At 41.3% G+C, this 144,179-nt stretch overlaps 3 protein-coding genes across 12 annotated transcripts in view; 1 reads left to right on the plus strand and 2 right to left on the minus strand.

Annotated features, from left to right (window-relative positions):
- Positions 1 to 4,178: 4,178 nt before the first annotated feature.
- On the minus strand, positions 4,179 to 120,655 carry jmjd1cb (jumonji domain containing 1Cb). 8 transcript variants are annotated; one of them, XM_029838710.1, is made up of 34 exons: positions 120,260 to 120,655; positions 86,314 to 86,511; positions 81,865 to 81,978; positions 79,584 to 79,689; positions 78,551 to 78,675; positions 78,138 to 78,281; positions 75,090 to 75,131; positions 51,858 to 52,128; positions 50,984 to 51,517; positions 50,550 to 50,883; positions 49,411 to 50,329; positions 49,117 to 49,314; positions 48,423 to 48,595; positions 47,531 to 47,654; positions 43,510 to 44,044; positions 42,180 to 43,433; positions 41,754 to 42,104; positions 40,505 to 40,706; positions 38,398 to 38,612; positions 38,167 to 38,319; positions 35,799 to 35,888; positions 35,496 to 35,620; positions 34,742 to 34,967; positions 34,417 to 34,637; positions 33,833 to 34,183; positions 33,572 to 33,740; positions 33,373 to 33,463; positions 18,394 to 18,524; positions 10,717 to 10,839; positions 8,174 to 8,313; positions 7,638 to 7,814; positions 7,207 to 7,338; positions 6,322 to 6,425; positions 4,179 to 5,334 (listed from the first exon to the last, which is right to left on the minus strand). In XM_029838710.1, exons 1-34 carry the CDS (start codon positions 120,413 to 120,415, stop codon positions 5,307 to 5,309), a joined length of 8,256 nt encoding a protein of 2,751 aa, XP_029694570.1. In that variant the 5' UTR covers positions 120,416 to 120,655; the 3' UTR covers positions 4,179 to 5,306. The 8 variants fall into 8 exon arrangements, with proteins under 8 accessions (XP_029694570.1, XP_029694553.1, XP_029694548.1 ...); XM_029838693.1 differs by having other exon boundaries at positions 41,754 to 43,433; positions 49,132 to 49,314; XM_029838688.1 differs by having other exon boundaries at positions 41,754 to 43,433.
- Positions 120,656 to 123,405: 2,750 nt separating this feature from the next.
- reep3b (receptor accessory protein 3b) lies at positions 123,406 to 141,712 on the plus strand. 2 transcript variants are annotated; one of them, XM_003977940.3, is made up of 8 exons: positions 123,406 to 123,739; positions 131,147 to 131,219; positions 132,544 to 132,620; positions 133,760 to 133,880; positions 133,970 to 134,083; positions 139,668 to 139,833; positions 140,134 to 140,267; positions 140,395 to 141,712. In XM_003977940.3, the coding sequence occupies exons 1-8, from the start codon at positions 123,708 to 123,710 to the stop codon at positions 140,464 to 140,466; spliced, it is 789 nt and encodes a 262-aa protein (XP_003977989.1). In that variant the 5' UTR covers positions 123,406 to 123,707; the 3' UTR covers positions 140,467 to 141,712. The 2 variants fall into 2 exon arrangements, with proteins under 2 accessions (XP_003977989.1, XP_029694792.1); XM_029838932.1 differs by lacking the exon at positions 123,406 to 123,739 and adding an exon at positions 127,693 to 131,010.
- A 324-nt stretch (positions 141,713 to 142,036) lies between these two features.
- The window catches only part of nrbf2b (nuclear receptor binding factor 2b), a 4,524-nt gene continuing 2,381 nt past the window's right edge, over positions 142,037 to 144,179 (minus strand). For both annotated transcript variants that reach the window (XM_003977941.3, XM_011619198.2), the window contains exons 3-4: positions 143,427 to 143,467; positions 142,037 to 143,299 (exon numbers count right to left, since the gene is read on the minus strand). In XM_003977941.3, the coding sequence (XP_003977990.2) occupies positions 142,652 to 143,299; positions 143,427 to 143,467 (689 nt within the window). In that variant the 3' untranslated portion in view covers positions 142,037 to 142,651. The remainder of the gene's footprint in view (positions 143,300 to 143,426; positions 143,468 to 144,179) is intronic.

Consider the following 144,179-nt stretch of genomic DNA (forward strand, 5'->3'; position numbering starts at 1 on the left):
GTTATCCATGATAAGCTGGTGACAACACACAAATTCAGCCAAAATTGGTTATAATAGACTCCAGACAATTTGTGGTTTTTCTATCAACATGAGTATCTCATTTTCTATCACCCTTTCTATCAGCATGAGTATCGCTGACTGTTCTTCTTTCATACCTCCATCCGTCCCTTAATGCAAGTTGAGCTAGCAATGAGCACGGTCCTCTGCCACAATGTTCAGGTTGTTAAAGGTATGACAGATTCTTTTGATGAGTGGGGGTAGTGGGTCTGATTTCTTTCAAACCTGCAGTAGAAGGAATTCAGATTGTCTGCCAGTGCTTTGTTCATCTCCCTGTAGGGGGATGGTCTTCTGTAGTTGACGATGTCTTGCAGACCTCTGCATAGACACGGTTAGCAGCTGCAAACTGTTACTCAGCTTACCCAAGCAGTTCCTTCTTCCCTTTTTGATCTATTTTTCTATTTCCTTGTCTGCCTGGCAGGGTCATTTCAATGCTACAGGAAGCATTTGAAGAAGTTGCTGCTGTTTAGAGTTGAACCACAGCTTGTTGGTGAATGAACAATAGTAGTGCTTCATTGCAACACACATGACCTCCCAGACAGTGATATAAGATATAAATTAGTTAATCCAGGTCCTGAGGTACAGTTTCAAAACCTTGTCGGTTTGTACAACCAAATCACTCCTGTAAATAGTGATGGGACGATAATACCTCAAGGAGTGTATTGACACACTACACAAACTGTGTCGGCACTGTATTGATACTGTGTTGGTCACCCAATAGTGACCCCTGCAGTAGTTATAAAATCATTGCAGGTAAAGAAATTCCTTGTTTGTGTAAATGCTAAACTGAGTTGGTATGTAAAATATAGCAAATTTGAGTTACAATTTTTAACTTATGTATACATTTGTTAACTGTTAAATCATATGAAATAAAAGACAAAAAAGTGATTCGTTTATGAATTTTTATTGAGGAACAAAAGTTTTTGGAGTGTCTTTGCTCCAAGGCGATTTCTCCTCTTAGACACCAGCTCCCCAGCCTTAGAAAATACTCACACGGTGCAGATGACGATGGTGAGCAGAGAGTTTTAAGTGCAAGTATCATCGTCCCATCACTACTGAATAGCCAGTTGATCGGAAATTATTAGCAGGTGTTTCTGTCATCAGTGCTAACTGCGGGAAAGAGGCGCCACCACGCCTCCTTGAGAGGAAAAACGCCACCAAAACAAACACCCAGGACCCTGACAGTACCCCCCCCCGATACTCTATATAGGGTCAAAGAGAGCCATGGTTCATCCCAGCTGCATGGGCTCGGTTGCTGTGACTTCCTGAGGAGGGAGAGGGCTTCACGTTGGTGGTTCGGCTGCAGGACCACTCAACCTGGCAGGGATCATTGGAAAAACCATGACTTAACCTGACACTCTTTCATTTCAACATATGGTGAGGTTGATTAACACCTCCAAATCAGGCATCTCATCTCAACCTGCCAGCTGATCTTTTACTTACTCCGACAACCCCTGAATATAAACCCCCTGCCCGCCTCACCGGTATAATGCTCAGGAATGAGTACGTGAGGCTCATGTGGTGCAGCAGCAGAGGATGGAACAGGGGCCAGCTGTGTGGAGACTCCTGGCACCACTGAGGCTCCAACGCTGGAGGTAAGATCCTGGAGATAACTCCAAATGTCCGAGAGGATCTTAGTGTGCTGCCCGAGAAGCCTGCCCTGAGCCTCCAAACCTCCAATGTTTGCCAAACTGAGTCGCTGTCTGCCAGGTCCATAGTGGTCTGATCGTTCTGTTAAGTTTTAATTTGAACAGGGCCCGAATGTAGACAGGAAACAGCCAACTAGGTCTCAAAACATTGGTTTATTTTAAACAAAAGAAGCCCCATACTCTGCGGGGGGAAGGGGGGGGAACTTGCTTGGCACAGGAAAAAAGTCCTGCATGTTTCTTCAGAAAAGGAGGGAGGTGTGATGACCAAAAAGCTGCTGAAACAATCAGACACTGGTGAACAGGAGCCTGGGACCTAAATAACCAGTCGATTGGTAATTGACAGCAGTTGTGACTGTCACCAGTGCCAAGGGCGGGAAAGATGATCTACCACGCCCCATGGAGACAGAACAGAGGAAGAACAGAGAAAACACCACCAAAGAACACCAAACCAAACACCCTGACACTTCTCTCCCTCTCCTCCTTCTCTCTGTATCCATCTACAGGTATCACTGACTTCAGAGCTTTGTGTTGACCTGCCAAACTCTGAACCCACTGACCCGCTCAACTCTTATACTAACCTATTGTAATTAATGTACTTGCATGATCTATACCTATTCTCTCTTCTACCTGTCCACCCCTCCCCTTCTCCTCCTTCTCTGCTGCGGAAGATGCAGAAACGGTTAAGATCGCTGTTCGTGCCCAACCATAGCTGAAGTTCATCTAGTTTGTTGCACAGAGAGCGCACATTGGAGAGAAATATTCCCGGCAGTGGTGGACAATGTCTGTCGCACAAGCGCGCCCGCGCTTTTCCCTCTCCTGCGTCATCTCCGGCGTAAGGAGTGGGCAAAGGTGGGAACACCTTTGACCAAAATGTCCATTAAAACCTCTGTGGAGGCGATGAAATCGGAGAATAGAGTTATGGTCCTAATGTTAATGAGCTCATCTCTTGCGAAAGAGCTCGTGCTGCCGTTGCCTTTTTATGGTCAGGTTTGTCTATGTTTTGGGTCCTACTTCACCTGGTGTTCGATAGATATTGAATATTTCAGATGTTACAATATATTTTACAAAGATACCTCTTTCAAATTATCCCCCTGAGAAATTATTATTATATTCAAAATATGAAAAATCCACCAATAATATCCACAAATGCAGGGCATTTGAAGTCATGAGGAGAGGGGAGGAGAGGAGAGGAGAGGAGAGGAGAGGAGAGGAAGTCTGCCTAGAATAGTAACTGGAATTACAGAATTAGTGACAATAAGCTCTTTCAAAGAGTAAGGTCTTAAGTCTAATCTTAGAAGTAGAGATTCAGTCAGCCCCCCTTACCTGGACATGGAGCTGGTTCCACAGCAAGGGGGCCTGATAGCTAAATGCTTGGCTCCCCATTCTACCTCTAGAGACTCTGAGGACGACAAGTAAACCAGCATTCTGAGATAGAGTGGTCTATTGGGATGATAAGGTGTCACCAACTCTGCCAGGAAAGATGGAGCTTGGCCTATGAGAAACTGGTGGGTCAGAAGAAAATTTTAAAAATTATTCTAGATTTAATGGGCAGCCAATGAAGAGATGCAAGTACAGAAGTTATGTGACCTCAACTTCTCAATATTTCTCAGGTGAAAAAAGGCACTTCTTTTAGACGTCGCCCGCTCTGGCCCCCAGAATGCACCTAACTATGGTCGCTGGTGTTGGCTACACGTATTGCAAAACAGAGTCGCCAATTACCAGAGTCGGTTTCTCACTGGGAGTGTCGCTGAGTGGGGAAAAAACGGTTAGCCACGGGAAACGGTTGGTGGTGCACCTTGGGCTTGTTCAGCACTCAAAGGCAGTGGCATCTCTGCTGGACCAATTTTACCAGTGCTGATACGTTGGTCTTCTAGGGGGGGGGTCCTCAGATATGTGTCCCTAGGATTGAAGTTGGTAGTGAAAGAGGCAAGGTCAAATTTCTTCCTCCTGACACCAAGAGCAAGTTCTGAAGGAGGCAGGCTTTGAGGCGCTGAAGAACAAGTTTTTCAAAGCACTTCATGACCATAAACATCAGTGCCACTAGCCTGAATCTTCTTCATCCTGGTGTTTTATGATTGCTTTGTTGGAGACCTTGATAATGGTTGATCTCCTAAATTGAACAGGACCTCAGCCTCTGACAGGGATGCCAATCATGACTCCTCAGCAATTTGCCTTGTATTCTGTCTGGTTCTGCAGCTTTCTAGGAGTTCACCTCCAGAACACACCTCACTCAGTCTTCTTGAAGAGAGAGGGGTTGTAATTTGAGGGATTCACTTTGTACTAAATATTAGCTCTGACAAAGAATTAAGAAGTCTATGGGATGTCTGCTCTGACAGAGCCATAACACTACCATCACTTTGTGGTAAAGACCATGTTAAATGCCAAAAAACATCAGTACGAAATCAAAAAGTAACTAAGTATATTAGTGATCCATTATTCACTTTAGAGATTTAATGTCAAATACAGCACAAATGTTTGATAAATCCATTTTAATGGACAATGTAAAACCCTTTACTTTGATGTACAAAGCATGAAACACTTGCACTTAAAAGTTTGAAATTGGAGCAAAACACGTTTTAAAAAAATACCTGTGAATGTATATACTGTATGTACAATGTATATTAAACTTTTCATTATTTTATCTTATTTTGCTTAAACTTCAAAAGTTCACTGTAATAAATCCTAAAAGGAAAGATAATGCATCAATTTCTTAAATAATTTACATGTTTTTGTAAATAGGTTTTATAGCAAATACTTTCCTATAAAATGCTAACATTTTTATGCAATTTTGTCCTTTTTAAAACAGCTTAACACAGTCTTTACAATAGTTTGGCAATTTATTTTTTTTAAAAAGTGTCTTTATGGCATGAGGACTGCAGAAATTCACAAATTCGGAAAGTTACAGGCATTAGTTAGGATGTCCTCCATCACAGTAGAGCAGTACTACAAAAGAAAATCACAGAGCCCAAAAAAAAAACCGAAAAAAAAAAAAACCTGTACACATCACATTTACATTAGTTTTCTTTTTGCTAAAACATCACATATCATAAGACTATAAAATGAATTATTATTGTCTATAAAAGAAAACAAAAAAAATAACTGGACAAAAATGACAAGAGCAAATATGTAGGAAACAAACAAGAGAAGGGAGAAAATGCCAAATGAAACTTTTTCTGAAGCTGCTGCTGGTGAAATCTGAGATTAAGCTACAGATGGGGATTAAACGATTCCAATCTTTAGTAGAAAACCTTATGTTAATGGAAACTGAAAAAAGGCATGACTCACACTTAATATCTGCTTTGGTTAAGATCTCTGACTGCTTTTGTGGGCATAGTTAATTTTTTCCAATTCAAGATAAGGTTTAATCCTCATCAGTGGTTTTGCTAATCTTCTGTCTCCTCTTGGCACTGAAGGTCTAAGATAATGGAGTTGCACATGTCTCTAACTGGTCAAACCCAATTCTTTTCGTAAAATGGGAACTTCCCCCATGCCAGAAGAGGGTGTGAGCAGATCATGGAATAGAGGTGTGCATGGGGCCTTGGAAGTGTCATGGGTTTCCTTCACCAATGTCGTCTCTTTTCAAGGCACTCACCACCTCTTTCACACAGTGATACAAGATGTTCTTAACCTGAGGGAGAGGAGCAGAAAATCTTTTTAAATAAGCAACTTTTGTATGTTACTTTTTCCACAATACTAGCATTTTTTTTATTATTAACACCTTACCATGAAAAATGTGGTTTCAATTAAAAAATGTAAACACAATATAGAGATGCCTCCCTACATATAACATATTCCTATATGTTGACCAAAGTATTAACATAATATTATAACCTTTCCCAAGGTTTACTTCTGGCAAAGACGTTTTGTGACAGTTTGCATTTGTTTGTTTTTTAGTAGCAAAATAACAAAAAGTTTTGAATGGATTTAATAAATTTTAAAATCCAAAGACTTTAAAAAAGTAAGAAGAAAAAACATCAAACCGGTACATAGAAATGTCTCTGCTTATCTTTGGATTTTGCATTATTTATATATAAAAAGAAAAATATACACACAAATACACTGTACTATGAGTGTAAGTTATATGTGGGGAAACTAGCAGATAGCTCAGATCTCTCTCATGTGCTTTGAGTCTCTTATCTGAATTATAGTCCTTTCAAAGAGGCTAACCCTCGAATAGAAGACAAACAATATACAGTGGCAGGTAAACTCGATGGGTCTCATTCATGAAACGTGAGCAGAGCGAATTTGTGTGTATTCGCAAAAAAAAAATTATGTGAATCTCATTCATCAACATTTTAGTTGCTAGATCTGTTCATAGCTACTATAAAAATCTACACATGCTTTTCGACAATGTGTCATAAAAAACTGCTGTGGGCTGTTATCCGTATCACTTTTTAAAAATGTTACATAGCTTTACAGTCTGTCAGCTATCACGGATTTAGATTAGGGTATATTAATGCACAATGTAACATTGCTAGGTTTCATATTTCTACCTCAAACTCGAGAGAAAATTGTTTGTACTGCACAACCTAGACAAAATTGATCACTAAGGTATCTGTGATTTTTTAGAATGTAGATTATTGTGACACATCATTCACAACATTTATTACCTTACCATCTGGGGTCGCTCTCTCCATCATGGATGATTCCTGCTATGTGCTCGACTGTATGTGACAATTTGGACAGTAAGCCTCCTCCTCCTGTGGCAGATATATTTTTCTGTATGCACAAATAAGTTTTTTTGCCTCTATTTTTATATCAAACCACTTTCTTTTGACCTTGAGCATGGTTCTGGGGACGGCAGAGACCACATTAATGATTTGCCTGTCCCCATCACACCACTGCTAATTGATGACAATAAAATGTTTTTTTTATAATTCAACTTCACTCAAAATAATCTCTATCTCTGCTTCAGAAAAATTCATTCTGCTTCGGAAAAGTTCTTTCGTTCTCTTACTTGTTTTGCTTGTGCTATGACTGACAGGTAAACCGGATGCATGAATGTACACCTCCATTTATTGTGCTCATTGCCAATTGATGGGTGGAGATTTCTGCAAATAGCTGATTACTGGGAGTGCGCTATCAATTTACGATTGCTAGGCATTCATGATCTACATGCGTGTTTATGATCAGATCTGAGTTTTCAGAACACAGTTCCTGAATCTGGACTTTAGTGGAGTCGGCTTTTATGCATAAATCTGTTTGCAAATTCACTAAAGTTTCATTAATGAGACCCAATGAAGATATTCAAATTGATCGGGGTATTAGTTTTGGGTGTAAGTCACAATATGGTGGGAAATGAATTGCTTGGTGGAAGTCTGCACACTCTCCAGTGCTTTGTTTTTAGTTTATCCTGAGAAACATGAATATTGAATATTTCCAATATTCTGCATTAGTAGTTTTAATGATAATCACAGGACATATATGTTAAAATGAATAAATATTTGCAAATCTGTCAATTAGTTTGTTTGCATTCATAAATAAAGGGGTTCATTTTAACCTGGAGTTTATCCTCATAGTTGACTTGGTCCTTGCTGGACCGAAGTTCCTGGGTGAGAGAGAAGCATTTGGCCACGTGTTCCGGAGACACAAAGTCATTAATGACCTGAACACAGCTGTGGAGGTTCTGTACCTGTGTATAGTAACATAAAAGAGTCAACAACAGTCACATCAATTTACAAATATTTTATCAAATATACAAGTAAAAAGTAACAGTAAACATTTTTCAAATATTTACTGAATTTGCCACAGCCTCTACCAATATACCATTGCAAACTAAAAGCTTTTCTGAAGAAGAGAATGTCAGGAGAGTACTCTTGACACCCTACTACATCTGATTCTTTGTATGTCACCTTCTATTATTCCGATGCAACTTTGTGTTGATTTTTTTATTTTTTTTTAACAAAAATGCTCAGCAGTACTTCTGTTTACCTGATGCATGGCCCCTGCAGGTATCAGCACTGAGTCTCCTAAGAACTGGACAACAGTCCAGCCCTGAACTCCATGCTCATCTAGCAGCCGCCGACGCTGCTTTCTGCTCAAGTAAAAGCTCTGCTCTCTGATTGGGTCCTGGTCCAAAGATAAGTCCAATCCCTGTTCCTTACAAAGCTGAGTTGAGTGGGGAAAAACTGAGAGTGAGGGACTTATTTCCTGTAAAAATATCTATTTTCCATTTTAGGCGGTGCAGAGGATATGGCCTATGAAACTACTAAAGCAACAAGGACATACTCCATAGGCTAGACCAGATTTTGTGAAATAAAAATCACTGATTTTAGGGCCTTTAGATCTGTTATTGAAATGAAATGAAAACCAAATCTTCATATACAGTGCATAAGATAATCATGCACATACAGCCACAATAGTAATAAACATTATCAACTAACAAACAAAAAAATCTAGCAGTATAGAAATTTAATGATGGAGGATTAAACAGAAAACAGTAACAGAGTTTTGGTCACTGTGTTTACCTTGTGCAGGAATTCTCGCATTTGGTCCATGTCTTTGTTTAGGTATATGTGCCACAATGCCCCTGGTGTCTCACTTGAGTCTTTCAATCTTCTGTGAAACCCCTCGTCTAGATCCTCCTCCTCCAAACGTTTTAAAACTCCTTAATACAAATACATACATTTTCAGCAGGTTTTGCTTAATTAGGAATTCTTTATAATTATTCACAATTACTTCAGTCAATTACTGGGCCAGTCTGTAGGGGACGGGGCTGAGGAGCAGAGGGTTTCTCAATTTAAGCCCGAATTTGGACAAAACTTGGCAGGTGTTCTGGTAGTAGGGGAATGTACAGGACACCCTCAGAGCACTGCCAAGTTACCCTCGAGCAGGGTACCAAATCTTCAAACCCTGCCATTTCTCATATTCATCTGGGATAGGCTCGCATTCTCCCCCATGACCCAGAAATGTATAGAGGTCAAAAAAGGAAAGAAAATATTTACTATGAAATATACACCACTAAGGCACACTGCTATGAAAACCTGCCAAATATTGGTTAAGACTGTTTCATACAAGTCCTCCTCCTTCCAAGGTTCTGTAGTCTGGCTCTGACAATCATGTGCTAGTTGTTGGTGGTTTTGACAGTTGTTTCTATTTGCCTGAGCATCTATCCGAACCAACATTAACTCCATAACAGATTTCAGCTACAGTAGCTCATCTGTTGGAGTTTGGTCCCTACGTGTAGCAATGAGTCTTGGTTTCCCATGGTCAGAGGATGGTAGAAATGAGTTATACTTATTGCTTGTTACATTTACTTGAGTAAAGTTTTGAAAATAAATATTTCTAGGAATAGATTTACTGCACCATAAATTTTACTTATTTTTGCAAGAGATTTACCACATGAATGTGTTTCACTTATCAGACTTCAGTTTCACTAATCCGGTTTACCAATCAGACATAGCAATGCAGACACATAACCACACAAACAGTGGCAACATTAGCGGCACAAACTCTTACCAACTCTTCCCACAGATAGGGAATAGAAAAAAATGAAAAATGGCAGACACACATGTCTCCAATGCTAAATCTGAAGAGGAAGAAATTTGTTCATATACAAAGGATGATTTGGTTACACGCAGTGAATAAAATAACTATACAATGTATTATCTGTATCTGCCAAAACAAACCAAATTTTTAGAATACAAACCACAATGTCTAACCTGATAAAACTTGTAAGGTGTAACTGAATTCCTTTTTTTTGTTTTGTTACTGTGGTTGGGCTAATTTTAGCCTTGTTATGTTATAGAATAAGAGTCTTTAAAGGAGTCTTTTTGCATTTGTAAACATTTCATTAAAAATGCTTAAGATAGTTTTGGTACCTGATCAATGTTACTATGAATAATTAGCTTTATGCTTGAGGGAAAAATAAATATAATAGATAAATAAAATAAATAAAAATCAGAAATTTGTTCTGCTGGACAAGTAGTTACAGAAATATGGTAACCACAATAATTTGTCAGTGTACACTGAGATTTAATCCAGCATTCATCACAAATCACATTTTAATTCAGTGAACTTGAACAAATAGAACCGGACATGTGATAATGAATGATATTTTCCATCAACAGAGGGTTCACCCCAACAAAATAAAGATGTATAAAGAAATAATAGACTCCCAGAGAAATCAAATGCAGTCCTCTTCCTACCAAACCACCTATGAAGAATCCAATATTCAAAGATTCCCTCACTGGCTCTTGGTGGATAACGCTGGCATCTACTGAAAAACTGATAACATTTTGTGTAAGACCAACCATCGTTATTTTATATCTGAGCCTGCTGGGTCAGTTGGTGGGTAAGAGAATATACAGTATATGTTTTGAAAAAGTGAGGTTTGGGCTTGCACATTATTTTGTATTTTACAAACAATAAATAGTTTTACTCAGTTTTATTTAATAACAAATAAGCAAATTATTCTATATACATGATTTGAAAAAGAAAATTAGATATTAGGATGAAAGAGCTACTATTTACTTGAGTCGTCTTTTCAAGAAATTATTTTTTACTCTTTCTTGTCCAAGGAAAAAACGCTGCCTAATAATTGTGCACACCTGGTAGCAGGTGTTCATCTCCTAAGGTCTCCTCCCTTATTACATAATTGATTATCACCAGTAGGCATTCATGTTTATTCATCTTGGAGTTGTTAATGAATTAAGATAATGATATGGTCAAAATATTCACTTACCAAAAATGTGAACAAAGTATAATAATTAATCCAAGTCAACTGGACTGTATTTCTTCTCATTAAAAGTGTGTCTTCATATGGAAATGATTGTGGTGATGACCCAAAGGATGTGAACAATAATGGAAAGATCTAGTTTTTAGCTTACTTGTGTTTTTTTCTGACAGAGCTAATGTGAGCAGATTTAGGAGTATTGTTAACAGAGCTTTGCTCCCAGAACTGTATCACTACCCTGAGCCACTCAATCATATACAGTATCTTTCAATAGGACAGATGCCTTGGCCAGAACTTGAGCATGTTCTTACACACAGCCTAATGTTGATTGCTCACCAGTTTTTGACAAGACTCCATTTCCTTTGGCCACTCCAACATATACCAGGACAGACACAACATCAGAGACCTCAAGGTGTAGGTTGGCAGTCCCAAAGTCCTGCTCCTTAGATGCTGCAACACCTAGTAGTAGTAATAAAGAGGACAGGGGTTGTAGGAGAGTTTATCAGAGCTTCAGAATCATTTAAAAAATAACTAATTCACACAACTTTGTGTTTCAAAAACTTGAATAAGCCAACCTCTGCAACCAATAACTAAACAGAGGAGGTTCAGGATTTATGACAAAGTTGTCTCTGGACTGCCTTATCTACATCTACAGGCTGAATGATGTAAGCACATCTGTGGAAGAACTTTAGGAGCTTTGGGACTAAAAAACTTATAAAGCTGGATCACCAATGTAAATCAATCTTTATTGGCAATTAGTTTTTTCAATTCAGGATGTGACACTGGTACTAGTCAGGAAAAATTAGGTAAAAAATTGAGGTCAGAGTTGTGCAAAAACACTTGACTTTGATGATGCAAACTATTCTGTGAAGTACACTAATTGACTGAGAGATTGAAAAAGGACTTCTTCCTTCTTGGGTGGCCTAGAAGCCACCATGCCAGTAGATTACTTGTTTGACTGTGGATAATTTAATTCTCTTACATTTACAGCCCCCATCTTTACAGGGTCTTTTTTTCTGGGGTTGATGCACATTTCACTCTGAAACAATCTCTAGGACACATAAACTGCCTTTTTTCCTGAGTGGTACCATAATGTTGATACTTGTGTGTACAGTTGAACAGGGTAGGGGTAATTGTTTCACTGGGGTCTTCCCGGTGGGCATCCTGTTTCGTTGTGCTCTCAGATATCTCAGGTGTGCCCCCCTACGCTTTTACCCTTGGTTGTCCTCTGCAGTCTCTGACAGTGATCTAATGGCTTATCAGAAGGCCTGTTTTTGTGCCACCATCCATTTCAAAATTCGGTTGTGGATGTGGCAAAGCTTTTGCATTCAACTGCAACAAAAAGCACTTGGGCATGCCAGCCACATTGCCCTGCCTCTGGTACAGTCATTTTAACAATGAAGAGTGACTTCTGTAAGGTTGAAAACAAGGCAAGGTGTGTCCTGTGATTACTTGTGATGATCTGGGGCTGAAAGACAAGCTTCTGGTCTAGGTCAATCTGCATTTTCCAGTTCTCCGCAGTGACCAAGATGGTTCCTTGTATCTCTACTTTCAACTTTTGACACAAAGTTGAAGGTCTAGAGAGTAGTTTTTAAAGTTTAGGCTAGTAGTGTCATTGCCTATGTGATGGTGACTTTTGTTTCTGTTATGTTTTCCTGGTTTTCTCACAAGGGGCATGGTAGATTCACCTGGGTCCCATTCGCTGGTGACTGTCACATCTGCAGCTGGTTACCAATCAACACTCCTCTACCTGTCCTCCCCTTCTCCTCTTTCCCTACCCAGCCGGCCATCAGCAGGAGGGTCCCCCTACATGAGCCCGGTCCTGCTTAAGGTTTCTTCTTGTTAAAGGGGAGTTTTTCCTTGCCACTGTTGCATGTTGGGGGTCAGGCCTTGGGATTCTGTAAAGCGCCTAGAAACAATTTTGATTGTAACAGATGCTATATAAATTTAGGTTGATTTGATTTGATTTAAAAAGCTGCTGCCTCCCGATCACCAGGGTTTGACCGTTTCTTCGGCTTTGTGGTAAACATGGACCATTGGTATCTTCTCGTGTTTCGTCCCTTCAAGTAACTTTCCCTGTTTTTCACACATCTATTCCTAGGTCTCCACGCGCCCCTCGTTCGGAGGAACGATCTGCACTTTGCGCCATGCAGTTATCTACGTTAATTAAAGTCTAGTGTTAACACCATCAACTGTTGTTTGTCTGCTTACGAGTCCCGCCTGACTTGCATCTTAACAAGTACCTTATTTTCACGACTATAAGGCGCACCTAAAACACTGAGATTTTCTCAAAAATCAATGGTGCGCCTTATAATATGGTGCGCCTTGTGTGTAGACTGAGTTCCAAAATGTGCTGTGTGCCTTTGGTGGATGCACTACGGTAAACGCTACGCCCATCAATTAGCGGCACACCTATGCGTAAGGACCCCCTAAAATGGCGCCAGTCAAGCGACACGCGTATGAGGCTTACTTTAAACTGCAGGCCATCGAATATGCGGCTGAAAATGGCAATCGAGCAGCTGCAAGACATTTTAATGTAAATGAGTCCATGGTCAGAGAAAGTGGAGAAAACAAGAAAGTGAACTGCGCCAAGTGAGGAAGACGAAGTTGAGTTTCCGTGGGAACAAAGCAAGGTGGGCCGAGCTGGAAGACCGAGTGGAACAGTTGGTTGTGGAACAGCGAACAACTGGAAGGGGTGTCTCTACTGTCTCCATTCAACAAAAGGCCAAAGCGATTGCTGAAGAAATGGACATTGAGCACTTCCAAGGAGATCCATCTTGGTGTCTCCATACGTGCAAGGACAACTGTTGCACAGCGGCTGCCCACGGATTACCAGGAGAGGGTGGCCATCTTCCGCACCTACTGCCACGACAAGATAACCACGACCAGCCACATCACCAACATGGATGAGATCCCTCTGACTTTTTACATCCCTTTGACCCAAACAGTGGAGAAAAAAGGGACCAGCACGGTGGCAATACGGGGCACGAGAAGTCTTTGTTCACTGTGGTTCTTGGCTGCCACGGAAACGGACAGAGCGCTGGATGACAGAAGGTGAACACTCCTTCACAAAGACTATGAGGCAGCGGCGGGCAAGTTATGCCACCATATGCGGATGGATTGTAGACGCATGGGCTATGATACCGTCTTCATGTATTGTAAGAGCTTTCACAAAAGCCGGCATCAACGCTGAAGCGGAACCGGTCGGTGAGTCTGATTCAGATGACGAAGAAGAGGAATTCGGGAAGTTGGACATTAAAATAGCGCAGCTGTTTAATTCAGATACAGAAGATGAAAACTTTGATGATTTTGTGGCGGAACAATGAATATTTTGTTCAATAAATGTGTTGAAACTCACCGTTTTACTTCTGTTGTCATTTTTGTATGCCCCTTATGTATGTTTTAAATACAGATATAGCACCCGTAACTGAGACTGCGCCTTTTATTACAGTGCGCCTTATGGTCGTGAAAATACGGTAGTTTAAACTTAAAGGCGGCCCAGATGAGGGAATGGAAAACAGATCCAAAAATATTTCCAAGGTCTGAGGACATTTTCTGTGGCTAACCAATTAGCTGGTTCACATCGGTGATGGCTTCACCTGCAGAAATGAGATATTTACATGCTACCTTAAGCTGCTGGTTTCTGCTCACCGGCATCAGATGCTCTCAGATCTGCACTCAAGATTAGGTAAAATCGCAGATCATGACATTTCCTAGTTGGACGAACATTTCCTTTCTCCCCTTCTCTAGGTTGTGACTTCACATGCCGTCTAATGTGTGTCCAGGTTGTGTACAGTGTCCCTGAATTCAATGCCTTTGTCAGTTGCATTCAAGGAGCCCAAGCACTTGGGTTGAGCTCAGGTTACCCCGTCCAAGAGGCAGCGGAGACTCTCCCCCCGAGTGTGCTTGCACTCGGACAGTCCAGCCATTTCCTCATCATTTGCCCAATTCAACCAAAAGATGAAGTTTGCCGGCATATATATGCAAGGGTGCATGTGTTCAGATTCACGCATTGTTGAGGTGTTCAGCAAACAGCCAGGCATCTCCCTGCCACCTCATTGGCCTTATGATTGCTGCATCAACCTGCTGCATGGGGCTCCCTTTCCATCGAGTTGGTTGTACAAACTCTCTTGATCCGAGCAGGAGTTCCATGGAGAGATATGTTAGCAAATTATTGGCGTCTGGGCTAATTCTTTCTTCATCTTCCCATGAAGGAACAATTTTTTTCTTTGTACAAAATGATAGGTAACTATGGCCATGCTTTGACTATCGGGACCTGAATGAGATCACCATTAAGAACAAGCACCCTTTACCAGTACCTGACGCAGCTTTCAGCCCACTCCATAAGATCAGAGTTTTCTTCAAACTCAACCTGTAGAACGCCTTTCACTTGGTCTGAATATGTAATGGAGACAAGTGGACAACAGCTTTCAACATTTCCCTTGGTCATTTTGTGTACCTGGTCATGCATTTTGGCCTTAACAATGCCCCTGCGGTGTTCCAAGCCCTGGTGAATGACGTCCTGCGTGACATGCTGAACAAATACCTCTTTGTCTACTTGGGTGACATCCTGATCTTTTCGGAAACACAGAAGGAGCATATCCAGCATGTCCGCCTGGTGATCTGATGTCTCCTTGAGAATAAATTAAGTTGAGAAGTGTGAGTTCCACACCACTTTGCTCGGTTGAAGCCCTTGCTCACCTACGCCCCCATTCTATCTCATCCTAATCCCGGCTGCCAGTTCATTGTGGAAATGGAAGCTTCGGACAATGGAGTTGGCGCGGTTCTTTCCCAGTGGAACCTGTTTGACCAGAAGCTTCATGCCTGCTCCGTCTTAGGTTGGCGGCTTGTGACATTGGAGGTTAACTACGATGTGGGTAATCGAGAATTGATTGCTGTGGTTCTAACGCAGCAAGAGTGGAGACAGTGGCTAGAAGGGTCTGCCCACTTGTTTATTGTTTGGACTGATCACAAGCATCTCTGTTACCTGAGAAATGCCAAGTGCTTCTAATTCCCCTACCTATCGCCTTGGGTCCCACAATGTCAAGCTTGAGGCTCTTTCCATCCAGCCCAGAGCACAGCCCAGCCAAGGCCTTCATGTAAGCTTGACCTGTGTGTGTGTCCTAGGGAAGTCCTTTCATCTACCTCCAACTGGTCTACTCAATCCTCTCCCTTCCTCTGGACATCCGTGGTCTCACATTGCTGCACCTGGCGAATGGAAACACCATCATCCTTACAGTGTGCTTCACCTTCATAGTTTTCCTAAAGGATATTGTCTTGGACTGTGCCCAAGTTTTGGAGGATTCCGGTGAGTTCAGGGCACTGGTGATCCTTTACTCTAGACACCATCCTGAGTCAAACGGTCATATGCAGAGGACAAACCAGAGCCTGGAGAGTGCCCCCTCTGATGTGTCTTTGCTCAACATCCTGTTTCCTGGAGTTCATTCTTGGTTTGGGTAGACTATGTCCACCACTCACTATTCTCCACCACCACGGGGTTATCTCCCTTCATAGCCTCCGTAGAATATCATTCTCCACTGTTTGAGTACCAGAAGAAGGTCACAGTGCCATCACATTCTGGACGAGAGTCTCCTGTGGGATTATTACCTGGACCATCTCGACAAAACCAGGCAAAGCACAAGGAAGTACTGCTATGGTTTAGCAGTATGGTTTATGTGTTGCTTTTTTGCCCTGTCCTTGTAGTTTGTGTTGTAGTTTCTAGTTTGCCAATTTGCCGGTTCACATCGGTGACGGCTACACTTGCGGTGGGCGAGCAATCAATGGGCCATCTTAAACCTCTGCCTTTTACTCACGAGACGTCAGATCGTCCCTTTGTCCTGAGTGCCCTTGTATCTGCACTTGAGAAGTAAAAATTCAGATCATGACTCGAGTTAGATTTATTGCATGAAAATTTCCGTTCTGCTCGTCTCCAGGTCGCCTGAGCCTTGCCTCCATCTTTAGTTTCTTTTTTGGTGCATTCGCATACATTCTTTCGGAACATATCATTTTGGGGTCCTAACAATCAGTAACATTGGAACCGAACAGTAACATTGGAACTGGTTCCACATGTATGTCCTATATTTGTATGTCCTAAACGTCATGAAAAACTGGGTATACTAGCTTTCTGGGTCAGTGTGTCAGTGTAGTTGTTTTGTATCAGGTAGAATGTCTTCCTTTGAGCAACAATGCTAAAGAACACCTTTCCACATTCAACAGAGTGATCTGTTGGAACTATTTGATGTTTACTGCATTCTTAGGGATTACCACTCTCCCTGCTCTCTGCCAAGCTTTACAGATGATTTGGCTCTTCCATGTCACCTTCATTTGCCTTCACAAGAACATTTGAACACAAGATTCATGGGGTGATTTTATACAGCTGGTATGGAACTCTGGTCCTGGAGCTACTTTTGCCTTCCTTAGTTTTGGGGGACTGTCATCCAGCTGGTGTTCTGGTTGAGGCAGTGGTGGCAGAGTTGTTTTCTGTGTAAGGTGGGCTTCCAGTCTTTGATACCTTAAATAAGTCACTATTTTTCTTTGTGAAGAATATTACAAATCTGAAAGAATCCTGATGTTCTGGCCCTCTCTTTCCTCCTCTGCCAAAGCCTAAAGTTATCTACTATCCACAAACAAGCATTCCTTCAGATCTGCTTGTAGGAGGTTAATGCCTGCTCATTCTGTGAGCAGAGATCTCTGAGGATTCCATTGCAATCTCTTCTCTCTTTATCAAGGCACTTAATGGGTGGCTGCCTTCTGGACATGGGAGGGGTTGGCGTTACTTGCTTCTGTCCCATCTCTTTTGTTCCAAACCTTTCTGCTCCACACGAGGGGATCCAAACCATTTTCTCCAGTTCCTTCTCCATTGATTCTTTGAATCCACAGAGGATCTTCCTAAGGTCTGCATCAATTTCTGCCTGCTCTTTTTGGTGCTCGACTTGGGCCACTTCACTAAAGGGCTATAACTTTGGCTATTCTTGGTTTGGCTAAAAGTTCTCAGATGTTGTGCTTGAATTATGCTCAGCCACTGGGGTACTGCTGCAGTGTGGACTGTTGTCTGACTGCTGCGACTGAGTTTCACTCACCTAACCTTACTATCAGAAGATAATGCTCAATGTGATGTTCCGGCCCCAGTTTCTTTAATCACTTAATCCACCTTTGATTATTAGTTTTAGGCCTCTAAAGGTTACCTTGGACCAACCACAGATACATACTCGGAGCTCTTGTCCTTCAAGTGATGTTGCTCAGTATGTACTGATTTTCTGGTTCGTCATCATATCCATTCTCGGGTCATTTACCGGTACAGGGTTGTCAGCCAATTACTCATTTTCCACTCCTGACTCCTTCCACTCACAGACTTAATGATGGGCAGGTGGTTCTTATGCACTTATTAAGTAATGGATCTTGCTAGTCTGCTGGTTTCTTTCCCTTCTGTCGGCTCCACGCTATCACATGGTCTTTCTTTAGTTAACAGCTGAACTTTCCCAGCAGTCATAGATAAATGTAGCATCTTCCGGCTTCTTGAAATTGTACTCAAATACGAACCACATTTTTGTAGGTCCAAAATTCTCTTCCCGACATCTTGGCTGATTTCTTTTTATTTTCCCCTGATGTTACAGAAGAAAGCAGTATGTTCTTTGCTGTGCCTTAAAATACATCGTCAGATCTGCCTAAAAAATTAAAAGTTGTCAATTAAACTAAAAGATGCGAAAAGCCATTACAGCATTATCTGGGCTTTTCAAATTTGTTTAATGTAATCTTTTTATATGTCAAATTGTGACATGGAAAAAGTAATTCAAAATATCTAAAAATTGTACATCCTGTTATTCTGGCGAGCAGGAAAAACTAATTGTAATCTTAACTGATGGAATGCAGGAAATATTTAGTCTGACTGACTGCCAGGCAGAGAAAATGTGATTAGTATATTTTTTAGACATTATGTACTGTAAATGTCTGGTTTCAAATGTATACAGTATTTTGATAAGTTGTGAAAAAAATAATTTAATTAAATTCCATTACCATAGGCACAGCTCAGTCTTGGTCCCAAGTCTGGCCTTACAAAGAAAGATGGCAGGTAAGAGGCCAAATTGAGATTGCCTTCTGGATCTGAGTATTCTGGCAAAGGCAGGTTCTTCATTAGGTCATCATATCTGAAAAACATGCAAGATTACTTTTTATCACCATTACATTTGAACAACAACCATGAAAGTCAGTTATCTTTATAAAATAGATTCAGATGGGAGGATGAAGCAGATCAGGAGATATGTTTTCCTGGAGCTCTGACGCACCATTTAATTTTTCAACAATGATAATTTATTTTCAACAACCTACCCAAGTTAATATGGAGTACTGACTCCATGTAATGTCATGTATGCATTGCAACTGATCCCATTGATTGTACAATGACACAAAACTTTAACAATCACCGTAAATTCTGGACTACAGAGCGCACCTGATTAAAAACCGCATAATCTAATTTTAGAAAGAAAATCAATTTTGTACTTATACAAGCCGCACCGGATTTTAAGCCGCAGGTATTCCACGTAGTAATATGAAAAATTAGCTCAAAAACATTCAGTACCGGTATATGTTTTTATTACTGTAAGAAACGAGTCACTGACAACAAGTAACAAACAGACAGGTAAGAAACAACATCCACTCTTTTCACTTGTATGTTTATACAGAGAACTACAGAGTCCAATTTTAATCAAATGTAAGGATTTTTTAACTGTAATGCAGCTACCTTGAAATATACCTTTGTATCAGCTACATACAAATTACGTTGCACATACTTTTTTACTCAATGAACATGAAAGTGCATGAATAGCATTCCAGTATCTCCTAATAACTGGTAAAAGCATATACCATATACTGAATCCTACCAGTAAAGTCACTGATCGCCTTCTTCATCTTCCTCCTGTGCACTAAAGCCATCAGAGTCCTCCACTTCAGTGTCTGAATTAAACATCCTCAGGATCTTATCACTTGCTACATCATTTTCCTCATTTTCGCTGTCATTTGAGTGCGCACTTTCCTCTTCATAACGCATCAGTCCGGCATTTCGGAATCCGTTGGTAAGGGTTGATGTTTTGACTCGGCTCCAGGTATTTAGGATCCACTGGCAGACTTGATTTCAAGATCAAGATTCAAGATTCAAGATTTACTTTATTCATCCCCGTAGGGAAATTGAATTGTAGTAGCAGCCTAAACATGGATTAATATAACTGTAGTATAGGTTTTGTATTTGCAAAGTATAGAAATAGAATAAATAAAATACAAATAAGATTAGAACAGCAGCTCAATTTCCTTCTTCAACAGCCAGAGTGATCGCTTTTAACTTGAAAGCTGCATCATATGCTTTTCTTCTAGTATTTTCCATGTTGATGAGGGTTAGTAAAAATGACTGATTCACAATAGTTGTGATAGTGCGCCTGACTATCGTACAATTTCATTGGACCTCTGTCTGGACCTCTCACTAATTTTATTGGTCTACTGCTGCCAGGCAAAATGTTTATGGCGCCACGAAAAAAAACATGAATAAGCCGCACCGTAGAATAAGCCGCAGTTTTTAAAGTGTAGAAAAAAGTAGCGGCTTATAGTCCAGAATTTAAGGTAATTTGTATTGGAAAATATAGTAATGCACTTTATGATTAAATGAGACTTATAATGAAAGGAGATTTTAAACCATTTACACATGTGCATATCAAATGTAAATTGAATCCCTGCCTACACCTTACAAACTAAAGGAAGAAAGTATTCACCGGTCCCGTAAATGTGCAAACGTCATATATGAAACATTCATGCACATATAGTGCACACTGATAATTTAGGGGACTTGCATGAACAGTAGAATTCCACAATACTCTTTTGTAGTAAAGCTGTTGACTAACATTAGATTGCACTTTTTTTAAATCACCACAGTAAAGATTAATTTTCACAGAGCTGTATTCTTTCAGCGCAAACAGCGTCTAAACAGCATTTAAAAGGCATTCATCTTGTCTAGACTGCTTTGTTTTTGTTGCTGAAACTTGGCATCTTTTGACCTGCACAAGTGCATCAGGTGTCCTGTCCTGACTATCTGCCACTCTCAGAATGTCATTTTTGTTTTACTGATGGTCAATACTGAGAAAATTTGTTCACAAAGGCAGGTTGTCCCAAACATGCACAAAATTTTTGCAGCCAGGACTGTTAATTTGGGGTACCCTGGCAATAGATATTGATAAGATGTGTCCAGACCACGGAGGCAAATTTGCCCTTCAAATCTGCATTATATTGCAAATCAATTATTTCTAGCTGGATGTCCACCAGCACATCAGAAGCTTTAAACATGAAAGGTGAATGAAAACACTGAAAATTCTGTCTCAAGTTCACCAAATACTTGAAAAACTCCCACAGCAATTCTGCAATCTTGTCTTTGTACTGTTTCACGTCCGTATCAAGTCTGGTAACAAGCACATCTCTCAGACAGGGGAAATGAGAAAGTTTGCCATTTGCATTTCCCACAAAGCCAGATTCCGCTTGAATGCATTAGGATAAGGATAAGGAAGAACTTTATTGCCAAGTACATTTTTAAACATACAAGGAATTTGACTTGGTGTTTGTTGCGTGAAGTGCAGACAAAATAACAATAATACAGTAAAATAAGAATAGGGATAAGGAAATATAAAAAATAAGCATATTTACAATATAATAAGCATATTTAAAGTCCAGTATAAGGAAATGAAACGTGTCTTGTGCAGGGTGATGGTGGTGTGGTGGAGGCACCTGCCAGTGCCTGCCACGGTGGGGAAAGAAGCTGTTTCGGTGACGAGAAGTTTTGGTCTTCTGTCAGACTCAAAAAATTTAAATCCAGGGTGGGAGGGGTCAGCCACAATCCTGCCTGCACGCCTCAGGGTCCTGGTGGTGTACAGGTCCTGATGAGGGGGCAGGTAGCATCCAATTACCCTCTCTGCAGATCGGATGACACACTGCAGTCTGCCTTTATCCTTGGCAGTGGCTGCAACGCACCAGATGGTGATGGAGGAGGTGAGGATGGACTCAATGATGGCGGTGTAGAAGTGCACCATCGTTGTTGGTAGGTAAAATTTCTTTAGATTTCGCACGAAGCACATCCTCTGTTGAGCTCTTTTGATAACGGAGCAGATGTTAAGCTCCCACTTAAGGTCCTGGGAAATGAGCGTGTCCAGGAAGTGGTAGGACTCCACAGTGTTAACTGGGGAGTCATTATGATGTATGTTACAGCATCTGTGTACTCATCCAGACAGTTTGTTCCAGTCCCGAAATCATCCCAGTCCGTACAGTCCAGACACGCCTGCAGAACCTCAACGGCTTCACTGGTCCACATCTTTGTTGTACTCACAACAGGTTTACAGAGTTTCAGTTTCTGCCCGTATGTGGGTAGCAGATGGACCATCACATGGTCAGACTGTCCCAGTGCAGTGCAGGGGATAGCATGGTAAGTGTTGCTTACTGTGGTGTAACAGTGATCCAGAGTATTCTCCTCTCTGGTTGGGCATTTAATAAACTGTCTGTATTTTAGGAGTTTTTGTGTGAGGTTACCTTTGTTAAAGTCCCCCAAGAAAATAACTAAGGCATCCGGATTAGCTCGCTCCAAGCACTGTATCTGGTCGGCAAGCCTGCTCTGCGCCTCCTGCACGTTGGCCTGCGGTGGGATGTAGACTCCCAGAATGAATGAAGTGAACTCACGGGGGGAATAAAAAGGTTTGCTGTTAATGCAGAAAGCTTCCAGATCAGGAGAGCAGTGCTGCCGGATCACTGTAACATCAGAACACCAGCCACTGTTGATGTGGCTGGTGTTCTGGTGCCGCCTTTTGTCTTGCTGGAGAGTTCTGTGTCGCGATCTGCTCTGAGGAGTTGGAAGCCCACCAGCCGTAGCGTCGCGTCCGGTGTTAATCCACGCAGCTTCGTCTCCGTAAGGCACATAACCATTATGACATAACGGAAGATGCAGAAAGATCACTGTTCTTGCCCAACCATAGCTGAAGTTCATCCAGTTTGTTGCACAGAGAGTGCACGTTGGAGAGAAATTTTCCCGGCAGCGGCGGACAATGTCCGCTCTGTCAGAGGCGCACAAGCACGCCCGCGCGTTTCCCTCTCCTGCGTCATCTCTGGTGTGAGGAGTGGGCAAAGGTGAGAACACCTTTGACCAAAATGTCCATTAAAACCTCTGTGGCGATGAAATAAGGGACTAGATCCGCGGGAGTTATGGTCCTAATGTTCATGAGCTCATCTCTTGCGAAAGAGCTCGTGCTGCCGTTGCAGGACATTTACGCAAAAAAACAGTAAAAGCAATGTGCAACAAAACACCGAGGTGGCCGTCCGTGGCGCCATGATAATGAAGCATCGTATGTTGTCATAAATCTGTGTATCAATTTTTTGTGGCCTTGCAATATTTTGTTCAGATTGTTCAACTGTTCAGTAATATCAACCAAAAATGCAAGGTCCTGCAGCCATTCCTGAGATTGTAATTCCAACACTGGTTTTCCTCCTTTTTTCTCCATGAATTGTCTGATTTCCTCGTAGATAAAAGAAATGCCTCAGCACAGCGCCTTGGTTTAACCATCTCACCTCAGTTTGGCTATGGGTAATGTAACTGTCACTGAGAAGGCTGTCAAAGTGACGATAAGTCAGACCTCTGGTTCGGATGAATTTACAGTTCGAACAACCACCTGCATGATGTGGTCCATTTTTAAGGACTTACAATACAATGCCTCCTGGTGCAAAATACAGTGAAATGTCCAGAAACCATCTGCTCCATTGAGAGCTTGTACTTTCTTTCTCTCTGAATTTTGTCTCGACACCTGCTTTTTTTCAATTGTTAGAGTCATTATAATAAAGTTATCTCTTATTTGCTTTTACCTTGTTATATTCTTTATTCTTGTTATATTGATTCTTATTACTTAATGTTTCTTATTATTTGTTAATGCTTAATGTTCGTGATGCTTGATGTGTGAACTCGTACCCCTCTGTTCAAGGACGACAGAAATGCAGCTGCTGTAAGGAGCATTAGGAAATAATATTGACTGGAGATAGAGCTGCAGAGCATGACGCAGGAGGTGTTCTTCTTTTATCTGTCTGATATGGAAGAACATGCTGTGTGCGAGCCAAACTAATCAAATCAGTGAAGACCTACTCATATTCTCATCATTATGGTTTACAGTCTTTGCTTTGTATGGGACCTGCTATCTTGTGTTTTCCCCCTCACTTTGGGCACATTTGAATTCTGTGTAACTAGGGACCTCCTAATCTCAATAAAAGAAGGTTGGTGGAAGATGTGCCTCAGAACATGTTGGAGATCTGTAACTGAGCACATCTCTCCATCCTCCTTGCTGCAAGTAAAACTTAAAGCTGTTCTCTCATGTTTTAGGTTGTTTGAACCTAACACCAATCATTGATGGTGCGCCGTCTGAAGCCAAGCTGACAGCGTGGGACCAGTCCACTCCGACTCTGTCCAGTGCACCAATGACAAAGTTGGAGATGTCCTCGAGGCCCTGAAAGACTGTTTCAACACGACCCTGTGGGATGTATTCAGCGACGCCCATGGGGAGGACATTGACAACCTCACCAGCTGCATCACTGACTACATTAACTTTTGCGTGGAGAACACCGTACCCACCAGGACTGTACGGAGCTTCTCCAACAGCAAGCCCTGGATCACCCCAGACATAAAGGCCCTCCTGAAGGAGAAGAAGAGGGCTTTTGTGTCTGGAGACAAGGAAGAGCTGAAGACTGTGCAGAGGGAACTGAGGAGGAAGATCAGACAGGAGAAGGACAACTACAGGAGGAAGATGGAAAACCAGCTGCAGCAGAACAACATCTGTGGGGTATGGAAGGGCCTGAAGACCATCTCGGGCTTCAAGGGGCAGAAGTCCCAACCTGTGGGCGACCGGGGGTGGGCTAACGACCTGAACTTGTTTTTCAATAGATTTGATCAGGTACCCCCCCCTCCCCCAGCCCAGTCTCCTCTGCTGCTACCCCCGCCACTGTCTGTGCCTGCAACCCATTGTTCCTCCTGTCCCCCCTCCTCCCCCTCTCTCATGAACTTCAGCTCACACATTCCCGACACTTCACACCCTGGCCCATGCCCATCCCCCCCACCAACACCTCCCTGCTCCAGCCTGTCCCTCACACCACACCAGGTGAGGAAGGCCCTGAAGAAGAACAGGGCCAGGAAAGCGACGGGTCCGGATGGCATCAGCTCCAGGCTCCTGAAGTCCTGCGCAGACCAGCTGTGTGGGATCTTCAGTCACACGTTCAACCTGAGCCTGAGGCTGGGGAGAGTGCCACAGCTGTGGAAGACGTCCTGCATCGTCCCAGTGCCGAAAACACCGCACCCCAAGGAGCTCAACAGCTACAGGCCGGTGGCTCTGACATCTCATCTGATGAAGACGCTGGAGAGACTCATCCTCGATCACCTGCGCCCACTGGTGAGCTCCTTCATGGACCCGTTGCAGTTCGCCTACCAGCCGAGCATCGGGGTGGACGATGCCGTCATCTACCTCCTCCACACCTCCCTCACTCACCTGGAGAAGGCTGGAAGCACTGTGAGGATCATGTTTTTTGATTTCTCCAGTGCATTCAACACCATCCAGCCCAGGCTGCTGGGGGACAAACTGGAGGTAGCTGGGGTGGATCACCACCTCACAACATGGATTCTGGACTACCTCACACAAAGACCACAGTTTGTGAGGGTGAAGGGCTCCCAGTCAGATCGGCTTCTCTGCAGCACCGGTGTCCCGCAGGGAACAGTTCTGGCTCCTTTCCTGTTCACCCTCTACACCGCGGACTTCTCATACAGCACATCTTCATGTCACCTCCAGAAGTTCTCTGACGACTCTGCTGCTGTCGGCCTCATCACGGACGGGGACGATACGGAGTACAGGGAACTTATTCAGGGCTTTGTGGACTGGAGCCTGCAGAACAACCTCCAGATCAACGCTGGCAAAACCAAGGAGCTGGTGGTGGATTTCCGCAGGCGTAACAACCCCCCGCCTGCACCAGTGAACATCCTGGGAACGGATGTTGACGTGGTGGAGTCCTACAAGTACCTGGGTGTTCACCTAAACAATAACCTGGACTGGACACACAACACAGACGCCCTGGTCAAGAAGGGCAACAGCAGACTGTTCCTGCTCAGGAGGCTGAGGTCTTTTGGAGTGCAGGGACCACTCCTGAGGACTTTCTATGACTCTGTGGTGGGATCAGCCATCTTCTACGGGATAGTCTGCTGGTCCAGTAGCATCACAGACAGGGACAAGAAGAGGATGGACAGACTGGTAAGGAGGGCCAGCTCTGTCCTGGGATGTCCCCTGGACTCAGTGGAGGTGGTGGGAAATGGGAGGATGATGGCTAAGCTGTCATCCATGTTGAACAACACGTCCCACCCCCTACAGGACACCCTGACAGCACTGGGCAGCTCCTTCAGTGAGCGGCTGCTCCACCCTCGCTGCGTGAAGGAGAGGTATCGTAGATCTTTCCTGCCAGCTGCTGTCAGACTGCACAATAAACATAACAACCGCTAACACAATCTGAATATTATATATTCTGATATGTAATTGTATTCACCCTCTGTACTATGTACAGGTACACAGAGGCCGAGTATCCATTTATCTGGATTATTGTAAATATGCACCCTCTTTGTATATTCCATTTGTATATTCCATTTGATTTCTATTTGATTCTATCTTATTTTTCTCTGAGTGCTCTTGCTGCTGTTGTTGCACTGTAAATTTCCCCGTGTGGGACAATAAAGGATCTGAATCTGAATCTGAATCTGACATTTGTCCATCATAGGGACCAACTCAAGAAACTCTTCACTGATAGTCAATGTCTCATCAACTCGACAAACAAATATGGCCAGTTGAGCCACGTCTGTGATGTCAGTGCTCTCATCAGTTGCAACGAAAATGCAACAAATGACTTGACTCTCCATTTCAATTGGCTATCTAAATCTGCCCATAGTTCCGAAATCCTTTCTGCTATAGTATTCCTTGTCAGGAATTGTCAAAAGTTTGCCGCTTCCCGGGACATACGTATTCAGCTGCCTTCATCATGCATGTTTTAACAAACTCACCGTTGGAATACAGCTTTGATACCAATGCTATTTCGCTAGCAATTAGGTAGCTGGCTTTTACCGCTGCTTCACTGACTTCTCGGCTCTGGATGAAAGTGGACTGCTGTTTCCTCAGACCTGCCAGCATTTCTTTAATTTTCTCTCTTCTGAGTTGTCCTTGCAAGCTGTCATATTTTTCGCTGTGATGAGTCTCATAATTGCGCCCCAATGTTATATTCCTGAAGTACCGAAATACTAAGTACAAAGGTTTCCGTGTATCTCCGTGAATAAATGGGACATGGTCCATTTTTCTTGGAAAATTCTACACGTTTACACTTTTCTTATTTTTGACAATGACATTTTGGCTAATGAGGGTGGCGCGAGCAGGTAGAGAACAGGGTAAAAATTAATCAATCAGTCTTTATTTATATAGTGTCTGTTACAATCAGCACAATCAGTCTGTTTCTAGGAGCTTTAGGGCCTTACCCCCAACAAGCAACAGTGGCAAGGAAAAACTCCCCTTTAACAGGAAGAAACCTTGAGCAGGACCAGGCTCATATAGGGGGACCCTCCTGCTGATGACTGGCTGGGTAGAGAGAGAGGAGAAGGAGGAGGACAGGTAGAGGAGAGAATAGGCAGAGATCATAGAAATACATTAATTATATTAATCATAATAAACTGCCGGTAGAGTTGAGTGGGTCAGCGGGATCGGAGGTCAGTAGGAGAGGTAGGAGAGGAGAGGAGAGGAGAGGAGAGGAGAGGAGAGGAGATGCAGCCATGACCCAGCAGGGTGACAGAGGTCTGTCAGGTGATCATCTTTCTGGACCCCGGCAGCCTCGGCCTATAGCAGCATAACTAAGATATTAACCTAATAATTAGACGACCCTCTAAGTATGATAATTTGTCTGTCTCGGATAATAACTGGAACTACAGAATTAGTAGTTATTAAGTCTATTCTTTAAAGTAGAGATGGAGTCAGTCTCCTGTACCTGGACAGGGAGCTGGTTCCACAGCAGGGGGGCCTGGTAGCTAAATGTTCGGCCCCCATTCTACCCCTGGAAATTCGGGGGAACACAAGTAAATCATTCTAAGAGTGGAGTGGTCTATTGGGATGATAAGGCATCACTAGCTCCTCCAGGTAGGATGGAGCTAGGACTCTGAGGACCTTGTAAGTCAGAAGAAGAATTTTAAAAATTATTCTAAATTTAATGGGCAGCCAATGAAGAGACGCCAGTACAGGAGTCATGTGATCTCTTTTGTAAATACCTGTCAGAACTGCAGCATTTTGGATCACCTGGAGGCTTCATAAAGAGTTGTTTGGACACCCTGATAATAAAGAATTACAATAGTCCAGCCTGAAAGTAACAAATGCATGGATTCAGCATCATGCTGCGTCTAACTAACTAACTGCTCTGTCTTCTCTGGTTTCATGGATAGATATAGCTGAGTGTCATCAGCATAACAATGAAAATTTATTTCCTGCTGCTGAATAATGTTTCCAAAGGGAAGCATGTACAAGGTGAAAAGGATTGGTCCAAGTACAGAACCTTGGGGAACTCCATAGCTAACCCTACTGTATGAAGAAGGTACGCCATGGACATGAGCAAACGTCTATCTATCTGATAAATACGCTCTAAACCAGTCTAGTGCTGTCCCTTTAATGATATGTTCCAGTCTCTGGAACAAGATGCTGTGATCAACTGCATCAAAAACAGCACTGAGGTCCAGCAGAACCAGCATAGAAACCAGTCCATGATCTGAAGCTATAAGAAGATCATTAGTAACTTTAATAAGTGCTGTTTTTGTGCTGTGGTGAGCTCTAAAGCCTGACTGAAACATCTCAAACAGGCTGTTCCTCTGCAGGTGCTCCAGTAACTGAGTCACCACCACCTTCTCAAGAATTTTAGAGATAAAAGGATGGTTGGATATAGGCTGATAATTTGCTAACACATCAGGATCCAGTGATGGTTTTATAAGCAACGGTTAATCACTGCCACCCTGTAAGACCGGGTTACATAACCTGTCACTAAAGAACAATTGATCTCGTCAAGGATAGAACTGCCTATCATTGGTAAAACATCCTTCAACAGGGGTGTTGGAATGGGATCTAAAAGACACGTGGTGGACTTGGATTTCTGAATTAGCGAAGACGCCTCAGAAAAATATATAGGCGTGAAGGTGTTTAAGGGCTCGTTGGAGACCCTGTATGTTCCCATAGTCAGCACATCTGGTGTTGGTCCAGTTGTCAGGATTGCCTGGTTAGCCTTTTCTGATAGCCAAAACTTTATTCGTGAAGAAGCTCATGAAGTCTTCAAGGGAAGGGAAGAAGGGATACGTGGATCTAAAACACTGTGATTCTTGGTTAATTTGGCCACAGTGCTGAAAAGAAATCTGGGGTTATTCTTGTTTTTTTCAAATAAAGAAGAAAAACAAGCTGTTCTAGCCTTACGGAGGGCCTTTTTGTAAACTGCCAGATAGTCTTTCAAGGCTAGATGGTGGGTATCTATTTTACAAGAATACAACTTCCTTTCTAGTCTGCGCACTTTCTGCTTGAGGGTCCTAATGTGTGAATTATACCAGGGGGCACACCTCCTCTGATTTACTATTTTCTTTTTCAGGGGGGCAACAGAATCGAGCGTGATTCTCAGTGAGGCTGCTGCACCTTTAGGAACAGAGTCGACCTCTGCAAGGCTAAGATTATAATGATTGATCCCTGGAGAAGCACACCGTGGTCCTGGGATTAGCACAGGAATTGCTTCCTTAAACTTAGCTACAGCATTATCTGAAAGACATCTGCTATAGTAAGACTGTGTTCTGAACATAGAAGAATCCTTAATCAAAAATGTAAAAGTGATCAAAGAATGACCTGACAGGAGTGGGTTCTGAGGGAACACTACCACATGTTCTACCTCAACTCCATAAGTCAGAACTAGATCTAGGGTTTGGTTGAAGCTATGAGTTGGTTGGTTTATCTGTTGAAGGAAACCAACCAACTCAAGTACCGTATTTTCACAACCATAAGGCGCACCGTATTATAGGGCGCACCTGTGGTGTCCTTGGATGGACACCACAGAACTTACAGGGCCTTCTCTATCTTTGTTTATTGGTAAATAAAACCAATTATATGCTGTCAATTTTACACCATTACTTAAATGTATATATGAGGACCTTGAAAGGTGGACTTCCCCACTTTTATCTATGTTAGATAGGATTTCATTACTTAAGATGAATATTTTACCTAAACTTCTCTATGTACACTGCTCAAAAAATTTAGAGGAACACTTCGAAAATGGGGGGAAAATTATCTTGAATATCTTTCCTGATAAAAAGTAGGTGATACTGTATATTAGTAACAAAATAATGCCACATAATTTGATAGAAATGAAAATGATCACCCTATAGAGGGGGAAAGACACCCCAAAAATGAAAGTGAAACAATGATGAAGCAGACTGGTCCATTTAGCCAAAATGTCATTGTAGCAACTCAAAATGATTCTCAGTAGTTTGTGTGGCCCCCACGTGCTTGTGTGCATGCCTGACAATGTCGGGGGATGCTCCTAATGAGAAGACAAATGGTGTCCTGGGGAATCTCCTCCCAGATCTGGACCAGGGCATCACTGAGCTCCTGGACAGTCTGAGGATCAACCTGGTGGCGCCGGATGAACCTAAACATAATGTCCCAGAGGTGTTCTATTGGATTTAGGTCAGGTGAACGTGGAGGCCAGTCAATGGTATCAATTCCTTCATCCTCCAGGAACTGCCTGCATACTCTAGCTACATGAGGTCGGGCATTGTCGTGAACCAGGAGGAACCCAGGTCCCACTTCACCAGCGTAGGCTCTGACAATGGGTCCAAGCATTTCATCCCGATACCTAATAGCAGTCAGGGTGCCATTATCTAACCTGTAGAGGTCTGTGCATCCTTCCAGGGATATGCCTCCCCAGACCATCACTGATCCACCACCAAACCGGTCATGCTGAATGATGTTGCAGGCAGCATAATGTTCTCCACGGCATCTCCAGACCCTTTCATGTTGCATGCGCCTAGGTTGAACCTGCTCTCATCGGTGAAGAGCACAGGACACCAGTGGCGTAGTTGCCAATTCTGGTGGTCTATGGCAAATGCCAATCAAGCTCTACGGTGCCGGGCAGTGAGCACAGGGCCCACTACAGGAAGTCGGGCCCTCAGGCCACCCTCATGGAGCCTGTTTCTGATTGTTTGGTCAGAAACATTCACACCAGTGGCCTGCTGGAGGTAATTTTGTAGGGCTGTGGCAGTGCTCATCCTGTTCCTCCTTGCACAACAGTGCAGATACTGATCCTGCTGAGGGCTTAAGGACCTTATATGGCCCTGTCCAGCTCTCCTGGAGTAACTACCTGTTTCCTGGAATCTCCCCCATGCTCTTGAGACTGTGCTGGGAGACACAGCAAACCTTCTTGCAACAGCATTTATTGATGTGCCATCCTGGAGGAGTTGGACTACTTGTGCAACCTCTGTAGTGTCCAGGTACCGCAGCATTCTATCAACAGAGATGTTGATCCAAGCCAAATGAATAACTACAATAGAAGAAAGTCAGTCAGTAAAAGAAAAAAATCAGCCAAAAGAGATGAGGAGGGAAAAAAGTGGCCTCAACCTGGAAAGCCATTCCTGTTTTGGGGGCCGTGTCATTTCTGATGCACCTGTTGTTGATTTCATTAACAACAAAGCAGCAGAAACTGCTGCGCTATTTTAATGTCCAACATCCCGAATTCCTCTTCTTCATCATCTGAATCAGACTCACCGACCAGTTCCGCTTCAGCGTTGATGCTGGCTTTTGTGAAAGCTCTTACAATACATGAAGACGGTATCATAGCCCATGCGTCTACAATCCACCCGCATATGGTGGCATAACTTGCCCGCCGCTGCCTCATAGTCTTTGTGAAGGAGTGTTCGCCTTCCATCATACAGCACTCTGTCCATTTCCGTGGCAGCCGAGAACCACGGTGAACGACGACTTCTGGTGCCCCATTGTGCGTATCGCCACCGTGCTGGTCCCTTTTTCTCCACTTTGTGGGTCAAAGGGATGTAAAAAGTCAGAGGGATCTCATCCATGTTGGTGATGTGGCTGGGCGTGGTTATCTTGTCGCGGCAGTAGGTGCGGAAGATGGTCACCCTCTCCTGGTAATCTGCTGGCAGCCGCTGCGCAACAGTTGTCCTTGTGTGTATGGAGAGATGCCGCCTCCTCATGAAGCGAAAACACTACGATTGCTCGATTGCCATTTTCAGCCGCATATTCGATGGCCTGCAGTTTAAAGTAAGCCTCATTCATACGCGTCTCACTTGACCGGCGCCATTTTAGGTTTACGCGTAGGTGTGCCGCTAATCGACTGGCGGAGCGTTTACCGTAGTGCACCTACCAAAGGCGCACAGCAGATTTTGGAACCCAGTCCACACACAAGGCGCACCATATTATAAGGCGCACCGTCGATTTTTGAGAAAATCTCAGTGTTTTAGGTGCGCCTTATAGTCGTGAAAATACGGTAGTACATTCACCTCTGCAGTGTCCTGGGACCTCCCACTACTACCAGAGTAACTTCCATGTTTTGTCAGTACTGGGGCTTGAACCGAGAACCCTTCTCAGCCTGATCCCCTAAAGACTAAACTACCTGACTGGGATCTGACATAGATTTTGGTCCCAGTTATACAAATATGGGCATTGAGTTATGACAGAGAAAATAATGTAATGCTATCAGACAAAAAGTTGCAGGGATCTGTTACCAATTCTCCCCACTGGAAACGATAATCACGGCTTAAACCCGCCCCCCCCCCATCTGTATTTTCATGTACGTGCTTGTATGCATATATTGTGAATGATATGGACCGAATTTCCTGTTTTTGTTGTTTTGGAGTTGTTTTTGTTTTTCTGAGACAATGTTTTTTGTTTGTCTATGGCTATGTTTACACTGCAGGCCTTAATGCTCAATTCCCATTTAATAACCAAATCCAATATTTTTGGCTATTCAGATTACCGTACATGTTTAAATATGGCCTGTCAGCAAACTGTGGTGTGAATTGCTCATGTTCCTGAAATGACCCGCATGCAGTTGAACATTAATGACATCACGCACATAACATTGTTTACGGAAGCAAACATGGTGGCAGCTGTTGAAGCTAATCTCTATGGTTTAGTCTCAAAAACAGTGTGTGGTGGCGAATTTCTAAGTGGGTGTTGTTTCAAAGGACGATTACGAGCGATTACAATAAGACCCTTCAAGTTTGGCTTGAACCAAAGTGTCACCACAAATACTAATTAAGTCGAGAACGTCACTATCTCTCTACTGGTTAAGTCCATAATTTCATGGACATTCTTTCATGTTTATCTCCATCATGATAACTCCCATTCTTCCTTCCATTTTTGTTAGCGGCAGAATTGTAACAGAGTTGTAACTTGTGTCTCTCCAGAAAGATCTAAAAGTTGCATTAAATGCAATCCAGCTGTTCAGACACATTAAAAAAACTGTTACATATCTGATTCAGTACCACATTTAGAAGTAGCTAGAATCGCACTCGAAAATGTCAATATGAATTCAATACATTGATTTGTGCTTTTCACATTATCAGAAAAAAGCAAATTCAGATTTGGGTCAGATTTGAGCAAAAATATCAGATTTAGGACACTTTTGACAGCCGTGTGGATGTAGCCTTAGTTGCGCTGTGCTTATGTATACTTGGCTACTCATAATGACGTGTTTGGGAAGGAACTGTAATTTGTTATTTTTGTCATACATGGCATAAATGTCATGGCTGTCCAGCCTCCCGCATTGTATTGGTACTTGTTTTTGTTTTTTTAATTTATTGTAGTTGTATGAAAAAACACTGAAGATATTGAACCCACCAAATAGATTTATACTACAGTCTTTAAAATTGAAATTGAAGAGAGTCCCAACCTCGAGGGCATGAGGGCCATGAACTCCTCTCCAGATGGCCAGTCTTTCAGCTTGTAAACCATAGGTTCCCCATCCTTGGACTTTGGTCGCTCTATTCAATTAAGAAGATGTATATCAAATTGAATTGATTTGGTACACCTCATAAAGCAGAGAGACCACACTATTAAATAATCAAATAGGAAACATGAAACCAACTCACTAGTGATATCCTCAAATCCATCCCAGAACTCTTTTATCCCAGAGTTGGACACGACCTGGTCTTTGCAGTTGAAAAGGTCTCCTTGGTGGTCTGCAAACTCTTGGTTAAAGGAATCTGCTTTCCACAGACTAGCATTCAGACGCTTATGGATCCCTGAAACCAACACAGGCTGAAAAACACAAATCCATTTATATATTTGCTCTAATTACTCAGAAAAACAATATTGACAGTGAAATTTGTTATTTACAGACAGTTGCATACCTGTCCTTGCTTCCAGCACTCTCTAAACATCTTCCAGTTGTTCTGGTTGCGGTGATCTTTAAGCCACAATAACTGTTTGTTGTTCAACCAGCAGAAAGGAATAGTTTGATAGAGACTGGTTGAATCATCAGTCAACTCTGTAACAACTATCCCAAGTTCCTTCTTGTCAGATTTTGCCTCTTCACTAACTGTGGAGGCAGAGTTGCTGATGGCTTTTGCAATGGTCAGAGGTTCATGTTTGACTGACATCTTGCTGTTGATGTTCTGGCGGCTGGCAGGTATTTTGTTCTCGACAACTGAAGCAATGATGTCATCAAGTATGTTGGGCACGGTTCGCCCACCTTTTCCAGTCTTTAAAAAGAAACAATGGATCACCTAAAAATGGCAACTCTGGTCTCATGGGAAAACATTTTCATTGTAATGCCAACTTTTAAGCTGACTTTAATTTATTCAAGTTTGTAATATGTACTCATAAATCAAGATTTTTTTTTAGCAAATTCCATAGCACGCACAATGACACTATTTTAAAGCTTCAGTAATCAAATTATTTTCCACACAAAAATTCTGATCATAGCAAAGCATACCTGTAATGCTGGTGAGTAGACAGGTGCAAAAGCAATTCCGGCATCGGTTGAACCTAGCTTAAGCTTTCCTGCTGTCGTGGTGAGTAAATCTCTAAGAGTGGAGCCCTGCTCTGTACTGTTGGCCACCAGTGAGGCAGCTTTACACTGCTGTAGGACCTCCAGGCTGTCACCTTTGTTCTCTTCCTTTAAACTTTTAGCTAGCAGCACTGCCTCTTTATTTTCTGTTGAAGATGGGAATTTTAAGATGGGTCAGAATTACTACTTAGTAATAACAATAAAAAAGAATAAAATGAGAATTCAACCATAACTGACACTTCTATTTTACCTTTCTTTTCTTCCCTGGATTTCTGCTCTGCTAGATCAGCCAGGAAGTGCAAAGGTGACTGGGACTCTGGAGGGGTAATGGGGGAACTTCCGGGATCATTACCTGTAGTGTTTCCTCCACCATTGGTCTCTAGTTTCATTCCACCTTGGTCTGATTTCTCGTGAGACCCCAGCTCAGATTTAACCACAGGCAGTTTGTTACTATGGTTTAAGACATTTTGAAGAACCTGAAAATGTTAAATTAAACAGTCAAATAGTTAAACTCTCAGGTTTCCTAACTCAAAATCTATTCCCATCAAGTATTAAAGGTAAATTCAGAACACAGCTGTATGATCTGACAAACACTTTTCTGACTGCTTCCATCATACTGCAGCTATACAAGCAGTGCAGTGCGCACATCCAAAGTTTTCTGAGACACAATAGAATGGTGCTATGAGTGTAAAACAGTGTAGCATGATATCATCATCAAACTTGAAAACTAAACATTAGAAGAAGATCTGGTTATGTGTTATAATTTATGAATACATTTAAACAGTGTAAATAATAATTACAATGCTAAGAACAAATATAGAACAAATAAAAGGATTCAGAAAATTTGGAAGAAAATGAGAACTGCATGTAAGAAAATGTTCTTCAGTCTTAGAAGAAACAGTAACAAGTCAGATTGATAAATTTGCAGCAGATCGAATGCTGCTTCAAGTTCACACGTGAAACTATACTACACAGATCTGTGCAAACAACATTATTCAGAGTACCTGAGAGACTCCATTAGTGGTTGTCAGTTTTTTGACAAAGCTTTGTTTGTTGGGGCAAGGACAGTAGGGTTTCATACAATATTTTTCCCTCAAAGTGTGCATTGTTTTCACGAGCTCTGTCAGTACTGAACATAAAACAGATGAAAAATTAGATTGATTCAGTCCAAATACATTCTAGAAAAATATGAGGTTAATTTAGCAATTCTATGCAAATAAAATGCATGTGAAAATACAGCATAATGTATATTGTGGATGTGAATATAAAAAGCAGACATCTACAGAAGGATCTTGTGTGTATTGTACCTGTACCAGGAATGACCTGTGTTGGCATCAAGTGTTTGTGATCATGGGGTTGACCTTTCACACACTTCAACCAACTGTAGAGTTCCTTATCTGAATATGTAGATGGAGAGATCAGTCATACATGTTCATAGATATATATTGCATGTTATTTTCTATAGAAATATGTCAAATTATAAAGAGTAAGTTAAAGTTTAACATTGAATTATCTCGAGCGCAATTATCTCGCAAGAGGCCTTAAAGGATATGGAGTCAATACTACAGTTGGCTCAACACCCCATTTTAGAGGGGCCTGGGAGATACTGTAGATATGGTCAGTCAAGTCAGCACTTCAAGTGATCCTTAAAGACCAGGTTGTACTAGTTCTGTTGACTGCACTGATTTAAGTGAAATTAAAAGCCTCATCGGATATCAGCAATCATGACAATATCAAGCCAAATCTTCTGTTAATGGGGCGTTGGGATGCCCCTCTCCTTGAAGTGGTGTAAGGCTCAAGCAAACTACTTGGCAGCAGGAGAAGGAGGCAAATTCAAATCATTCCTAATAATTTCTGGAACAAGTTCAAATTTGGGCAGCCTCCTACAGTTAATATTTAGTTTTAATATGACTATATTCTTTGCTGCTTAGTGATGGAACATGAAAACAGACATCACTCTGAAAGGTGGTCAGGATAGTGGACTCTACAACCATGTGGTCTCTTGGAAAAGTGACCATGTCACACTCTGCTCCAGCCCATGGACTCAGTACTTTTCCACTGCCCTGCTCACACCACACCCTCTGATCACCACACCCACTCTCAGTCACTGATCACACACCTGCTCTCCATCACTGATCACACACCTGCTCTCACTCATCAATCAGCTCACCTACCAGTATATATTCCCCAGCCTCACACTCAATCGGTGCCAGATTGTTCGCTGCAATGCAAGACCTTCCAGCGTTTACCTGCCTGTCTTCCTGGTATTGACCCTGCCTGTGTACTACCTGCCTGTTCTGCCTGACCCCTGGTAAATTAACTGTGTCTTCTGTTTTGACCATGAGCTCAGCCAGTCTCCCTCTGGATTGTTTGCCTGATTCTGCCAGCCTCCCGGTTACTGAACTTTTGCCTGCCTCGACCAAGTCCACTGCCCCGCCCTCGAACTGTTTTTTGTGTGCCAGATTGCAGTTAATAAACCTGTTAACTGATCATCAGTTCATTGCCTGTTTTGTACTGCACTTGGGTCCATACCATACCTGTCACAAACCAAGGTGTTTCTGGGAGCATATGGTTTGCACAAGTAGGACCATACTTTTGCCCCATGGCCAAACTGGTTGTGCTGCCTAAGATGGCAGGTGACATATATTACAACTTTGTTGACAACTATAAGCTCTCAGGGAAGCATCTTTTTATGATTTTGTTTTTAATCTGATACGCATTGTCAGCTGTGACGTGATCAGGTGTTATTTTTACTGTCTCTTACAGCTGCTTCCAAAGAATTTCCAATCAAATAAATCTAGTACCTATACAAACAAGGTGTAGATACATCTCAAAGATGATCAATAGAAAGTTTCATAGCAAAGCATTTGAATACTAGTAAATATATATATTTTTTATTTTGCAATAAATCTGCAGGCAAAAAAAAATCAAAATTTATGCTTTCACTTTGGCATGCTGGCAATTGTGAGAGGATTCATGAGAACATGAGAATTCATGTACATGTGAATTCATGTACATGTCTTTTTTAAGCACAACAATCACATTCAAACTGAAGTGTTTGTTTAACCTGTACAAGAATACATGTGCAATAATGACTGTTCAATAAGACAAGTTAAACTTGCACAATAATATATGCATTTTTTCCAAATTTGTGGTATCGCATAATCACAGCTCCAACTCCTATTGTATACAGCTCTTCTGTACTGTGTACATCTGCATTCACTACTCTGTGTATCCTATACCTGTACTCTTCCTTTTTTTGTGTAACTGTATTCCTTGCTGCTGCAACATTAGAGATTCTCCCATTGTGGAATTAATAAAGTATCTTATCTTTTAATTTTAACATAAGGCTGCAACATAAAATGCAAAAAGGTAAAGGGTGTGAAAACTGTCCAATCTACATGTAAATGGGACTGTAAAACCAAGTGAAATGCACTGTGTACAGGGAAAATATGGTTCCAAACCTGGAAGCAGGGAGCCGCTTCAGTAATAAAGAACATGAAAACTGAAAAATTAAAACTTAAAGAGGAAAATTCACTTTTCTGTCAAAAAACTTAAAGCTTGAAGGTGGAAAATAATTCAGCTTAAAATTGTTTATGCGATGTGAATATATGCATTATAGATCAGACTGGTAGTCTGCTGGCAATTCCTTTACAAATCGAAAATAGAACTAACCTTTGGAGCTCCTCCTTTCCTTGGCTTTGAAGCAATCCAAGCAAACAACAAAACCACATTTCTGACAGACCCAGTGGATGTTAAAGATTGTCACCTCACAGGCATCACACATCTCCCTCACCCCTCGAACTGCACGTTTCCATGCCAGCTTAGCTGAGAACACATAACATATCTCCAATTTGAATCAGTGTTATTTAATTAAAATGGCAGTCACTTTTAATGACTCCTTACTGTCCTTCTTGACCCAAGCTGCTGCCGTGTTCTCGGTGACCACCATTTGGCAGAACTTGTCTCCAATGAAGCTGAGGATATAAGTGGCGGTGGTTTTGTCCAGGAAGCTATTCTGCATCACCCCAGGATCCCACAGAGAAAGAGCTTCATCATCAAACTGGTCTGGATTGGAGAAACCATCTATCCGGATTACTCCATTTTTACTATAGGAAAGGCTAGAAGGGAAAACAGTTTACAGAATAAGGCCACCAATAGTAGATAAATTAAATGCATTGCCAGCCCTTATTTATCTATTGTTACATTACAAAATAAGTAAGAACCGACATATGCTGCTTAAAACACATGTAAATGTATAATCTATTATCATTAGATAATGACAAAGAAGAAATGAGAGCGAGAGAAAAGAAATGGGCAAGCAACTTTTTGGAATTTTTTAAAAAAGAAATAGGCTGTGCATCACTTGATCAAACGTTTAAAACCATGGCTCAAAAAAACAAGACACCCTCAAATTTCAAACACAATCCCTAAAAAAGACCTCAACAATGAGTAGCTCCACCATTGTTGCTACTTAGTTGAAAAATTTATTTGAGCATGCTTGATGTGATGTTTCCAGGACACAACGTAGATTCCAAGCTAGTGTGGGACTTTGGGCAAGAGTTGGGCTCACCGTCACGTACAGTTTGGGCTCTGGTTGAGGTTGAGTGATGTTACCCATTCTGCTTTAACAGTTGCAAGGCATTCTGGTAATTGTACCATTATGTCGTATTTGACTGCATGGCTATGGTGGTGGGTCCTTTGATCATTTGTTAATTTCATTTAATGCAGTTTAAATCTGCAAGGATCTTTATATCCATCAAGGTTATTGTTTACATTACTGTTCCCTTAATAGAAATGCTGTTAGGATAGATTATGATGTATGGTGGAGTTATCGCACAAATTTCATACACTGTGGAAATCTGTATTTATATACTACAGTATTTTATATTATATTGTGATATATTTTCTTATAGTATTTGTATTCGAGCTAATTTTGTTTATTATTCTTTCTAAGGATAAAAAACTTTATTGATCCCACATCGGGGAAATTACACGTTACAGCGGTAGCCCGTGGTGTACAATACAGAATAGTACTAAAAGAAAAAATTTAAAAAAAGACTCTTATGTTATGTACATTACTTTGTACATTATACAGTATGTACAGAAGTTAAAAATTATGTACAGAAGGAATGTCAGACAGTATGAAGAAAAAGGAAGGTGCAAATAAGATGTGCAAATAAGAATTGCAAATTCTTGTCTGTGTTCTGCGAAACCACACATACTGTACATGTTTGAACTCAGTGCATATACAGTTTACAGTACTCCATCCATTACTCTTCATGTAATTGACCTGTGCCAACACCTGCTCAGTAAACTCTTTAAAGTGAATTGAATATCCTCTTATTGTGTGCTGACTGATGCACCAGAGGTGAATAAACTTTAAAACCATAGAAGAACCAGCCCTACACAGTCCTTTACTTTCATCTCAACTACACATACCCACTGATAATTTGGGGTGTCCAATTAGCATAACTGGTTGATTAAGTAAAGATCAACTAATTTATATTTATATTAAACTTGGAACAGTATTGATGCATTGCCCTAGCCATTCCTGCACATTCCCATTTCAAGCTGATAAAGGGGAGGTGTGACATGGCTGTGTTTTAATTGTGAACTATTTCATCTGTTACCAATGGCTGCTTTGTCAGCAAACTGTCATTAATACAGTAACGTGTTCTTAAGGCACATAAATGTATACAAAGATGCAATTTCTTTTGAATATTATACATATCAATAATAATGTATTCTGCTTTCACACTGCTGAGTACATGGCTCTGTAGCTGGACAAATTTCTGATATTAAAATGTTTTTTCACTGTAAAAAAGCCCCGTTCCTATCTTTTGTTAATTTAATTTTTAGGTTTACAGTACATTCCAAACATTCACATCCCCACACACTGCATTGTAAATTTAAGGTTGAATAGAAAAGGCAGACATCTCTGTAAAAACATAACTGGCCACACAAAATCCTGATAAACCTGGGGTTAAAATGCATATGTGAAATATTTTACCGTCTGAAATAATAGAAGCGACAGAAGACAGGGGAATGGACTGGCTCCTCCCCCTTCTTGTTACGGATCACTCTACACTCCCGACATTTCTGGAGATTAGGTCCAATTTCACAGCATGAGTCATCCTGCAGGAATGACTCCCCTGTCTGTTTTAGCTTCTTAACTTTTCTCCAGTCCTTCAGGATAGAACGAGGGATTCCATCTGAGATGAAGACAGTAAACTGATCATCTTACTTCTGAAATGGCAGGTTAAACTCATCCATAGAAATAAAAATCATCTTTAGAACTGAACTCATTAGAGCAATATTTCATTTAAAGTAAGTAGTAGAAATCAGCTGAGTATGGGGCAATATAGTTTAGATTAGCATATATAAAATTGTCACATGATATAAGTGCAACACAGTGTGGCAGGAAAGGTTTGCCAAAAACTAACGATGAAAAATGTGACACAGAGAAAGGTGAAATTATTAATCAGCTAATCCACAAAAATCACTTTATAATGCCATCTTTATAATGATATATCTTTATAATGACATGTAATGACAATAATGTTAATCAACATATTAACATTTAAGTAGAAAAATGTAACAACAAATGCAACTCATGCCATTTCAACAGCATATGTTAACTTTGACACTAAAAACTCATCAAATAAAATACATTTTTTGCTTTTATTGTAGAGTACATACTCTCATTGTATTGCCTTATGGAGAGTTGTTCTGGAAGACTTTTAATCCAACAAGAATGAAATGTATATTAGTTATACATTAACACATGGAGGGAATTGTTTGAACTTTATGTCTGTCACAAAAAAAATTTGTTTACAAAGGCAGTTAGACAAGAGATGGCTTAAACAAAAGAACATCACATCCATTTTGAGATATGTCAACAGCAGTGTAATGGGGCGATTGTGTTAATGTTTGCATCTATATGGACGATATAATATCATATTATATATATGTATTATAACATTAATCATCTCTGTTGTTATCCATAGCATTGCTGCCAGATGGTGCATATAGACATGCTATAAGTTATTCTTTTAAAAATATGCAATGACTTACGTCACCTTTTAGCATTGCCTCAACTCAATTGGAACACTGAGTGAGATGGTAGCAAAATACCTCTTAGCGGTTACTAAGATTTTGCAAGAAAAAAGTTAGTATGGAACTATGCTGTGAAAAAGACAATAGTGTTAATACTTAATATATATTTAATTTGCTAACAAACCAGATTAGCAAAGACTCACTGTTGCTGGCAAGCTTAAGTTTAGTCTTCTCCCGGGCTGATCTGAAGATGCCATTGGGCTTTATATCATCATCTTCCTTCACAGTGTCTCCTTTCTTCTTGGCCAAGTCATTCTGTTTCTTCTTGTAGGTTGGTTTTGGCTGTCTCTTGGCTCGACCTGCAGTTTTGCTCTCACTGGCATCAGAGTCATAACCACAGCTTTCTGAGCCAGAATCATAAGTTCGCTTATTCCCCCGTCTCAGAGGAGTTTTTCTTGCTTCTGCTCCTCCCACTTTCTCCTCTGCTTGTCTTTCTCTGTCAAATTTTTCCTTGCCCATTTCTATCTCGCATGAGGTTGAAGCACTGAGGTTGACTGTACATGGTTTGATCATTTCAGACATGGCGGTTGGATTACTGATGTCAGTGGTGGTGTCTTTGTCCATCTTACCAGTCGTTGAGCTGATGATAACTACCATATTCCTATCTTCTTCTGAATGCCGGGTAAGCCAGGCTTTCTTCAACTTGTGGTAGTTAATAGGATGCCCACTGCTTGATGAAGCTGACCCAGATGCATGACCATTAGGCAAGGGACTGGACTTGTCAGGTGTTGTGCTTCCATTCAAAAAACTGCTACTACTCTCCCCAGAAGTGAATGAAGCGTGAATGGAGGAACTGTGAATTTTTTCAGCTGAATCCACAGAGGAGGAATTTCCAGCCATAACAGTTGTGGGAGCAAAAAGGTTGGTTCTGGATGGGGCTGCAGCTACAGTAGCTTTGTGCTTCTTCTGATGGACAAAGGAGAATGAGTAAGGCTGGCTTGAGACAGAAGTCAAGTTACATGTTGTAGTGAGACTAGGGCTGGGCTGTGATATCTCTGCTGGACTTGGTGGGGGCAGAGAACCTTCTGAAGATATATAAGTTGAGGCTAACTCCTCTCCTGTTGGGGAGTAGTTTAGCATACTGGAAGTGTAACTTCCAGTTTTATCGGCTAAAATCTCCTCGTGTGCTGAGCTAAACTGAGTTTTAACTTGTTTGCAAAAATATGGCGCAACTGACACAGAATCAATAGAATTAGTCCCAACCACTCCCTGCACACCAGTCTTTTTATATTGAGCTGACATGTCATTACATTTTGAGCTGGGCTGGAAAACACTAGTAGCTTCAGGTTCTTTACAAGATGAATATACTCTTCTCTGGGAGAGGTCATTATAATTTATAGAAGATAATTTGTTAGCACCAACAACGCTCTCATATTTTATTGAAGTGGATGGACACACAATAACTGATGCCATTATGGCTTGGGGTTTATTCCTTGGCATTCCTTTATCCTGAAGTATCTCTCCGCCTCTCCAATCATCTGCAGATGAAGTCATAACGTCCTCACTGACGGACGAGGAAACGGATATTAGAACAGCAGTGTTCCCATGACCTTTGACATCCCTGAATTCTGGCAACAGTGTAGGGGGCTTTTGCTGCTCTGCTAATGTTTTGTAACCAGAAGATCCATAGCTAACAGGCTGGATGGGTGTAAGTGTGGGTGGTGATAGGCATCCACCATAAGCAGCTTGCTCCCTCTCTTGTTCTCTTTCTTCCTGTTCTATTGCCTCTTTGCATTCCAGAGCATGCTGTGTGGGTGGATGGAAGACAGGTGCTCTGTGGAGGGATGGCATTGCCCTGATATGCTCATGATGCTGGTTTGGTGCTGAGAAGAAAGAGAAGCGGTTTAGAACAAAACAAAAGACAAAACAAAGAACTGTAGCACTCTATTTTGTCACTACCTGTATGGTGCTGCTTTTGGACTATTGTGAGCTTATGGCTAAGCTGCTCAGTGATTTTTCCTGCTAAACCCTCACCTCCCTCAGATTGGTGCCTGATCAGAGGTGGGGGCTTAGAGAGGGAAGATTTACATCTAGAGTATACCAGGGAAAGGGATCCTTGGTTAGACACAGTGGCTCCAACACTACCCACCACTACAGAAGCACCAGCAGACATTTTGTCATAGAATGAGCTAAAATCTTTTAAGGGATAAAGCCTTGAAGGCTCATTCACCACAGTGGTGGACAGTGTGGTGAAATAGTTGCTTTTGTCTGACTGAATGCCATGGGCATGGCCACCCTTTACATTTTGGCAGGGCAGAACTGGCGTCCGGACTAAGAAGCCTGCATCTCTACATCTCTCTCGGTCCTTATCCATCACTGGCTCACTGATGCGATGGATTTTGGCAGTGAATGGAGCAACCTCAATACTCTCTTTCAAGATTTGCCGATTCTCCTCTTTGTATGTACTGGCTTGGTCAGCTGCCTGAACTGAGTCCTGTAAAAGGAAAAGGTAAAACATCAGGATTGTCTTCAAGGCATTAGCATGGGCTTAAAGACCATACTGCCTGATGATTTATTTTTAAATATTTTCCTGTATATGTGATTGAATATCCCAATATTAAATATAACCATATTTTTTTTCCACAAATCCTAGATTTGTAAACAGCACCATCAATTAAGTTTTCTATTTAATCTGTTTTCCATTGCATTAATTTAATCTAAAATAAGATTGTAATAATAAAGTAAGAATTCTACAGATACGATATGTCAGCAGAAAGGTTAAACATTTAAAAGAGGCAAATTTTTGCCTGTTGGAGTCATTTATGAGAGTATATAGCTCAGACAAGAGCAAAATGAATATATTATCCATATACAAACGCTTAATGGATAATAAAACACACTTTACTATACCCATTAGAAGAAAATTGGAAAGGAATTATGGGATAAATGTAACTGAGGAACACTGGACGAATATATGGTAGCATCAGTGGAAGTGTACCACAGTGAGCTGGCGAAATTTGGACAGAAAATTTTGGAAGGAGATGCATAATGAACTACAAGAAATCCTCTGCGATGACATTATCTTGGACTTTAAGACTATATATCTTAGACATATGCATCAGAACTGGCTGAAAGCATATATCTTATAAATGCCTTACTGGTGGCCAGTAAGAGGCCCATCAACATGATATAGTGGCTACCAAAGTGGCCCACACCTGACTATTGGATAAACTTTGTTACAAAAATTTGGAGAATGGAGGCGCTAGCAGCCCGTGTCAATTAAATATTGCTTTCACACTGAAATTAGTACAGGTTGAACAATGTCCCTAGCTAATGTGGAATTTAATCTACAAATATTGTAACGAATGACATTTGACTACTGTATTTTTGCGACCATAAGGCGCACTTAAGAGTCTTAATTTTTCTCCAAAATGGCCGGGGCGCCTTATAATGCAGTGCGTCTTATGTTTATACCGAGTTCCAAAATCTGTAAATGCTTTTCGGCTTTTTGACTTTCGCAAAAGCCATTTCGGATTAATTTCATTCGTTTCGGATACAGAATATGATGTATGTGAGTACATTGCTAAATACATGCATGTTTTAAGAGTACCATTATGTTTTACGATGCCCGTGCCCTATAATCCAGTGTGTTAAATACAGAAATAGCACCCGGAACTGAGGCTGCACCTTTTAATACGATGCGCCTTATGGTCGCTAAAATACGGTATTTATTGTTCCAGCGATTAGGCTACTAAGCGCAGGAGTAATGTCCTAAATTCTTGACAACTGTGGAGGACACGGAGGGCACTGGTGGCACAGCTAGATGGAGAGCTGGAGATGATCAGGGTTTTTTTAGCAGTGCTGAGTGACCATATAGCTATTAAGTTCCAAATTTAATAATAGGACCTGTCAGCACACCAGGCTGCCATTTATTGCCATAAATAGCTGTGGTGCGTACAGTGCCCAAAATTTGCCACCAAATCGCTTCTCCGCAGAAGCTGAGTGGCCGCAGATCTCATGATCTTCCGAGTGCACTGCCATGATTGAAAAAAGGTTATACACACGCTGGAGGTATATAAACAATCCCTAATCTGTGGGATTCCCCAAGCATGAAGTATTTCACATATGCACTCCCAATATAGCTTGTGTAGCTACACATTTGACTTCTTTGATTTAAAAAAACAGAGGGGGGGACCGATACCCTTCAAAGATCAGTCTCTGCAGTCTCAAAATCAGAACGCAAGAGGCAGACATCAATGTCATCAGGTAATTTAGCAGATGACTTGGAACACCTTTCATTTTGCAGAGAGGACGAGCAGAAACGACTGCGTCTGTCCATGATAACGTGCTGTTTTCATGTAGGGTGAAAGCAGCTAAAGAAAAGTTTATTAACACTGACAAAAAATGTTGAACTACATCACAGCCAAATGGCTTGATTATATTTTACTTTGAATTTAATTAAATATTGAATATTTATAAGCAAAATGCTACTCGGTTTCTATACAGTTTTGTGACTGTAATGATCAATTTTTCCTTCATTTCCTTTTTCTGTTGTTCCTGTTGTATTTGTTGAATATGACAATTCAATCAGTCATAAAGAATTTTAAAACTAAATAAAATAAATTATTTTATACACAAAATCTGTAATACATACATATAATACAAAATATTAGTCAATACTGTTTTCAAGTGCTGTCATGTTATTAAAATTTGAACATTCAAACATACACAAGGCGCACCGTATTATTAGGCGCATGCTAAAACATACAGTAAAAAATGACAACAGAAGTAAAATGGTGAGTTTCGACACATTTATTGAACAAAATATTCATTCTTCATTCAAGTTTTCATCTTCTGTATCTGAATTAAACAGGTGCGCTATTTCAATGTCCAACATCCCGAATTCCTCTTCTTCGTCATCTGAATCAGACTCACCAACCGGTTCTGCTTCAGCGTTGATACCGGCTTTTGTGAAAGCTCTTACAATACATAACGACGGTATCATAGCCCATGCATCTACAATCCACCAGCATATGGTGGCATAACTTGCCCGCCGCTGCCTCATAGTCTTTGTGAAGGAGTGTTTGCCTTCCGTCATCCAGTGCTCTGTCCATTTCTGTGGCAGCAGAGAACCACGGTGAACGACCACTTCTCGTGCCCCGTTGTGCATATTGCCACTGTGCTGGTCCCTTTTTTCTCCACTGTGTGGGTCAAAGGGATGTAAAAAGTCAGAGGGATCTCATCCATGTTGGTGATGTGGCTCGGCGCGGTTATCTTTTCGCGGCAGTAGGTGCGGAAAATGGCCACCCTCTCCTGGTAATCCACGGGCAGCCGCTGTGCAACAGTTGACCTTGCGCGTATGGAGAGATGCCGCCTCCTCATAAAGCGAAAACACCAAGACAGACCTCCTTGGAAGTGCTCAATTTCTGTCCATTTCTTCAGCAATCGCTTTGGCCTTTTGTCGAATGGTGACAGTAGAGATGCCCCTTCCAGATGTTCGCTGTTCCACAACCAACTGTTCCACTCAGTCTTCCAGCTCAGGCCACCTTGCTTTGTTCCTGCGGAAACTCAACTTCGTCTTCCTCACTTGGCGCAGTTCACTTTCTTGTTTTCTCCACTTTCTCTGACCATGGACTCATTTACATTAAAATGTCTTGCAGCTGCTCGATTGCCATTTCAGCCGCATATTCGATGGCCTGCAGTTTAAAGTAAGCCTCATACGCGTGTCGCTTGACCGGTGCCATTTTAGGGGGTCCTTACGCATAGGTGTGCCGCTAATCGATGGGCGGAGCGTTTACCGTAGTGCACCCACCAAAGGCACACAGCAGATTTTGGAACTCAGTCCACACACAATATTATAAGGCGCACTGTCGATTTTTGAGAAAATCTGTGTTTTAGGTGCACCTTATAGTCGTGAAAATACAGTACATTACAAAACAGTGAACAAAATAATTGCAATGATAAATGTGGTAGGTTATACCTTTTTATTTGCCAGTCGGGCCTTGCTGAGGGGGTCTGTGTAGAGGTGATGTAGACTGTTGTCCTTTCCAGTGAGGGTTTTTTTTTTTTTTGTATGATCTTCTTTCCGCTGGGATATCAGCGTCCTGATGGGATCAACAAAGCAATAATAAACAAAGCTTTTCTATCTACATTTCTGCACACAATCAATTTATGGATTCATTATAATTTCTGTAAAAGTGTAGATTTTTTTTTTTAAAGAGCATTTTATGATTATTCTTTATAGACCTTTCAGGGATGAAAGGATGGAGGTTACTGCATCATTTGATGAAACATAGTAAGTACTCAGTAAGTAAATTATAACATTTCCTTTAGAGATAATGTTATATCCTGGTCGTCTTCAGAATATTTGGTTTCACTGTTGGTCATTTCACTTTGAAAATATGCATTAGGTTTTTATTAGTGAAGGAGGGCCAAGGGCTCCAAGAGGAGGGAGGAGGCGGCGAGTCACATGAACGTGCATGAACGCATAGCCAGCGCGGCTGGAGATCAATACACAAACAGGGTGTGTGACATCATGCTATACTTTAGATGAAATCATACCATATGTCTTCTCAGAGCAATTTTTTTAAATTCTATCTAAAAATGCAGAATTTTGCTAATACAATAAGAGAATAAAAAAAGAAAAGAGACCAGAACATTTATCTTTAAGACAAATAATGATGTACATTTCCACAGTCTCCAAGACACTCCCATATTAAAAGGATTTGCAGACTAACTATTAATGAAGCTGGATGAACCATATTAGAAAGGTACCAATGCTTGAAAATCATCTGCATCATTAAACTTTCCTTAACCCCCTACTCGCAGTTTACTCTATTTCAATTAAATGAAATATAAAAGGAAGTACTTACTCTTTGGGAATGTCATTGCTAGCTTTTGAAAGTGAAGCACTTGTGTGTGTGCCAATTTCGACAGCGGGCTGGTAGGCGTCAGCACTCGCTGGCCGCATGGGACCATGACTCAACAAAACCAGACCATCAGCAGTACTACCAGCAGACTGTGGCAGCCAGGGACTGGCTGTGTTCTGAACACAACAGTATAAGACAAAATATCCACTCAAAACAACTTTAATGAAGACTAAAGATCTTTAAATAAAGTGAAACATAAATTTGCAGTATTCACAAGTGCTAAGAAATGTTCTCTCCTCACAGAGCAACAAAATTAGGTCTGCTGTCACAAATTCAGAAACTACATTATTGGTAATTTTTTTTAAAGAAAGGAATGTAGTTGTCATACGTAAGATGACTTGAACAAATGCTTTTTTATCCTATTCACTGCAACGGTTAGGAGGAAAAAACACCAGAACATATCTATAATGAAAAGTTAAAACAGAAATGTTTCGAACCCTACAAATTGGTTATTAGAGAAAAAGAAGTAGTGATTGATTAAGTGCTTATATGATTAACAAATAGCACTTTAAATAGTAATTTACATCAACAGAAAACAGACAGAAAGATGGATTTCAAAGTGGAAAATTCTAGTCACACTTCAAGAAATTACCAGGTTTTTTAAAAAAAAACAAAAAAAACAAAAAACAAAACATACCCTCCTGATAGATACCTCAGAATTCATGGTAACATGATTTTCAGGATGAACCCACTTAGCTGTGGGGGCCAAATTGAGACTAGGGGAGTAAGAGCTTGACGTTCCATTTGGATATGGCCAGAGGATGGGGTACAGTCCTAATCCTGCTCCCCCACTGTTAGTCTGGGCCAGAAGAGGGTGAGGAGGAGGTCCCTGACCCTGACAACAAATATAATTCTCTTATTTACTTTATGGCATTAATGGCATTTGGTTCTATACTATTTATACCTTTCAATTGGGAAATGAAAACCTTACCGGTAAAAACTGCTGCTGGTGTGCGGTAGCTGCTTGGGGTAATGTAAGCTGTCCCAGCCCACTGGGAGAATCAAGGCGAGGGTGCCCCCCCCGGATTGATGCTGCAGGCGAAAGCATAGCTGGTAGAACTCCGGATGGCAAAAGATGAGAGTGAGGCAGAGAAGAGGCATGAGGGGAAGCGAGGAGATGGGAGGCAGCATGGGGGTGGGATGGGTAAAGACAGGGAGAGTGAGGTGAGGTTGAGTGGAGGGTGCGCAAGTGAGGGTGAAGGTAAGATGCCATATGACTGGAGGAAATGGCAGGAGATGTATAGTTATCTGAATGAGAAGTGACCAGCGCTGGGTCCCTGTAAACGATGAAAGTGTCATTTTTATCAATGATTAGAGGGTTTTTGGAGCTGCCACTGCACGCAGTGATGCTGCTTGTCTCTGGTTGTGGTGAGCCTGACTTGAAACCAGACCGCATAGGTTTGGCTGTGTCGGTTTTTGTCAACAATCGACTAATTGGCAGTGAGGAAGTATCAGAGCACTTGGGTATGTTATGTTTCGTAATCTCGGGTGAGATGTTGGGTTTGGGTTTTAAGATGTCGAGTTGACCTGAGTGGGGCTTGCTGTGAAAAATATTTGTTGTTATGGGAATTGACTGGAACTGAGAATTGCTTGCATACTGCAGTTTATGTTTAAGGGGGTTCTGCAACTCTGTGCTTAAGCTTGGGTTGGGAATCAATTTTGAGTTTGCTTCATCAGATGAAAAAAACATGTTGATTTGGGGTTGCTGCATTTTTTTTATTTCGCAAGGTATGAACTGGCTCGTCATGCTATTTTGGATAGAGGTGTAGTGTGGATGTTGGCGCAGATGTTGAAAATGATGAGGAATAACAGTTTTCAGGGCCCCGTTGTCATTATCAGATGCGAGCAGTCTGAAACAAGAGAAGACAGAATAATTTCCACAAGTTCAGTACACTCAAGAAGAAACACAGAACTATTTTAATTTTCAAATAGTCATAAGTAACAAAAGTAAAGTTAAATGCCGTAAATAGTCATTCAGTACATTTCAATACAACTCAATTCTACTCTACGTGGTAAGTGCTACTTTAAAGTTAGAATTGATCATCTAGAACAGTAATAGTGTTAACACACCTTATCACCTCAGTAGAAGCCAAATCCATCGTGTCTACAGTCCTGGCTGTTGCTACACCACTTCCTGTAACAACCTGTTGCTGCAAAGGAGCTTCAATATCTGCCCTCTGGCTACCTTCAGAAGGTGAGGGAGCTTGGGGAATTAGAGGGGAGGAAACCGGTGAAAGGTTGAGTGGGAGATATGGTGAGGTGGATTCCGCTTTCTGAGATGCAAGAAGTGCCGACACTGCCTCTGAACTTTCCTTGTGCACTGTTGCCTGGGCATCATCAGTGACGTCAATCACACTGCCACTGTGGAGGTGAGTAAGTGACGGTGTTTGGGATTCGGATGAACCTACATGACACACAATTGAGTGATATGATGAACTTAATCAGGAATGATTACTTCTCATATAATAATTAGAAAATTTTGGCAGGAGCCTTTGACATGATACCTTTCACAATATTCTTTCTAATAATGCTGCCCTGCAAACTATCACACATCAAAGGAATCTGTTGCTGTGGTAGCTGTGTGATCTGTGTTACTGCCACAAGTTCCTCCTCCTCCTTTGTAATCATTTTGCCCGTCTCTTTATCAGCCTTCTTATTCTGCTCTGTTTCCTGAAAATCCACCCATGGGGACAGTTGATCAATGGTGGTTGCGGAATCACTGATGTTGATGCTCTGCAGACGTAGCGGTTTGTCATCTTTTTTCAAAATGTTGAGCTTTGTGTTGTTGCTGTGACTCTTCAGGTCATTTTCAGAATTGGGTTCAGAGGAAGAAGATGACGAAGATGATGAGGATGACAAAAATAAGGAAGAGGAGTATGAAAAATGTACAGTGCTCTTATGTGTATTTTCTGAGTCACTGCTCTCAGACAAATCTGAAGTTATGTCAATCCTCAGGTGTTTCACACCAGCCTTCTTCTCATCTTCCTCACAATTTCGTTTGCGTTTGTTCACGGCCTGTTTGGCCTTCAACTTGGAATCTGTACAATTGAAATAAAAATGATCAAAGTCAAGCATGTTTTTCTATTGCATTTTTACACACATCAATCACTTAAATGAAATGTCACCTAACCACATTTATATAATTAAATATAAATATTTTTCAGTCACTAAATACATTTTAAGTAATAAATATTTCCAAAACACAGTGTACCCAATGTGTACATGTTTACATAATGAACCTGCTCTTACAAGTTTATGCTCTAATCCCCTGCTCATCATCATGACTGATCGAGTCATACACTCCACAACAGTTACATCTGGTGGGCTCAATTCAGGACATAACTACATGGATGTATTTGCAGTGGCACCTATCCTTACTTCTGCCTGTGGTCTCTTCCCTCTTGTCCTTGTCTTCCTCTGGAACACTGCTATCAGAGCTCTTCCTCCGAGAAGTGCGACAGCTATGTTGTTCTTTCTGCTCCCGCCCACTGCTGCTGAGCGAGCTGTGTAACTGACTTGCAGGCTGTAGACTTTGCTGTGATTGACAAGACTGCTGGGAAGCCAGTATCCCCTGGGAACTTTTTGGGCTAGGCCCTGATGAGGTCATAACTGGGCGTGGGCTGTTGGCTCGGGCTCGTGTGTAATGGCTCTGAAAGAACATTTCAGTTCACAGATTTATTTTTTTTTTGAGGTATACCTCTACATATTAAATCATTAAAAACTCTGATAATATATTCAAATATGAAAAAAGAAAACAAAAAAGCCCTGACAGCCATTAAATGTATTTTGTTCTGAAGACAATTGACTTTATAGATGTGTACAAAAGCCCTACTGGTTGAAGTCCAGTGATGCTGCGGTCCCTCCCCCAAGAGGAGCCTCTAATCCCCAAGCAGCATCCACCCTTTTTTTTAACCACTGTTTATGTCTGTAACCTTACCTTATTTGAAGTTACGTATACTTACAATATATCAGCCCTACAACTATAACGCATGTACACACCTGTAATGCTGTAAGATTCCTACCCCATTACAATTTGAGAATAAAACGTAAAACCCATCGAGACCCATGGTTTTCAACTCGTGAGAGCAGACAGGAAAGCTAAGGAGAGCGGTAAGAGGAAAAGAGGGGGCATTGCGATGTTTGTGAACAATAGATGGTGTAACCCAGGGCACATCAGGGTGAAGGAGCAGTACTGCAGCAAAGACATTGAACTGCTAGCGGTTAGCATTCGGCCATATTACCTCCCGAGGGAATCTCGCACGTTATCGTGATAACCGTGTACATCCCTCCAGCGGCTGATGCTGCTGCTGCTGCCTGCGAGACTGTACACACCATAGTGTCAAAGCTTCAGACATTGCACCCCCAGTCCCTCCTCCTCATCTCTGGTGACTTTAATCATGCTTCTCTGTCCTCCACTCTCCCAACCTTCACCCAGGATGTGAAATGCCACACAAGAAACAATAGAACTTTGGATTTAATGTACGTGAACACCAAGGATGCATGCACCTCCTCCCCCCCCCGGGCCATTCTGATCACAACCTGGTTTATCTGTCCCCTGCATACATACCTTTGGTGAATAAACAACCACCCACCAAGAGGTATGTAAGGCGCTGGTCTGAGGAGACCAGCATGGCTCTGAGGGACTGCTTCGACGCCACTGAGTGGGATGTGTTATGTGAACCTCACGGGGAGGACATCGACGGCCTGACGACCTGCATCACAGTCTACATTAACTTCTGTGTGGAAAATACTGTGCCTACCAGGAAGGTCCGGTGTTTCCCCAACAACAAACCCTGGGTGACCCCTGAACTAAAAGCCCTGCTGAATGAGAAGAAGGTTTTTAAATCTGGGGACAAGGAGGAGCTGAGGAGAGTCCAGAAGGAGCTTAGAAGGGGGATAAGGAGAGGCAAGGACAGCTACAGGAGGAAGCTGGAGGAGCACCCCAAGGGGAGCAATGCCAGAGAAGTCTGGAGAGGCCTAAAAACCATCTCAGGCCACACAAAGGACAATGGGAGGGGCCCTCAATCTGGGAGGCAGGACTGGGCAAATGAGTTGAATTTCTTCTTTAACAGATTTGACTGTGCCTCTCCCACTCACCAAAGCCCAGACCTGACTGTGCTGTCACATCACCATCCCCCCTCTCCCCCGTAACACCTCAGACACCAGCAGCTCTCTTCTCACACCACGCCACCTCCCTCCACCCCCTGCCGGATCGACTCTCACACTCCAACCCCCATCCTCACTCACCAGGAGTCACACCTCGCCTCTCCATAACAGCTGATCAGGTGAGGAAGGAGCTGAGGAGGACCAAGACAAGGAAAGCTACTGGCCCTGATGGCATCAACTCCAGACTACTTAAGGACTGTGCAGATCAGCTCTGTGGAGTACTCCTGCACATCTTTAACCTGAGCCTCAGTCTGGAGTTCCACTCCTGTGGAAAACATCATGTGTGGTTCCTTTGGAGTGTGCAGGACACTGCTTAGGACTTTTTATGACTCTGTGGTGGAATCAGTGATCTTTTACGCCAGGGGTGGGGAACCCCCGGCCTCCGGGCCGTATACGGCCTACGAGACCATTTCTACCGGCCCGCAACGCAATACGATTTTTATATTTTATATGTGCACTTATACAGTGGGACCGTTCGCTAAACTCCGCGAGCTGCGAGTAGCAGCGGTAGCGTATTTTTGGCTTTCGTATCCTGAAATTTCTTTCGTAACAAGAGGAAATATTTTCCCGTTTTCTGAGATAAAACAGACGGTTATGTTATGTCCGAGTCAAGGTCAGGGTCAGTGAACACAGCATGTGATGTACGTAGTGGGCTGGACTGATTGACACGGACGAAAAATGCATAGCGAAACACGCTAAACTGACGGGTTGAAAGGACAGATGCGTTTGGATAAAATGAACGCTCTTCGCCGGAGTTTGGAGGCTCAACAAGCAGCGTTCACACGACCATGTACCGACAGAGAGAATATTACGCGTGCAAGTTTTGTGGTGAGTGAATTAATAGCCACGAAGCTGAAACCTCACGACGAAGGAGAGTTCGTGAACGTGCCTCGTAGCCGCCGCTGAGGCGCTCGCGCCGGACCAAGTAAAATTGTTTCAAAGCGTGAATTTTGTTTCGTGAATAACTATTGAACTAAGACATATATTGTTATGATTCCAGTGACTAACGGTATGTTTTTATGGTCAAGGAATCTAAATATGTAGTCAAAGTATATGTACTAAAGTATATGGACTAATATTTATGGTGGAAATCACAATATGCCAGGAATTGTTGCGCTTGGCGGAGGTCTGCGCTCTCCGAGTGATTTCTAGTTGTTATTATTATTGTCTTTATCTTTCTTTCTTTTCATTTATTTTCTTGATTATCTTGTTGTATTGCAGTTTTTGTAAGTAGAGGCCTCGAACAGGCCCTTACGGGTCTCTTGGCTCAACTCTGCACCTCTTTTTTTTATTGTTTTGTATGACCATGAAAACATATTTTACTTGTTTGTCATTTTATTCTATTTTCTTTGGTGATTTTATATGCATGTGTGCTAAATAAATAATTCAAACTCAAATGCAGCAATCATGAGACTTAGTAACACAGTGGTTATAGACTTTTTTTTGCATCCCTATGTGTTCATAATAGTATGGCCCTCGGAGGACTTTATAAAAATTGAAATGGCCCTCGATATGAGAAAGGTTCCCCACCCCTGTTTTACGCTGTGGTCTGCTGGAGCTGTGGAAGCTCAGAGAGGGACAGGAAGAGACTCAACAAACTGGTCAGAATGGCTGGCTCACTCCTGGACTGCTCTCTGGACTCCATTGAGGAGGTGGGTGAAAGGAGGATGTTAGCCAAGCGGACATCAATAATGGACACCCCCTCTCACCCCCTACACGAGACTGTGGGGGCCTTAAGCAGCTCCTTCAGCAACAGACTGTTACACCCACAGTGTAAAAAGAAACGGTACCGCAGGTCATTCATCCCAACTGCTGTTAGATTGCACAACATTCACAACTCTTAATGTAGCACCAATAACCCATGGTTGGCATATTTTTTTTCTGCACTACTTAATCATACTACCTCCAGAATCTGCAGATAAGCTATTGTGCAATCCAATATATATTTTTTTTCTTATACTCTTGTTCTTTTCTATGCATATTCACAACATATTTGCAACATACTGTGCAATCTGTAAATGCCACAATTCTACTCTTATTTGCACTTTCATTTTGGGATGTAAAAAGTCAGAGGGATCTCATCCATGTTGGTGATGTGGCTGGGCGCGGTTATCTTTTTGCGGCAGTAGGTGCGGAAGATGGCCACCCTCTCCTGGTAATCCGCAGGCAGCCGCTGCGCAACAGTTGTCCTTGCGTGTATGGAGAGATGCCGCCTCCTCATAAAGCGAAAACACTAAGATTGCTCGATTGCCATTTTCAGCCGCATATTCGATGGCCTGCAGTTTAAAGTAAGCCTCATTCATACGCGTCTCGCTTGACCGGCGCCATTTTAGGGGATCCTTACGCGTAGGTGTGCCGCTAATCAATTGGCGGAGCGTTTACCGTAGTGCACCCACCAAAGGCGCACAGCAGATTTTGGAACTCAGTCCACACTCAAGGTCCACGCTCCATATTATAAGACGCACCGTCGATTTTTGAGAAAATCTCAGTTTTAGGTGCGCCTTATAGTCGTGAAAATACGGTACTAGTGACCAAAAACCCCTCACTTTTGTTTAGAAGGACGACGACTCCCGAGTCATGGCTATCTGAATTGTGACATGAAATGGAATATAGGCAATCAAGAAGTGAGTTGACTAAGGAACAAGGATACAGGAGTAAATAAAAAATAATGTCCCAAGAACACAATCTTTCCCTCTTCTCATATGTTGTGGCAGGACGAGGAACGACTCGGACAGAGCAGGTGGTTTAGACGTCTTTATTCTGCAACCAGCAGACCAACTCTGAATGGCGCGTTGAACAGTGCATCCAATCAAGGGCTAACCACGCCCATCACCCCATGCATCACCTGGGTGTGAGATACACCCAAATGTGTCCGCCACACAGCCCCCCCCCGAACACCCAGAAGGGAGAAGAACAGCAGAAAAAGGGAAAGGAAAAATAACAATTTTACATTTCAGTCCCTGACATCAACCTGCCATAACGGCTGCGGCGCCCCTCTTCCGGGAACGCAGATGAGTCGTAGGCAGGAGAAACAAAGTCCACAGCAGGCTGTAAATTAGAACAAAGATCATCAGACGGGACATTCTGGACCTTGGGACGGGGGACCTGAGCCGGCAACACATCCTGCCCAACCAGCAAATGCGCCGGCTTCAGCCTATCCAACGTGACCCGCTCCGACCGACCACCCATATCGAGCACGAAACTCTTCGCCCCCGTCTCGAGCACCCGGAATGGGCCGTCGTACGGAGGGCGAAGGGGTGACCGGTGGGCGTCATGTCGTACAAAAACAAAACTAGCTGTTGCTAAGTCCGTCGGTACAAACGACAGCGGGAAACAGTGGAGCACAGGGGATGGAACCAGAGCAGGCCCAGCCGAAAAGTAACTTCCGGCAGGAAAGTTACAAGGAGGCGCACTCTCTGGCAGAAATTCCCCTGGAACACGAAGCGGTTGTCCCAAGACCAATTCCGCAGGCGAAGCATCCAAATCCTCTTTAGGAGCTGAACGCAAACCAAGCATCACCCAAGGTAAACGATCCACCCAGCTGTCATCCGAAAGCGCGGCACGCAATGCTGCCTTGAGTGAACGGTGAAAGCGTTCACAAAGCCCGTTAGCCTGAGGATGGTACGCAGTGGTACGGTGAACCAAGGACCTAGCCATAGATGACCAGAGTTCCGAGACAAACTGAGGTCCCCTGTCAGAAGTAATGTCGGAAGGGGAGCCAAAATGTGCGACCCAAGCCGAAAGAAATGCTCTAGCGACGTCTGCCGATGTCGTGGAGGAAAGAGGGACCACCTCCGGCCACCTGGTGGTGCGATCCACCATAGTGAGCAGATGAGTGTACCCGTGGGATGGTAAGGTAAGGGTCCCACCAGGTCCACATGCACGTGGTCAAACCGTCTGGCTGGAATCGTGAATGGTTCAAGGGGTGCCTTGGTGTGCTGGTGAACCTTAGCACGCTGACATGCCACACAGGCTGCTGCCCATTCTCTGACCTCCTTGCGAAGGCCAGGCCAGACAAACTTGGCACTCACCAGTTTCACCGATGCGCGGACCCCCGGGTGTGAGAGGGAATGGACCATATCAAAGACCCTGCGGCGCCAGGCCACCGGGACCACAGGTCGGGGACGACCGGTGGAAACGTCACAAAGGAGGGTAGGACCGCCATCCTGTACTACAGCTTTCTCCAGCTTCAAGCCTGTACCGGTGGACTCAAGAGCCCCTATCTCCGGGTCCCCCGACTGGTCAGCCGCCATGGCAGAGAAATCCAGCCCTAAGTGCACAGGACAAATCAACACCCGCGACAGACAATCGGCCACCGGGTTAGCTTTTCCAGCCACGTGCCGAACGTCAGTCGTGAACTCCGACATTGCCGCCAGATGACGCTGCTGACGCGCAGACCAAGGCTCCGACACCTTTGACATAGCGAATGTCAGAGGTTTGTGGTCGACATAAGCCGTGAAAGACCGGCCCTCGAGCAGAAAACGAAAATGACGCGTAGCCAGGTACAATGCAAGTAACTCCCGGTCAAAAACGCTGTACTTCCGCTCATTGTCCCGTAGCTTGCGACTGAAAAATGCAAGGGGCTGCCATGCACCACCCACACTCTGTTCGACCTTTGCCCCGACGGCCACATCTGAGGCGTCAGTCGTCAAAGCGATGTCCGCCCGAGGTGCCGGATGTGCCAACAGTGTGGCGTTGGCTAAGGCAGACTTGGCTCCCTCAAACGCCTGGACCCGCTCGGTAGTCCAGTCGACCTGATCAGTAGCCCTCTTCATCCGTAGGGCCTCATACAGTGGCTGCAGGAGGTGGGCTGGCCTGGGGAGAAAACGATTATAAAAATTCACCATCCCCAAGAATTCCTGCAGAGCCTTAACGGAGACCGGACGAGGAAATTCCGCCACCACTTGCACCTTAGATGGCAATGGAACTGCACCATCAGAAGAAATGCGGTGGCCCAAGAAATCAATCACCGGCAGACCAAACTGGCATTTCGCTGGGTTTACGATCAGGCCAAGGTGGGTCATTATATTAATGTAATTATAATGTAAGACATAACTCCATATGCACATTCTGAGGCATTTAAAAAATTAGAGGGTCATAGGTTGATTAGTACTGGCAGGATGTCATGTTATAGATACTATTATTTTACTTTATTGGCTCTAAGTTCTTCATGTAATGAAATCAACACTTTTGTGTTGTTGCTTATCCATTTCCTTGACTTCAACCCTCCTCTAGCACACAAAGCATGACTGCGCATGCCCTTTGGCCTGAAGGGGGCAGCACAGACCTTTCAGCGGCTAATGGACTCGGTATTGCGTGACCTCACCTTTGTGTTCGTCTACTTGGACGACATATTGGTAGCAAGTCCTTCGGCAGATGAGCACCTGACCCACCTTGGCCTGAACTCGAAAAGCCCAAACGGGGTAATCATGGCAGTCTTGGGCACATCCTCGGCACGCACCGGAACCTGATGATAGCCCCGCACCAAGTCTACCTTGGAGAAAATGGTAGTGCCTGCCAAGCGAACGGAAAAATCCTGTATGTGCGGAATGGGCGCGTGCAAAAACGGGCGGACCCGCGGTGGGAATGAAGTGCTCCACCCCGTGCTTTGTGACGGCCGTGGAAAACGCAGGCGTAGTAAGCGACGGAAAATCACCCAGCAACCGCTGAAAAACATTGCCCGCCGCAGCAAAACTGGCATGTGCCAGCGGCCCAGGTCCCCCCGTCAGACATGGAAAGGTGGCAAAAGACACAGCATCGATTAGACGTCGGTTAGCAACATCCACTAGCAGACCATGAGAACACAGAAAATCTGCGCCTATGATGGGAACAGTAATGGAGGCTAACACAAAGTCCCATGTGAACCTGCGTCCAGAAAAACAAACAGTCACCGACCTGGTACCAAATGTCTCAATAGAGGAACCATTAGCAGCAGTCAGTTGGAGGCCTGCGCCCGAGGATGACAGGTCTGCGCTGCCTGGAGGGAGGAGGCTCTTCTGGGAACCAGAATCCACCAGGAACCGCCGGCCTGACAGGGAGTCTTTGACGAACAGCAGCTCCTCCTGTTCACCAGCGCCCACAGCTGCTACTGAGCGCTGGCCCTGGCGTTTCCCTGCGTCTCGAACGCACATGGAGGAACGCAGCGCCGGGCCTTGTGGCCAAAACGCTGGTGGAAGAAACACAGGTCACTCTTCCTCCTCCGGGAGGAAACTCCAGCCACCATCGCCTGGTCTGTGTCCTCTGGTACCAGCAGCCGGGAATCCGCCAACACGCTCTGCACGGAGGTCCTCCTCGCAGTCAGCAGCACACGATCCGCTTCCTCAGCCAAACCACGGAAATCACCAGCCGCCAAACTCGGGGAGTTCGCCAAGGCCGCCCGGACCGGATGTGGAAGTTGGCGCAGGAAAATGTGCGGGAAAAGGAACCCGCCTTCGTCTGAGCCCAGCAATGACAGCATGCTGTCCATAAGGTCCACCGCCGAACCATCGCCCAAACCCGGCAGGGAAAGCAGTTTGTCCGCCCTTTCCGCGGCGGATTGGCTGTACCTCCGGAGCAGGAGCTCTTTGATCGCTGCGTACTTTCCGCGCGGTGGCGGATCCCGCAGCAGCTGCATGACGCGGCGAGTGGATTGCTGGTCCAGAGACCACCAAATAATATTTGGAGTCGTCCTCGGTGACTCCTCGCAGGTGGAAAAGCGCTTCGACATGCTGGAACCACGGGGCCGGATCGCTCTGCCAGAAGTCGGGCAGCTTCACGGACGCGATGACACTGGCTGGTTGCGCGTGTCGGGGCGACATTGCCGAAGAGGAGATACCATCGTCTGCTGCCTCAAACATGTTCAAATCACGTCGGGGTCACCAATGTGGCAGGACGAGGAACGACTCGGACAGAGCAGGTGGTTTAGACGTCTTTATTCTGCAACAGCAGACCAACTCTGAATGGCGCGTTGAACAGTGCATCCAATCAAGGGCTAACCACGCCTATCACCCCATGCATCACCTGGGTGTGAGATACACCCAAATGTGTCCGCCACAATGTCCTCTTTTATTTTGCATGTTTTTTTTTCAGTTCTTGCTATGTTTCTTCTTCATTTGTGTTAGATCGATTTCCATTGGTAGCAATGTTTTGTCCTAAAGATTTAAAAAAATGTTTGACCAAGAAAATTAGTTTGAACTGCAAATTGCATCAATGAAAAAGAAAACAGTAAAAAGTGGTTTTCAGGTGAGCCTGAAATGTCAGTGCTGCAGGAAGTGCAATATGAGGTAGGACTGGATGACAGTGTTTCACAGACAGCAATGTTGCATATGCTCACACATGTGGGTCTCAAGTTAGTCTTGCAATGAGTTCTGTCCATATATGCAAGAAAGGAAGCAGAGAATGTGCATTAGGGCTGACAAAGAAGCAACAAATGGAGATTGAATCTGAGACAACTAAGCAGCAGTTTGAGATTGAAACAACTACAATTAAAGTTAAAATAAAGAATTGGAGTTGGAGACAGCTTTACCAGAAAACAAAGCAAAAATTAGAGTAATTAAAGAATAGGAAGGTTCTGATTACAGCTCAGGTAGTTATGTGTTAGTAGTCTTTGGAAAAACAATGGCCTTTGAAGACAGAATTGGATTGCCATTCAGGAATGAGAAGCTTCAAATGCCAAGTAACTGATGTGTGGTAGAAGGGCATATTGCACGTTTGCTAAAGAGGTTTAAGAGGAATCCTGATTTTCTTGGAGATTACAAAGGCTTCATGGAAACCAATATAATCAAAGGCTATGCAGTCATTCCAACACAGCAGCTGAACTGCAATGACAGCCCCACACCATAGTGTCTATTGTCCAAAGAAAAGAAAGTTGCAGGTGGTAATTTATTGCAGAGCATCATTCCAGGATAAGTCACTGAGTAGCAAGTTGCTTCAGTGGCCTGATAACCAGCACACTAGTAGATGTGTGAGTTCTTGAGTTAATAGCAATAATGGCAGGCATTGAGTTGACGTTTTATAAAGGCGAGGTGCCGGAAAAGGATGCACACCTTCTATCTTTTCTCTGGAGGCCCACTGGTAAGTTGGATGAGCCCATGAAGGAATTTCAAGGATCACAGAGAATGTTGCATCTCCAGAAGCTGTTCACACAGTCCTATGCAACTTCTACACAGATGACTGACTAAAAAAATGTAGCAACAGGAGGTGTAGCAGTGACCTTAGTCAGAGCTTCATGCTTTGTGTGCTAGAGGAGGGTTGAAGTCAAGGAAATGGATAAGCAACAACACAAAAGTGTTGATTTCATTACATGAAGAACTTAGAGCCAATAAAGTAAAATAATAGTATCTATAACATGACATCCTGCCAGTACTAATCAACCTATGACCCTCTAATTTTTTAAATGCCTCAGAATGTGCATATGGAGTTATGTCTTACATTATAATTACATTAATATAATCTTGCATTGTATAATAATCTTGCATTTTCCCATCTTAAGTAAAGTTTTAGAAAAAAAATCTGGTCACAATCCATTTTCAAATATTAGTTGTTAGATTGACTTCAAAGTGTGGTATAGAAGACTTTAAATTGAAGAGTGTGCCTCAATAGATTGATATAATATCAAGCATGTTTCAAGCTGCCCCCGCGACCCGACCCGGATAAGCGGTAAAGAATGGATGGATGGATGGAATAATTTGAAGTTTGTCTTTATTCTTTGAAAAAATAAAACTGAATTTAATAAAATGAATGAATATGAGAGCCAAAATGCATCATACTGTGACTGTAGCCTCAATATTAAGCAAGGTACACGTCAAAAAGTAACTGAATTAACTTTTTAATACAAGAAGATACAATAAAAAATATGATAAACTTTAATAGTCAGAACTTCTTAAAGATGCTGAACTGCTATAATTCAAATGTAGACTGAATTGTTATAGAGGAAGGATGTAGTACAGCAGAGGTGGAAAAAATGCATTTGCTGCGCAGTGCATTTAATATAAATAGCTGAGAGCCTGATACCAAAGTGTACAATATGCCCTTTTTACATGCATATGTTTTTTCTATGTGCAAATGAGAGGAAACTGCATTGAAGGTATATTCTCCTCTGTTTTGAAATTGTAAGGGTAAAAATGATGTGACTGTAAGAGTAAAATTTATATGTAGAATTCTTTGTTTGCATTTGTTACTTTATCTGTTCCTGTAACTGACTCTAACTCTTGACTGATATCTTGTTTGTGAGCAGTGAGCAGGGACTATGACGACTCATGAAGAGAAGATAACATTCCGAAGCTGCAGCATGTGGTGCTCACTCAGACTACATTGCACTCTGTTTGACCAGTGTCTTTGAGGCCTAAAATAAAGTACTGATGTTCTTGTTTCTCCAATCTGAACCATTTTTATTTCACTCTCACCGGACAAATAGAAAATTCTACAATTCTTGGTGCTGTGACCCAGATAGCTGAGGATCCCTCAGGACTCAAGGACATTGGTGGGAATCTTTCCTGATTCTCTTCTACCTCGACAAAATAGTTTACAAGATGAGAGGACTGGCTCCGAGAGTTTCCCTGATCGTTCTCAAGTACTGATTCTGGGAACGGGACTCGTGGTTGGACTACGAGGCCATAGTGACGTAGTGATTTTGGGAATTACACTTGCAGTTAGACCGTGAGGTATCATACACAGTAGTTAAACTAAGGGGTATTATTAGATTGTACCGGAGAAGTATCTAAGACTCACAAAGACGTTTGTGTTTTAAGGCAATATCGGAGATATTGGCCAAAACCCTAGGTTAAGATGGGAATACAGCCCAGTCACGAAAATCATGCAACCACGAGATTGACAACATGATGCGTATTAATCAGTTTTCCTGAAAGGGGTTCTTTAAGCCTTAAACAAATAACTAAATCGGAGGAGGAACTGCAAATAAAAAAGACATCGAACGTGTTTAAATATGTGGAAAAGTGAAGCGGAAGCATGACAGAGACAGTAGTTACAGAAGCAGTAGAACATCAAAATAGACGAAGAAAAGGCTGATCAAATTACGCAGCCTCGTCCTTATCAAGGCTACCCGCATGCTGAAACCCACATGCAGATGATTAGTGCAGGAAACCCATTTTCACAGCCAGATTCACGCACCCCGCTTCTCCTCCTTTTGCAGGGACATAGGATCCTCTCCTCGACTGTGCCCCACCCAGACTGCCCACCAGCACATCGAGACAATGCCACTTCTACCTCCGCAAGGATTCACCATCACTGACAGTACCAGCACAACAGCACCATCCTCTCAGTCACTACCTCCCCACCTCTCTCCTCTCCACACCAATTCAAAGACACTATGCAATCTCATCCTGCAGGGACCCACCGTCTTTCAAGCGCCAATTATCCAAGTTATGGGCCCTGATTTTGATGCAGCCTATGTTTATTGAATATGGACATACTCAGACATGAAGAAGAGCCTGCATCATCTTCTACCCATCACCAACGGAGGAGAAGCCTTCTCCGACATAATTAAAGTTTGCTGTGTCCTGTTTGCCCCAACTTGGAGCTAAACAGACTGTTATCCATACACCTTGGCCCTGCAGACCACTAACGGGGGGCATGAATCTTCCTGAAAATGGCCAGTAAAAGACTCTATGAGCTGAGAGAAGCTTTTCCAAAAATGATCAATGTGCAAGCCATCACATCCTGCAAACAGGGCCAAAAAGAATCACTGGCAGATTTATGTCTGAGTGATCAAAGTTCACACCAAACACAGTGGCCTTTAGCAGCCCACCGTATTGGGTGCTGTGCCAACTCCAACCCTCATGTCTCCAAGGCAGTGACTGATTATTGATGAGATTTGGGCCCTTTTGTAAAGTGCTGTAATAACATTACGGACTGGCAACCTTCAGAGGGCGTTTACACAACCCCCCCCCCCCAACAGAATTGCGCTATGATCAGTTTATCTTCTCTTACATTCCACCTCACCATCTGTCTCTATTCTGCTACAAACAGATACACTTTCAATGGTACCATCCTCTGTGTGGGCAGCAAATAATTATGATGTAGGACGAATAAAAAATGCTGAACCAGTCATTATTCTATCTAAATCCAGTTACAGGCCAAAGCTTTCCCAGTACCCTTTGACATCAGAAGATGCTCAGAGCAATCAACCAGTTATTTAATCTTTGTTGAAAGCAGGTGTAATAGTTCTATGTTCCATGAGTGGTGTTTTGTAAAGGACCTGCATGCAGTAAATGCAGCAGTGCATGTCCTTGCCCCACTTGTTCCAAACCCTTACACCATCTAGGCTCAGATTCCATCCACGCCTAAGTACTTCTCTGTTGTTGACCTGTCTAATGCATTCTTCAGTGTTCCTGTACATCGTGACAGCCAGTACTGGTTTGATTTCCAATTTGAAGAGAAATCCTACACCAGACTTTGCTAAGGTTTCGATGAATCTCCCACCATCGACAAGGAAGTGCTAAGAGTTAGCTTAGTACCTTTATCATTGTCTCCTGGTACTGTTCCTGTTCAATATGTTCAAGATCTCCTTCCGAGGAGCAATGCAACACTGACACTATCTCCTTAGTAGAGAATTTAGCTGCTGAAGGGCATAAAGCTAGTTTATCCAAATTACAGTTTGTGCAAAACTCTGTGACCTTCCTTAGACATCACTTCACAAAGAAATTATCTCAAAAATGTAAGCATTGCATTATAGACTTGCCCAAACCACACACTATAAAAGAGATGTCATTTATTGGGATGTGCTCTTACTATGGAGTCTCATCTCGTCTTCTTAACCACTTTATCCCTTTTGGGATAATGGGGGTGCACACTGGGGAAAGGCAGGGTCCACCCTGGGATGAGTCACCAGTTCATTACAGCAGTGGTCCCCAACCACCAGGCCGGTCTGGGCCGCAAAAGAAATAATTAAATATTTCCGTTTTATGCATTAGCTGAGTCTGAATGATCTTTTATATTGAAAAACATTTTGGGAAATGACCAGATTCTCTTGGTTACATCTTAAGCTCCAAAATTGAACCCACAAGCGAGCAAAATGACATCTTTTAAAAAAAATTGCGAAAAGAACAGCCCCAATCAAGAGACGGGAGAAGAGCACTCTTCCAAGAAAAAGAAAGCTTTTAACAGACAATATTATGAGTTCTACTGAAAATATGGATTTAACCCGGTAGGTGATTCCCGCGTACGAATTTTCATGAAAATAAAATGTTCTTAAAATTCGTCTATGTAGCGTATCTGTAGCTTATTTTGAAGGGACATTTAAACGTTATCGTAGCGAGTAGGGGAGAGTAGCGCTTGTGAGTCTTTGTGGGCACACTTATCCAGGAGTTCAACCCCCCGGCCGCAGTGATAAAAAGGTTGGGGACCACTGCGTTACAGGGCTCTATATGACCATTTGTGGGTTCAGTACCTTGCTCAAGGGTACCTCAGCAATGCTCTCAAGGTGTTCTGGCACCTTCACCTACAACCAGAAAACCTTCAATGTTTAGTCTGCACTGGGGCTTGAACCAAGAACCTTCCACTTCTCAGCCCAGTTCCCAAGAGACTGACCTACCCAGTAGCAACGGGCCTTCCGCTGTGTCTGCATGCTGGGGTCTGCTGCTGACCGCCTCAAGGGACATTGTTGGCTACGTTTCTCTAACCCTCTTGATACCCCAATTGCTGACCCTCATTCTACAAGAAAAATAAAACTGCCAACCTTTCTGCTATACGGTATTCCTGTGGTATCAGCCATGTCTTCTTTGCATAATGAATGTCACAGTAAAATGAGCAATGAGCTTAACCCTGCTTTCTGGTTGCCTCTGCCTGATGATGGTGACCCTCATGACTGCTTGGCAACACTTGATCAGGTCTGCACCAGACCTCAGAAACACACCTCTTGAAAACCCAGATATGACTCTGGATCTGCCTTCTGTAACTCTGACCAAACAAATAGAGTTGAGCTTTCTGTTATTTCTGTCAGATTCTACGCCTTTGGAATCGTACACTATTTTGGTGCTTTATGGTGATGTCAGAATGTTTAAACTCTGACACAAACCTGTTTTGAATCACACACTCACCACTGCTCTTCTTGATGCTCTCTTCCTTCACTCCCCTATTGCTGTTCTAAAATGTTCTGCACACACTGGTTCCTTCGATCCTATTTTCAAGGGCAATGCTTCTGCTGATGCTGCAGCTAAATATCCCCTGGGGGACCTTTAAATCGCAAATACACTCACATCCATGACACCTCTCCCACTTCTTCTCTCACTGACACTTTTGCCAATCCAGCCAAAAAAACGGCATTTGGCTGGTGCCACCATCAATTGTTCCACTGCCACTTGGACTGGCCCAAAGGATAAAGTCTCGCATCCCTGGTAAATTTCGCCTCATTTTGCCAAATCACCACATGGGTTAGATCATGTATCAAAAGGCGGGATGTTGCAAGCCATACATTGGTTTATTAAAGGGTTCACTCCAGTGGTTAAAAAATTTTGTGAAACATGCTTCAATTTCTTTCAAGCCAGAAGTCTGCAAAGTGGAAGCACTGATAGCCCAGCCACCTCCAGACAGACATTCTGAACACATTATAATGGAGTTCATTGAATTAACTCCCTCCAAAGGGAAAACACACTGCCTAGTAACAGGAGACATGTGGTTTAAGTGGGTAGAAGCTTTCCCGATAGCAAAACAAGATGCATGTGGCATGATAAAGGACATGCCTAGGGACATCTTCTCAGCATCTTGACTGTCGGAATATATGGGGTCTCCAATGAGCCCTTAAATTCCTTTACATTTTTCTGAAATGGCTTTGTCAAATCTAAGTCCACCATGTGTCTTTTAGACCCCATCCCAACACATTTGATGAAGGGTGTTTTACCATTGGCAGTCATATTCTTGATCAGCTCAATTGTTCTACAATTGCAACAGGTTATGTAACCCTCTTCTATAAGATAGCAGTAATTAAACCATTGCTTGTTTTAGCAAATTATAGGCCTATATCCACCTTCCTTTTATCTCTAAAATTCTTGCGAAGGTGGTGGTGACTCAATTACTGGAGCACCTTTAAAATGTTTCAGTCAGGTTATAGAGCTCATCGCAGCACAGAAACAGCACTCAATAAAGTTGCTAATGATCTTCTTATAGCTTCAGATCATTGACTGGTTTCTATGCTGGTTCTGCTGGACCTCAGTGCTGGTTTTGATAAAGTTGATTATAGCATTCTGTTTCAGAGACAGGAACAGGTGTGAGAAGGATTATTGTTATTGTTGTTATTAGTATTATCTTTAAATGCTATTGTATGTAGACTTTGAGTGTTTGAGGAATGTTGATAGGAAAGGAAGAACATGAGAGTGTCGTAAAAGTGCTGAAGCTGCTTACTATCAAGCTCAGCACTTAGACGTATCCTGTTGGTCAGGATTAGAGAAGTTTGTAAAGATGTCAGAAGACAATGAATTATGATATCCTGTTTAGACACCCATTCTGTTTGCACCAATAAAAGAGGTGAGCGAGCAGCAGACGAACGGAGTTGACAGAGGAAGCTTGAACTGCTGCTCAGCTCCCCCTTTGCAAAGGACTCCAGTTGTTTGCGTGGTTACTCTGAGTCTAGTGAACGAACAGCGCGGGTGATCAAAACTTCATCCTCACAAAATTTGGTCCTTCGAGCCGGATCCCAAGACCTGGAGAGGAGCGCCGTGGGACGACCGAACGCCGAAGTCTGCGCAGCCGGAGTCAAAAGACGTCCGAAGTGAAAGACCTTTCATCACGAGTTGACGGAAGGCCGGTCTTCGTCCCTCCCAGGGCGACCATCTCCAGTGACGGGAAGAAGGCACCAAAACAACTCAGAGAGAAACCATAGAGACAACGGAGTGAGTATAAGACACGAAAAGCGCTACACGAAAAATACCGCGGTATTACCTGCCTGGTCATCAGGAGAGAAGCAGAGGCAAGATACACCCGCCTCCTCGGAGGTAGAAGCTTGGTGTATACTCTCCTGATTAAAAAAGAGGGGTTATAAGGCCACGGCGGAGGGACTGAACTAGATATCCTGTAGGGATTGAGGGTTGTTCAGTCGGGAGATCAGGCGTCTCCATTCAAATACATAAAAACTGATAAATAAAGTGCAAACATGGGCAACCAACATTCCACAAAAGGTGCTGAATTCGAAATCCCAGCATCATGTAAACACATGGAAGACAAATATCCAGGTTCATGCTCATATGTTCAGCTGTGGATGACTAAGTTCGATTGGGATGGTAACTTAGACAGGCCAGGCAATATTATAAAATTAAAAGAAGATTTAATAGAATATGGAAAGAAACATCCAAAAGTAAATGTGGGGTTGACACAATGTCACCTCTGGCTCACTGAATCAAAATATAGAAGAGAAAAACAAAATCAAGAAAAAGAGAAACACAGCAAGTCCTCATGTGCGTTAATGGCAAGAAATGGGGCACTGTTAGAGGAGATTGGGTCCCAGTGGATCCAGCCACTCAACAACCATGGCAGCCTGGCAGCCAAGAACTAAATGACAGACTTGACAGACTGTACGAGCGCATGCGAACTACTTTTACCAGACGAGCTGACTACAGCGCCATTACGGCCACAAGACAAAAGACTGACGAAAGTTTTGAAGACTATAGCATGAGAATGAAAGATGTGTTCCGGAAAAATAGTGGAATTCCGTATGCGGAAGAACCAGAAGGTCCCTACCAACAGCAGTTAAAGCAAGCTATACATGGGGGATCAAAATCAGAGATAAAAACCTGGGTAGAGAGACAGTTAGTTGATTTCGGAATTTGTAACCTAGGCCGCTATGAACAACATGCTATGCATGCTGAAAGACAATGCCAAAAAAGTAAGAATCAGTTAACAGGCATGTTTTTCAATGCCAATCCTTTCCCAAGCCGAGGCCGAGGGCGTGGGCGAGGCCGAGGTGGAAGGGGAGGAGGAGGCAATTCCCGTGAAAATGATCAGTGTCATTATTGTAAAAATTATGGACACTGGGAACGTGATTGCAGAAAGAAACAACGTGACCAGAGATACAATAGAGGACAGCAGCAAGGTTCTAATCCACCTCAACAATGACTAGAACTGGAAAAAGATGTCACAAAAATTAAAACAAATCAGGGCACAAAATTTGATCAATTTGAAAAAGATGACCTAGAAGATGTTTTAGACTTAGAAACCATCTTCCTGTTTGCTGAAGGCAAACCAGAAATACAACTGACCGTGTTAGGCAATTCTTTAACATTCTTAGTAGATACGGGTGCAGGTAAATCAGTAATTAGAGATCCAATAGCCCTAAAGCCAACTTCTACACAGATTTTTGTGAGATCAGCAAATGGTCTCGTAACTAAAGAAAGAATGTCAGTTCCTGTAGATGTTTGTGACCCTGTAAGTGGAATCACACTTAAAGCTCCTTTCGTGATCTCCACCACATGTCCCGTAAATCTATTAGGAAGAGATCTTATCTCTCAGCTTCAGTTGATGATTCGCACTACAGCCGAAGGAATGTGGTCTGTAGATAGAATGATTAATCTATGGGTAAGGGAAGGAGGGACGTGCAGTAAATTTTGGTCACTCAACATTCCTGAAAAGCAGCCCCCTCCATTCTCTGACCCAATCACTATGTTATATGGTAAAGCTCTGTCATACTTACAGCCCGAAGCCCAGCTCCACAATCAAGCTGACCTGCATGTAACCATGCACGTGGAGCGCATTGGTGAGATCTGTAAATCAGACTCACACGGCACATCAAGCTATGCAGAGAAGTTTGCTAAACTTAAAGATCCACAAATGATTGTAATTATGCACCTATATGTGTGTGGTCAAACAGCTGTCTGCACGGCAGGAAGCCTTTCCACCGAAGCAGCAGCACTATTCAAAGTGTCAGGTTCTGTACCACATGTTTCTATTGCTAAACCGCTTAAGAAAAGATGGCAAGACTTGGGATGTGACGTAAAACACTGGAGCAGCCTGCCCTATAGGCCTAAGGGTGAGGTTGATTTTAATGATCAGTTCCAGGTGTGGCGTATTCCCCTTAAAACATGGTTGCTGACACATCCAGCAACGCACCTCACAGACCAGAGTTCATGAGAAGAAAACATCTTCCTCACGCAGGAGGAAGAGGAGAAGCTGAAAGAGCTTCCCCCTGAATTATGGTCGGAAGGACCTGCAGATGTAGGTCTTATAAAAGGAGCAGAACCTGTAAAAATAATTCCTAAATCAGATTATAGACCATTTCAGAGGCAATATCCCCTTAAGACTGATGCACAGGAGGGTATTGTTCCGATATTTAACTCACTGCTTAAAGCAGGAGTCATCAGAGAGTGTCCTGAGTCTCCTGTAAATACACCCCTATTTCCAGTAAGGAAGTCACCACCATCTACCGGCTGGCGGATGGTGCAGGACCTGCAAGCTGTAAACGCTGCAGTGGTCCCTAGGTCTCCTTTAGTCGCAGATCCATACACCCTGCTGAATGACTTAAACCCTGAACATCAGTGGTACACGGTGATCGATGTATCCAATGCATTTTTCTCTGTACCAGTACATCCAGACAGCCAGTTTTGGTTTGCATTTACGTTTTAAGGACGGAGGTATACCTGGACAAGGTTACCTCAGGGCTACTGTGAAAGTCCCACAATCTTCTCTCAAGTAATGATGTCATCATTAGCTAAGTTTAAACCTCCGTGTGGAAGTCAAATCCTTGTCTACGTGGATGACATCCTCATGGCGTCAAAAACAGAGGCAGATTGTTGGTCAGACACGCTAGCATTGCTACACTGGCTAGCCTCTCAAGGCCATAAATTAAGCAAAAGCAAACTGCAACTGGTGAAACAGGAAGTGGTTTATCTGGGCCATGTTTTGACACATAATGGAAGAGCTATTCTTGAGTCGAGGAAAACAGCAATGCTTGATGCTCCAAAACCAAAAACAAAGAAGCAGATGATGTCATTCTTAGGACTTGTGAATTTTTGCAGATCATGGATCTTAGATTATGCGAAAATAACTGCCCCTTTACAAGCATTGATGTATGATAATCCCTTAGCAATGACTGATGTGTTAACATGGACCCCTGAAGCTGAAGAAGCATTTGTGTACATAAAACAGGCCCTTGTAAGTGCTGGAGTGTTAAAGCTGCCAGACTATCAGAAGCCTTTTGAGCAGGTCGTGGATTGCAAGGGTGACTTTATGACTTCAGTTTTATTGCAGAAGCACGGAGATAAGAGGCAGCCAGTGGCCTACTACTCCCACAAGCTAGATCCCGTAGCTTGTGCACTCCCGCCATGCATTAAAGCAGTGGTGGCAGCGTCTGAGGCAGTAAAAGCCTCCGCAGGAGTGGTGCTATATCATGAGCTAACTTTGCTAGTTCCACATGCAGTGTCAATACTGCTGCTACAAAGTAAGATAGCATTCCTGTCGCCCGCACGTCATCTTTCCTACATGGCAGTGTTGCTGTCTCAGCCGAATCTGACGATTCGTCGCTGCACGACCCTAAACCCAGCAACGCTGCTACCCACCGCAGAAGAGGGACACCAGCACAACTGCCTGGATGAGGTCTCCATTACGGTCCTGCCGCGACCAGATCTTAGTGATGTCGCGTTGACTACAGGACAGACACTCTTTGTAGATGGATCATCGAGAAAGGATGACTGTGGACGCACTAGAACTGCCTATGCAGTAGTTACAGCAACTGAGGTGGTGGAGGCGAAATCACTTCCCTCCTCCTATTCTGCTCAAGCTGCAGAACTTGTCGCACTCACATGTGCTTGTGAATTAAGCAAAGGACAAGATGTTACCATTTACACAGATAGTCAATATGCATTTTCCACGTTGTTTGTGTTTGCTCAACAATGGAATTTAAGAGGGATGAAAACTTCGACGGGCAAACCGGTCATGCATGCAGAACTGTTAAAAAAGTTATTGGCAGCAGTACAGCAGCCACGCAAAATAGCTGTATGTAAATGCACTGCACACACTAACAACACAGACGCAGTCTCACAAGGCAATGCCTTTGCTGACAGAGCCGCAAAGGCTGCAGCAAATAACAACACACTTCTTGATAATGGTGAGGAAGAATCATTTAGCCTAGAACCTGCAGGTAATGATATTCTAAAAGAAATGCAACAAAGTGCTCCAGAAAAGGAAAAGGCCACATGGAAGAAGCGAGGAGCCAAACTGGATGATAAAGGACTATTAACCATAGGAAACAAACCAATCCTTCCCCGAAATATGCATAAATGGGCAGCATTAGTGAGCCATGGGCCATGCCATGTCTCAACAGGAGGGATGGTACAGATGGTTAATGAACATTATTACACTATAGGACTTCATACATACTTAAAAAATTTTGTTCACAATGTGTTATTTGTGTAAAACACAGCCCACAGGGAGCCCTTAAGGCCCCTGCAGGCACTACACCATTGCCAAATCATCCATTTCACACAGTTTTTCTAGATTTTATTCAGCTAACACCATGTGAAGGTAAACAATATTGTCTAGTAGTGTTAGATGGATTTACTAGGTGGGTGGAAATTTTCCCCACAGCAAAAGCAGATGCACTGACAGTGGCAAAAGTCCTATGTAGAGAAATCATTCCCAGGTTTGGCATCCCGAAGGTCATCTGGAGCGACAATGGAAGCCATTTTGTAAATGAGGTAGTGAAAACTGTAGGAATAACTTTGGACATTGATTTGAAGAATCACTGCGCATACCACCCTCAGAGTGCAGGGTTGGTTGAAAGAGTCAATGGTACTATTAAGAACAGACTGAAGAAGTGTATGGACGAGACAGGAAAGAACTGGATGTTTTGTCTCGACCTGGTGAAATTATGGATGCACATAACACCACACAAGAAAACAGGCATCACACCCTTTGAAGCATTATATGGGCGGCCTTATTGCCTACCATACTTTGCAACAACAAATGAGCTAGAACATGTTGAGGAAACAATAGCAGATTATCTGAAAAAAGTGTTACTCAACCGATGTGTGAATGCTGTAAATGTTCTGCCTAGTCCTGTGTCTTCCACAGATTCCACCCCCCAGGAACCCATTCAACCGGGCGACTACGTGTGGGTGAAGAAGTTTGTGCGGAAGAGGTGGAACACGCCTAGATGGGAAGGTCCTTATCAAGTACAGCTGACCACAAAGACTGCAGTTCGAGTGGATGGGAAACTGTCGTGGATACACCTTTCCCATTGTAAGAAACAGAAAATTCTTCCAGGTGAAGGCGAGGGAGCAGTGGCGGACTCTCCGTAAACGGCTGACGGCCTGTATAGGTCCAGCAACGGCTGAACCCCGTCGGAACCTGTGAAGACGATCTAAAAGGAAATGAAGTTGTTACTAGTACTTTGCTGCAGGTGGAAGAACGATCTCTACTGGACGACGATGAAGAGGAATCGGAAGAAGAATGGATCAATGTAATACAAGATGTAAAAGAAATGTTCAAGATGTCTTAAGCTGTATACATGTTGAATTCTGAGTGTAAGAAATGTGTTTCTAGGAAAATGACGTAATGCATTGAAATTTCATGGAAATGTAAAGATGTAATACTGATGACGAAAATCTAGACGCATTTAACGATAAACAGGAGGGAAATGTGAGAAGGATTATTGTTATTGTTGTTATTAGTATTATCTTTAAATGCTATTGTATGTAGACTTTGAGTGTTTGAGGAATGTTGATAGGAAAGGAAGAACATGAGAGTGTCGTAAAAGTGCTGAAGCTGCTTACTATCAAGCTCAGCACTTAGACGTATCCTGTTGGTCAGGATTAGAGAAGTTTGTAAAGATGTCAGAAGACAATGAATTATGATATCCTGTTTAGACACCCATTCTGTTTGCACCAATAAAAGAGGTGAGCGAGCAGCAGACGAACGGAGTTGACAGAGGAAGCTTGAACTGCTGCTCAGCTCCCCCTTTGCAAAGGACTCCAGTTGTTTGCGTGGTTACTCTGAGTCTAGTGAACGAACAGCGCGGGTGATCAAAACTTCATCCTCACACAGGTCCTCGGCACAGCACTAGACTGGTTTAAATTATATTTATCAGATAGATACCAGTTTGCTCATGTCCACGATGTTCCCTCTTCATACAGTAGGGTTAGCCATTGAGTTCCACAAGGTTCTGTACTTAGACCAATCTTTTCTCACTTTGTACATGCTTCCCTTAGGAAACATTATTCAGCAGCATTCTGTATCCCCTTAACCTCTCGTCGCTCTCTGAGGAATCTTGAAGTCAATTTGGACAGAGCTCGATCTTTTAACTCACATATTAAAACAGTCTCTATAAATGCCTTTTTCATTGGAGAAAGAGATTGGGAAGTTATTGTCCCAACACGATGCTGAAAAGTCAGTAAATGCATTTGTTACTTCCAGGTTGGACTATTTTGTATTAATTATTATCAGGATGTCCCAACAATGTGGTGCTGCTCTGGTGCTACTTTTGCGGGTGGTTTTGAAAATTGTTGTGCGAGGAGGGGTTGGGAGTACCTGAGCATTGCCAGTGGTCCCGCTGGGTCTCCCTCCTGACTTCTTTAATATGTAAAAAAAAAAAAATCAGAGGAAAAAAGAAAGGTATATAGAAAAAATATGTGGAAAGGAGTGATTTCGTTAAAGGCTTCAGGATCAGAAATGACTAACTGGACCATTCATAAGCATCTTCAATATGTGCATCATGCATTTTTGACTATGCAATATGTATCATATACAGAAGCAGAAAAATGAAAGGGTGGTATACGTATTAGTGTTGAATAAATGACGATTTTAAATCTAAAACATATAAAGAAATATAAGCATTGGGGGACAGCAAATATGTGTCAAACTGAAAATCTGCATGCTCTCAGATTTGGATAATGTTGACCAATGTCTATGAATCTAGACGAAGAAGCTAAATGACGTTCAAAAAAGAAAGCAGTAAAATACATAACTGCATAAAATATCAAATATTTCAGAACAGAAATCTGCAGACATAATCATAATTGAAATAATCTGCTGCAGAAAATTTATTTAAAAATACATTCACCGGACACTGTATTAGGTAGACACGTTCAATTGCTTGTGAACATGATCAGCAAGTCACATCACCGCAACTCAATGCATTTAAGCATTGATCTACTGGGATACTCAAACACAACCATCTCTAGGGATTACAGAGAATGGTCCGCAAAAGAGAAAATATCCAGTGGATGGCAATTGTGTGGATGAAAATGTCTTGAGCAGTTATGTGAGAGGTCAGATGAGAATGGACAGACTGATTCAAGATGATTGAAAGGCAAAAGTAACTTAAATAAGCACTTTTTCTATCCAAGGACAGAATAGAATATCTGAAAGCACAACACGTTGAATCTTGAAGAAGTTCTATAGCGGCAGAAGATCACACCGGGTGACCACTCCTGTCTCACTTTGCTGTCAGAACAGGAATCAATTCACACGGGCTCACCAAAATCGGACAATAGAAGATTGGAAAAATGCTTCCTAAGTAGGAAGAGTCTTGATTTCAGCTGTGACATTCAGATCATAGGGTCAGAATTTAGTGTAAAGAACATGGAAGCACAGTTCCAGCCTGCCTTCTATCAATGGTTTGGGCTGGTGGTGTAATGTGTGAAGGATAATTTCTTAGCCTACTTTGGGCCCCTTAGTACCAGTTAAGCATCTTTTAAATGCTGCAGCCTACCTGGATATTGTTGCTGACCATGTCCATTGATTATTTTATGTGGTTGTAATACATTCCTCTCTGTATCATACTTAGGGGGTCGTCTAATTATTAGGTTAACATCTTAGTTATGCTGCTATTGGTCGAGGCTGCCGGGATCCAGAAACATGATCACCTGACAGGCCTCTGTCACCCCACTGGGTCATGCTCTGCTCTGCTCTCCTCTCCTCAGCCAGCAGCAGGAAGGTCCACCAACATGAGCCTGGTCCTGCTCAAGGTTTCTTCCTGTTAAAGGAGAGGTTTTTTTGCCACTGTTGCTTGTTGGGGGTCAGGCCCTGGGATTCTGTAAAGTGCCTAGAAACAAGTTTGATTATAAGAGACGCTATATAAATAAATAAAGAATGATTGATTGATTGTAGGCAAGTATATGTATGCATCTATGTCCCAAAAAGGCAACATGAGGTCAGAAAAGGATGCCAGAAACTGAAACAATCCCATAATAACTCTTTCCCAGTTCAGAAGTGATTCCTAATGGCTCATTTCATTTTTCTTCCTCCTTGCTAAATATTCTTTGTGTGCTTTCATGTTTGTCTTTTGTTATAATGTTTGATTGGGCTCATGGTATTGTACGCTCCAACTGAATCTCCAACTGGCCTCTCGGAATGACGGCTTTGCAAACATTGGGCCTTATTGTCTGGCTTTGTAGTATTTTGAGTGTACACACAGTGGACATGATTGTTGAAAAGGTGGCACACCCCAATGCTGCTTAGCGCTAGCCTGCTAACTGCCTAACTGAAAACTGTAGAACGGTGTCTCCATTCTCTTATGTCTAAAGACTGTAACCTGTTCCATGGTTTGCAGCCAGAAGTTCTGGCCAGCAGACTAGCACTGTGGAGTCATTTTAGCAGCCAATGTTAAAGAACAGACATGACTCTTGGATCAGAAATTTCTGCAGGTTGGATTAGAATCCATGAATTGTACTGTATCCATACTCACTACTGATACTGAATCAGATCGACTCCCTCCCTTCAGTCCACCCATCTTCTGATGGCTAGTTCCAGCAGAATAATGTACCATATAACAAAGCTCATATAATTTCAAATTAGTTTGTGGAGCACGACAATGAGTTTCCTGCACACTCTGCGCTTGCCAGATCTGTCAATAAACACATGTGGGATGCAGTGAACTGGATTCACAGCATAGAAAAATCTGCAGCAACACCCTGAAAAACCTCTGAAGAATGTTTCTAACACCTTTTTGAATGTATACCAAAAACCAATGCATCTCCAAAGGAAAAGGTTGACCAGTCTTTTATGAGCAAGTTGTACCTAATAAACAGGCCAGTGAGTGCATTTTTAGATGCTGTAATCCAGCACACACAAATTATAATTGCAATATTAACATATAACTACTACTGTCATTTAAAGTCTACGCAGTCATGACATAACAATGCTTCTACAAATAAAACCTTTCCTTTTTAAATGGCATGCTTAGCAAAAGCACTTATTAATTTTGAGCTTATCAAATTTAGAAATAATACACAAAATAGTGTTTTAGAAATTAATTATTATCTATTTCAACAGTGCCATAAGAGATTTTGGGGTTATTTTAGATGTCACTAATGCACCGCATAGTTTGTTATGTATATAAGAAATAAAAACCTATACCTACACTGTAACTAGGCAGTAAAAGCTGGGTTGCATGTGTAAAAAGAAAAAAATGAGCTTGGCAGGTATCATCAACAACATACAGCATTCATCATGGACATCAGGAAATTATGTTACACTAGCATCAATTGCATATTTTTCCTCCAAGGTGCTGTTTAAATACTCTTTCCATTTGTATCCTTCTAAGGCTCGCTAGTAGAGATTTCTGAATTTACTTACATGGGCAGCGTTGTTGTTCTGGCTGGATCGTGACCTTCTTCTGGAAGTAATACCAATGTTTTCTCCTTTTAGCAAGGAGTGGACCACATCATCAAGAAAGGTCATCTGAATCATAGATGGATCCACATTCTGAGGTTCAAGCACCTGAACACAAACCACATTTATTCATTATTGTCCACATGTAAAATGCGTGTCTTGGAATCATTATTTTGTCCTAAATAATAAATTGAGTGACCCTTTTATTCACAAATAAACAGTCAGTATACTCTCTCTCTAAGCAAGTATTCTTAAAGAAAGATGCAGTGCATTATATTGTAGCTGGCCTTGCATAAAACTCATGCTTTGACAGATGCAAGGCTGTTGAGATCTACATATACCCTAAACGGAATTTAAATATAGGTGGGTGAGCATACCTGGTCATTCATAACAACCATGTTTCGACTGAAGAGGTCATGGTGCGTTATAATTCCTGTGAACCACTGGGTGGCTGAGTCTTGTCTGTACACACGAACCCGGTATCCATTCAAAGAATATGGCCCTATAGAAGGAAATTAAATTTTATTCACTAAACAAAAACTTACTGTCATTGTTTAACCCCACAGTGTGCACAGGTACATTTTTGGGTTTTGGGCTTTTTTCGAGTGTATATCTTTAGTTTTGCATGCATATTGGTTATGATATATACAGGGCTGTGCATTTTTAAGGACTCTAAATAACTAATTTAAGACTTTTAGGACAATAGGGTATTAACACACCTAAGCACAAAAATGTGCTCATTGAAACCCATTCAAAACATTATTTTTGAACATGCTAAAATAAAAGGGTTAAACCATGCATCTCCTATTATTCCCACTTGATGCCTCAGGATTTGCATTTTCTTCTTGACAATGTCATTTTACCATATATTACAAATGAAAAAAATAACTGAATTTTTGATGAAGGGGGCCTGCAATATATCTACACAGATATTCATGCTTTGGGATTATTTTTTTCCACCACAGAGATCATCAATCACATTATAAAATATACCAATCTACATACATTAAAGAATAGGGTGAAGGTCCAAGACCAGATTCATCTCAATGCTACCAGCAAGCATGGGTATTTTAGACTCCCTCTGACGGGGTCTATCGATCCCAGCATGAAACAAGCAGTAACCAAAATAGCATCTAACAAAAACATGGCGATTTAAATACTCTTTCAAATTTGAATAATATGTAACAGTATGGTTAGCTTTGACGTTGGTTTAGCATTATTTAAAATTCTTTATGAAAAAGAAGAATATAGAACAATTTTAAAAGTTTGTATCGGCATGGCAGATTTTTGTGCTTCAGGCGTGTTAATGCTAGCATTTTTAAAATATGCATGTCAGGGTTAAGTTGTTTAAGTTGAAGCTTAACAAACTTGACACAAGCACCCTGACAAAAACATCTACGAAACAATTACCTTGCAAAAAAATTTCCTGCACTTTTTGTTCTTTTAGCCAACACTTCACTTCTTCATGGAGCTGATGGTTATCTCTTAACACTGGATTCTGGCTGTCCAACTCATCCTGAAAGAGTAATCAGCAATCAGTTCATAAAAGCATTGAAAGTTGTATTTTTCCACATCCTAAATAAATTTAAAAAAAATTTACCTTAGAAAAATTACCTTAGAAAAGGTAAAAAACATGTACCTTACAAAATTAAACATCCTGCTGTACTCTTACACCAAAAATTGAGACAGAAGTGAGGATTAAAATTAGATGTAAGAAAAAACTTTTTCTTTTTTTTTTTTTTTTTTTTACAAACAATACATTTGCAATACAGTATATACAGAAATCCCTATGCTCTTAATTGCTACTGAGTGCATACTGACAACCCAACAGACCTAGGGGAAAAAGAAAAAAATCAGGTTAAAAAGTCACATGAGTCTGAAAAAAAAATCTTGTCTGGAAAAAAAAATTACAATATGCAGAAGAACTTGGGGGTAATCTTATAGGGCTGGGGCCATTGGTGTGTGCCCTCACTGCAGGAACCTACCCTGAAGGGCCATTTACAAGAACTTTTACTGAGCCTAAAACCAATTCCCTGCTCCAGGTTAGGTCTCTGTCAAATTTGATTTTGAGCCAAGAACTGGAGAGTCTAGTCAAATTTTAGAAACAATATAACTAACCAAATGTGGTACTAAAACCAACAGGAAACAAATGAAAATAAACCAATAGATTACAGATACAGCTATGTTCATGGTAACAATATGTGAACCTGCAGTTGGTAAATTGTAGAAAACTTGCTCAAATTCATTGTTTTTATTTACCAAATTATTTAAAATTCCAAACAGTGTTAAAATAATACACTAAATGTTCCAATGAAATATCTACTAGATAGAAGAAAACAGTTGTACATTCCTTAAACATCTAAGCTTCCACAAGACTGACTACTCTTAAAGAAACATTTGAACCCCATAGAGAAATAAAACCCTTCTCTCTGTCAGGTTCTCTGTCTCACTGGCACACAAACACACCCTTCTACTTCTATCTTAGTGAGGACTTTCTAGAAATAATACTACATTCTCCAGGTCCTGAGCCTAACCATCATAAATAAATGCGTAACCTAAACCATTACCCCAAATCCAATTATAACCTCAACCTTAAAACCAAGTCTTAACCCTCAAACAGTCGTTGATGTTGTGAGAATGACAATAAATACGGAACTCATTTTGCTTGTAGAATCTGTATTTTGGACCTTAATATGTAACAAGTACAATATGCATGCCCACAGCACAAGAACACAGTAAGATTATTACACATAAAACAGTAAAACCACTCCTCTTTCTGACTCAGTTGGACAGGAAAACCGGAGGAAGGAAGAGGAGGAAGGCAGACGGAGGAGGAAGGGGTTACAATCTGTTTGGCATAAAACTGTACAATGAAGTCACTGTTTGCAGGGCCAGACTGTTGCTCAAGTCACATGTTTTGACTACCTCCAGTCGAAACTTCAGTCCCGCTTATAAAAAGTTGTGAGAAAACAAATCTTAATTTGATGTCAATCATTAGGGTCTGGGTATGAATACACAGAATTACAGATTACAGTCATCCCTCGCTATATCGCGGTTCATCTTTCGCGGCTTCGCTGCTTCGCGGATTTTTTTTGCGAGTCGTTCATTGCAGTTCTCAAATATAATCGAAGGTGGCATATCCGTTTATAAAAATCTTCTTGCCCAGAAAAAGAAAGAGCGCCAACAACTGTTCACTACTAACAATGTTCTTCTCTCGGAGAAAGACTCCTGCGCCTTCAGTAGAAACAGACGCTACAGCGGAGCGGAGTCAGGACGCAGAGGCACAGCTGGGACTGGGAAATACGCGAGTGACAATGTTTCCAATCTTGTACAGTATTACTATATTAAAATTAGTGTTTTAAACAAAGTTTGGTCTTTAAAACAGGTTTTGATGTTTGGTTTCATTCTACTGTTCAGTATTGCATTGTAAAATAATTAAAAAAAATAAAGTTGCTACTTCGCGGATTTCACTTTTCGCGTGTTACTTTTGGAACGCAACTCCCGCGATAAACGAGGGATCACTGTAATACAAGTATTACAGAATGGTTAAGATAACAGAAATGAATAGAAAAACAGATATCCGAGTCTCTCCAGAGTTACTGATGCTGCAGTTACTGCTGATCCTAATAAAAGTCTTAATTATAGATTTAAAAACAAACAATGTGCTGTCAAATAATGTTTTTATGATTACCTGATATGGTTGGTATGCAGAGTTGTCAGTCAGGAAATCCAGTTGTCGGTCTAATAAGAACTCCACTGCTATAACAGGTTTCAGCAGACTCTTCCCAACCACCGGCTTAAATGCCTGAATATACAAAAACAACACTGTCATTACAAATCAACTTTCAGAAACTTGAAAGTTATAAAACCTCTTAAATCATGTTATACCATGCAAGAAAATTTAAACATAGAAAGAAAATTCATGAGAGGAGCAGAACAGTAGACATGAAGTGAAGGAGCAAGGCAAGCAGAAAAACCAGAGGAAGGGAGAGGAGGGGAGTCATGAATAAATTAATAGGAAGTGGAAATCTGACAGATCAAAGAGACTCTAATCATTTGATGTTGCGACACACAAACATTCATACAAAGACACTCAGATGAACAACATGATGATGAGCCTTTTTCCTGACATCGGCAAACATTATACATAACAGAGAAATCAAGATCTCATGTGTCTATGTTCACCTGAAAAGTAGGGAGTCCAATACTGCTTTCACACTGAAATTAGCACGTTAAAGAGAGGTTTTTTACTCAGGTTTACTCAGGCCTGCCTTCAAATGGCATTTGGGCTTTTCCACATTGCTAACAGTAATGTGTTACTGCTGAGAGGTGCGTGGTTGTTTTTCCCTCCTTTTTAATTTGTCATCGCGTATACAACTTCATCAGTACACCTGCTGCATGGATATCAATAAGTGGAAAATTAATTTTTGTTTCCAAATAATGCATGTATAAATGTATTGTGGGATATCAGCTTTGTGTTAATCTTAACAGTTCTAAGTTTCATAAGGTATAAATAAACTGAGGCTATAGATTCACTATCAGGCAGCATTGTCATCTTGCAATATTCTCAGTCAGTGGTGTGCAGTGGGACAAAATTGCTCTAAGGCTCATTTAGCATTGTCAATAGGGCTTGATAACAGTGGACACGAAGGGCACCAGTGGGCACAGCTGGCCAGCTGGAGCAACTCTTGCCAAACTCACGCTCTTTCACCAGGCTGGCAATATTATCTTAAATAATGTGTTCAATTCAGTGCCTGAAATCTACTCCCAGTTCCCTACTCTGCAGAAACCGAAAAGCTCTCGGATCTTGTCATCTTGCCATTGCACTATGATGATCGATAAAACGATGTGCCATGTCCGCACAAGCTGTAGGTATAGAAACATTTCCAGATCGGAGGGATATTCTGAGTATGGCATAGTTCACGTATGTGCTTCCATTAAAGATCATCTAACTACACATTTGATTTCTTTGATCGATTGATTGATGGGGGGGGGGTCACTGCCCTTCAGAGAATGGGCTCTGACGACTGCACTTCATAGGCCACGTGAACAGTTAAGGGGGTCAACTGTCGTATGGTGTCTTTTTTACAAGCCAGATTTTACTGAAACATAGCATGGGGCCTTACTGTATGACTGTTAACCATGCGACAAAGCCTTTGTTCTATTCCTCCAAGCATGCCAGGCCTCTGCCTCAGTCCGTTTCTGCCAACAGAGCTCCCATTCGAAGGGCCGGTCTAATGTTGGTTCAATATAGAATGTTAGCTAGGGATTGCAGTCCAGCATGTTCAGGTGGAAAAAGTCCAAAATGATTGCACACACTTGTGAGTGCCATAAATTAAACTTTATATGTAAACTGACCAGCAGACTTAAGAGTTTATTCTTGAAACGAGCTATTTTGAATTTTTTTTTAACAGGGAATGAAAGAACACAGGTAAAACAACTCCCAAGCATTAGACCGATTCTGGATTACTTTCAAACAGTCTCTTCAGTCTACACAGTAACACTATTCTTCAGGAACATAGTATTTTGTGTATGGTTAACATTACAGTGTCTTAACATCATTAATCTTGACATTGTTGTACTAAAAAAATATATGAGCATAGATGGTAAATACAAAAAAGTAAATGGACATGTTATTTTTCAGTTCTAGTAGTGCTCAGCATATAAATAATTGGGTGTGCCTCCTAGGCGCAATTAATATCCTAGGATTTTCAGCACAAAAAGTGAAATCATTCGGGAACCGTAGGTCACACAGTCATGAACCAAACACCAAAACGTGCACGGCAACCCGGTGGATTTTACTCTGGGGAATCAAGACCGTCACTGCAACAGTGCCCGAACAATCCCTAAAAAACCTCCACTTCTTCCATTCTTACACGTAACAAGTATCATTTATTTATTTTTTTTAATTGGGTGTTCCTCCTAGGCGCACCCATTACTATCCTAAGAGCTCCAACACAAAAAGTGAAATCATTCGGGAACCGTAGGTTGCACACTCATGAATCAAACACTAAAATGTGTGTGGCGACACGGCAGATTTTACTCTAGGGAATCAACGGTGCCCGAGCAATCCCCAAGAAACCTCCATTTCCTCCACTCTTACACCAAAGAGGAAGTGGCTTTTTAAAATAATTATAAATAATATTATTTTTATTCCATCAAGAGTTTGGCGCGTATCTCCTCCTAGATGCTTTGGTGTAGAGGCGCCAAACTTACTTGGTTAAATGATGGGAATCAGCTCTGACTTTTCTTGTGGTATTAGTCCTGATGGGGGGGTGTTAAAGATATCCTTGTTTTCAAGGCCTTAAAATCCCATATTGGACAAAAAAAACAAGAAACAAATCTGTCTGGAGCCGCAAAAAATTAAAAGCCTTATATAGGGCTTATAATAAAGGCAACACATGCTGTAAGTGTCTATATTAGCTGTATTAGCCTACTTTCCAAATGATAAGTAGGATAAAAATACATAATGACCATTCATGATGAAATGCTTATTTTCCCTGCAGCACATCCTGGAGAGAATGACGCACCACGTGGCCACTCTGCTGTACGATTGTGCTTTAAGTTTAACTTCCATTATAATGAGATTTTGAAATTAAATATTTATTATACACATTTAAACAGCATTGAAAAAACTGTTTGTCACGTTTTTCCTCCTACAGAAATTATATTAAAACAATTTCCATTTTCATATTTTTGAAAAAGCTCCAGGGAGCCACAAGGACGGCGCTAAAGAGCCTCATGCGGCTCCAGAGCTGCCGGTTGCCGACCCCTGGCATAGAAAGACCGTTAAAACTTTAAAATGTAGCCACAAAGGTCCTGAGTCATCATGTAAAATATGAAAGTCCTGTGTCAAGAAATGCCCCCGCAGTAATTGTCTAGTACTGCTATTGCTGTCAAATCTAGCAGTTACTGTATTACCTTGATTACCATGAGAAAAGACATAATTATCATTCCTAAAACAGATTATTTGAGGCCTGTTCTGCTGCAATTCTGATGTGTTTCATATAATAAATATTTCCTGTTGCGTATGCCAGCTAAATTACACACATTGATATTACAGGATGTTAATTTGATTTGCAACGTATTTGAGAGCTAACTCTTTTAGAAGTACGCAAGGTAACATCAGCAAGCTCAGGTCAGACATGCCACCAGCTATGTTAATGTAATTAATGAATTCTTTTTGCCACCATCTACCCAATTGGAGTTTTTGGTATCATTACTTGGAGACAGGTTAAATTATTACTTTACTTTCGTGATGTAAAACTGGTCATGTATCGTACTTGAAACCCTTCCATAAAACCTTTAAATAAATATAACAATTCATGCAGTTTAATGGCCTTTTCACAGTAAATGTGGCAAGCACAAAGCAATGCCAGTGAACACATTAATTGTGTATATAAAACTGCTGCAGAAGAGTACAGAGGGTGATGTGGCACCCCCTCTCGTCATTGTGTGCCATGCTCAAATTTATTTATTTTTATTAGGGAGTGGCACTATCTTGGTGCTAATAGGAAAGTAGTAGGTTATAGAGTAAAAAATATTAGAGTAAATAACAGAGTAAAAATAGCACAATGGAAGAAATATACTGTGGGACACAAATCTGATGGGAGTATTGTGAATTTTAAAAAAAGGAACCAAGATAAAGGGATTGTGCCAATACTCAATATATTGGGTGTTTTGAAAGTGGTAGAAAAGTGTGATTTTTTCTTGTCTTCTCCTAATTTTATTTAAATTAGAATAAAAGTCAGGGCTTCATGTGACAAAAAATCTTGCAGAGATGTAGTTTAAGATTATTCCATTCCTTTGCATACATTGAGATAATGATGCATCAGCAATATCCAATATTATTGCTTTTTGTAATGCTATTCAGTCCTGAAGCTTTTGTTGACAAATGATTAAAATAGAGAAATACATTTTGATATGACCTCAAAAAAAGATAAAGCATTGAATTGCTGACGAGTAAGTGCTTGGTGTTAATCAGTTATCCCTTTATCCAAGAGTACTAAGACCAAAAAAAATGGGATGATGACTTCAGGATGAAGGCACATTAGCTCATTTAAAGACATTTTTACTTTAAATGTGGCCATAACAATATCAATTGGGAAAAAAAGGACACAGCAATATATACCACTCTTACAAGAGCAGGCCACTGTATGTGTTTAGCCTTGGTCCCCTGAATCATTCCTCCTGTTCCTCCACATGATCCTCCTACTCCTGGTCCTTCCTTCTTTTTGGCCCAGACCAGCTGGTACTCCAGCAGAAACAGCTGGAAATCCTCATAGACCTTCACCCATTCTCTCTTCTCCCACTCCTGATCATCAAACTCCACATATACCTGCAAATAAAAAAAAAAGATATAAAAATGAAACAAGTGCAGACTAGCAAATTTCTCTAAGACTATCTCAAATAAAATTGCTTTCAGGACACAAGTAATAACCAAGTTACAAAGTACTACGTGCATTCCTCAGATTTGGTTAGAATTATAATAGCTTGCGTAGCTTTATTGCTCAGCCCCATTTTTCACTGTGGAAACGGCACAATTTCTCTTAGTAAATACTAGTGTGTTGTTGGTGTAGAAACGAGTGAGGAATGGCTACTTTAAATAAACTTGCAAGGGGTTGTTTGAGTCAAGACTATGTGAAATACAAATGCATATGAATATGGCTCTGGCCAGCATGCCTTTTCAATTCGAGCCTGAATGCAACCAAATTAAAGATGACAGTGCGGGACCTAATGGGTAGCCTCCTCATGGCAGCCTGCATGGGAGATGCAATTTCTCACAGTAGCTGTGAGAGGTAACATATAGCAGTTTTATAATGTCAATTTTACCAAACTTAACTTAATTAATTAATTAACTTAATTAGATTTTATGCTGTGGCCAAATTAAATACTCAAAATCATTGGGAGAGAAGTAATAAAACAGATAAATGCAGTTTTTTGGCAACTGAGTCTGCAACTAAATCTTCTCAATCTCTCTTCCATTATCTATCTATCATCTGGAAAACTATGCAGAATTATGTTGCAAACTTTGTTGCCTTTCAATTGAGAATTACACCAGAAAATAGTAAAGTGTCACATTTTGACTCAATACAGAAATTATGTTGCAGAATTAGGTATAATGGTAGCCTCCAGTAGGTGGATGGCCGGATGGATGGATAGGAATATCTATGTTAAGTAGCCATTAGTCCGAAACAGAATGTATAATTACACCCCTCTAGATGTCACTATCATTGCCCACATGAGCATTGAAATCCCCCTGGAGAACAATGGAGTTCCCAGCTGGAGAAATATTAAGTAACCCTCCCAGGGACTCCAAGAAAGCATGGACTCTGTATGTTTCAGCCCTTAGACCCAAACAACAGCAAGAGAGCTATCCCCAACCTGAAAGTACTTGGAAGCGACACTCGCATTCACCTGAGTATACACAACCACATGGTGGCAGAGCTAGGGAATACACCCAATACACCGCTGCCACCTGCGAGCCGCAACTCCAGGCCTTGGCCCAGTAATGCCAATCCTGGTGACATAAGCGTCCTTGTTTTATGACTTTTCATGGTGAGCACATGAACCACCCAGAGTCTGGCCTGTCACCCAAGACCTATTTTTCCAATGGAGACCCGACCAGAGGCATAATGGGCGCAGACAACATAGCCTGTAAGATCACTCAGGCACCCCAATCCCTCTACCACAGTAAGGTGCTTGTTCAAAAAGGAGTACTACTCTTTGTATTCTATATTTTTAAGTTATGGGCTTTTTATCATTAAAAAACTTTTCTAAAGCCAAGAAAATGTATTTGATTTTGCATTATGTCAGTATGCCGTACAATTATGAGGACTGCATGTTCAAGTGATGTCTATAGAAAAAGCATGATTTTAGACAAGAGTTATGGAGGGACAGATATTAATGACAAAACTGAACATGTGACACAAAGACAAATGTTCTTGTACTCAGTTCCAGATACTTCGATTTTGTGGATATGCATCATATTTATTGGTTACATATGAGCTGAGTTGTTGGGATTATGACACGCAATATTTCAATTCCCCAGTTTTGCTAATCTTAAAAGGTATTGTTATTATTGAATAACAATAACAAAAATAATAATAACTATTTGTATAGCACCTTTCATCAAAGGAATGCAGATTTTCTTGCTTTCTTTCTTCAGAATTTTTTAACATTCTTTTACATTATAATAAACCTTCTGTCCTGAACCTATAATAAACTTTCTGTACTGAATGATGACTCGTACCTGTAACGTTATAAATTAATAAACATACAGTGAGAATATATCAGCACTTTTAAAGCTTAATTTAACCTTCATTGCTGGTTGCAGTCAGCATGTGTGTAAATGCATCGCCTATAAACTTGTATACATTGTGGTTGACGCTACAGCGTAGCTAGGGATGGGCAATGATTTCCAAATATTAGAATAGTTGCTCAAGTCAAAAACAATTCAATTAGTCCACTGTATTAATCGAAGAGTACTTTTGCTTGAAATGACAATTCCTACTCTTTATTGGTGGCTTCACTTCAAGCTCTCAGATAGGAGCAATCAACAATAGCACCAATAGACACCAGCAGTCTACAGTCAAGCACTGAGTGTTCGTTTAGATATGCCACACTGGATTTTAATCTGCCATTAGAAGTTTGCATATCAAAACTTTACGAGTTTGGCAAACCATTTGAAAAATGTGATTATGATTGTACAGTGGGACCTCTACTTACGAAATTAATTGGTTCCGGAAGTTGTCTTGTAACCTGAAAATTACGTAAGTAGAGATGCGTTTTCCATGTAAATGCCCTAATCCGTTCCAAGGCCTCAAAAATTCGGACATAATTTTTTTTATAAATCATAAAAATGCAACAAAACATGTAACAAATACATGTTACAATTAGATTACCGAACAATAAATGTAGGAATTCAGTGCAAGGATTCTCCAGGAACAAAATAAACTTTATTACAGGCTAATCCTACATTAGCTGTCATTACTAGCAATGAACGTTAACACTTGTGTTAACACTGCCATCTAATGGACAAACATACGAACACCCACAATAAATCCCGAAGACAACGAAGAAGATGCTGGGATACACACAAACTTGTACATATTGACGTCCCTCCTAGCCAGTGGGATTACAGGAAGATGCTAGGCGATAGCCAATGGCAGAGCAGCTACAAGCATGTTTGCGTTAAACTGCGCTAAACTCCGCGAGCTGCGAGTATCAGCGGTAGCATATTTTTGCCTTTCGTAACAAGAGGAAATATTTTCCCGTTGAGACGTTTCGTAACCTGAAAATTTTACATGTAGAGACGTTCGTAAGTAGAGGTCCCACTGTATATAATCCACGCATGGCTACAATATATCCCAGTCCTGCTCAAGGTTTCTTCCTGTTAAAGAGGAGTTTTTCCTTGCCACTGTTGCTTGTTGGAGGTCAGGCCCTGGGATTCTGTAAAGCGCCTAGAAACAATTTTGATTGTAACAGACGCTTGCTTGCTTGATTGATTGCTTGATTGATTGATTGAGTGTCGCTAACTTTACAGGAGAAGATTGGCTTACGGCAACATTATTGGACAGACTGTGCTGATGCTAACTCACAATCACAGTGTAATCACATAAGATTTTATTTATTGCTGTTATTGATAGGTCAGTATGGACTTATCATTATTGCCTATGAGAGGCAGTAAACTAACAGTTATCAATATTGGTTGAAATCAATCAAACACCAAAACACCAACCAAGGAATGCTGGGGGAAAATTTTGCAAAAGCAGACTCTCCCCAGGAAAATGGATGTAGTTTATCCTAGCTTGACAGTGTAACCAGGATATCCCTTCCCTGACAACAAACCAAATGAGCCAACTTCTGCTGCATTGTACTGCTCCAGAATATCAATCAGTGGCGAAAAACAAACTGTGATGAAGATATTATTCTCTAGGTATAAAAACATCAATTCTGCTGAGCGTAGCTGGATCACAGGCATGTAATCATTTTAATGTTGAATTCTTGTAACCTCTGCTATGATAAATGGCATGTTGTACACTTTCAACTTTTAGTAGTATAAGTCGTTTCCAGTTTACATACAACATCATAGAGCACAACAAGAGTTTAGTCTGTGCCAGTAAAATTGCAACCTCACTTTGCACCAGGTTCAGTCAAGTATCTTATGTTGTGTTTTTTGGTGTAATTGTCAGAAGATACACTGGAATATTCAGCAGCAAAACAATGGATGATAACAATAATAACACTAATGCTAGATAACCAAAAGTTATTTTTCATAATATTCACTCTGTGTTTCACTGTGGGGTATATTAGCTCCTGTATTGCCACACAGGTTAAGGAACAACTATCTGTCAGCGGGGAAGATCTCTGTATTTTAATTAGGACTCAGGAATCGTCTCCAGACTGAACCTCGAAAAAGACAGCCCGGGAGACAAAGAGCTGGATTCTCCCTCTGATGCTCTGTGTCCTGCCATACTGAAAGGGGTCATGGTTCCATTTTATACATCGCCACTTAAATAATCCCCACTTTCAGCCATACAGACACCTAGAGGAAGGAGTCTTGGCATTTGGCCAGGCCTACAATTACAGTCATTCCAGGTGTGGGTGAAACAATGTCCAAAGGCAAATTTAGAAATATTGTCTGTGAGAAGGGCAAATGAAAATGTGGTACTACATGACATCCTATACTGTTATTTCCAAGGAAATTTGTTTAGAGCCCACAGGTCTAGAGAAGGGTAGATTCCTCCTTCCCCAACCCTATTTTGGGAACAAGGAAATATCTGGAACAAAACCTTGACTGACTCAGGAGATATGACAGAAATTGTTTTTTTTTCCCAACAGAGAGAGGATTTAAGTCGGTAAGACATGAGCTGAATCCTCCTGTCCTTTTGATTGTACGATACTGCAGAAACACAAGAGGTGTTGTGGTGCCTTCTTGCAGGAAAGTAGGGAGAAATGGCACCGCAGGAACGGTGGGGCCTGTCACTCCCCAGGAATGGTGGTGCCCATCCCGGGGGCTGTGCTGCAGAGAGCTCGGAGGACACAAATCTTATAGACAAGGTTTTTTCATCCATATTGGCTTTTTTTCTCATCTGCAACCTTCAACTTGTGGCCTGGCTCTGACAGACATCTTTATTTTCACCCTTGGGCAACATGTGCATTTGTGTGCTGGCAAAAATTTAGCTCATAGTCAGCACTGGAGTAGCCACTGGCATAGGAAAAAGCCAAAACGATGGCCCTGCAGGAGGAAAAAGAGCAGTATCTGTTTTGGTCCTCAGAGCAGATTAAGTCATTATTATTATTCAGATTCAGATTTTTTATTCGTCCCACAACGGGGAACTTTATGGCACAACAGCAACAAAAACACACAGAGGAAAAGACATTCAGTAATGCAAGGATAGAAAAATAACAATAAGCAATAATAATACATATATAATAAAAAATAAAAATAAGAATAGAAAATATATAAAAAATATATAATAATCCAAGGTAAATGGATAATTACCAGAAGTCTTTTTGTAGACCTGTACATAGAACAGAGAATAATATATATATATATCAGTATATATAATATTCAGTGTGTGAAAAATAGTTGAAATGGTATTAGAGAATTGTAATGTTATTGTGTCAGTCCAGTGGTAAAAGCAGTTATTTATTTATGTTTACTAGTCTGCAGACTAGCAGGCATTATGTTTATTGTGCAATCTGACAGCAGCCGGCAGGAAAGATCTGCGATACCTCTCCTTCACACAGCGAGGGTGGAGAAGCCACTCACTGAAGGAGCTGCCCAGTGCTGTCATAGTGTCCTGCAGGGGGTGGGACGTGTTGTTCAACATGGATGACAGCTTAGCCATCATCCTCCCACTTCCCACCACCTCCACTGAGTCCAGGGGGCATCGCAGGACAGAGCCGGCCCTCCTCACCAGTCTGTCCATCCTCCTCCTGACCCTGATGCTGCTGGACCAGCAGACTATCCCGTAAAAAGATGGCAGATCCCACCAGAGTCATAAAAAGTCCTCAGGAGTGGTTCCTGCACACCAAAAGACCTCACCCTCCTGAGTAGGAACTGTCTGCTATTGCCCTTCTTGACATGGGCATCTGTGTTGTGTGTCCAGTCCAGGTTATGGTGAACACTCAGGTACTTATAGGACCTCACAACGTCAATGTCCATTCCCAGGATGTTTACTGGTGCAGGTGGGGGGTTGTTACGCCTGCGGAAATCTACCACCAGCTCCTTGGTTTTACTGGTGTTGATCTGGAAGTTATTCCGCAGGCTCCAGTCCACAAAGTCCTGAATAAGTCCTCTGTACTCCGTATTATCCCCATCAGTGATGAGGCCGACATCAGCAGAGTCGTCAGAGAATTTCTGGAGGTGACATGATAATAAACTGTATGAAAAGTCAGCGGTGTAGAGGGTGAACAGGAAAGGAGCCAGAACTGTCCCCTGTGGGACACCAGTGCTGCAGAGAAGCCAATGTGACTTGCAGCCCTTCACCCTCACAAACTGTGGTCTTTTTGTGAGGGAGTCCAAAATCCATGTTGTGAGGTGGTGATCCACCCCAGCTACCTGCAGCTTGTCCCCTAACAGCCTGGGCTGGATGGTATTGAATGCACTGGAGAAATCAAAAAACAGGATCCTCACAGTGCTTCAAGCCTTCTCCAGGTGAGTGAGGGAGGTGTGAAGGAGGTAGATGATGGCATCATCCACCCCAATCTTGAGCTGGTAGGCAAACTGCAGCGGGTCCATGAAGGAGCTCACCAGCGGGTGCAGATGGACGAGGACTATTCTCTCCAGCATCTTCATCAGATGAGACATTAGAGCTACCAGCCTGTAACTGTTGAGCTCCTTGGGGTGCAGTGTCTTTGGCAGTGGGACAATCCAAGATGTCTTCCATAGCTGTGGCACTCTCCCCAGTTTCAGGTTCAGGTTAAATGTGTGACTGAAAATCCCACACAGCTGGTCTGCTTCAGGAACCTGAAGCTGATTACATCTGGACCCGTCGCTTTCCTGGCCCTGTTCTTCTTCAGGGCCTTCCTCACCTGGTGTGTTGTGAGGATCAGGCAGGGAGGTGTTGGTGGGAGGGATGGGCACGGGCCAGAGTGTGAAGTGTTGGGCAGGTGTGAGCTGAAGGTCGTGGGAGGGGGGAGGGGGGCAGGAGTGGACTGGGGGCACAGCAGAGGAGACTGGGCTGGCGGAGCGGTGGGTGCCTGATCGAATCTGTTGAAGAACAAGTTCAGGTCATTTGCCCACCCATGGTCTCCCACAGGCTGGGACTTCTGCTCATTGAAACCCGAGATGGTCTTCAGTCCCTTCCAGACCCCTCAGATGTTGTTCTGCTGGAGCTGGTGCTCCATCTTCCTCCTGTAGCAGTCTTTCTCTGGCCTGGTCTTCCTCTTCAGCTCCCTCTGCACAGACTTCAGCTCCTCTTTGTCTCCAGACACAAAAGCCCTCTTCTTCTCCTTCAGGAGGGCCTTTATGTCTGGGATGATCCAGGGCTTGCTGTTGGAGAAGCTCCATAGAGTCCTGGTGGAGACTTTAATATCCACGTAGCCGTAAATGAAAGATTTAGTAATGGCTTCATTTCATTACTTGATTCAGTTGGTTTCTTCCAACAGATAAATCAACCAACTCATAGCTTCAACCACACCCTTGATCTAGTTCTGACTTACTGTGTTAAGGCAGAACTTGTGTCAGTGTTCCCTGACAACCCACTGTTGTCAGATCATCCTTTGATCACTTTTACATTTATGATTAAGGATTCTTCTATGTTCAGAATACAGTCTTACTATAGCAGATGTCTTTCAGATAATGCTGTAGCTAAATTAAAAGAAGCGATCTCTGCGAATCCCAGGATCACCATGTGTTTCTCCAGGGATCAATCATTATAATATTAGCCCTGTCAAGGTCGACCCTGTCAAGGTGCAGCAGCCTTACTAAGAATCACGCTTGAGTCTGTTGCCCCGATGAAAAAGAAAATAGTAAATCAGAGGAAGTGTGCTCCCTTGTATAATTCACACATTAGGACACTGGTAGTCTGGTAGTTTATAAAAAGGCCGTACATAAGGGTAGAACAGCTTATTTTTGTTCTTTAATTGAAGAAAACAAGAATAACCCAGGATTTCTTCTGAGCACTGGCCAATTTAACCAAGAGTCACAGTGTTTTAGATCCACGTGTTCCTTCTTCCCTTAGTGGTGAAGACTTCATGAGCTTCTTCACTGATAAAGTTCTAGCTATCAGAGAAAAAGCTAATCAGACCATCCCAACAGCTACTAGACCATCACCAGATGAAAACACCACCACCTGAAAAACATTGCAAAGATCAGGAAACTAATGACGCACCATGATGCTGAAAAGTGAGTCCATGCAATTGTTACTTCCAGGCTGGACTATTGTAATTCTTTATTATCAGGATGTCCACACAACTCTTTGAGAAGCCTCCTGTTGATCCAAAATGCTGCAGCTAGAGTTCTGACAGGACAAAAGAGATCACATAACTCCTGTATTGGCATCTCTTCATTGGCTGCCCATTAATTTTTTTAAATTCTTCTTCTGACCTATAAGGTCCGCAGAGGCCTAGCTCCATCCTGCCTGGAGGATCTTGTGACACCTTATGATCCCAATAGACTGCTCCACTCTTAGAATGCTGGTTTACTTGTCGTTCCCAGAGTCTCTAGAGATAGAATGGGGAGCCAAGCATTTAGCTATCAGGCCCCCCTGCTGTGGAACCAGCCTCCCTGTCCAGGTACGGGAAGCTGACTCTAAGATTAGACTTAAGACCTTCCTCTTTGAAAAAGCTGATTGTCAGCAATTCTGTAATTCCAGTTATTATTCTAGGCAGACTAATTATCATATTTAGAGGGTCATCTAATTAATAGGTTAAGATCTTGTTATGCTGCTATAGGCCGAGACTGCCAGGATCCAGAAACATGATCACTTGGCAGGCTTCTGCCAACCTGCTGGGTCATGGCTTTTCCTTCTCCCTCCCAGTAGATTAGTGGTGTTATTTCTTGTGTACTTTATCTGCTTCTTTCCCTCTCTCTCTGTTTCGATCTACAAGTATCGCCGCCTTCATAGCTGTACGCTGACCGACTGACCTAAAACCCCGCTGACCGATTCAACTCCTATACCAGCAGCTCCTATACCTCCCCCCTTCTCCTCCCTCTCTAACCAACTGGGCATCGGCAGGAGGGTCCCCCTACATGAGCCCGGTCCTGCTCCTCCTGTTAAAAGGGAGTTTTTTCTTGCGACTGTTGCTTGTTGGGGGGGGGGGGATGTCAGGTCCTAGAAGTGCCTAGAGACGATTTTGATTGTAACAGACGCTATATAAATAAAGATTAATTGCTTAAGACAGGAAGTTGCATGGGGCTGGCTAATAAAATGTTTTTCAATAGACATGTAATCAATACTAATAAAAAATAAAATCAGCATTGAGACGTTTCAAAGAAAAGTAACTACTCAACGTAGACTGAGCAGTTGGATTGACATGCTCACAATGAATCTTTTAACAGCATAATTTATGGCAGCGCCATTTTATCATCATGTACTTGATTATTCAATGGACTGAGATTATAAATGAAAGTGAGTGCTGCAGTGAGCGAAGAAATTATTGACAAAACAGATTTTTATTGACAAAAGTTATCCCGCCAGTATGCCAATTTTGGCATTCGACAAGTCAGACCCTAGTAAGATCAATGTGATCTGTAAATTATGCAAGACCATTGTCCCCACCTAGAGTGGCAATGCATCAAACCATTTTTAACCATCTTAGCCACACTCACCCTTTAGAGAGCAGCTGTATTCATAAACATTCAACATCAACAGCTACTGCACTACCTCACAAGCAGTTGATCACCATAGAGATACTCTGTAACAGTATCTTGTGACAAATCATCTAAAACGTACAAATAACGGAGGCAGTGTCATATCCCAAAATATCATAATCTCTGTTAATCATATTGAATAATACATGACAGACAACAGAAAGCACACCCACATTGTAAAAGTATAACAGACAGAGACATGGTGGCATTAAAAGATAGATTGCTGCCACTCCCCTCCTTGACCAGTTACCCTGGCTGTTACTGGTGAAGGAGGGGAGTAGCATCAATCTATCAATGATATTTATTAATTATCTCCAAACCCAAACACAGCTACAGTTCATTTAAAAGCCTGACTCTTGGCATCACCCAACTGGAGGACAGAAAAGTCAGTTCTGTTGTAGTTGTGTATCATTCTGTGTTGTGTATCCTCCTCCTGCCACATTCAGAGTTCCTGTCTGAGTTCTCCAACTTTTTATCTGACTTGGTGCTCAGAATAGACATGTTGTTTTTGTAGGTGACTTTAATACCCATGTAGACATTGTAAATGACAATTTTTTTTCTTAATGGTTTGGACCTCAGCACTGCTTTTGACAAACTGCTTCCTGTTTCAGAGACTGGAACATGTCCTGGGCATTAGAGGGACAGCACTAGACTGGTTTCAATCATATTTTTCTGATAGATACCAGTTTGCTCATGTTCCTCTTCATATAGTAGGGTTAGTCATGGAGTTCCACAAGATGAGTCCTGTTCACTTTGTACATTATTCTCTTAGGAAACATTATTCAGCAGCATGCAATAAACTTTCATTGCTGTGTTGATGACACTCAGCTATATTCATCCATGAAATCAGGGGATGCAGAGCAGTTAGTGAAGCTCCAGGCTTGTCTAAAAGACATAAAGTCTTGGATGAGCTCAAATTTCACCTTCTTGACCTTGGGATCACAGGGAGGGTGCAGATATGGGAGAAGGCAGGGTATACCATACCCCAGTTCATCACAGAGCCCTATGTGAGCCTTTATGGATTCGATACCTTTCCCAAGGGTACCTCGGCAGTGCTTTGATGGTGTTCTGGCACCTTCTCCTATAACCAGACCACTTTCCATGTTTTGGTGGCACTGGGGCTCGAACCGAAAACCCAACCCTCCACTTCTCAGCCCAGTCCCTGAGAGCCTGAGTTACCGCCCACCATACACCTCAATTTTTCTTCTTAATTCAGATAAAACTGAGGTCATCGTGTTTTGTCCTAAATGTCTTGGGGATAGATCACATTATTACTCTAGATTGTATCTCATTAGCCTCTAGTCTCTAGGAGGAATCTTGGAGTAATTTTTGACCAAGATCTATCTTTTAACTCACACATTAAAACAGTATCTCGAAGTGCGTTTTTTCACTTGGGAAACATTGCAAAGATTAAGAAATGATTGACCCAGCATGATGCTGAAAAGATAGTTTGTGCATTTGTTATTTCCAGGCTGAACTTGTAATTCATTATTATCAGGATGTTCAAGCAATTCTCTAATGAGCCTCCAGCTGATCAGGATTCAGCTGAAGTACTAACAAGTATTGACAAAAAAGATCACATTACTCCTGCGTTGGCTTCTCTTCATTTGCTGCTCATTAAAACTTGAATAGTTTTGGAAATTCTTCTTCAGACCTACAAGGTCATCAGAGGCCAAGCTCCATCCTACCAAGAGGAGCTAATAGCACTTTATAATTGCAATACTCCTCTCCGCTCTTGGAATGTCGGTTTAAAAGGAGAATTGGCTGCCTAGCATTTAGCTATCAGGCCCCCTTGTTGTGGAACCAGCTCCAACTTGACACTTTAACGTTAGACTTAACAACCTTCCTCTTTGCAAAAGATTACAGTACAGTAATTCTGTAGTTAGAGATATTATTCTAATAACACTAATTACCATATTTAGAGGGTCAGCATTCTCTCCTCTCCTCCTCATCAAGTAGACTAGTGATGCTATTTCTTGTGTAGTTTTTCTGCTTTTCCTCCCCCCTTCTGTTTTCATCTACAGGTATCGCCGCCTTCAGACCTGCATACTGACCTCCGACCCCGCTGACCCACTCAACTTGACTCCACCGGCAGCACAGTTTACTTAATACAATGTATTTCTGTATGTATTCTCTATGATCTATATCTATTCTCTCCTCTACCTCTCCTCTCCTACCTATTCTATCCTCCCCCTTCTCCTCTCTCTCTACCCAACCGGCCACTGATAGATACCAGATCCTTGCCACTGTTGCTTGTTTGGGGTTAGGCCCTGGGATTCTGTAAAGTGCCTAGAAACAATTTTGATTGTAAAAGATGCTATATAAATAAATTTGATTGATTGATTACATCTTAGTGATGCTGCTATAGGCCAAGGCTGCTGGGGTACAGAAACATGATCACCTGACAGGTTTCTGTCACCGTTTGGCACATGGCCTCCTCTCCTCTCAGTGATGATGTCATCAACACATTTTCTTGTGTAGTTTTTGTTCTTCTCTCCCCCCTTCTCTCTTTATCAATCTACAGGTATTGCTGACTTCATAGCTATGCACTGACCTGCTAACCTCTGACACACAACCCCACTGACCCACTCATCTAATATAGTTTGTTTTAATTAATGTATTTGCATGATTTGTGTCTATTCTTTCATCTATCTGAAAGAAAGGGACCTTCTCTGCCACATCAGCAGGAAGCCCCCCCCCTTCCCCATATGGCCTTGGTTTATTGATGTTAAAGGGTTGTTTTTTCTTTGCCAATGTTGCTTGTTGGGGGTCAGACCCTGGGTTTCCGTAAAGCGCCTAGAGACAATTTTCAGTGTAACTGATGCTATATAAATAAAGATGAAATAAAATGAAACTAGTCACTTTTATTTAACTCTAAGTGGTCTCATGTCACACTTCATCGAGACTGCTTCATGTTTACCTCTGCTTCTTCTATGGCAGAAAAGGGCAGGTGAAGAGTTTTCTCTGTCATCTGTAGTTACACTGCCCCCTGTTGCTTGGATGGTTCATTTTAGCCACATGTTGAAATTTATTACACTGCCTCAAAACACACACTACACAACACCACTTCTATTTGATTCCAAGATTTTTTTTTTTTATTCGATCGATTATTGATTAATAATACCCATCCCTCCATAAGACAAGCCATCCCTTGACCAAAGACAACATTTTTGTTTTTCAGGATTACGACGCCAACTTCAGATCTGTGTTCAACCACACAATTGCACTTGGACACCGTAGATTTTGCCCAAAGGCAAGAACTCCCAAATCAGGTCTGGGTATGGCATTCATTTTCATCACCTTGGGGAAAAAAACAGATTCCTCTGTTTTTAGGGAGTATTCATCGACTTAGATATTTTTACAAAAATACTAAAATGTGTTGAATCACATTTTAATTTTATCACAGCAGTCTTTCAAGTAGGAATATGAGCACACGTGTGATCACTCTCATGGGGACACTACTCACATGTTCAAATGTGAAAGCCAAGAGATAAAGACCATGCTAATGGTAACCAGAACCAGTAAACCCCTATCTCTCTGACATGTATACACCAAGTATCAGCACGTACACCTCAGGAGCACCTACAGAATCTCTTTATATATTTCCTCCCTCTACTATTTGTTCTCTTTTTCTCCCCCCCCCCTTCTTAAAAATTAATCAAAAATCACAACTTCAATATTAATTACTCTCTACTGTGCCTGAGCACTCCTCCCCATCCTCTGCACTGTCTGAGTTAGTTTGAGGTCAACTGGCACACGTGTCTTCATTTCTTGCAACATGTGGACTCGAAATTCCACTGTCTCACTGTTTCAAATTGTATGTTTCCTGGCTCAGCAAGAACATATGCATAAATACTCCGCTTAGTACAGAGGAAATAACTGCTACCCCCTTTTACCTGTTCATAACATGTTACATGTAGTTATATACATATATACACATATACTTGTGTGTGTGTATATATTGTATATACATACATGTATACACACATACATATATTTATATATACATACACACATGCATACAAGTTTAAACTTAAATTGACTTTCAAAGGTTAAACTTGTGTGTTAAAGAGACTTATATCACAGAACTATATTTCTCATCTTTATTTCTTCAAATTTTGATGACTATGACTTATAGCAAATGAAAACCTAGATTACGCTCTTTGAAAATTACATTACTGAAGACAAAATATATTTTTAATACAAATGCTGGACAACTGTATGTATGTATGAACAGGTACTGCCCTACTTAATCTGGGATATTTTTGCATCAATTAATACAGCAAAAAGATTTAATGAATCATGACAAACATTGATCTTAATTTTGGTCATGTATGCAGAGCAATTGGGACACACTGTGCTGCATGCTGAGAAATGGGTTTTGACATGAACACAACCCATGTACAACAAATATCTTTAGCTTCACTTATCCAAAGGAGGATTACAGTTTTGACTTTGATTTGGTGATCACAATACCATTAATGCTAATATAAAAAAATGAAATTTATATTAGGATTTCAGAGCGCTTTAGTAGTAGTTATGTGACAACATTATATGTTGGCGTTACTACTTTATTATGCAGCAACACTGTATTCTCTGTGACACTTATGTGTAACTATTGTACACTATAAGAAGTGTAAGCTAGTATTTATAGAGCTGGAAAAGAAATGTTGTTATACTGTACAGGCATCATATATACAGTATTTTATAGTACTAAAAATAGATTCTATTGTGAGAAAGAAATTGAGACAATTTTATTCTACTATTTTTAATTTTCTTGTGGCCATTCTTCTGGCCATTCCTCTGTCTGTAGTGTTCTTCTATTCCATTCCATAACTGGTGTAATCTGGTACTGAATGAGTTAAATTCTGTGCAGTGGGTGAACTCAAAGGAACCAGCATTCACGTGGCTAAGCTGCTGTTGCTATGGGAGAGAGGCCAGACAGGGGAGAAAGAACCTCCCCATTCCCATTTTCAATCTCTCAAATTCGTTCTCTCTTCCTCCACTCCCTCATTTTCTCTCCGCAAGGAAGCTTGGCAGGCAAAAAAAAAAAACAAAACACCTCACCTCAGCTCTCTGTTTTCATACATTTATTTGTAATATTTCTCAATTTCTTTGTCGCAACACAAGAGTGAGGTTACAGAAATAAACAATCAATCCATGTGGCTGTCTATGTTACCCATTGAAGACAGTATCCTGATTATAACATTATATTAGGAGTACCCAACACCGAGGCTGCAGACCAATACCAGGCCGTAGGTCATACCAGGCCACACAGAGGGAATAAACTTACATTTTTTCTGTTTTATTTATCATCTGTGTCTGAACAATGTTTCATTTTGAAAGATGACAGAATTCTCTCCATTACATCTGTCTATGACTCATGTTTAACGCATGTCAAGATGCTTGTCTCGGTCATGTGGCACATGAATGCTAATATTAAATTCACAAACTAGCAAAACGAGCAAAATAAGACATCTTTGGAAAGTTTCTTTGCAAAGGGCAAAAAGCCCAGTGACAAGACAGTAGAAGAGCGGTTGACCAAAAAAAAACTGCATTTAACAGACAAGGAGGCCTACTTAAAATATGGATTTATCACAGGTGATTACCACACACCAAGCCCGCTTTGCATAACATACGGCAACTGTGTCTCCAATGAGGCAATGAAGCCATGAGTGGACAGCTATCTGGTTTAACTGCTTGGATTAAGAAGGTTGCAACTGAATGTGAATCTACACAAACTGACAAGGAATAGACCCACCATTTGTCAATAAACCAGGTTAATCCAGCAAATCAGATCACAAATGACGACGGTCTAAAAAGTATGTTTGAGACATCAACTCTGCTGGTATTCTGGATAAAAGTTATGGCAGAATATCCTGAAATTGCCGCCACAACACTGAGAACCCCGTTACCATTTCTGCCATCGCATCTGTGCGAGGCAGGGTTTTCTACAATCACAGCAACCAAAACCAAATTATGGAGTAGACTGGACATAAGAAACACACCTCAGATGTCGTTGTCTTCCATTACCCCTAGATGGGACTGTCTCATTGCAGAGAAACAAGCTCAGGGCTCTCAATGATTTAGCGTCATTGTGAGTTGTACTTTTTATGTACTTTATTGTTGTTTTGTAGTGCATCTTATTTTGAAGGCATGTTTAAGCATTACCTTAGTGACCAGAGAGAGTTAGGGGGCAGGGAGGGTGTTATTCATGTTATGTTGATGGGCATGCCAGGAGGAAGCTGCTAATAAAGTTACATATGAGTCTACACAGTGGATTCGCGTTTATTGTTGTATTCAGAAAATACCACAATTTTTGTGTTGGTCATATAATTTTATTTTGTTATTTATCTGCCACACCTTAAAGGCCAGTCCATGAAAATAGTGTCTGACATTAAACTGGTTCGTGGCGCAGAAAAGGTTAGGGACCACTGGTATATGTGATAGACAGTTAAAATGATACATATCACACAAAGTAGAGCTTTCATCTCTGCTGACCCACTGCATTGATGCTTGCTGCTGATGTCATCATATCTGCCTCTAGACCAGGGGGTCAGCAACCCGTGGCTCTAGAGCCGCATGCGGCTCTTTAGCACCACCCTAGTGGCTCCCTGGAGCTTTTTCAAAAATATGAAAATGGAAAAAGATGATGTAAATATATATTTTGTTTTGATATTATTTCTGTAGGAGGAAAAACATGACAAACATTTTTAAAGATTTCCAATGCTGTAAAAATGTGTATAATAAATATTTAATTTCAACATCTCATTATAATTGAAGTTAAACTTAAAGCACCATCGTACAGCAGAGTGGTCACGTGGTGCATCATTCTCTCCAGGATGCGCTGCAGGGAAAATAAACATTTAAGATGAATGCTCATTATGTATTTTCAGCCTACTATTCATTTTTGATAGTAGGCTACTATAGCTAATATAGACACTTACAGTATGTGTTGCCTTAATAATGAGGCTTATATAAGCCTTTTGATCTCCAGACAGATTTATTTTTTGTTTTTTTTGGTCCAATATGGCTCTTTCAACATTTTGGGTTGCCGACCCCTGCTCTAGACCAATGCTTATCTGCTTGCATAGATTACAAGGGTTTGTGTAGATATTGCATCTTCTGCGACCTCTGCAGAGATGAGTCTCAGACATGCCAAAACTACGCAGAGAAGGACCACACACCCACCGCAGACTAGGCCCCCAAGATACCTAGATGGCTGCTCAAGGTTATCTCGGCAGCACTCTGAGGGTTTCCAGGCAGAGCACTACCACAACTCCTTTCATGTTTTGTCTGCACTGGGACATGAACCAGAAGCCTATGTTTATCAGCCTAGTCCCTAAAAGCCAGAGGTAACACTGCCCCAGGCATATTTTTAACCATGGATTATTTTTTTGTAATAGGCCCATTGTTCTCTTTACACCTCCATAACATAAAAATGTGATATTGTGTTAAATTAAAACCTCCAAAACACCAACAGAGGCACAAACATTCGCTGAGCAACAAAAATATGAACACCACACAAGAATTAAATATGAATTTGTTTCTAAATCCAGTTTCAGCTTACTTTTTAGAAAATGTCAGAACTTAAGCAGAAATATACTCAGCATTTAAAAATGCCTCCAATATCTCCTTAGACCTCACATATTTACAACTACAACAACTATTGGATTATTTTTTTAATAGGTCCATTGTTGTTATTACTCTCTTGCCTGTACCTTTTTGGGTGTGGCACTCATACAGCACTGCCTTCATTGGGTCATCTGACATGACCACCAGCCACATAAATCTATGCTTTGGGTCAATATAGAACAATTTATTATATAAGAAATAAAAAACAAAACTGCCAGTGGAAATTTGAAACAAATATGTATTGCTTAAATGTGTTTTAAAATATTTTAAGATTATTATTGACGATGATTACATAAATATTTGCTCTATTTTGTAACAATTTCCCCATACTTTTGTAGTAGACCACCGCTGGGTGGTCCTCAAGAAATATGGTGAATTTCTGATTTGAAATTATTAATTTAAAATAGCACATATGGAGATAGCAGACATCCCCAAGGTGGGGTTTTGAAATAGAAGAGTTGGCTGCATTTTTCTGTTTTCCATTATTCATGTGTGCTTGTCTTGTAAATAGCATCTATTAAACAACAAAATAAATAAAATAAGTCAGGAATTACTGTTATTACTGTGAAACATTATTTCAACATTCTTTTGATCTTGGGTCTTAGACGCAGTGACAGAGATGTAATGAGGTATAAATATATGATATGGTAATGCACCCCAAATAACTTATTATTTTCATGGCATATCCAATAAGTTAAACCTCAGTCTTTTTAGTGTATTGGTCATTGTCACAGCTCAGCATCCATAAATACAATAGTAGGAACTGTGCACTAAGCTGCAGCCACACTTGGAGCATGAAACGGCCGGGTCATGCCCTACCTCAGCCCATATAAGTGCTGACTACAATGGGCCATGGGGTTATTTTAGCGAGATCTGACTGACCAATCAAGACTGAGCCAGTCGACACTGAGCCAATCCATGCCAACTGTGTCAGATGGAATTATCCAAATGTCAGCCAAATAGGTCAGTGCTGCACATCCACCTTGTGTACTACCACATTTTGTTAATACCAGCAAATGTGTACTGCTGCAAATCCACAGACCCTCTTTCATTTATTATTACTGCGAGTTGGAGTGCTTCCAACTGTGGGAATCCATAATTGTCATTGGCATTGGGATGCTTCATTTTAAGGTGCCTCCGCTGGATATTCCTTAGCAAAATAGATGCATTTACCGTATTTTCACAACCATAAGGCGCACCGTATTATAGGGCGCACCTTCATTTAACGACATATTTTAGAACTATTTTCATACACAGGGCGCACCGTGTTATAAGGCGCATAGCATAGCGCCTGTGGTTTCAGGACGCATTCACTAGATCGAGCTGCGCTAAAAGGAATGTCAATAAAACAGTCAGTTAAGTCAGTCAAACTTTATTAATAGAATACAAACCGGCGTTCTCACAACTCCATTCACTCCCAAAATGAATAAACAGCTGTTTTATTATTTTTCCCGAGTGACGTAGTGTTTTCACGTAACACAGTTCGTTTAATAACAGCGAGTTATAACAGGCAGTGCAACATTTTTATCACAAGTGGATAGTGGAGTTTAATAAATCTTCGATTTAGTGCAACATTTTTATCACGTAGTACCGTTGCGGTAAATCAAACGTTAGTGCAAACACAATATACGGTAACTCGAACTCTCGAAGTAGTGCAAAGCAATAGCAATAGCAATATAACAATAGCAATATAACAACGTTGTTTAAACGGTAATGTCCATATTCACAGTATGACCAGCCTTGTTAAGTTGTAAACACACAAAAGAAACATGTAAAGCTCACTTTATCAGTTCATTCCTCATCCAGGAATCCCTCGAATTCCTCTTCTTCGGTGTCCGAATTGAACAGTTGTGCGAATACGGCGTCCAACATGGCCGGCTCCATCTCGTCAAAGTCGTCATCAGGGTCAGTGTCGCTGGTGTTGTCTGGCATTTCAGTGACAATCCCTGCCTTCATGAAAGCTCGGACCACGGTCGAGACTGATATATCAGCCCAGGCATTTACGATCCACTGGCAGATAGTGGTGTATGCTGCTCGGCGCTGTCTCCCCGTCTTGGTGAACGTGTGTTCGCCTTCCGTCATCCACCTCTCCCACGCAGTTCGCAGTCTAGCTTCGAATGCCCTGTTGACACCAATATCTAGCGGCTGGAGTTTCTTTGTTAATCCACTTCTTGCTTTGTTTCCTCGGAAGCTCCGTTGAGTCTTCTTTACCTGGCGCAGGTCGTCTTGTTGCTTCCTCCACTTCCGCACCATTGATTCGTTCACGTTAAATTCTCTTGCCGCTGCTCTATTTCCGTGTTCAACTGCGTGACTGATTGCCTTCAGTTTGAACTCTGCGTCGTAAGCGTGTCTCTTGCAAGGAGCCATTTTGGGGTCTTTACAGACAGAAATGGTTTGGGACTGAATTCCTATTTATTGCTCTTACTGCTGTTACTTCGGCCACGGCTACTGACTAGGGTAGCCGCGATTAACCAATATTACCGTAATCCATACAAAAGGTGCACCGGGTTAAAAGGCACGCTGTCGATTTTTTAGAAAATTCTAGGCTTTTAGGTGCGCCTTAGTCGTGAAAATACGGTACTGTACAACACACACATTAGCCTCCAGGGACAGTTTTAATAAACATCAATTTCTAAACATCAATTGCATAAATTTTCATTTTCTTCACAGTGCCATGGTGACTTTTGTTGTTAGTCTGGTCTTGTGGCACAATCATAGTTTAGTTAGACTTTGCACATGGTGCGTTCATCGACAATTAGTAATTTGAGGATCCAGAAATATCTGCAGTAACGAAAAGGAAAAATTGTGTATTTATTATTTTTATTTAAAAATAGAAAACATTTTAGTATTGTGGACCCAAGATCAGGCCAATTTGATTTGATTGGTGGGCCAGAACTGGTCCAGGGCCTGCCAATTGAATAGGTATGGTCTGTTTTTCTTGTTAACTGCTCATATTGTATTTTCTGACTATTCTTTGCACGAGATATGTATTCTTGGGGGTGCTTTTTATTACACAAACACTTTCTAATTGATTGGAAAGCAACTGGTTGTAAATGTAATGAATGTTGCACTCTTTGCTGATTTGGATCTAAACTCAGGAATTTGCAAAGTAAACAAGACGATATAGACCATTAAAAACGCCCCACCCTCAAAAATTTCTACAGAATGTTGCATAGCAAACTAGGTGTCAGTCCACTTTTAATTTGTGTTTTTAAAGAATTGAGCAATTGTTGACAAGATTTTCACCATTTTAAAAACATACAGGATATTACAAAAAAATGATAAAAAATTGTTAGTATACAATAACATTTAAAAATAATAACCAGTATGGGGTCACCTAGCAACAGGCAGCTTGTTGTAGTGTTTTTATTTAAAATACCACCATGTGTTCATTTGTAAACATCTTACCATAGAGTGCTGGTTAAATAATAGTTAAATAAAAGATCTGCACAGTAATCTTTGTTGTTGGGTTTTGGTTTTTTTACCGTTTTAATATGTATTTTTTGTCAATTTATTTCTTGTCAATTTGACTGTTTTGAACAGTCTTTTGGAACTTTATCACCATCGCCATGGATAACACATGAAGAACTTTGTCATGCAGCTTTTAAGTTAAAGGATAACGATCGACAGCTGGTCGGTTCTTTTTTTTTTTAAAAAAAAAACAGGTGCGTTACTATCATGTCATTTTACTGCTGTATTACTTTCCTGTTCAGTAATTAAACTTAAAATAATCTTCCTGCATACCCTAAGGATATCATGTTTCAAAGTGACCACCTGTGGTTCACAGTTAGGTGCCACTTATGTGTATTTTTTCTTAAATTTTATGAAATTTGGATGGTGCGGCTTATTGTCAGGTGTGTTCTATAGTGCGGAATTACGGTAGGCATTACCCAAGGTAGTTTTCTATGTCAGGCAGGCAGGCAGGTAGGCATTATAGTCTCTGAGACTATACAACACATTCATAAACACTTCCACTATAATTTTTACACTTTTTATATTGTGATATTGTTTCCATGATGGGATTCAATTTATCCAATTTATTTTATTGAACAAGTAAACAGTTCTTAAGGATCGTGTCTGGAATTCAATTACAAAGAATGATGTGTTATACATCCCAGGGTAAGCACGCTAACATGAATGAAATGGCAAGTAAATCAGTCAAAGACTCAAAGTTTTGATCACTCCCAGAAACATTATTCATTTACCTTATGCAATATCTTTCTTGCTACCAGTCAATTAGAGGGAACATATATGTAGCCAATATAACAAGCCACAGCCAAGATGCAATGAAATGTTCCAAACTAAACAAATACAACCTCCTGATTACTGGCTATACCAAGATAGCTTCCCTCAAATAATTTGGGTAAAAACAGTAATCATATGGGTGGACTCCTCACCTATAAAAATCAGGTAAAACAGCGGGTTAAATGCAACTTCAGGCTCTCCTGAAAGATATAAATTCTTGGATGACCTCAAAACTAAGGTCAAAACCAAATCTCTTCAGAAATTACCAGTAGCTGATCACATCATTACACTTGAAGTTATTATTTCAGCCCCTAGTTTGTGAAGAATCGCACAGTAATTCTTGACTGGGCCCTGTCCTCTTAACTTGCATATTTTAAAAGATCAAAAAAGCATCCCAAGGATGGCATAGCGACACACTCTGTAAAGAACAGCCAAACACAGGCCAGTCTTACTCTGGTTTTCGGGGGTCTCCTGTTTTCTCCGGGGCTTTATGACCCAAGACTATTTTATAGAGACAAGAAAAGTTAATGTACCATATTTTCACGACTATAAGGCACACCTAAAACACTGAGATTTTCTCAAAAATCGATAGTGCGCCTTATGATATGGTGCGCCTTGTGTGTGGACTCAGTTCCAAAATCTGCTGTGTGCCTTTGGTGGGTGCATTATGGTAAACGCTCCGCCCATCGATTAGGAGCACACTTATGCGTAAGGACCCCCCTAAAATGGCGTCGGTCAAGCAACACGCGTATGAGGCTTACTTTAAACTGCAGGCCATCGAATATGCAGCTGAAAATGGCAACAAGATAACCGTGCCCAGCCACATCTATGAGGCAGCGGCGGGCAAGTTATGCCACCATATGCGGGTGGATTGTAGACGCATGGGCTATGATACCGTCTTCATGTATTGTAAGAGCTTTCGCAAAAGCTGGCATCAACGCTGAAGCGGAACCGGTCGGTGAGTCTTATTCAGATGATGAAGAAGAGGAATTCGGGATGTTGGACACTGAAATAGCGCAGCTGTTTAATTCAGATACAGAAGATGAAAACTTTGATGGTTTTGTGGTGGAAGAATGAATATTTTGTTCAATAAATGTCAAAACTCACTGTTTTACTTCTGTTGTCATTTTTCACTGTATGTTTTAGCATGCGCCTAAAAATATGGTGCACCTTACGTATGTTTTAAATACAGATATAGCACCCGTAACTGAGACTGCGCCTTTTATTACAGTGCGTTTATGGTCGTGAAAATATGGTAATTCCTAGAAGAAGGTGTAGGAAATTGAAGGGACACTGGGTAAGTTGGCTACCGTACATGCTAAATTACCATTTAATCTAGGCTTTGTCTATATGGGAAAAATGGTGATGTTGTTTGTGTTGTTTACAAGTTGATTGTAAGACAGGTTGGGAAAGAAAAAAAAAACACATTTGCACCTCAGTTTGAAAGGCCTGTCCCTTTGGTGGTTTAGATCAGTGCAACGTGATGTGAGCAACCACAGGCGAATGAATTGATTTAGGTGTGAATGTAGCTTTGGGCTCGGGTCTTTATCCAATTTTAATGTCACATTACTTACATCAATTTAAAATTGGATGAAGACCCTATCCTAAGTCTACCTATATTGTTTTCAAAGTGTGCCGCGATTCCATCCTTGAGACTCTATTTCTCTTCAGGTGGCCAATACCAGAGGACGTGTACCTGCTCTAATTAAGAAAGATCTATGCTTCAGCTCGGAATGGCAAAAATGGTTCTTGTGTGAGTGCATCTTTAATCATGTTTCCCAAAAATGGTAGTCCTATATGTAAAAATCATAATTCCGGATGTAAGCAGCAAAAGAGGGATAGTTCTGGTAAATATTAAGTGAAAGTGTGTAAACTAAACATTTCCTTTCCATCCTGTATTGCTCTGTGGAAATTATACAACTCAATCTAAAAGAAAATGTAATTGTTAAAAGAACCAGTTGAAAGAAGAATATGAAATAACTTATCATCACCATGGGAGAGGAGTTTGATTAACTTCATGAACCAAGCAGCTAAGTTGTTGAGGACTTACAAAGTATAGTCTTGAAGAAGTGATTAACAAAAAAAACAACTGATTAGTGTCCAGGAACCCATCTTGGAACCAAACTGAGGAAACTGGGTCCTTTGTTTCGCTTCTTGTGGCCAGGCTCTTGCCCAGCTGAGCCAACTCTTAACTCAAGGACAAGAATCAAATGGCCAACAGCTCCCATGAGGATTCAGAGAAAGTCAGTATCCAATGTAAGTTTTCCATGTCAACTGGACTGTTTTTCTTCTCTTGAAGATGTTTCGCCTTCTATCCAGAAGGCTTCTTCAGTTCTGAACTCGCTGGGGACAGAGTTTAAAAATTTAGCCCTTGTGGACCATTAGCATGCTAATTATCTTGGTGGTCACCTGAGAGTCGTTGGCAAGTTCGTTCACCTAGTTTCAGTTGATGTGTCTCTTCTTTGTTGGCTCACATGGTGGTGAGTCGCCAGGTCTCCTGAAATGGTGTGAACATTTAGTTTGTTGTTGGAAGAAATGGAGGACTGCCTTGTATGTGGGTGATAGGAAGTGCCTTAGCACACCATCTCTGTTTAAAGATGGTTTTTCCAATTTGACATGGATGGCTTCCTTGACACCCCTCTCAAACCAGTGATCTTCTCTGGCCAGTATCCATACTTGTCTTCAAAGGAGTGCCCGCTCTCTTTTCTCATGAGTGGACTGCTTAGTCCTGACCTGAAGAGGTGGCACATCTGTGTTATGCCATTCTTCTGTGGAGAGGTTGTTTGTTTTCACCAATGTACAATTCCTTGCATTCCTCCTGACACAGCATAAACAACATTAGATTGTTTATGTCTTGGTGTCTTGTCCTTTGGGTGTACTAGCTTCTGTCTGAGTGTGTTGCTGGGTTTGAACTGCACCGGTATATCATGTTTTAGGAGGATCCTCCTAAATTTCTCAGATAGGGGATCGAAACGCTGTAACGTTTGTTTCTCTCCTCTTCATTGCTGGGGTCTCGTTTTTTGGTTTTTTTTAGGTCTTGGTGAGGCCCAGTCTGGGTAACCACATGTTTTGAGAGCTGTCTTAATGTGGTTCTGTTCCTTCTTCCTGCCTTGGGATGTGGTGGGTATTTCTTTGACCCGGTGTTGGAGGGTTCTAATCACTCCCAACTTGTGTTCCAATTGGTGGTGGGAGTCAAACTGGAGGTACTGATCGGTATGTGTTCGTTTGTGTTTCGTATGTGTTTGTAGACATCAATGGTGAGGTTTCTGTCCTCAGTGATCTTGAATGTCATAGGGCAGTTTTCTTCAGATAAATAAACATTCATGATTGATCCAATATGCTTTTTTCAACTCAATAACATATGATGACAAAAATATCAAGTCAACATTCCTTCCTAACTTCCAATACAATACATTTACATATTTATTATTTATATTTATAAAATAAATTGTTCAACAGACAACCAAACTGTACATGTTTGTGCTTATGATTAACAAAAGCAATAAACCAAACAGCAAAAGTCAAATTACAAAGGATATGTAAATTCAGATTCAGGTCCTTTATTTGTCCCACACGGGGAAATTTACAGCGCAACAACAGCAAGAGCACGCAGAGAAAAATACAATAAAAATAAAATAGAATAAAATTGGGAATATGCAAAAAGGATGTGTATATACTCTCAACAATGATGTGAGACATGACTCCTCACAGCTTCCATCAGGATTTACCTAACTGAAGAAAAACACACACTGGTCAACAACTATTTGACTTGGAGCCTAGTTTTCCTGTCTTTTTTTTGGTTTTGTTTTTTTTTTTTAATTATTCTGTGTATATTTGAACATTTTTTCCACAGCAGATCTGAGCGGAGCACACCTTAAGGTCTGGCCCAAAGCAGCTGATAAGTATTAGAGCCTAGTGTTTTCCCAGGGTTATCTGGTAAGCCTTAAGATTGCCAGATGTAGCACTACAGGGTTCCGCAAGAGAGACCGTGATGGACAGAAGAGGACATTTCTATGAAAATCTATGTCAGTGTGTTAGAATTAATTTTCAGTATTTCATGTATTAGTTTTTTAACAATTTCCACATGCCCCCCCCCATGTTCACAATAAACACAAATGGAAAAAACCCATCACACCAATTGCACTACCTCCATAGTGACAATTTTACCCAAACACTTATTTTAGCATTAAACTTCTTAGCCCAGCATAAGAAGTTTCAAATTTTGAAAAACCTAACACTTTTCCCAGGTGAACACCTCCTCGAGTCAACCACGACAGCCCTACAACATCCAGAGCCTTAAGGAACTCCGGGCGGATCTCATCCACCCCCGGGGCCTTGCCACCGAGGAGTTTTTTGGCTACCTCGGCAACTTCAGCCCCGGAGATACAAGAGCCTGTCCCCAGGTCCCCAGGCCCTGCTTCCTCACTGGAAGGCGCGTTGGTGGGATTGAGGAGGTCCTCAAAGTATTCCTTCCACCGATCCACAACATCCCAAGTTGAGGTCAGCAGCACACCATCACTACTATACACAGTGTTGACAGTGCACTGCTTCCCCTTCCTCAGACGCTGGATGGTGGTCCAGAACCTTTTCGAAGCCGTCCGGAAGTCGTTCTCCATGGCCTCACCGAACTCTTCCCATGCCGGGTCTTTGCCTCGGCAACCGCCGTAGCTGCACTCCGCTTGGCCTGCCGGTACCTATCTGCTGCCTCCGGAGTCCCACAGGCCAGTAAGGCCTGATACGACTCCTTCAGCCTGGAGGCATCCCTCACCGCTGGTGTCCACCAGTGGGTTCGGGCATTGCCGCCACAACAGGCACCAACCACCTTGCGGTCACAGCACCGGTCAGCCGCCTCAACAATGGAGGCACAGAACATGGTCCCCCCCGGGACATGGTCAAAGCTCTCCTGGAGGTGTGAGTTGAAGCTCCTTCTGACAGCAGACTCTGCCAGGTGTTCCCAGCAAACCCTCACAATGCGTTTGGGTCTGCCGGGTCTGTCCGGCATCCTTCCCACCATCGGAGCCAACTCACCACCAGGTGGTGATCACTTGACAGCTCTGCCCCTCTCTTCACCCGGGTGTCCAGAACATGCGGCCGCAAATCCGATGATATGACCACAAAGCCGATCATCGATCTGCAGCCTAAGGTGTCCTGGTGCCAAGTGCACATGTGGACGCCTTTATGCCTGAACAAGGTGTTTGTTATGGACAATCTGAGATGAGCACAGAAGTCCCATTCTTCCCAATCACACCTCTCCAGGTCACACTGTTGCTGCCAACGTGAGCATTGAAGTCACACAGGAGGACGAGGGAGCCCCCAGAAGGAGCACTCTCCAGCATTGCCTCTAAGGATTCCAAAAAAGGTGAATACACTGAACTGCTGTTTGGGCCATAGGCACAAGCAACAGTCAGTCATAACCCATAAAATGCAACATAATGATTCTCTTCCACAGGACAGGTTACTGAGAATCACTCTGACATATTACAGCTCAGTCAGTAGCAAAATAGTTCTCACCCTCCAAGCCAACAAAAGAAGCTAATGGAGAGCATGTTTTGCAATCATCTTTGAGATGAGGGATGACATTTGCTCCACATATTTTACGCAAACCTTAATAGAAGGGCATACATGAATTATGACATGCTTGGGAAATCTCACAATCAGTGAATCCTGAAGTGAACTCTGCATGCACAGACAGTGTTTATATACAGCTTGTGTAGCAATAGGCACACCATTTTATTCTTCATGGCAGCATAAGATTATGAGATCTGCTTCCTGAAATGTACAGTTGAGTTGTAGCATATTCTTTATTGTAGACTATATGTTTATATTCAGTTGTAATGTTTTGTGAAATGCATTTATCCTCAATATACAGTGCATCTCTTCATACATAAAGAATTGTTACAAATGGGTGAACTGCAGCACAGGGTCATGCACAGATTGTGTACATGGAATGTTCTTCTCTGGTCATGACCTGCCATTTTCTGCTGAGTGGCTAGACTGTCATAATGAACGTAGAGCCACAACCGTTAAAAACAAACCACCAACGGCGCTACTGTACACACAATTAGTGGTGGCGAATAGAGCACAAAACCCCTTCTAGGCAGTGACCTATCTATCCTGCTCTTTCCATTCACTGACAATCCAGATTAGTGTAGCGGTTCTACATCTAATGTCCCAGTTTGGGGTTCATCTGCCGAGCCGTTCCTTTTTTCAAGCTTGTACTCATGCCATTCTACAAAGCCTCAAAGATCTTCACATCAAATTTGTGTTTCTCTGTTGTTCATAAACAAATGCCTATTCTCCCCCTCCTTTTCCAGTCACCCTATTAGTTGACTAATCAAAAATATGGTTGCTGGATTAACATAAAATGAACAGACTAATGCTGAGTAACTATAATTACACCATACATATCTTGAAAGGTGAACGAAAATATAATATAATATTACAAAGCAATACAGTGAAACATTCATTCACTCATTTTGTTCATTCCATTTTTTAAGGCAGGGGTGCTCATTATGTCGATCGCAATCTACCGGTCGATCGCGGAGGTAGTACTGGTTGATCACGGTGTGACATTAAAAAATATCAGCCTATCATTCATCCCGTCCCTTGATTGATATACAGGGCAGCCAGTTAGATGACAACTGAATTTGACATTCAGGTGACCAATCAAGCGCAAAAAAGGTGATAAATGCTGCAGAACTTACGATGTCAGCCTATCATAAATCCCATTACTTGATTGACATACAGGGCAACCAGTCAGATGACAACTGAATTTTGACCTTTAGGTCACCGGTCATGCGCTAAGCTATTCAGCGAATTACCTCTGATTTTAAGCCAATTAGTTAATTATTATGTGTGTTTTGCAATATTGGCTCATTCAGTTATGCAAGGTACATAAACATACATTGTACATACAAAGAATCCTTAATACATTTGAAAATATTTAGATGTTTTGCATTTTTGTGGTCGGTAGATCATTTTGACTTGGTCATTTTGTAAGTAGCTTGCATGTTTTTCGTCGACAAAAAATGCACAGATTTGTATTGAGCAATATGGATTCATGTAGTTATGCGAGGTACACCAACATATATGGATTATATAAACAATTCTCAATATTTATGAATAAATGTATGTTTTGCAAATTTATAGTAGGGAGATCTTCTTGACTTGGTCATTTGAAAAGTAGCTCGCATGCTGAAAAAGTGTGGGCACCCCTGTTTTAAGGAAACAAGTTACAAAATTGTAAATAATAGAACATTAACTGTTTTCCATCAACTGTTTTCTTCCAATGTAACTTATTATATCTAAAGAAACAAAAGAAAATAATTTAGTTAACACATTTTATTGACACTGTTGATACCAACTGATCCATGATTTCACACTGAAATTAGCATACTGTTAAAAAAGTGGAGGTAAGTCCTGGTTGCCTCCATGGTGGCTATTATGGGCAACGCTGCCCCACCTTTCATGGAGCCACAAGTGACCTATGACAGCTTGGTGCACCCCAGGAATTATCTGATTTCACAGAATGTTTTTTGAAAATAATTTTTGTTTGAAAACATTTTTTCTGTGTTTGTCTGATATTAGCTTTGTATTTATTCCAACAGCTGTAATTTTCACAAAGTACAAATTAACTAAAGCCCTTGTCATAAAGGCAACAGCTCTTTCAACAAGCTGGTAAGATTGTTATAAATAGCTATCCCGGACAATGCCAAAAACCTGTCGTCAAATCTTTTCTTCTCCACAGATGCGGAGCAGCTCCGGGGGAAGGATCGATAAAAAAGTGGGCCATATTGCTACAAAAGCTGTATATAGAAGCTGTGGACAGTGAAAAAATTAAGTATATGACAAGCAAGTACTTTTACATCATCAAGTAATTTAATAGGACAACTTTCATGTTGCACACAAGCCAAGCTGCAAATTTCCCAATTCAATTGCAGGGTCATTTGAACTGTCGTCCTTGGTCGACATAAGTTTCTTTGTGCAGCGTGAAAGAGGCTTAAAAGCATTAATTACAACTGTAAAAACCAAACATCAAATTTGACTTCAAGGGTTTTCCCTGCCCAGCTATAATGCTTTTGACCAAAGCGAACTACAGTGAGAGACACAATCAACCCACTATGCAATTGGCAATATTGCCATATGTCAGGCAAAGGTGTGTGAGGTGTACTTTAAACTGCAGGGCATCGAATATGCGGCTGAAAATGGCAATCGAGCAATCTTAGTGTTTTCGCTTTATGAGGAGGTGGCATCTCTCCATACGCGCAAGGACAACTGTTGCGCAGCGGCTGCCCGCGGATTACCAGGAGAGGGTGGCCATCTTCCGCACCGACTGCCACGACAAGATAACCGCGCCCAGCCACATCACCAACATGGATGAGATCCCTTTGACCAGCACGGTGGCGATACGCAACGGGGCACGAGAAGTCGTTGTTCATCGTGGTTCTCGGCTGCCACGGAAACGGACAGAGCACTGGATGACGGAAGGCGAACACTCCTTCACAAAGACTATGAGGCAGCAGCGGGCAAGTTATGCCACCATATGTGGGTGGATTGTAGACGCATTGGGCTATGATACTGTCTTCATGTATTGTAAGAGCTTTCTCAAAATCACGCTGAACCGGAACCGGTCGGTGAGTCCGATTCAGATGATTAAGAAGCTGAGCTGGTTTCTCTGCAACAAGACGTTCCCATCTGCTAGTGATGGGAGACAATGACACCTGAAGTGTGTTTCTTGTGTCCAGTCTACTCTGTTGTTTTGTTTTAGTTGCTGTCACCACAGAAAATCACACTTCACACAGATAGGATGTCGGAAATGGCAACCGTGTTTTCAGTGCTGTGGTGGCGATTTCAGGGTATTCTGCCATGACTTTAATCCAGAATACTGGACCACCAGGTATGATGCTCTCAGTGCATTCACATTTACTGATGTGGTGGCCCTTCTCCTGCCCATCCTGTTCCTGTTTTTTTTCTTTCAAAATACTCCAGGGGCTTGTCTTTTAAACTAGGGTGCAAGTGGCAATGTAGTTTTGAAGGCTTCCTTGCCTTATTAGCAAGCCGGTCGCCGCAAATTTCACAGAGCAGGCTTGGTATGCGAGAATCACCTTCCAGGATAAATCCATATTTCAAGTAGAACTCCTGATATTGTCTTTTAAAAGCTTTCTTTTTCTTGGAAGTGGGCTCTTCTCCCATCTCTTGATTTGGCCTTTTCTTTTTCACAAAGAAAATTTCTGACGTCTGTTTCTTACTCATTTTGTTCGCTTGTGGGTTTAATTTTGGCGTGTAAGACATAACCAAGAGACTCCGGTCATTTCTCATCAGGTTTTTCAAAATAAAAGAGTTCAGACTCAGATAATACATAAAACGGAAATATTTAATTATTTCTTGTGCGGCCCGGTACCAATCGATCCACAGACCGGTACCGGGACCAGTGATTTAAGGAACACCCTGTTTTAAGGTCATATTTAACTACAATATAGAATCAGACCCCCTATCCACATACACACTGCCTGTTTTTTGGGGTTATTATGCAATTATGTTTTTGTTTTTTTGAGCGGTTAATAAACAATTGAGCTCATCTAATCTGTTTGTCTTACAGTTTCATTGCCCACCCGAAAGCAATGACTTGAAATGAGGTTCGTTTGATGTTAAAAAAAAATAGCTTTGATGTAGTTAAGCTACTTGTATAATTTTATTGTAGGTTGGATTGCTACATTTCTCTGTTGGGTAGCTTCAGTGTAGTGAAGCTTCATTTGATGTGGAATAATGTATCTTATCTCACTTCATTTTCAAAATAGCTCACCCAACTCTCTCAAGGCAGTCTTATGCACATCGTGCATGTCACCCAAGTTTGCCAGCATTTGCCAACTTGGCCTTACACTAAAACCCAGGGAAAACCATGACTTGAATACAAAATGATTCGTGGTAGAAATGATACTGCCAAGTCTGAAGTTTCAGCAGGAATGCCCCCCCGAAGTTGGATTTCCTACTCAGAAATATATTGCACTAGATGGCTGCCCCTAGTGTAAACAGTAAACACTCGCCATGCATCTATTAAGACAGAGGAAGGGCCCCGAGTTTGAAGCAAAAAGTCATGCTGCCCCAAAAGACTTTTCCATTGACTAACATGGTGAAAGAGATATCTTTAACTCAGCAAATAAGTGGTTTGTTGCTTCATTAATCATTTATCTTGCTATATTAACCAGTTAACTAGTAAGGATTTCTTAATTACTCTTCTTTAAATCATTATGTTCCCTTATTCAATTAATTAACTAGCTCATGAACGCATCACTATGACCATAGAAACTGTCAAATGAGGCAGACAGAGCCCGATACTGCCCTGATACTTTTTGTAAACAATGAAATACACCAAGAGAAAAAAGTAGACTATGTTCTGCATTTTGTGTTTCCTCCTCATCCAACGAGTTTGAAAGTTGCAGAAGGATCACATGTTTTTTTCTAGAGGCTGTTTATATTCAACAATCGCTTTCGTGGAGGTCGCCATCTTGTTTTCCGACCTCATAACTGGAACGCTGAAACCTCAGTTGTAACGTCATTCCCAACTCCGACTTCCGAGGTAAATGGTATGCAACATTTACGAGCATAATTTTACAATTTAAAAAAAACCTCACTATTGGATTTAATCACAAGAGCATTATATACTGTATAGACTCACAGCTCGATTTTCTTTCACTTAGGAATTTGATAGACTAATTCGATTCAACATATATTGATTTGATTTCAAATTCTAGCACTTTTGAACAAAGCATGGGCGAAAGATTAATACAAATATTATTATTTTATTATTATTTAATTATAATAATTTAATAATAATAGTGATGATGATGTTATTATTTGTTTTAAACATTTTGAACTGCATTATTTTCACTGCATTACAGTGAAACCCTCCAGCAGACAATTAATAAAGCTCTAGCACCTATGTCCCACGCTTTGTCTAATCTAATCTCCAAACCTGGCTTTTACACTGTATTCCCTTAGCTAATTAAGCTTCTTGCCAATGAGAATGTGCCATACTATAAAGAATAAGACCGCAACACAGTTATTTGTTACCAAAATCAAATCACTGACTAATCAATTGCTCATGACAGAAACAGGGATGCGCCCCACAAGCACAAAGCACAATACCAATGAGGTAGGATCAAGTAAAACTGAAGTTAGAAGCTACAGTAAGAAACATCGATTAGAAAAATATGGAACTCTTTAATGATGCATGCAAGCTTTTACTATAGATTTAACAATATGAATCGTAAAAAGTGGAATTATAAATGCCCAGTCAGATAATGGTAGTGCAACCGCTGTAGCTGTGACATTAAGAAAAATTGGAATTGTGTCAGAACAAATCAGAACTACACTGCGGTCTGCCTGTTACTATATCTCTATTGGCAGTAGGAGTGTGAACAAAAGATAATGGATAACAGCAGTAACAGTGTGAAGACGGTGCCTTGGCTTTGGCAATCAATACCTTATGAAGGAAATATTTGATTCCAGAAGGTGGCATATTCATTCATAATTAGGAAATTTAGCTGTTTAAAAGATACAATATTTTACCCATCCACGTCTTGAAGATTTACTGCTTGCTTGTTACATAAGGAATGCAGTGGCACTACAATGTACGTCCATTAGAACGTGATAACGTAACGTTGTCTTGAAATTGAAAAACAAAATGCTCATTGTTCCGCTTGCAGCGAACCAGTTTTATGTTTTTACAAGTTCTAGCATTCCTGCGTTCCCCAGCCAATTGGCTCTTCTTCGCAACAAAACACGGACAGATAATTACGTTCTAATAATAAGAATTCTCATTTAAAAACATACAGATTTAAAAAGCCATCCTTCACTATCATATTGTTTGCAATATACGGCAGAGTGGAGACATCTAACTTTTAGAGAATTCCTACATGTTTGGCACAAATATATAGCTATTGTGATCGTGTCAAATGTCAGTAATTTCTTGCTGAATTTACGTAATATCATGTCTTGAAGGGGACAGTGCACATGCATACATCTAACTCAACCACATTAATCTACATTTTAAAAACGTTTTAGCCTCAGCTCAGAGGTTTTAAGACCTGTCTGGATAAAACCTAGCTTGTTTGCCTTTATAACCTCCCATTCTGCCTCAAAATACGTCGCCTGGTAAGTGGTCAAATAGTCAGAATTTAACAACTAACGACGGTAAGTAGTAACTAAATATATACACGTATCCAAGAAGTCTCAATTGCAACCCTGATGTATTCAGTTTATTATTTCTTGCCTGACAAGTCTGTTATAGCGAGGGGTTGGCTAGCTACCAACGACAGAGATTTTACATTGCTTTAAATGCAACAGACCACCGAGAGTGGGACACAGACGACATTTTACATACCGTCAGGTCGGGATTGCCGCTGTCACGGTGGTTAACAGCACGGATGACTCCAGACCTCCATGACCACTGAGAGATATCTCCGACTTCTGGTGGTTCGTCCCCGCCGACACAGAGAAACCGCTTCCCGACCAGCTCCAGCCGAGCCTCGACTGCCATAGCCCTTCACGGGTCAACCCCCCCTCCCCTCCCCCTTAACAAAACTTCCCAAATACGACGCCTTTACGATCCTCTCATTTAGAGCATTGAAGCAGGAAATCCAATGGAACACAAAATCAGAGTAATAAAATTTACAAAGAGAACGGTGGAAAACCCGATCCCTGGAATTTAAATGTGTTGCAGTCTCCACCCGACTGAGCGTCTCCCTCCAGCTCTTTGACGAGAAAAAAAAAAAAAAAAACACTGGACCGCATTACCACTGTGTTTCTCCGCTGGATCTCTACAAGTTCACAGACCGTAGCGTAGCTGTGTCCCTCCGCGGAACTACAAGTACTTGCACATGAGGTGCCACGACTGCTTCAAATAACAAACGACTCCCGTTTCCCCTCACACACAGATACGCAAATACAATGACAGCAAACACCTACAAATATATACTCAAACATAAAGGAACGTTGAGTCTAAAAAAATCCAAGCTAAAATATATTAAGTAATAATTGTCCCACAGAAACCAGTAATGTTCTGCATTTTATTGTCAACCTGAAACAGATTAATCTTAACAGCTACAGACACGAAGCTTTTGTGATTACATGCATAGTAAATTGGTGACTACTGTCAAGAAACAACTGGTTTTGATTTAAAAAAAAAAAAAAAAAGAAGCATCCAGACCTGTTTGCAAGTATACCTACCCATTTAGGGTAAATAATATATATATGTAATACATATATTGTGTGCCGGATTGTGCCGTTTTTATTACCACACTCATGGTAATAGCCGATGTGTAACAAAAGAAATTAATAATTCTAATGAATAATGCTATAAAATAACCAGTATTAGGGCTCAAGCGCCGAACTGGCATCGGGACCCTATTGTTTCAATGATTTTCCTTTTCTTTGTTTTTGTTATTCTCCAGAACACATTTTACGCAACATGAAGGTGCTTGAAACTCAAGAAAATTTGCGCTCGTCCCTCCAAATTCGAGAGTAAAAATGTATTTTAGTTTCTGGACACGTGTGTCCATAAATGGCTTTATGGCTCCACCTATGTAAAAGTTATCCAAGGTAAGTTTTCTGGGTCAACTGGACTGTTTTTCTTCTCTTCTTGAAGATCTTTCACCTTCTATCGAGAAGGCTTCTTCAGTTCTGAACTGGGGGGACAGAGTTTGAAAATATAGCCCTTGTGGACCACTAGTATGCTAATGATCTGGGTGGTGGTCACCTGAGAGTTGTTGTACAGGTTTTCAGACAGGCCCCCAGATATGGTTTGACCTATGACATTTGGTGGGTGTAATGTGCCAAAATGTACAAAAATGTTCAAAGAGCAGAAAATATTGTACATCTAATAGGAAGTGCACCATTTATAATTTAAACATGCCATTTTGATATGACATTGTCATTTCCAAGCCTCGTGCTTTAATGAACTATGCCTAGAGCTTTTATCAGATTCATATTTGAAGGGGGCCCTAAGAAAATTATAAAAGGCAGGATGTCAATAAATGGCAAAAGGTGGTGCGTCTGGTGCTATCAACATATCGTATAAAAAGTGACAGACAAATGTACATTTTGGATTTTTTTTTTCTTCATAAGCAAACAGATTGCTGCAATCTGTCACATTTATTTGGATATTTTGTGTCATTTTAGAGGAGTGTAATTTAATTAGGCTAATGCTAATGTCATTTATTTACACAGTATAAAGTTGTTAAAACAAATTCTTGAAACATTTAATAATGTCAGCCAATTATAGGTTTTCTTTTGCAAAATTCAAAATTGATGAACTTCCTGAATTTTCTGACATTGCTGAGTCTGTAATTCTTTTAGAAATGTCTCCACTTTTTAGGAACATTGTAAGATATCTGGAGACAACACTGTTCTTATAATTTCATTTTATTTTACTAATTCATTTTGGTATATCACAATGGGCATTATTGAGTTTGACATTTTCATAGGTGAAATTGTGTCACAATGCTTGTCACAAACAGGGTGCAGTGATCATGTTATCCCAAAAATATCTTTAAAACATTAGGTGATCTTAATTATCTTCTTGCAGGTAACGTTCAACAGATTCTCCTTGCTTGGGAATTATGTTGCACATGTTATAACAAGACTATCTAACAGAATAATGGAGATACTACTTTTGCTCAGTTTTGATACATTCTGTCATATTAAGTAATTTCCTCTCTTGCTACAAAGAATTCAATTATTTGATGAAATCTATCCATAATGGTCTAATTCGTACAATTAAAATTAATTTCCAAATTCAAGAAGTACTAAGGATAGCTCCCACTTTTAATATAAAATGGTTATCATCCGGATGTTAAATGTAATAATAAACATATAACACTTTTGTGAAAAAAAGAAAAATAACACATCACTGTATTGTTTGCAGAGGGCATTGCTGTTACCGTTTAAATTTTGTATCAACAGTAAAATTAAAGAATTGTACGTTAAGGTTTTGCACAATATACGGTTAACAAATTTATACCCCTCTAGATTTTGAGACATTGAAAACAATACATTTATTTCACTACTGTATTCAATATTAGGTTCTGGACTCACCTGGAAGGATGTATATTGTGCAAAACGAAATGTAATAATACATTTAAATGTAAAAATATAATTAATAAGAAATAATAAGATCTGTGTACTCTATCAAAAGTGGGAAAATGTTAAATTATAGGAAACATGGTTTGAAGAAGAGTGTGCACATATGATTTTATCTTTAGTTTATCTTTTAACTTTATTTATTTCTTCTTTTTGTTGTTAGTTGTCTCGAATATCTTAATTAATACAAGTCCCAAAGTTTGTTCTACCTTTTGTCCGTCTGCTTTAGACGTGAGAGAGAGAGAGAGAGAGAGAGAGAGAGAAAGAGAGAAAGAGAGAGAGGTGCGAGTGTGTTTGTGTTCTTTTCAATAAAGTTTCCACACAAAAAAGAAATAAGTGACCAATAATGTAAGCGCTTTCTGATGACGCCTTGGTACCTGAAATCCACCCTATTGTAGGAAGAAAGAGAGGAGTCGACCAGAGAAGAGAGTGACGGAGGGAACGAGAGAAGTAAAATATGATTCTGGCGTTGACTAAATTAGTTTAAAGTTTATAAATAGGATCTCACTCATATAGTTTTAGTTACAAGAATTGATATGAGACACCACAGTTTTAGGCATGCTGTTTGGTTGATTGAAGATATAATTAATTAGCTTTCGTTGGATTGATCTAAGTTTTGGCCCGAAGAAGTTCCCTACTGCACGGCTGATAATTGGTGCCTTCTTGATTTTGCATCACTGAAGAGAGAAAATATGGTGTCCTGGTTAATTTCCAGAAGTGTCGTGTAAGTACGAAGTCGCCCGACAGTCAACTAAACTGAGTGTCATAAACAATGACCGAAAAGTTACGTTTTAGCTTTGTAGCTAACGTGGCTAACCACATTCAGGCTACTGTATGACGGGACTGACATATTTTTGTCTTCATTTCGCAACTCGAAATGATAGTTTGTTTTTCAGCGATGTCACAAAAACGTTGTTCATTTCTTGTCGGGGACACCCATGACTTCTTTCAACTTGCTTAAAGGTCTATTGCTAATGTTACTTGGTTTATGGTTTTGATCGTCAAATTTTCCAGTAGCGTGGAGTTATGATGTACGCTGTACTCCACGCCACTGTTAGAGCTTCAGAAATGATAAGCCTTCGCAATAGCTCGTTTATTTATTTATTTTTTATAAATGGAAGTGCGATAACGTTAGGATCCCAAATATTACCAATTATATCCTGTTTTATAATCGATGTTTGAGTTGAATAGTCATACTTAACTTTTTACACATTAGCCCGATTGTTACATTGGAGGTTGTGAGGTGTTAAAGGTTTAATCAAAGGCTGGTTTTGCAATAACTAAATCATATTTATTTTTAATCCATACTCATAACGGCAAACCTTGGTTTGCAAGTAATGATTTCAGATTCATATGTATCTTTTGTACCTCTCCCTGCCCAGCCTTTTCATATTTAGGCATAACAGAGGGAAATAAATTGCAGGGGAAATTGAGGTGTACCATTTTATACCACCGCAAAAGCCAGCTCTTGGACGGCAGCAAATTATTACATCTAATTAAACAACACTCTTATCTATATGTGTGTATTTTTATTTATAACTTATAGTTTTATTTTCTTTCCTATGTCTTCATTGCTATTTATGTAGCTGATGTAGCCTCTGCCATTTTTTTGTGGAATCATGGGCAATAAGCCATACTCTGGGAGAAGATGCAGCTTTCATGGTTTTAAAGGGAATTTCAAGTCACGAAATTCTTTATTCTTGAAGCTCCAAATGAAGGACGCTCAGTCATCTATGGGTGTTCATAAAATTCCTTTTGTTTTATTATTCATTATTCATATTTTGTCAGTCTACTTACAATTTTCTCAAGTTTATTTTCCACAAATAGTGCATTTTTCATATATGCTTTACCTTTTGGCACTTCCTTAGGTAACTCTCGGTGATACTCACTTTTAAGTAAAGATAGATAAGGTTTGCACTCAGTGCTGTATTAAGTAGATTTGTATATTGTGACCATACTGTAGGACACTCTCACTGCTCAGTGAGGAAAAGCCACATGTATGGCCTGGGAGAAAGGTCAATAGAATACATCTATTAAAATGACTCAGCTGCCTGTCACTCGTTTTTCCTGTTCTGGATTTTTTTAAACTGTGCTTGAGGAGCCCAGCAGCACCTGCTCCACCTTACACATAAACTAGACCAACAAGTACTTGATACACAATTGAGACATAAATGTACACCATTATCATAGGCTGGATGTATCAAAAAATTAATATATTTTCCAATAGTACTCAATATTAAGAATGCTATACACAGTTTATTTCACACTAGTGTTTTTACTTTAATAATCAGCATTTATGATCTGAACAGACAGCTGCTGCTAATGTATTGTGCCTCACCCAAATGTTAATAGTCTAAGTTGTATCGTTTCACATGTGGCTTTCTCACAAACATGCACTATTCTCTACCTTAACAGCATAACTGACATTCTTCCCATTGCTCAGTCTGCTGAGTGTTTAGAGCTACAAGAGAAAGTGGATTGGTGGCTAAAGCTAATCATGTTCATTAGGTTTTTACTCTCTCACTCACACACCTCTTATATCACGGAGTATTTCATAGTAATGTGGGTTGTTGCTTGTTGATTATCAGTTACCTTTGCTGAGACTCTGCGCTTAACTAATCAGATGGTGTTGTGGGTGGGACTGTCAGTCTAATCCTCTTTTCCAGCACCCTGGCATAGACTTTCCCAGGGAGGCTGAGGAGGGTGATCCCCTATAGTTGGAACACACCCTCTGGTCCCCACACTTGAAAATAGGGACCACCACCCTAGTCTGCCAGTCCAAGGACACTGCCCCCAATGTCCACGCAATATTGCAGAGGCGTGTCAACCAGGACAGCCATACAACATCCAGAGCCTTAAGATACCCCGGGCGGATCTCATCCGCTCCCGGAGCTCCGCCGCCAGGCAGCTGTTTCACTACCTTGGCAACTTCCTCTCCTGAAATTGGATGGTCCACCTCCTGGTCATCTGACTCTGTTCCACCTTGAAGATACGTGTTGGTAGGATTGAGGAGCTCCTGGAAGTATTCCTTCCACCGCCGGATAATTGCCTCAGGAGACATCAGCAGCTCCCCACGCACACCTAACACAGTGTGGGCGGGTTGCCGCCTGCCGCCCCTAAGGCGCCGGACAGTTTGCCAGAATCTTCTCGGAGCAGACCGAAAGTCTTCCTCCATAGCCTCACCGAACTCCTCCCATGCCCGAGTTTTTGCCTCCGCGACTGTCGCGGCTGCAACCCGCTTAGCCAACCTGTACCGGTCAGCTGCTTCCGGAGACCCACAGAGCAGCCATGACCTGTAGGCCTCTTTCTTCAGCCTAACGGCTCCCCTCATCTCTGGTGTCCACCATCGGGTACGGGGATTACCACCACGACCAGCACCAGCGGCCTTGCAGCCACAGCTTGCTACAGCTGCCTCGAAAATGGCGGAGCGGAACATGGCCCATTCAGACTCAATGTCCCCTACTGCCCTCAGAATGCGGTTGAAGCTCTGTCAGAGGTGGGAGTTGAAGACCAGCCTGACGGGTTCCTCCACCAAGCGTTCCCAACAGACCCCCACTAAGCGTTTAAGCCTGCCATGTCCGCGAGGTGGTTCCCCCCCACCTGATCCAACTCACCACCAGGTAGTGATCAGTTGACAGCTCTGCTCCTCTCTTCACCCGAGTGTCCAAAACATATGGCCGCATATCAGCTGACACAACTATGAAGTCAATCATTGACCTATGGCCCAGGCCGTCATGGTGCCAAGAGCACCGATGAACAACCTTATGTTTGAACATAGTGTTAGTTATGGCCAAACTACGACTAGCACAGAAGTCCAATAACTGAACACCACTCTGGTTCTGATTGGGCAGACCGTTCCTCCCAATCACGCCCTTCCAGGTCACGCTGTCGTTGCCCACGTGAGCGTTGAAGTCTCCCAGCAGCACAATAGAGTCCCCAGTTGGGACACTGTCCAGCGTCCGTCCTAGATCCTCCAAAAAGGGTGGGTACTCTGAACTATTGTTTGGTGCATACGCAGAAACAACCGTCACAACCCGTTCCCCGACCAGAAGGCGCAGGGAAGCAACCCTTTCGCTTGACCGTGAGAACCCCAACGTCGAACTAGTGAGTCTGGGGGCAAGCAAAAAGCCCACCCCCACTCTCCGTCTCTCACCCTGAGCAACTCCAGCGTAGAAGAGTGTCCAACCCGCCTCAAGGACTTGGGTTCCTGAGCCAACGCTATGTGTGGAGATGAGGCTGACCATATCTAGTTGGTAGCGCTCAACCTCCCCCACAAGCTCCAGCTCTTTCCCCGCCAGAGAGGTGACATTCCATGTTCCAAAAGCCAATTTCCATAACCGAGGATTGGACCGCCAAGGCCCCCGCCTTGGTCCGCCGCCCATTCCACACTGCACCGGACCCTTCATGTTCCTCCTGCGGGTGAGTCCACTGGAGACGGGAGTGTCCACGTAGCTGGTTCAGGCTGGGCCCGGCCGGGCCCCATGGACGTAGGCCCGGCCACCATTTGCTCGCTATCGAGCCGCAGCCCCAGGCCTGGCTCCAGGGTGAGGCCCCGGTAAACCTCCGGGCCGGGTTCGCGGCTTCCCTTTTAGATGTACCATGATAGGTCTTGTGAACCATTCTTTGTCTGACCCTTCACCTAGGACCAATCTGCCTTGGGAGACCCTACCAGTGGCAAACTGCCCCGGACAGCATAGCTCCCAGGCTCATTAGGGTACGCAAACTCCTCCACCACGATAAGGTGATGGTTCACGGATGGTTTACAATAGCTCATGATTCAATTTCCCAAAAACATCATCCACCTGAACACATGAACACCACAAAGACATACATAAGTAAAACAATAACACATGATAGTTTTTGCTTTAAACAAATGTAGCAAAATAGACACATGATATTGTCTTAAATGTCTTTATAGCATTCATCTTTTTAGATGGACAATGTGTCTCTTCTACATGAAAGGTTACCAGGAATCAGTCCATAGTCAAATAGTTCTTAATGCCTAATGGAACAAACATTGCGCTGTATGTTAATGGTGCAAACACATTTTGTACTGTCTTTCACACAGATAACTAACTCAAAGGTGCTCACAACACCTGACTTCAAGTGATAATACTCATTTTGAACCTGTTTGTTTTTATGAGGGAAAGCAGTGCTAACGTAAACATTTTAACATTTTGATTAATCCAAGCATTGGCGACATCTAACATTAGCCTAACGCAGTGTTTTAAATAGTATACTGCCATCATGTGGAAAGTGCCAGTAGAACAAATGGCTTTCTTAATCATGATAAATTATTAGATTATTTATGTTTTAATGACTTTGAATATTTAAAACATTTTATATTTGCAGAGAGTCGAGAATGGGTGCATAGAAATATACAGTTGGGTAGTGCATGCATTTGGGGCATATGTAATGTCAATAAGTTGGTGACAAGGATTCTAGTACTGCATATTTTTGTGAGTAGGCATACTGTTCAGACAATGTGTTGAGCAATTAGCTGGTTTCTGGTAGGCTGGGGAAGCTTGCATGAAAAGCTTCCAAGATCAAAGTGGCAATCAAATGTCTGTTTTGTTTAGAAATATTTCAAAGTGAAGCATGATGGCAACAACATGCAATGTCTGCAAAAATGGGGAATTCTGTGTGGTGGGAAGGAAAAATGTGCACATTGGGATGACATGGTTTGCCAACATTGTCTTTGTGATCCCGAATAGACAGCGTGAATTAACAAGAAATTTCAATGTAAATATAAATTGTATTAATAAGCTTTTCCATTTGTTTGCATCCATCATATTCAAGATTCGACAAGTGTTATTGTCCATCACATAGTTGCAGAGCTCAAATCATAAATGTAACAAAGACATAAAAAAGCACATTTAAACTAATGACACGTGTCTGTTTTGCTTTCTTTAAAGCAAAACAACTGCCTCTCATTGATTCCAGTGTTTGTTTTACATCGTCACTATATGTTGGAGAATGAATTTAAACTTAATTTTTAAACTTAAATCATTAACTAGCATCATTATCGCTACAAAACATCAGTGCTGTTAAACTTTTTCAAAGGAAAATGGCATATATGACTCAAGAATCTTCAATTTATGTATATTAATGTGCTTCAGAAAACTCAGACCTGCCATTTTTGCATCAGTGATGGCATGCAATTTTAATTTTACAGAATAAATATTAACAGCTGCAAGCAAGGCACTACCCTAATCCACCAAGGAATCATTTCTAAACTGTGGAAGCTGGAGCTACAGAGTGAGACTGAAATTAGGCTTACATGGAGGGTACATCCTAACAGCATCACAAGCATTTCTGATTGCCTATTTATTAAGACCCCGACACATACCAGAGTTATGGCGTAATGTAAAATGTGCATAATGGCAAAGGAACAACTTTTGAAAGGTTAAACATCAATGACCTATAGAGGGCATTCAGGACTGGCGAAATATAAGTTGGATAAGGGCAAACCAAATTAAATTGAGACACAAATAACCTTTGTATTCAAAATTCAAAAACTATTTTCAATCACTTGGTAGCATAGAGCTCAAATCAAAAATGACACAAGGGTTCTTTTTTTTGATTATTTTCTGAAGATTTTTTTTTCTGTCTTTGTGGCATATATGGTTTGAATTGTTACTATGTGACGGACAATGCTTTTTGAAAATTTAATCACCAGCTAGCAACAGCATCACTACCAAACAAATATGTCAGTGCAGTGAAGTGTCTTCTTGGTGTTGTTGTGGCATTTTGTGCAGGGTCACTAAAAGTGAAATGGTTGTCTCGGCTTAGCTGCAATATCAACGCTTTCCCAATAAATGACCTGATGATATTGATGTATGTGCATGTCATATTGTGATTTCGTCATGGAAATCCTGTCAACGGAGACTGTTCCCTGAAGTGCAGAGACTTTTACCCCATTTTTTCAAATTAACAAATCTAAAGTGTAGCTACACGATTTTTAATGGAATCGTATACTTAAAGTACATCATCCTTGGGAAATCCCACAGATTAGGGATTGTTTATGCCCCCTGTGTAGTAATATGACACAGCTTTTTTTATTCATCGTGACAGCACACTGACATGATCACGAGACCAGCAAGCTGCTCGGCTTCTGTGGAGAAATGATTCAGCAGCAGATTCTGTGCACTCTGCAGGACACAGTTACTTGTCGCAATATTGCCCACCTGGGTGTGTCTTATTATGAACTTTGAAACTTAATAGCTATAAGATCACTCAGCATTGGCTAATGCTCCCGAGTGTCTCCGACCCATTAGGATCCTGCTTTCAGTGTCAAAGCTTTCAGTGTGAAAGCAGTATGAGACGGAAGCCATCTACAATGTATGCAGCTGGAACATCTGCAAAACATTTTAAAATGACAATGATGTCCTTGATCAGATCTGCAAATAAAGACATTACGGCCGATCATACACATTACATACATTGCAAAACATATTCAGATCTGATATACAGCTGATCAGAGTGGCAGAAAGCCTAAAATGAACTACTCTTCATAGTGTCTCTTGCAACTTTCATTTTGCAGAGTTTGCATTCTGCAAATCCCAAAGCAGTGACATTTTCATGACAGGAGCGGCCTTGTTTGTGTAGTCAGGACGCTATGTTGGAACAGGACATGCGGTGATTTACACCACCATCTTCTGGCAAAGAATACTATTCAACATACAGAATTTCCCCACATAAAGATCAGGATATATTAAAACTAGAACAGCTTGTCTTCTTAACCACTTTATCTCTTTTGGGGTCACGGAATCGGGTGCACAATATGGTCAAAGGCCGGGTCCATCCCTGGATTAGTCATTAGTTCATTGCGGGGTCCTACATGACCAGACCCATGAGCTGTGGGTGTGGTACTTTCCTCAATGGCACTTTCCCCCAATACCATGCTGGGGCTCGAACCACTCCAGACCACACCAGAACAGCTGTGTTAGAAACTCTGGTTGCACTGTGGATCATTTGTTAATCTACCCATCACAAGTGAGTCATTTGCAAGTCACACTGTGAAGGTGACTGAGAATTTATTATTATTTTTTAATAAATACATTTTATCTGTGTTTTAACAAGACAACATAGATAATATCTAACGTCCTGCTGTCCATTTGCTCCATTGCAGGCTGGTGTTTGGAACGCTCTACCCTGCATACTATTCTTATAAAGCTGTTAAGACGAAAAATGTCAAAGAGTATGTAAGTACATCATATTTGGCAGACTTGCCTGGTTTTCATTCCATACAGGTGTATCATACAACATACAAAGAATTTCATTTGAAGGTGCTTGTGCTTCATTAACAACTTTATATCCAAAGTAAAATGAACCAAGATCATATTGTAATTATAATTGATATGTCTTTTGTTGTCGACACAATGCCTTATTGGTTAGTGTTATTGCCTCACAACTAAAACTGGCTTTTCTGTGTTAAGTTAGTAGGCTCCCTCCACATCTGTGACTGATTATCCATCTGACCTTGAAATTTCATTGTAAATTGTTTTTATTATTATTTTTGGTATAGTGTCATATAATAATGGCAGGAGGGGTAATATTCGGGATTTCTGACTGCATTTTTATTGTAAGACACGTGGAACAGACAGGTAGTAAATCCTCCTGTCATCCATGATGTCACATCCATTGTTTGCAAAAAGTAAAGCAATTCTTTGTATTGTGGAAAGACTTCCTGGTTACTCCACACATGCTTCAGAGCATCCGAAGCATGCAAAGCTAGAGTGAGGGCAAAAGATACTTTATAATGCCCCTCAGACTGTTTGTCATTATCTGGCTTAAATGTTAGGTATTTCCCCAATGTGAAATGTGAAGCGTTTTGAGGTACGTTTGGTTTGGGCGCGTGTCTACCAATTGAGTTTTGTCACCATCCTTTTAACACTCTTTACCTACATTGAGGCTGTCCTCCAAATTTCCTCTGTTTTAACTCGCCATCATTAGTGACACATAACACAGTCACATGTAGGTAGCTGCAGCGATTCATTTGGGAGCCATTGGGAAAAACTGCATTTGTTTGTGATAAAGCTTGTCAAATACAATGCGGAAAAAAAAATAATCAGGCATGGTCTGTGCCTTCAGTCTTTTTGATGCCATTAGAAGTGAAGGATCATCGGCAATAAGTGGACAAGGATGTTGAAGAGTTCTAAATAGTGTCAACATTATATTTTCATAAACGGAGTTCATTTGTAATTTCACTTTTTATTTAATTATTTAATGTAGCTGACTGATATACTGTGTTAATTGGTCAGGAAAATGTCACAAAAATGGGAGACTAGTAAAATATTGCAAATACAGTAGGCTGTATTTCATTTTACTGCATTATTATTACTTGGTGGTAATAATTTACTGTAATTAGTATTTTAAACTGTTTTTACAGAAAATGAATCAAACTATTTTAAGCCCTTTCTGTGTTGTTGACTTGGTCAAGTGCGCTGTGATTTAATGTAGATACTAGCTGAACATGTATTATTATTATTGATATTTATTATACATTGTTCCTATTTGTTTTTGTAGGTACGATGGATGATGTATTGGATTGTGTTTGCTCTTTATACTGTGGCAGAGACCATCACTGACCTAACACTATCATGGTAAGCTTAACACACGATGAGGTGCTATTATTATCTACACAAAATTATACTGCTTTCACTAACGCAGGCCAAACTGCCTTGGCTTAGCATTTGGACATTTTCACATTGCCAGCAATACCAGCTCTGACCTCCTGCTGAGAGTGGCTTGGCTGTTTTTTTCCCTCCCTCTCAGCTTTATTGCATCAACAACGTCATCATTACACCTATACATGCAATGAAATACTGCGAGGTAAACAATGGACAGCATGAATGTCAGCGAGGTGATGGTTAGCATTATTGTTTAGTGCTTTGCAAGTTTGCCCAATTTGCAGAGTTTACAAGCACAGTGCAGGTTAAACAATGTCCGAGCAATAATTTAGCAAATGCAGATGGAATTCATGACTAGAAAGGTTTTAATGGATGAAATTTGACGATTTTGGCGAATATATTGCTCCATTGATTGGGCTACTAAGCGAAGGAGTAAATCCCAAAGAATTTGTCTAAACACATTTTTGAAAATAAATTTACATTAGCAAATAATGTGTCTGTGTGAGTCTTGAATTCCTGAGGATGAGCAGTAAAGGATGCACAGAGAGCTGGAGAGCTCTCTGGAGCTTTAGCCAGTGCTGAGTTCATAATAAGGCCACTCTCTGTGTCATAAGGTGTTAATATAGCCATAAATAACTGCCCCGCACTATTCCAAAATCTGCCGCCATATCTCTTCTTCTCCCCAGAAACTGAGCAGTTTATGATCCTTGTCAGTTTGCTGCCATGATCTATAAAGTTACAAATTCTATTTTTATAAAGTTATATTGCTAAACAAGTTGTGACAAAATTAGAATGGGACAGGTGGGTACACCAGTGTCATTAAGTAATTCAGCAGGATGGCTTTCATATTACAGGCCACCTATGTTGTCCCCGCTAATTTTGGTTATTAATTTGGAATCTGATTTTGATTGCAAGGTCATTCGACCCAGGACGAAATGCCGCGCCAACCCTTTCACAATGCCAACAGCTATTTTTGAGCAATGTAACAGGGGTTTAATTGGGTTGCTATTGACAATTTCATAGTGTAGACACATCACATTTTTAAATGCTTGAATTGATCATATTCTACATGCTATCAGTCTGTTTTGTTTCATGTAACATGTGCCACCCAGGTTTCCTCTGTACTGTGAACTGAAGATAGCAGTTGTCATCTGGCTGCTGTCTCCATACACACGAGGAGCAAGTTTGATTTACAGGAAATGTCTACATCCTCTGCTGTCCTCCAAAGAAAGAGTGAGAACTCCTGCAAACAGAATCTACTTGTTTCTGAAGATATTAGTAAAACCATTTGTTCACAATTTCTGAATTATTTCTTCCTAAAGGAAATAGATGAGTATATTGTGCAGGCCAAAGAGAGAAGCTATGAGACCATGGTAAGCTTTGGAAAACAAGGCCTAAGCATTGCAGCCACCGCTGCTGTTTCTGCAGCTGTCAAGGCAAGTTATTGCTATATTTACAGTATATTTATCTATACTTTTTGACAGTGTGCTCTATGATTTCTATCTCTATCATTTACTAAAAATTAGAGGCCGTTCCTTTCAGATCCTTCTGAGGGGATTTTTGGCAATAGATACATTTCCTATTAACCTTCACCTGTGTTGAGACAATATTTATTCAATTTTATGAGGTGGTTTGCAGTCATGCGATTCTGATGATGTGCAAAATTCAGATAGGGAACAGGAAGTGAAGAACTATTTGGAAATGTCAGATATGATCCATATACACTAGGGATGTAACGGTATCAGTAATATCATGATAAATAATCCTCGGTCTTACCATATAACGATATAAAGAGATGGGGTTCTACACAAAAACAGTCAATGTCAGAGCTGCAAGAGAGCACAAGAATAACAAAAACTCGCCCTTGTCCCTGCACACCTTATGTCATGAAAATTACAGAGACTGAAAAAGGAAGACTTATGACAAGATGCAGCACCTGGAAACAATTTTGATTGTAACAGATGCTATATAAGTAACGTTGAATAAAACTGGCAGAGAAATTGAAATCATGGGAATTTTTAGAATTACAAAGGAGAGAAGGTAACAGAGAAACACACTGTAACACTGCCAGGCTTCCCTGACATTTCAGATATTTTTATTTACTTGAGACATTAAAACAGAAATTTGGATTTTCCAGTTTCAGACTGACCTCAAACTTTTTCTGCACTTAAAAAAAACAATTTCCACACTGAGGTGCATTCCTGCAAGTACTTTTTCCCCTTTGATTCTTCAAAGCTTGAGACACAGGAAGCTTCTGTTTAAGTTGTTCTTAAATTTTTAAAGACTTTTCCATGTCTTTATTTTTTTCTTTAATACTTGAATAATGGTATAAAAATCACACTGCATAGCTTTGAACATTAATATTGTTGACATGCTTTACAATACTGCAAGATATATCCTACCATGGGCTTGTTCTTGAGGTATTGAAATACTGTGAGATTTCTCTCCTTCATGTCCAAACAATGTTTTGTATCAAATACTCATGCAAGAAGTGACACTCAGCTAAGAAAATGCATAACTTTGCATGCCATCAGGACTTGATAACGAGCACTGCTCCTTAGAATGATGTCTCAAGAACGAGCATATTTTGACGGAGGTGGGGCAGGGTAGAATTGAATGAATAACTTAAGTAACACAAAGTCAAGTGCTGTTTTACACATTTCAAGATACAATGATTTTGTGGGTTTGTATCACATTTATTGGGCACACAGCCTTTGTTCTTTAAAAGCAGTTGTATTTGATCGGTATGTTAGCACAACCCCTACTTTTCACAAAGCATATGTGCTGCCCAGTTTCCATGAATCTGGAAACTGTATAAAAGATGGATGTAAACTTGTCAGGTGAAAGTTACTTTATTTGCAATGCCATCTAAGATCCACTAGGGCCGGGGTGGCCAACCAGTCAGAGCCTAAGAGCCACATTTTTTACTGTGTTACCGCAAAGAGCCACATCATACACATGGGCACACGTGAACATCACCTCATCCCTTCCTCACACACACAGACCCCTGCTTAGCTAGATTTATTGTAAATGTCACACACCAACATGATAATGACAGAATTTGACTTCTACAGACCACGGGCCAGTAATTTTCAACAATGAACATTGCACTGTCTCACACACACAAACTCTCAGTTCAACTAAGTCCACAAACAAAAATATAACAATTAAAAAAAAAAAATTTCTCTCTCTTACTATGCATGTTGCTTAGTGAGACTTTCCTTGCTTTGAACAATCCTCTTCAAATCTGGCTTGTATTCAGTTGCTGCCACGCGAAGCAATTCTTTCACACGGGTGTCAGTCAGAACAGATCGATGCTTTGGTTTCACGTGTTTCAGGGTAGAAAACACAGACTCGCAGACGTATGTTGACCCAAATATTGACAGTATCTTAAGCGCAGCACATTTGACATTGAGGTATTTTTCCATTGGCACACTTTTCCAGAACTCAATGGCCCCTTCCCTTAAAGCAGGTTTCAGTTGGTCCTCCTCACAAAGATCGATAATCTGCAACTCAGCTGCAGCCTCACCTGTGACTAGCGGGGCTTTCAAACAGTGCGGCTCCACATTAAAAGGGGCAACGAAGAATGCAATCTGTGGCCTTTTCAGTTGTAGATCGCGGAACCGAGTCACGAAGCTTTCGTGCAGGTTTTCTCGTTTGGCTGTGCATTTTTTCCTGCCATTTTGAAGGCGAACTTGACATTAATTGTCTACTCAAAAGATCGTGTCCCTACTGAGAAACTTTGTAGTATTTTCATCTAACGCGCATGTGCGTTTGGCGAAAGCATCGTATTGAACTTAAGCGAAGCGAACGCGCACATTAAAAAAACACAAACCCAAACTTTGATATGAACGTTAGAGCCGCATGAAACCAGGCAAAGAGCCGCATGCGGCTCGGGAGCCGCGGGTTGGCCAGGCCTGTACTAGGGGCTGGCTCTAAAAAGACCTGACTCTAAACCACTCACATTTATTTCAATCAATCAATCAATCAATCAATCAATCAATCAATCTTTATTTATATAGCGTCTTATACAATCAAAATTGTTTCAAGGCGCTTTCCAGAATCCCAGGGCCTGACCCCAGACAAGCAACAGTGGCAAGGAAAAACTCCCCTTTAACAGGAAGAAACCTTGAGCAGGACCAGGCTCATGTAGGGGGACCCTCCTGCTGATGGCCGGCTGGGTAAAGAGAGAGGAGAAGGGGGAGGACAGGTAGAGGATAGGATAGGTAGGAGAGGAGAGGAGAGGGGGAGAGGAGAGGAGAAGTAGAGTGAAGGGGAGGTAGAGGAGAGGAGAAGGAGGAGGAGGGGAAAGAGGAGAGGAAAGAAGAGGAGAGGGAGAGGAAGAGGAGAGGAGAGGAGAGGAGAGGAGAGGAGAGGAGAGGAGAGGAGAGGAGAGGAGAGGAGAGGAGAGGAGAGGAGAGGAGAGGAGAGGAGAGGAGAGGAGAGCAGAGCATGACCCAGTGGAGTGACAGAGGCCTGTCAGGTGATCATGTTTCCGGACCCCGGCAGCCTTGGCCTATAACAGCATAACTAAGATGTGACCTAACGATTAGACGACCCCCTAAGTATGATAATTTGTCTGTCTATGATAGTAACTAGAACTACTGAATTAGTAACAATAAGCTTTTTCAAAGAGGTAGGTTTTGAGTCTGATCTTAAAAGTAGCGATGGAGTCAACCTCCCGTACCTGGACAGGGAGCTGGTTCCATAGCAGGGGGGCCTGGTAGCTAAATGCTCGGCCCCCCATTCTACTCCTGGAAACTCTGGGAACCACAAGTAGACCAGCATTCTGAGAGCGGAGCGGTCTATTGGGCTGATAAGGTATCACTAGCTGCTCCAGGTAGGATGGAGCTAGGCCTCTGAGGACCTTGTAGGTCAAAAGAAGGGTTTTAAAAATTATTCTAAATTTGACGGGCAGCCAATGAAGCGACGCCAGTACAGGAGTAATGTGATCTCTTTTGTCAATACCTGTCAGAACTCTGGCTGCAGCATTTTGGATCAACTGGAGGCTTCTTAAAGAGTTGTTTGGACAAGAGTTGTTTCAAACATGTTTTCGCAACACAAAATGTCAACAGCTAAATTCATCATCATAAAATATGATCTGGTGGTCCATGTGAAATTATTTCCATAATTAATTAGATCATAATCCTTAAATACTGCATTTCATTGACATGCCTGACATACAATGATTAACCGTTGAGCTTGACAGCTACTGAGCAAGACAGATGGGCATTCGCCTCTGTTTGCAGGCTAGACTTATCCTCCTTTTGTCTTTTTTGTCTCTGTGATGGAGTTTTTTTTATTCTTAAATCATTCTGCCATTTCTTATTAAATACATTTTGGTTTCTAGCATTCCATTATGACCTTGTTCTTCAGTGAACTGTACTAACAGAGCCTAAAGTGCTTGTATTTTTGTTTTTGTATGTAAACGTTCACTTTGATTTTAGATGACATATCCAGTTGTGTTGTTATGTGTGACTATGCTTATGCAATTTTACACAGCTATTTCTATTTGTTCTACATTTCACACCTTGTAGGGGAAAGACAAGTCTTATCGAGGCAAATGATTTCAAACCATACCTTAGTGTTTCCTAGGAAATTTTAGTGTTGTTGAAAAGCAGCCAGGAAATGCTTTGCTCCTTCTGCTTGTTGTCCAACTCACACGGAAGATGACATTTGTGCTTTAAAATTAAGCCACTATATTTTTTTAGATAAAAAACCATGTTGAATTATTTAGATTTTAATTTTTGTCTCTTCTGACTTATCTAAATGCTAATCATCTTTCTCTGCTGATATCCTTTTTTCATTAGAGTTTTTGACAGCTGATTTGTCAACAGACTACTGTGTGAGGTAAAAAGTGTCAGAAGCATAAACAGATCATCCCCATTTCATTTCATGCAGCATTTTTTTCCTTTTTTACATCATGTTTTCACTTTCATTTTTTGTGAGAAGTTGGGATTTTTATTGGTACACCTTTTTTACTTGTAAATCCAGACAGTATGGAATAAAGACAGAATCAAGTCAAATCAATCTTTATTTATATAGCATCTGTTAAAATCAAAGTTGTTTCTAGCCGCTTTACAGAATCCCAGGCATAACTAAGATGTTAACCTAATAATTAGACGACCCCCTAAGTATGATAATTTGTCTGTCTAGGATAGTAACTGCAACTAGTGGTAATACGCTTTTTCAAAGAGGAAGGTTTTAAGTCTAATCTTAAAATTAGAGATGGAGTCAGCCTCCCGTACCTGGACAGGGAGCTGGTTCCACAGCAGGAGAGCCTGATAGCTAAATGCTCGACCTCCCCCCCCCCCCCCCCCCCCCCCCCCCCCTTCCTAAATTTAATGGCAAGCCAATGAAGAGACGCCAGTACAGAAGTTATATGATCAGAAGAACCTAAACTTCTGAAAATCCAAATTAAAATCAGAGGTTATCTCAGTAATTATCTCTGTTTGAATTTTACTATAATATACAATCACAGAATCCATACAATCTAACTTCAAAACAGTAAATCTATCATTTTGTGTTCTGTTTCTTTTTTGTGCCTTCCTCCATGTATGGAAGATGATGTTTTTGAGTTAAATGTTTCAAATATTTTTTTCTATCCCATTGAATGATTGGCTGGGAGAATTGACCAAATTAGCCAAATATTAACAGTTGATTTTTCAGATGAAAAATAGGGACGGACTTTTTGTGATAATATGGGACCCCTACATAGAGTTTGTACAGGGTTTTGACTATGGAAGCATGTCAGAGGATTCTTATGTGAACAATAAATCATTTTCTTTGAGAAAGAGGGTGGATAACAAATTCAGTTATGACTGTTAGAGTGTTTTGTTGTCTTCTTCTCATGTCAAGTTTTGTTGTGATGTGGTTATTCATCATTGTACTGTATGTCGGTCCTATTGTATTTTTAAAAAGTAAAAAAAGAAAAAATATAGAAAGATCTAGGCAGTTGGGATTTTTGTGCTCTTTCTTTGAGGTTTTGAAAAGCTGTTTTGTACCACTTACATATTGCAGGGTCAGGGTGCCATAACAGAAAAGCTTCGTAGCCTGAGTATGCACGACCTCACACAAATAAACCAGCAGGATGATAGGGGAGGAAACCAGTTCTTTCACTTCAGTTCACACTCAGCCAGCCCTGCAGTTCGGAGGTCTCAAAACGCTGATTCTGCTGCTGAAGATGGTATGTCCGTGAACACACAAACACAGATTACGAGGTACACTCACACTGGGGCCGTTTCTTGCATTACTAATAACAAATACTACGGTGCCAGATTTCAAAATCCTTTTCTTTGAGATCACTTCATTATTAACTTCAGCATCAACTTCAGATTAGTTGATCTAGCCTATCCCAGGTTTTCTAACAAATCTCTCTAACTAAAATTTTTATTTGTGTCATAGTTACAGCACCCTGGCTTTTGGACGTGTCATGAAACAGTCTGGATTAGTTTAATGCTGATATATCTGTGTTTTCATATTTTAGAGTACTTTTATGACAATGGGGAAAGGACCGATGAGGACGCTGACCCAACCTTCTCTGAAGATGAAGCTTTGACTCAGAGAGGACTCAGACGATCGCAGAGTGTCAAGATCACCAGATCCAGAGTTCGCAAAGATGTAAGACTTCCATCACTGACTCATACTTCAATCACTGACTCATTTTCATTTTCTGACTCACAATCACTTGACATATTTTATATTGCATGAACAGTATATAAACTTATTAAACTTATTTTGTCTGCAGGCTCGTTATGGATCATTGAAGATAAAAGGCAAGAAGAGATCAGCACTGAGCTCCGTAAACTATGGAATGTGATCAGTCACAGACACACACTTCCTAAAACACACATTCACAGAGGAGTGTGTTGATTGGATGTGATTTCAGCATCTTTTACAGCTGTGAATTTTCATCCTGATTAACACTTACTCATTATTGATTCCTTTCTTATATTTGTTACTATATCATTAGAACTAGTGTGGTTATATTTTTTTTAATTTAATTTTTAATTTAGATTCAACATTTGTTTTTGTTTCTTTTTATATCAGTTTATGGTACTCCTTTCTAATATGGCATTCTTTATAAAGAATTTCCTAACAAAAGTAAATTGGAGGGTGTGAGATAATGGCAGAAGAAATTTCGAGGCTGTGGAAAAAAAAATTCCAACGCTACAGCAATACCAGCAATTTCAGAGGATTTTATGGAATTCTTCTGCCATTGATAGTGAAAATATTAATTTATATAGATGCATCCCAAATAAACAGAATATTTTATATATGTGAAAAATATTCAAATAAAATATTTTTCAAATGTTTGTACATTATCACAATAGTGACTAGGAAAGCAAAATAAATTTCAGGTAAAATCAGCTATTATACTGAAAATTAAACAAACTTCAACTGGTGCAAAAGACCTATCTCATGAAGGTCCTGCATAATTTTATTATATTTGTATTCTATCTGGTTGTAAATTTATTGCTAATCTTACTGAAGATTATGTTTTTTTTACTTATAAAATGAAAGATGATCTTTTGTATTGTAAAACCTGGTTTTGCACATATGCCTCCTAAGACATTTTTGTCAATGCTGTATTGCTTTTCATCTCACGGGTTATTTATCATTAAAAAAAAAATCCATATCGGAAAGTATTTTTTTGGATAACAGCAGACCCAGCTAAACATCTGAAGTTTATGGAATTGTCATAAATATGATATGTTACTTTTAACACTTAGTGTGGGTGTGTGGACATGTTTGCATTCATTTTAAACCTGATTGTACATATTCTTGTTGAGGCACTTGCAGTGAGCAGCAACTTTGATCTTAGAAGCCATGTTGGCATGGTAGGAATATTATTTCCATATGGAAATATGGCATGGCATAGTCAACATGGGAGCTTCAACAAATGAGCCTGAAAGTAAAACCAAAACAAGTCAATCAATGGTAACGAAAGGATTTTCAGTAACTACCAAAGCTTTGTTTCTGCTGCTTTTTAAACTATTTTGGGGGAATGTGGTGTGTTAATTATTGCAGTACAAGTATAGTAAATATATTATTTTAAAGACAAAGTTGTGTTTTTTTTCTCCTTGCAAGTCCAGAAGAATAGTCAGTCTGATCGGCTTTACATGTTCATTCAGAAATTCTAGCCATACATTTTTTTTAGCAGATGTTATGGACTGAAGACATAAATTCATTCTCCAAGGGTCCTCATTAAGATTTAACAGCAAATTTAGATCTCAACATCTTTGAAGATTTAATCAGTTCCTTCAAGCTTTCCTCTTTGGAAATGGTGTCAGCACCGTGTTTGCCAACATGAATATTCCTTAATAGCCCTAAAAAACTGGGAAGAAACTCCCACAAATTTAGTTAAGATGTGGTACAGAAATTCGATCTCCAAAGAACAATTTTTTATTATTTTCAAAACTTGCTCACATACATAAAAACAAATTGATGCAAACATATATTAATGAGCAGTTCTGTTTGAATCACCTGACCTGTCTGTATTAGAGTGGCCAGTGTGGACAGTTAGACCTGCACTTACCTGTGAGGTTCTCACCTCGATTTTTTTTAAGTTTATACAAATTGTCTTAATTGGTTACCCTTATAGTAATTGTCTTATTTCATACTGTAATGTGAATTTTCATTCATGTTTTATATCTAATACTAATATGCTAAAATAAAAGGAACAAATGACATTCAACATTAAAGACTATACTGTAAATGCAATTACAGAAACAGCCACATTGTTCTTAGATTCATGGGTCTCTTTCCATGTAGTATTAAGTGAACTGCTAAGACTCATTTTAACATGCTTTACTTGTTGCTCTCTTGATTAACACAATCACGGCTCCATAAATGACCTTATTCATATAATTTTTGACCTTAGAACATACTTTCTGTGTCATGGACTCACTAATCCTTTATATTGTTGCACTTTTATACACGTCTGTCTATATGTTCACAGATATATTGTGTGTATGTGTATGCAAGAGAAAGAGAAAGAGAAATCACATTTTATCTCTATCCAACAGCTCCTGCAATTCGTTCTCTATATCCTCTGGTAGCTCCAGGGGTGGCAAGTCATACATATATAGATCCTCTTGTGCCGGCATCTCCAGTGGAGGCAGCTGTGGAATGGCAATCTCACTTCCCACTTTTCCTGTGCTTCTTCTTTCCTGTACAGCAGCTGCCTGTGGGAGCACCCAGAGCTCTGAACGTTCCACAAAGTCTGCAGACTCAGAGCGCAGGCGAGCATTTTCTGCCACCAGCCTCTTCTTGTCAGCTGTTAGCCGCTGGTTTTCATCCATGAGGTGGTCAACAAGGCGCCGCAGATCCTCAATGGTGGTCTGTTGCTCCTCCAGACGAGTTTTGTCATCTTTAGTGGTCCTGGATCCTGAGAGGGGTGGAGTCAAAGGGTGTGCCGCTCTTGTCTGCCGTCTCTGAATTTGGTAGAGCAGAGTGTCAAATTCTCTTTCCTTGACTCCTCCATGCATTGATGAATGGGTTTGGCTAAGGAGGGCTGGGGTGTTGGATGTTTGGGCTACACTCGCTTGAGCCTTTGTAGCCTCCCGACGAGCCTCTCTCTTCAAACGTTCTTGGATAAGTTTTTGCTGTTTGATGTGACTATCTCTCTGCAGCTCCATGGACAGACAAGCCTATGAGAACACGGATGTTAACATACATGATTGAAAACACCAAAACCATGAAACGACCTGGGCAACTGTCCTCACCAGAAGACAGTAGACAGACATAACCTGTATGAAAATCAAAGACATTTCTTACCTGGTCAAATTTTGATGTCTTCATAGCCTCTGTCAAAAGGTCTGGACAACAAAAACAACAGCCAAACATAAATGTCCAGAGGCAACCAGTGAAAATCATTCATCAATACATTACCTTACAGACATGCAATTTCATATTTCTGACAATTCTATTAAAAATAGTGATGCTATGACTCAATAAATATACGAATGTGTTCATAGATTTTTTGAGCTCTCTGTCCGGCGTGGCATCAGGCACCTGATCCATTCTTGCTACTGACAAACGATGAAATAGTAATGACAATTATATTACCGTAGCATCAGTTAAGAAGTGTGTATATTAAGTATGATTTGATTATCTTGGATCAATGTTGCATTTGAACCAAAACAATACAATCAATAAGTGAACAAAAAGGTGGGCATATCAGTTGATTATAATGGAGCACAAGCACATACTGCAAGCATATAAAGATCACAAGCATATACAGATGCACAAGTGGTGACTTTTCTTGCATGGTACAAACGTGAAACTTGTTTATAAATTAACTTTAGATTTCTATCCTATTATGCCAATAAATGTGTACAAAACATTTAAAATTCTCTATCATGCTTACATTCTCAAAAGAAGCAATTTAACACAACCTCAGAAGACACTTTAGGGGCTTTTGATGGAGGACGGCCCAGACAAGTGGTCTGGGCTGGTAACAGAACCCACCAAATGCACTGGCTTAAACCAACAAGGAACTTGTGAAGAACTTCTCTTCTCCCTTAAGTG

This window comes from Takifugu rubripes, chromosome 1 (genome assembly GCF_901000725.2).
Source record: "Takifugu rubripes chromosome 1, fTakRub1.2, whole genome shotgun sequence".
Classification (NCBI taxonomy): domain Eukaryota; kingdom Metazoa; phylum Chordata; class Actinopteri; order Tetraodontiformes; family Tetraodontidae; genus Takifugu; species Takifugu rubripes.

Coding starts and splice junctions, on each gene's coding strand:
- jmjd1cb (XM_029838688.1), bottom strand. CDS start 120,415: ATGGCAGTCGAGGCTCGGCTGGAGCTGGTCGGGAAGCGGTTTCTCTGT. Junction 50,330..50,549: donor GCTTCTACTGAGGTGATAAG/GTGTGTTAACAC, acceptor CTCTTGTTTCAG/ACTGCTCGCATCTGATAATG. Junction 7,815..8,173: donor TGCGAGAATTCCTGCACAAG/GTAAACACAGTG, acceptor CACTCAACTCAG/CTTTGTAAGGAACAGGGATT.
- reep3b (XM_003977940.3), top strand. CDS start 123,708: ATGGTGTCCTGGTTAATTTCCAGAAGTGTCGT. Junction 131,220..132,543: donor CGAAAAATGTCAAAGAGTAT/GTAAGTACATCA, acceptor TTGTTTTTGTAG/GTACGATGGATGATGTATTG. Junction 133,881..133,969: donor TGCTGTCCTCCAAAGAAAGA/GTGAGAACTCCT, acceptor TTCTTCCTAAAG/GAAATAGATGAGTATATTGT.